At 35.8% G+C, this 144,179-nt stretch overlaps 2 protein-coding genes across 2 annotated transcripts; both read left to right on the top strand.

Annotated features, from left to right (window-relative positions):
- Window positions 1-36,120: 36,120 nt before the first annotated feature.
- Window positions 36,121-120,037, top strand: LOC120204420. Its single transcript, XM_039204517.1, is given in 47 exon segments — window positions 36,121-36,603; window positions 36,694-36,787; window positions 36,909-36,952; window positions 37,161-37,229; window positions 37,839-37,900; window positions 38,255-38,447; window positions 42,706-42,771; window positions 42,869-42,948; window positions 49,994-50,143; window positions 51,317-51,380; window positions 53,784-53,885; window positions 54,060-54,236; window positions 54,313-54,434; window positions 63,883-64,027; window positions 67,148-67,240; window positions 67,370-67,471; window positions 68,967-69,025; window positions 69,130-69,232; window positions 69,357-69,539; window positions 69,622-69,738; window positions 70,783-71,060; window positions 71,503-73,070; window positions 73,171-74,369; window positions 75,030-75,158; window positions 75,249-75,404; window positions 89,204-89,428; window positions 89,430-89,783; window positions 89,862-89,933; window positions 90,039-90,262; window positions 90,264-90,348; window positions 90,453-90,636; window positions 90,717-91,473; window positions 91,586-91,702; window positions 93,987-94,260; window positions 101,346-101,459; window positions 113,106-113,189; window positions 114,149-114,199; window positions 114,279-114,455; window positions 114,539-114,858; window positions 114,946-115,284; window positions 115,389-115,452; window positions 116,112-116,258; window positions 117,409-117,513; window positions 117,586-117,696; window positions 117,835-117,939; window positions 119,121-119,190; window positions 119,302-120,037. Coding segments are annotated over 47 exon segments (10,317 nt in total). The 5' UTR covers window positions 36,121-36,315; the 3' UTR covers window positions 119,997-120,037.
- A 6,739-nt stretch (window positions 120,038-126,776) lies between these two features.
- Window positions 126,777-131,438, top strand: LOC120204429 (cytochrome P450 714C2-like). The gene is made up of 5 exons (XM_039204526.1): window positions 126,777-127,089; window positions 128,300-128,526; window positions 128,679-128,926; window positions 129,003-129,357; window positions 131,007-131,438. The coding sequence occupies exons 1-5, from the start codon at window positions 126,801-126,803 to the stop codon at window positions 131,430-131,432; spliced, it is 1,545 nt and encodes a 514-aa protein (XP_039060457.1). The 5' UTR covers window positions 126,777-126,800; the 3' UTR covers window positions 131,433-131,438.
- Window positions 131,439-144,179: the final 12,741 nt, after the last annotated feature.

Below are 144,179 nucleotides of genomic sequence, written 5' to 3'. Positions count from 1 at the left end.
TCGACCATGAATCCCTTTTTATTATGAAAAAGAACGAATTTTTGGTTAAACGCAAACCAATTTTTTCTTTTAAAATAGTATTTTCTTAAAACTATTTTAAAAGATGATTTTCACGTATTCGACCTACCTAATTCAAAAAGGTAAATGGCGACTCCCATAACATTTTTTAAATCAAAATTATTTATTTATTCATTTAAATTTTTCCCGCTAAGTAAAAAATTCGTGCCCGGGCAAAAACTGGTTACGACAGCTTGGCGACTCCGCTGGGGATCTGGTCAACCTAAGTCGATTATATATAGTTTCTAGAATTAGATTGAGAATCCAATTTTACTTAATTTATGATTCTTTTCATTTCTTTCAATTATTTTTTTATCCTTTATTAGTTTTATATCCTTTTTAGATATTAATTTTTATATGAAAATTTCTCCTCACACACAACATTTGCATTTGCATAAACATAAGCTTTATAATCAAGCTTGTCCCTTTTAAGTGGGAGTGAAAGTGAAGTCTTCGTGAGAATTTTTTCTCCGTGTCAGACCTAGCAAGTAACTTTTGGGGTTCATATATCCTATGTCTTCATGAGAATTTATTCTCCGTGTCAGGCATAGGGAAATGTGTCTGCTCAAATTGAACTCGATCCACTTACGTCTGTAATGGACTAGGATTGAGGGTTTGGTATCCCAAGGGGGCACCAACAAGGACAGTTCGAGTACCTTTACTCCTAGAACTGAAACACTGCATATAATAAACCCTAGAAATTCATCCGATCTAAGACAGTACTGAACCTCTGTCCGTAGGTGTATACAAAGGAGAAATAAGTTCTAACTTTTTGTCTTTTTAATTTATTTGATTTTTTCCTTTTTCTGAATAAATGCATGCGAACTAGTAATCATGTGATTAGGTTAATTTTTCCCAAACAAAGCATGGAACTAGAGAGCATGAGGTTAGGATTTATACCTTGATAGATAGGATCTTTTCTTCCCATTAATTGGTACTAATCAATTTATTTTTTTCCTTTCTCATTTTTATGTTGCTCTAATTTGTTTATATTGATTTCTTTTGTTTGCATTGCATGATCATGGCATAACCAAAAGATGTTTACTTGAAAGACTGTTCATCAAATTGGAAAGAATTCAGAAATGGACAAAAAGTTTTATGATCAAACAAAATATGACGCAGCCAAGGAAAGACATCTTGAGGAAACTCCTAGGATAGAAGTAAGCTATGAACACAAAGATCCTGTTAGATTGATACCAAAAGCATTCTACGACAAGAGTATCAGTCAGAGCATTCGGAATAAAGGAGGCTTCTATAAAGCTCAAGCATGTTATTTGAAGGATCAAAACAAGAAATTGTGCACAGAAATGGAAACCATGCATGAAGATTTCCAAAAGATCAGTCAAGCCTTTCAAAATGCTGGCATAGGAAATACCCCAGAAGAATGGATAACAGGGGTCACCAAGCTGAAAAAGAACTGCAACATATACGAAGATCTTGTCCAAGAACTTCTTGAACATAAAGGTTCTCTTACAAGGGAAAATGAGCAACTCTGAGAATTGACAAAGAAGATGAAGGAAAAAGAGAATGGTATGGAAGAAGCCATAGTTCCAACAAGCAATATGGCTGATAGACTTGGCTAACTTTACAAGGAATTGAAGCAGACTGATAACTCAACTTTTGAGCATGAATGGAAACTAATTTGGCTTTAGAGAAGTTAGGAAGGAAAGTTATCCCCTATATGTAAAGTTTTGTTGAAGTTAGGACAGAAAGTTGTCCCCTACATGTAAAAGTTTTGTTTGATGCACGGAAACTTTTGTGTTCAATAAAATTTGTTCTAAGATTATCACTCTTGAGTAACACCTTTTCATACATGCATTTGTATTTTGCATCTTTGCATTTTCATTTTGCATTTATACTTTTATGTTTGCTTTTGTATTGCACAATTTGCATTCTTATTGTTACATTCACATATTTACATTTGCATTTGCATTTTGCATTTTTACATTTGTATTTACATTGTCATTTTTGCATTTGCATCTTTGCATATTTACATTTTATTTCAAACTATTTTACATGCATTTAATCATGAAAATGTGGAATAATTCGTGGAGAATTCCGTGACAGAATTTTTGAAATCAAAGTGGAGCTAACTTGGTCTTCCTAAAGAAGGATAATAGCCATGAATGAGATTTTAGCAAGGGTTGGTAGAATTGAGAAACTGCAAGAGCAACTTATCAAGACTCAACAAGAGATGATTGATTAAGTAAAAAAGTTCCAGGGTGATTCAAATGAACAAATGGATCAAGAAAAAAAATTCCAAGATGATTCAAATGAGCAAATGACAAGACTAATGGATATGGTGAATATTGTGATCCATGGAGAAAAACCCTTAGAGGATCCTATTGTGAAAGATTTGAATGGTATTATGAATGATGTAGCTGATGAAATAGAAACAAATGACCAAGAACTAGTCAAGAGATGTGGAAATCCAATAAGGCTCCCAGAAAAGACGATAGAGATCAAGCTAAAGTGAAGTGTAGAAGAGGTTCAAAGGCCATTGAAGAAAGCTAAAAAAGGCAAAAATAAAGTGATACGTCTTATTCTCATATTCAGACTTGGTACCTTTTCTCTTTGAAAATGATTTTATAACACCCATTCCTCCTAGAGCTTATTCTTGGCATCCAAGTTGGCAAAAAATCAAAGAATTATGCAATTATCATTCTGGAGATTTCAGTCACTTTGCAGAAAATTGTATAACTCTGAAATTAAAGGTCCAAGATCTTATAACAGAAGGATTGCTATGTTTTGAAGATGGGGAACCTAAGCTCCAAAAAAACTCAGAACAGGTCGGAAAAGATAAATGTTCGAATTACTGTCTGTCTCATGATGTTAGTCAAGAATCAAACATTCAAAACAAACATTTTGATCATCAGTCACAAGGTCTTCAAGAGAGCAAAGTAAACAATTGTAAGGAGACAGTGATGTCAAGGGAAATTCTACCCAAGTTTCCTTAAATTTCGTGTAGCAAGTTATATCCTGAGTTACTCAAAGCCACTCTTATTGCCCCATGTCAGGCTAAGCCTTTATTGCCTCCTTACTCGAGATGGTATAATGAGAAAGTCTTTTGTGTCTATCATGCTGGAGCACGAGGGCACTCCATCGAGAATTGTGGTAACTTCAAACGAAAGGTTCAAGACCTTTTGGTTCAGGGAATCATAGAAGTGGATGTTAGTCAAATTGTTTTGGTTAAACAATTGGGAATCAAACCCCAAAGTAAAGTTGATAGTATCAAAACAAATGAAGTACATGTCGCATAGGAAGAGGAAAACAAAGTATTTGAGCCAAAGATAAAACGTTCAATTTTCAAAACCTATCTGATTATAAATGATAAAGAAGTAAAAAGAGAGGTAATTCGAGACTGGCCCACAGGTTTAAGAATGAATGGAAAATATGCAACTCTGAAGAAACCTTAAACACATGTATCGGAATTTCTGAGGACAAGTGAATCAGTGGGCAATACAAAGAGTCTGGTGAATACTACTCCAATTACAACCGCAATATGAGTTCAGAATCAGGACAAGGCTATCATCCTTAGTAAAAGTTGTTCTGAATCTAAAAATGAGCTCAATTTCCAAACAGAGAATAAAAAGATGATGATGGGATTTTATCAAGAAGCTGCTCAAAATGAAGCAAAGAATTGTGTATTTAAAGGCTTACCCAAAGAAGTTGACACAAAAGATGATCAAGAAATGGGGGGCAAATAAAGATGAAAATCCTGGGCCAAGTACACACCCAACATTAGAGGACTGATATAGAAGGCTAAATAATTAAGTGGAAGTTGTTATCTACCACTATAGTACCTTTCTATTTTCAGCATCCTGTTTAAACTTGTTTTTTGTTCCTTTCTCCGCCTTTTGTGCAATAAATAAATTTATGTTACTTGTAAGGTTATGAGCATTGAATCAATTTTGCAATCTTGTAGTTCTTTGAATATCAAATGGATTAAAAAGCTCTTCATGATTAGAGTTATATTTTTTGACAAAATATCAGGATTGAAAACCAGAAAAACAAGGACCCTTGACCTTACCTCAAAAGAAATATACCCAAACACGACCCTTTCCATAAAAATGAGAGAGCTTTCTCCAATATAAGGAATTAGGCAAAAAGGCTTGGTATTTACATATAAAGGTGTACAATGTGGGGCATCTTATGTAACATTGCAAAGCTGACTAGATTGTTTTTCTATTGATGAAGTTCGACGATGAAACTTTGACAAATCTTGTCTAAAGTCATTTGGTAATGAGATTTTCTGAATTCCACCAAAACACCTAGACTATAACAGGTTCTTCTTAACAAGCTTAAGAAATTGGATTTGGATATCTATGTTATATTATTATATATACAATAAAGCTTGATTTATCCCCCTAAAGTAATTGGATAATAGCCCCGGCTTTATGGATAACATTCAGCTAGTTTGTTATGCTTGAGTTGTCCCCCTAAAGCAATTGGTTAATCGCCCCGGCTTTATGGATAATATTCAGCTAACCTATTATATTATATGCAATAAAACTGTCCCTCTAGAGCAATTGGTTAAATGCCCTGGCTTTATGGATAAGTTTCAATTAGCCTGATAAATGTGATTATATTGTTATACACAATAAAGCTGAATTTAGCTAGCCAAATGGAAAAAATTCACTAAATAAAAAGGGACTAAGGGAGTTGTGAAACACCTTTTATAGTTAACTTCACACAATGTTTTCACATTGCTTTATCAAGGATTTCAGAGAATTAAAATGGAAGTATTCTAGAAGGTCTAGTAATTGTTATGCTAGATTGTGTCATTTTGTACACATCCGGTTAAAATACCAAGTTAAAGAAAGTGAGGTATGTGACAAAGTTCACAAAGAGAGAAAGAGGAGTGAAATCTTAAATAGATGTAACCATAGAAAATAGGAAAGCCATCCTGAAACCAACCCAAATTTTAATATTTGTCGAAGAGCTATAATTCTCAAACATTAAAGAATTATTGATTCTTTTGATATTCTTTGAATTCAAGCTTATGATTTGATTCTATAGTGAACCTGTGATAGGCAACATTTTACAAAATTCTTTCATTCTTTGATAAAGAAATGAAGAAAAACATTTTCAAACATGATAGTCTCAAATGAGGAAGGTTCTTGAAGCAAGTTGTTGTCTATTCTACCTCAATTGTAGAAAAAGAATGAGCAAGACCAGAATGATGAAACATTTCACTTTATTGAAAGTAAGTGGTCCAAGAAGCCATAAAGTCTGGAGAATTGAACTTGTAACGCTCTCCTGTGACATCATTAGTAATCCATCAAGAAAGATTATCACTTATCTCATACTGAGGGCGAGAAGCATCACTAGGCCTTTCATATGGGGTAACATTGGTTACAGGATTCCAAAAGTAGAGATAACTAGTTTTACCGTCTTCTAAACCTTTTCATGGTTCAGGAAGAGTGAGATATGGTGACGCGTAGAAACAAAAAAAATCACTATAGCAGTCATTGCAAAAAAATGCACCAACAAAAAATCTTCTAGTTCATCCCGATGATGTTTATTTCTTCCGGTAAGGTTGTTACACTGGATGCCACCAACAACATGGTCGAATTTTCCAAATCTACTCATTAATTGCTCCAACCAATTACCATTCAGTTCTTGCGCATCTTTTTTCAAAGGTATGCCAAGACAGTAGAAGGCAACCTCTGCATCAGTGATCCCAGAAAAAAGAGATAGGACATTGATACCACCGGGGAACATAACTCTAGCAGATCCTCATCCTCGTGTATGGTTTTTAGGGAAACCTAGAAGCATTTCCACTTCATCAGGTTCAAGTGGAATAACTTTATTTCTTCCAACCTATACCAGATTACATTTTTGGCACTCATCAAGAACATACTCCTGGACACTCGAAGGTAGATCATCGTCATAAGCTTCAAGAGCCTTACGGATCTTTTCTGTCAATTTGGCACTTCCTGTACATGTTTTTAAACAGTTCATCTTTGTTCTTGGATCCCAGGAAGGCCACCATTTTTTTATCAATAGAAAAGCATCATGTTTGGTGCGTGGAGGAAGCGGAATAAGAGGAAATATATTCTCAATTGGCAGATAATGAATATAGCCCCTTTTCCATGCAACAACATAAAAATACTTCGAATTTATAAATTTTGGCTCTACATTGTATAAGTACCGTGACATTTCGGTCCAAACACCAACTGGAGAAAGTGCCACGTTCTCGTAGTAGAAATAAGGAGGCCCAATAACATCATCTGGAAGTGTTCTTTGAGTTATCTGATCTGGTTCGGTAGAAACCCCAAAACCCATCATTATATTTGAAAGATGAACTACATGATCGTCTTCATTAAGAAGCTTCTTTTCAAGCTTCCTATGCTTCTTCTTTTTCAAAAAATCATAGCCCGAGTTTCACCTTTTCTTGTAATTGGGATCATTGCATAATGGCTTCCTATCTTCTACCGGAAGAAGTGCGTCTGCAGTCTTAGCCATTTGAGCATCACATATAAAATCTGTCAACTCTGCAATTGATGAATCCGGACCACATCTCTCCATGGCTATTGAAGCATCAGCCTCTGAGTACCCCATTTTCGTCAAGTATAACAGTTTATTCTCCTCATCAGAATCATAATTTAGGATTTCCTCGGTATCATAAGAACTATCAATATTTGTGAAATCATCCTGAAAAATTACTTTATAATCAGATGAGTAGTTATAAGAATCAACATGTTGCATGGGTGCAAACTTTTCAAGAGCCTGAACCACTATATATGTAGTCTTGCTATTGTATCAAAATAAGATTACTGTTCAGATAAATTGGTTTCTCTCCCACATAAAAGTATATTCCAGAAATAGCCTTCACTAAAAACAAGGTTCACTATGTCGGCCTGGAATGAATTACCAAGCGATTTATACCACTCTGTCCGACTAGATCCCTCCAGATCCAAAAAATGGGTACCTCATTCAGAAGAGACACATATCTCAGACATTTCCGTCAGAATGATTGAGTACTTCATAAATTTGTGACAACATGAAGAGAATTCCTCAAGTTACTTGACAACTGTTGTTTAGTGACACCAGAATGAGAGTATTCAAGATAAATAGATTTGGGGAACGGAAAAAACCGCAAGTACCCACAACAGTACATTGGCAAAATTGCACCTCGTGGGGATCATGAGATTGAAATCAAACAAACATTGAAAGTAAGCCTTACATTTTAAAAGGTTGGGGATATTTTGAAGGCCCAATTCAGACAGATCCATGCGGGACATCTTGAAAGCTCATTTCAACCAGAAATAGAATGGTGGGGCATTTTGAAGGCTCATAGTAATATGGATATTTGGGCATTCTTGGAGGCTCAAGAAGTAATGTTGAGCACACTTTTAACATCTGTATCAACAAATGTTGGGGCATTTTAAAGGTTACTTTAGACAGATCCATGTGGAGCATTTTAAAGGCTCAGAGTAACAAGAAACAAATGATGGAGCATGCTAAAAAACCCTTTCAATCAGAATCAGGAATGTTGATGTATTTTGAACGTTTGTATTAGCCAATGTTGGGGCATGCTGAAGATCCATATCATCTTATGGAAAGATCATTGACTTGAACAAATATTTCCAATAAGACAGAAATGAATGAAGAATGAAAATGGTGAAATAGTGACAGTAGAGCTGACTATACATAATTGCTTCGTTCATTAGGTAGTTACATTAGGATCATGTTGTTGAACAAATATCTACTCAGCAAGGATAAAGATGATCCCCATATAGACCATTCGATACAGGGTTCAGTTCCTCAAGATCTCGGCTTTGAATTTGGACTTTTATGTGTTGGTGATGATTAGAAATATTTCTTTGAGGTTCTTGGCAGTTAGTTTCAATCATACTGTTGGGGCTACAAAGTTGTTTTTCACAACAGTTTCGCTTACTTGATAACATCGAAGAAAGAGGTTCTGCTTATGTTATTCTTATTCTCGTTGTTACTGGGGTTATCACTGCCAGCCAGGGTGAATTGAGTTTTCATCTATTTGGTTTATCAGTAAGTATTCCATAAACCTTCTTTCTATACATGGCTCCTATAGCGGATGTGTTTCTACTTCCTACAACACTCATTATAGAAGAAAACATGATCAGTATCACACTGACCCTTGCCTGAGATGATATCAAGATCAGTTGGTATCTCTTATTCAATTCGGTACTAGCATATTTTGGGAATTTGACCAACTTTTTGGTCATGAAACATACCAGCATCTCACTAGTATTCCCACTGAGTTTTGTTCTCAAATGGTCTTATGTCATCATACAAAAGCTTTAAACACTATGCAAAGAGCTTCATTGACATTAAGTGTGTGCAGAAGCCACAGCTGGAAGAATGTATTGTCAAATGTTTTACGGAACATCTGTGCAGAAGCCACAGGAAAGGATGAATGTGTTGTCAAATGTTTTATGAACCAAAGATTATGGTGTTGAACCAATGTTGAAATCATATGGTATTTTCATTTATTGATCCAAAATGAAGTTTGTCTTCTTCAACACAAAGCTTTGAAGTGAGATATGATGAATATTTTTTTCACAGAAAGGAAGCTGAAATTTTAATAACAATAAACTAGTGAATCCAACTAAAGTTGAAAGACAAGTTGTTGTTAAGCATCTCAACATGATATGGTCTAAGTCACCTTGTTCGAGATCCAATTAGATGTGGAGACATGAAAGGAATTAGGATAAATCCTCCTTAAGATGTGTTCCAAGAGTCAAATCAGAACAGACGCTGAACTCTTAATTAATCTCTGCTGAGTCAGGCATATCTATATCTACATTCTTCAAAGATGATAGATTTTCTCTTCAAAGATTATAGATTCTGTTTTCAAAGATAAGCTTTATTGGATGTAACATCCCAAATCAGGGTCAGCGACTAAATTGTAAATTTTGAAAGTTTTATGCTCAATTTAGAAATAAATTAAAAGTCTCGGGATTTAAGTAAAGAATTTTAATATTGGATTAAATAGCAAAGATGGATGAACTAAAGGGGCAAAATGGCCTTTTCATGGGAAAGATTTTTATCTTCCCTTTTTTAGTATTATAAAAGATGGGAAATATGAGAGAGTTCCAGACTTCTCTTCTTCATTCTCTTCTTCATTCTCTTCTTTTCCACCGTGAAGCCATAAGAAAAGGTAAGATCTCTTGTTAGTTAATATTTAGCTGAATTTAGGATTTGGTTATGATCATTGGATGATAATTAAGCTTAAGGAAAGCTTAAATCATCTTAAAAACAAAGGATGGTGGAATTAGGAGAGATTAAAGATTAAGAGTTTTTGAATGAAATTTTGGAATAGAGTTCATTACTCAAATTGGAAATTGAATTTGACTTGTCATCTATGAGAATAAGAAGCTAGAAGTGTTAGAATTAAGTTTGGGTAACATGGAAAATTTGGTATGATTATTGATTTCTATATGGAGAATAGAATTTTGAGGTTTAAGATGAAATTAATGGGTATAAATTAGTTTAAATATGTATATTTGAGTTAAGAATATTAAAGGAATTGAAATAGGAAGCGTGGAACTGAAAATGAAGTGAATCTCGAACTCAAAACATGATTTCTGGGCAAGGGGGAATCAGTACCCATTCAAAGAGGAATCGATACCCCCTCAACCGAACCAAAAATTCCATAATGTCCTTGGGGAACCGATTCCCCCACAGTAGGGAACCGATTCCCCCTAAAAGAAAAAGTGATTATTGGTTTAATGAGTTCGGTTAAGTTTCTAGTATCAAATTACAAGGTGTAGGTATCTAATAAATGCCTTAAAATGTATAATTATGTAGATTCAGAGCCTGAACCAGTTCCGAAATCATTGTCAAGTAATATCGATCAAAGGGAAAGATAAGAGATTGGAATTGACTAGTGAGGCCAGGTGAGAGTATATTCAATAGTATATGATGGGTGATGGGAAGAAGACTTGCGATGAGTCTATTTCCTGAAGAGTTACATATGAATTCATGATTAAAGGCATGAGTTGAATATGAGTATATGTATGCTTGATTATATCAATTGATATGTTTTGTATGTGCTATGTGGTTTATGTACAAACACTATTAAGTGTTAATGAGAAAATATCAAATAAGTTATGAAATTATATGAATATAGAAGATAAGTCAAGAGATGTAGGGAAATGGAAATAGAGGTTTATGAAGAATCATAGGAGAATAAATATAAGTAATAAGATAATAAAATATAAGACTATGTGAATACATGGTTATGAGAATTAGTAAAATAGAGTTATTTGATTTAATGAGAATTGAGGAAACTAAATAAGATTGAATTATAGAATGGAATGGGAATAATATATCAATTAGGGAACTTGAATATATAGAAATGATATGTATATATATAGGATAAATTATATGCTAAAGATCTATGGAATTAATTAAATGGATTAAAGTAGTATATAAATAAAAATATGATTAAGTGTAATATATATGTTTAGAAATACGACATAAGTTATATAATCTAAGGGAATACAAAGAAATAAAGCATAAAGTAGACGAAATGAGATAAGTTATTATATACCTATATGATATATGTTATCAGGTAATATGAAAGGATTCAGAAAACTTATATAAGCTATGTGAAAGTGATCTAGGTGTTTATATGTGAATTATTCGGTGATAAGTTATATGAAATAAGTGTAGTGATTACCAGATCATAAGAGATAAGTCAGAGAATGTGAATAATATGACCAGAAACTATAAGCCTGTGTGATGAAATGAATATATGAAGACATGACTATGAGATATGTGATAAGAAGTTATGATTAAATGATCAAGAGATATAAGCTAAGGGATATCTGTGAATTACATGAAAATGTTCTATGTGTAAGTGAATTATGTGATTATATGAATATGAAATCATATGAGAATTGACATGAACTACGTGATTACATGTATGTGTGAATGAAGCTACGAGCTTATATGAATATGTGATATGTTTACATGAATATGTGCAAGGATATAAAAGATAGTGCCCATGTTATGTGTCATGAGAGCTTTGGGGTATAGTTGGCATGCCAAGAGTGGAGGGTTTACGTGGTCCTTCGGGACATATAGGTAACATATGGAACATCTTTGAGGTCTTTTACGACACATATTTGGTCCTTAGCATATGTATATGATTCTTAAGGAATTTTTTACGTGGTCCTTCGGGACGTATATGTATTCTTTGGAGCATATATGAGGTCTTTTGAGACACTTACTTGATCCTTGGTATATGTATATGGTTCTTAAGGAATTTATTTGTGGTCCTTATAGACAATCTTATATGGCACTATGGTGCAAATTCTACGTGGCACTTCGGTGCAATTATACGAGCTGTGGTGACAACATTAGTGCATAACCTCTATAGACTCATGTACCTATAGTTCTCACATATGTCCATGGGCTAATCAGGAGATAATAACAAATATATGTTTGTGATATGATAAATGTTGTATAAATGATATGATGTTGTGTGTGTATATTTTTTGATTAAGGGGTTTAAGTATAAAAGTATGTGATTAAAAGATAAACTGTTGATGATGCTTTATGTGTATGTAGGTATATTTTGTTAAGTAATCTGATATTATTTTGTATGCTATGATGAAATAAGGTGATTTAGTATAGCATGATAGAATGAAACATGCATGCATTGTTAAATGTTATTAAGTACATTATAATTTTTATTTGCTTCACTAAGTCATCGACTTAGCGTGTGAGTGTTTCACACGTAGGTTCCGGAAAGCTAGAAGAAAAGCTAAGAGAGCAAGACAGGTCAGCATCTCCCTTACAAATTTCAGATCAGAAAATAGATTATTTAAATGATTTTGGTTATTTTGAATATAATTGGCATGTACTAAAGGATTGAGTTAATATGCTTTGATTAATTTTAGTTATTGTGGTCAAGTTATGTAAATAAACTGCTTTTACTTTAATTAAAGTTTTAAATTTTCTTTGAATTTTGTCAAGAGTCAAAGTTTGAAAAGTCAATGTGACACCTCGGACTCGTATCTAGGTCGGGTACGGGTTGGGGGTATTAAATTGGATTTCTACACAATTCCAGATGAAGAAAGCCGATGTTATCAAGACAAAAATGGGGCATCAAGGTAATAATTCTGATTACGGCAAGAGTTCCATAAATGAAACATTTCTTCTGATACTTTCATGAGGCAAAGAAGACACAAAGATACAAGTTGATCAAATGGTTCTTCAGCTTTATAGCGTAAGTTGCTACACTGATATCCAAAGGTAACCCTGGAAATAAACGATCAAGTGAAGAAAGATCGAGTTCGCCACTTTGAAGTCAAATGAAGGGCTCAACATTCATGCATTCATAAAAACATCATTTGCATAATATAAAATGCATTACATTGATACATTTGAATGCATTCAAATATGAATTTTTACAGATCTTCGTATGAAAAAGAAGATTCATGAAGGAAAATACCTTACAAGAAGAATGTAGAATTCAAAACCTCGAATGTAGGATCCACACAAACATCTGAGGAATAGATGGATGTAATCCATAAAAGAAGCATTATTTTAAAAATGGGGCATGCTACCCAATCAACAAGTTATTTCAATGAGAAAACGCTTTTCCAAAGTTTCTCATTTAATCTTTTCTGAAAATGAAATTGTTGAATAGTAAGAAAATGATTTCCATAGTTTCTTACTTAGTAAACTATTTCCCACATCTGTAAGCCCTTTAGTGCATGATGCTTTCAAAACCTTCAGGTCATCTGTAAGACCTCCAGTGCATGATGTTTTCAAAACCTTCGGGTCTTCTGTAAGACCTTCAGTGCTTGATGTTTTCAAAACCTTCGGGTCATCTGTAAGCCCTTCAGTGAATGATGTTTTCAAAACCTTCGGGTCATCCGTAAGCCCTTCAGTGCATGATGTTTTCAAAAAGCCTTCGGGAGCTTTTTGATGTTTTTAAAACCTTCGGGTCATCTGTAAGCCCTTCAGTGCATGTTGTTTTCAAAACCTTCGGGTCATCTGTAAGCCCTACAGTGCAGGATGTTTTCAAAAAGCCTTCAGGATCTTTTTGATATTTTCAAAGCCTTCGGGTCATCTGTAAGGCCTTCAGTGCATGATGTTTTCAAAACCTTTGGGTCATCTGTAAGCCCTACAGTGCATGATGTTTTCAAAAAGCCTTCGGGAGCTTTTTGATATTTTCAAAGCCTTCGGGTCATCTGTAAGTCCTACAGTGCAGGATGTTTTCAAAAAGCCTTTGGGAACTTTCTGATATTTTCAAACCCTTCGGGTCATTTGTAAGACCTTCAGTGCATGATGATTTCAAAACCTCCGGGTAATCTGTAAGACCTACAGTACAAGATGATAAGACCTCACGGCCATCCATAAGACCTCCAGTGCAGGATGTTTTCAAATGAGATTTTAAGAAATTGATTTTCAAAGGTTTCTTGATCTTAAATCCTCCGGGTCATCTGTAAAACCGACAGTGCAAGATGATAAGACCTCTGGGCCATTCATAAGACCTCTGGGCAGAATGTTTTCAACATTTTCATCCTACTCAAAAGAAGTCAAATGAAAAATTATTGTTTTTTTCGTCTTTGCTCTATTCTTGTTAACACAAGAATGAGGAAAGAAGGGCAACTGTAGACACTAATTTTTCAGTTTGCTTTTATTATTAAAATTATTATTATTATTATTATTATTATTATATATTATTATTAAATAAAAAAATAATTACAAATTATAATGGACCCGGAGGCCCGTTTACATGCCTAGGCCCAATCAGAACCGGCCCAGATGGCCCAACCAAACCCTAAAACCATATTAGTGTTTTCATCTCATCCCAGCCGCCAGCTAATATCAGCTGTTGGATCTGGAGTGATCCAACGGCCCAAACGAGTCCAGTATGAAGCCCTAGGGTTTCATAACCCTAGGTTATCATCCAGCCGTCGCTGCTTCCAGAACATCCACGTGGCCACTGCCGCTTGTTGTCGACGTTCAACTGCCATGATGTCTCGCCATATGACTCCAGAAGCTTTGCTGCCACAACAACAGCCGCACACGTGTCACCATTTTTCGGTGAGTCACCACAAGTTCGATGACTCACCGAACCTCCACCCTTTGGACTGGTCCGACGAGAGCCTCATCGAGGCTATAAAGCCATCATCAAACACCTGCAAACAAAAAAAAGAAAGGAGAAGAATCGAGAGCAAGCCAAACAACGAACAGCAAGCAAAAATATGGCAACCACCAACAGTAACGAAGAAAAACTCACAACAACCAAATAAAGGAGAAGAGAGCATGAGACTTACGACCGAGGACACTACACAGTCGTCAGATCCTCCATTCAACGCTGAAAAACCAAAATATCGAAGGTAAATAACCTTAGATCTACGTCGGTATAAAGAGATTTAAGGAAAACAGAGGACATATTCGGCCTTAGGAGGTCGAAACCTACATTCTAGGGTAATTTGGGAATTTTGGCCACCGTTGACGGTGGTGGTCAGCGACGGCAGACGGCTGTCGACCGGTGGTTTATCCCCATCAAGCGAGAGCTTCTCTCTCTTTAGAGAGAGAAGCTAAAACTAGAAATGAAAAAATGGCCCTTTGGGCCGGTTTCTGTAATTTTACGTATGGCTAAACCCTTTCTGTAGCCATTCGAGGTTTGTAATATTCTATTTTAGTCATTAAAATCTATTGTTGAATCCTTTAATTCGGTTTCTCAATTTTAGTTTCTTATAATTTGGTCCCTAAAATATTTATATAATAATTAGGGTAAAATAATCTATTTTAGTCCCTTATAATTTTTATAATTTATATTTTAACCCGAATTAATTAAATAAGGCTAAATTACATTATTAGCACTTGGATTTTTTTATATTTTTCGAGTTAGAGCCTTTAATTTAAATAATTATTATTTTAATCACTAATTAATAATTAAGGGATAATTACAGTATTAGTAATTATATTTTTATAATAATTCGAATTATGTTCATTAATTTTGATATTTTACATTTTAATCTTGTTGTTTAATTTTATTACTATTTATTTGCATTTTATTTTTATTATTGTCCTTTATTATTACTTTTGATATAAATTATTACTTTCATTATTATTTTATTATTATGTTAGTCAAATAAATAAATATATATATATATATATATATGTTTAAATAATGATATTTATTTATCTTTAATATCAAAGAAAAGGGTAGTCTTAAAGCAACTAGATGTCCTATTATGATATTTTAAAAATAAATAAATATCTTATTTATAAAAACCAGAAAATACATATTGTTTTATTTAAATTATTTTCTTAGAAAAAAAATTATTATTTTTAATATTTATTTATTTTTCAAATATTAAGAAATTGCAGTCTTAAAGCAACTAGATGTCCTCTTTTGATGTTTTAAATAAATAAATATTTTATTTATAAATTATAAAAATTATTTAATATCTATTTCTTTCTTAAAATTATCCGATTAAAATACGAAATAATAGAATCATAAATTAAATTTATATTCAAATTCTTAAATTGTAATATTAGAGACAATTTATAATCGACAATGGCCAATTTTGAGCGTTGTGGGGTGCTAAACCATCCACAAACGTAATCGACCACAAATCCCTTTTTATTATGAAAAAGAACGAAATTTTGTTTAAACGCAAACCAGTTTTTTCTTTTAAAATGGTATTTTCTTAAAACTATTTTAAAAGATGATTTCAGGTATTCGACCTACCTAATTCAAAAAGGTCGATGGCGACTCCCAAAACATTTTTTAAATCAAAATTATTTATTTATTCATTTAAATTTTTCCCGCCAAGTAAAATTTCGTGTCTGGACAAAAACCGGTTACGACATCAGTGATCAGTTCATCCATTAAATGAAACAAGGATTCATGAGTTTAAAGCAAGGGAATCGCAATGTGTATGGGTACGAGTTCAACAAATTGAGTAGATTTGCAGCTGAACTGGTTTCTATAAAAAAGTCTTATGTGACTGGTTCGTAGAGGGTTTGTGCCCCAGATTGAAAGATTTATTGTTAGCATTGAACCTTTCCACATTTCAAGAGGTGTTGAATCGAGCTAAAGCCTTAGAGCGAGCTCAGAATGAAAGATTTAGGGAGCAAAAGACCCATGGAACAAGAGAGCTAGTGTCTCGTCGAGTGCATCACAATCAAAGAAAAGTCGAGGTTTGGGTTTTCGACCTCAGTCTAGATCGGAGTCAGTTGCATCCTCAAGTAGAGGATCAAATCCTGTGATAGCTAAACATACTCAATCAGTTGAATCAGAAGCAGGAAAGTCAACTTGATGCCAGCATTGTGGCAAACATCATAATGGAGTATGTCGGATGGTCTCCGGAGTATATTTCAGAAGTAGGGACACTAGACATTTTATCCGGGATTGCCCATTGATAACTGGAGAGCCTGTACAGCCTGAGAGATTTGGTGTTATACCTCAGAGAGGTAGAGGTCGAGGAAGAAATCAGTCTGAGTTAGCCACCCAACATGAAATACACTCAACTGCTCGGGTTTACAACATTAAGACTAATGAAAATCGCGATGATTCGGAGATCATTGTAGGTACTTTTCAGTTATTTGATCAACATGTTCTGGTTTTGATTGACCCGAGATCAACCTATTCTTATATTTGTAGTTAGTTGGTGAGAGAATTGAAAATCCAACTAGAAGAAATAAGTAATGATGTAAAGTTGAGTCTAGCTCGTCTGATCCTACAAATTATTTCGTGTATCAATACTTCTTCAATAGAATTCAAATCCTTAACAAGTTATTATCGATAACCCACTTAAACATTTGAATAACGTTGAAATAATAATTAAATAATATTATTTCTCTCACATACTCGAATGATATATCAAAATCCTAGATCAAGAACTATTATTTTATATGCATAACCCCGACTTAAATATATTATTAATTTTTTCCTACACATATTATCCCCCAAAGGTTAGAAACCCATCAGTTCGGGAACACAAAGGGTTATTAGTCGCCACTCCCCTCTCTTTGAAAGCCCACCTTTGACAACCCACATTTGCAAACGAAGATGTAACAACCCGAAAAAAAACAATTTAATCGGTGTAATTTGGTGAAATTTGGGGATTAAATTAAAAGTTTTCAAAACTTGTAGGCAATATTAGAAGTGAAGGAAATTCAGGGACCAAGCTCTGAATTACTCCTTTTAGTGTCGGCAGGATATTTGATATATACGAATGTATGGTTTTCTGTTTTCAAAACAGAAAACAATTGTGAAATTCCTCCTCCCACACTCTACTTCAAAGCCTGATTCCAACGCCGTCCGACCTCCGACTGTCAAATTGAAACCACCATCGTGTTCATCTTCGACCCGTGAACAAAACCCAATAAATCAATTATAGCGAAACGCTGCCAAACGACGTGAATTTTGAGTCAAAGTCTCGACATTTTTTTGGCACTACCGCCAAGAAAATCTTAAATTCATCTCCGATCGTTGATCGATTTTCGACACCTCCCGCACCATCGTGTTCCTTATGCCGTTTCGAGTCCGCTGGTGTCAACCTTGGTCTCCGTAGACGGCGGCGTGTGAGCAAGTGGAGCAGTCAAAGATTTGGCCGAGTTGAAATCGAGCTCTCCGCCGTTCAAAAATTTGAACCGATCTTTGTAAGTTTCTCGAAATCGCTAAAAATAATTTTTAAAAAAATTTCCGTAATTTTTAGACCCTCGGAGGAGGCCTCACGCGCCGCCGCAGGGAGAGAGAGTGGCTGAAAACCGGTTTGACCGGTTTTGACCGATTCGAACCGGTTTGACTAGTCTAAACCGATTTGACCCGACCCGACCGTTGACCGTCGACTTCCTTTGACCAAAACTTAAAATAGCTTTGACCGACCATTAAACAACCGTTAATCTTTTCCGAGTATACCTATTCTGATAATTTTCGACGTCTCGAATCCGTTTCCGAAGTCTGTTTCGTCAAATTCGAACCCGAAGGCCTCCAAATTGACGGTCAAAGTGGTTGACTTTGACTTTGACCAAGAATTTAAATTTTCGAAAAGACATACTTTATGTTTTTCGACGTCCTAATTCCGATTCCGTAATCCATTTGGCCAAATTCAAACCCGAAATCCTCCAAATTGATAGTCAAACCCTAAAAATACTTATATACTTAAGAATTTTAGTTTTGAACAATTAAGTAAGATTTGGAGCTGATAAATTATTATTGTTTGAAGGTACAAGAGACTCTCCGGATCGTTCAACAGCTCGACCCAGCTCTTCTAGATCAATTAAACCACGTGTGCCGATATTCACCCGTAAGACCAGTAAATTTTATGATTTTAGAGATTTATTTAGGTTACCATAAGTAATGTAGTGTTATTATAAAATAGGTTCGAAAACTGTAGCAGAGCGTGGTGAAACCAGCAATCAGTAGGTCTACTATTTGAACCTATTATCGAGATGTGTTCCCTAATTATTACTGAACTGTTTTATTGGTTTTAATATGAGGTACACTGAGTTCTTTGGTTACTGTTTTATTGATGCACCAATTTAATGTAATGATTTATGGAATTTGTGTCACGGTGCAATTGAACTTTTGGATTGAATTACAATAGTATAGCTCTAATCAAGCTAATAAAAAGAATGGGCCTAATGTGACTCTTGGGGCCCCAAGATACATTAGGTTGGCTTCCCTTGCTGTGTGCTTAGGGTAAGCTATATGGACTTGGACTTACGGGCTTAAGGATACAAGCTATAAAGCTTATCCTTATGTTGGCTTTCTTTTTGCTGTGTGCTTAGAGTAAGCTATGTAGAAAATAGTTTTGGAAATTACTGATGGTGTACAAGAAAAGAGTTTAAACTATGATTTTCAAAAGTTAAACTCTTTTATGAATTTATGAGATTTACTGGACTACGATTTGTTTAATGTACCTATTGTGATTTTAAGGTAATATTAGGACACACTGAGGCTAGCTCACCTTTCGAAAATGTTTTCCCCCTTTCAGATACTGTTGGTTAGATACATCGGTTCAAGCACTTGGAGGATCAACATATCTCTTGAAGTATATATGATTGTAATGTTTTATCTTGCAGGTTGACTTTATTTTGGTGACATGGACCTTATATTAAAGTATCGTATTTTAGGATGATGACACTTTTGCTATTAATGTTAGGTTTATTGTGATTTTGATTTTGAAGACCTGTTTTAAATTAATTTATTACTTATTGGTATTATATTTACAAGTTGGGTTTTGATGGTATAATTTATTTCATGACATTTATAATGTGATTTTACATTGATTGAATAATGGTTTCAGAAAATGTCTTTAAGAATCATAATGTGATCTACTAGACTTAGCCAAAACGCATAGGTCGGGTCTAGGGGGTTACATTTATTGGTATAAGAGCTTTTGGTTTTTAAACCACGGACTGTGTATGAGTCCACATTGGAAATACGATTTTAGAAATATTTTACAAAACAAGTTACTAGGGCCATGTCATAAGTTATTAAGATTTTAACTGTGTTCAAGACTCCAAGTGCTTGCCTAACCCTAAGTTTTATCTCCTGTAGTAAACTCGAGATCCACAAAAAAATGAGTGCTAGACGTGGTCGTCGAACTAGCCGTGGACGAGGTCGAGTGGCTAGATTTGTAGACTCGATCGATGAGATACGAGTAGATCCCCCACCTTCGATAGGTGATCATGCTCCTACGACCCCAACGAATCTTCCTCCTGCCGCTGGTATTGGCATGATTACACCGATCATAGGAGCGACGGATATTGAGTCAGAGTCTACCGGAGTTGCATTGGATGAGAATTTTGGTAGACAATTTCTGCAGTTAATACAGGGAGCAGTCAGAGCTACTGGTGTTGTATCAGAGGTTCCTATTTCGCAGACTTTGATTGCCAATGGAGTTAGAAATTTTGGGGGACAGATTGGAGGATCTCCTACTGAAGCTGAGGATTGGCTCTAGGATACAGAGAGACGCATGGATCAGTTGGGTTTGGACTCAACTAAGAGATATATGGGTGATGTAGCGATGTTAGATGGCAATGCCTACACTTGGTGGGAGTCAGTGACTAGTAGTGTTCCTACCGATCGTTTAACCTGGAATTTCTTTAAGGATTGTTTTCGGAGCCGTTTTCTGGGAGAGCGTTACTTAGCTCAGAGACGACAGCAGTTTCAAGACCTGGTTCAAGGAGACATGACTGTTTCTGAGTATGAGATCGAGTTCTTGAAGTTGCTGAGGTATGGATTCAGTATGGTACCCACTGAGAGAGATCGATGTCGTAAATTTACCCTTGGACTCAGATACGAACTGCGTAGGCAAGTTGTAACCCATCAGGATGAGATTTTTTATGTGCTAGTGGACAGAGCCAAAGATGCTGAAGAGGTGGAGGTTTTAGCTTCTGGTAGAGAGCGTGTTGATCAAGAACGATCTAAGAAATTTTCAGGCCCTATTGAGTCATCAGCATAGTCTGGGAAAAGGACTCGTACTTCAGTCCCTCAGAGAAGCAATACACATTTTAGGCCTGCAGCATCCTCATCGTTAGTTGGCAGTCGAGGCGGTTCCTCGTCGTATTATCATGGGTTCCTCTGTGAGTTTTATGGTAAACAACACACAGGAGAGTGTCGTAAGAAGATGGGTCTTTGCTATCTGTGTGGATCTAGTGGTCATTTTCGGAGGGATTGTCCTCAGCTAGCTTCGTTTGAGCAGACCGCTACCCAGACTCATGTTCGTTCTCAGACTACAGTACATACCCCAATTAGAGATCGTAGTCAAGGAAAGACTCGAGGATCAGCATTCAGGACAGATAGTAGAGCCCGACCTCAGCAAAATAGAGGGCCAACAGTTTCTGAGGCTAGAAAGCCAGCTTTGGTTTATGCCACTAGACGACGGGATGACAGGGATGAGCCTGAGGTTATTGCAGGTACATTTACTATTTATTCTATCTCATACTTTGCATTACTGGACAATGGCTCCACCCACTCCTATGTATCGAGCTCGGTATCTCGAAACATTCAGATTCCGATCGAGAACACTGAAAATAATGTTACGGTTACGAGTCCAGTAGGACAGGCGATATTAGTGAATAAAGTATTTCGGCGTTGTCCTCTCGAGGTTCAAGGAGAATTTTTTCTCGCTGATCTTATGGAGCTTCCTTTAGAGGAGTTTGATCTAATTCTTGGGATGGATTGGTTGAATAAAGACAAGGTAAATCTGGATTGCGAATACAAGCGGGCTACTCTAAAGATTTCAGATGGTCGGACTGTTGCGTTAATTGGTGAACGGCATGGCTATCTCTCCAATATAGTTTCAGCGATGGAAATTGATCGTATGATCCGGAAGGGATATGAGACTTTCATTCCTTGTATTTTGAACACTAAAGGTTCATTGTCCACGATCGAAGAGATTCGTACAGTTAGAGAGTTTCCTGATGTCTTTCCAGAGGAGTTGCCTGGTTTACCTCCTGATAGAGAGGTAGAGTTCGAGATAGAGACTTATACGGGATCTGCACCTATTTCTATGGGGAGCTCCAAAAGAACTTAAGGAGTTGAAGGTCCAATTGCAAGAATTATTCAATCGAGCATTTATTCGGCATAGTACTTCACCATGGGGAGCTCCAGTTCTGTTCGTGAAAAATAAGGATGGGTCGCTAAGATTATGTATTGACTATCGGAAGTTGAACCAGATGACGGTCAAGAATAAATATCCACTACCCAAGATTGATGACTTATTTGATCAGTTGCGAGGAGCTACTGTATTCTCTAAGATTGATCTTCGTTCGGGGTATTATCGATTGAAAGTTAAAGGATCTGATGTTGCAAAGACGGTCATTCGCACTAGATATGGTCATTATGAATTCTTAGTGATGCCTTTTGGTTTGATGAATGCTCCTGCAGCTTTCATGGATTTGATGAATCAGGTGTTCCGACCATATTTGGATCAATTGGTGGTGGTCTTTATTGATGATATTCTTATCTATTCCCGTACTGAGGCAGATCATGACGAGCATTTGAAGATCGTTCTGCGGACTTTGAGAGAGCATCGTCTATATGCCAAACTAAGCAAGTGTGAGTTTTGGCTTCAAGAAGTGTCGTTTCTGGGGCATATTATTTCTGCGCGAGGTATTCAGGTCGATCCAAGCAAGATTGAAGTTATTGTGAATTGGAAACGACCTAAGAATATCTCTGAGATTCGCAATTTCTTGGGTTTGGCAGGTTATTATCGACGTTTTGTTGAGGGCTTTTCGATCATTGCTTCTCCTTTGACAAAGTTGTTAAGGAAGAATGTGCCGTTTGACTTGGGTGAGGCACAACAGGAGAGCTCTAAGAAATTAAAGGCGGTATTGACTCAAGTACCAGTATTGATTCAACCAGAGTCCCGTCAGCTGCGACCGCATGAGTGTAATTATCCTACTCATGATTTGGAGTTAGCAGTAGTGATTTTTGCCTTGAAGATTTGGAGACACTATCTTTATGGAGAGAAGTGTTACATTTTCACGGATCATAAGAGTTTAAAGTATCTTCAGACCCAGAAGGAGCTTAATTTTAGACAGCGACGCTGGCTAGAGCTTCTAAAGGATTATGATTGCGTGATTGATTATCACCCTGGTAAAGCTAATATTGTAGCGGATGCTTTAAGTCGAAAGGCGGTAACATAGTTGAGATCTTTAATGGCTAGGATGAATTTATATGACGATGGCACTCTGTTAGCAGAATTACAAGTTAAGCTGACCTTGGTTGATGAGATCAAAGCTAAACATCCCCTTGATAGCTCCTTGCTTTCCATCTTTGAGCAAGTAGAGCAAGGTACAAGCTCAGATTATGCCCTTGATCAGGATGAAGTTTTATGCTTCAAATGTCAGTATTGTGTGCCGGATGATGCTAAGTTGAGGCAGACTATCCTTACGGAGGCTCATAGTAGTCCATATGCTATGCACCCTGGTGGAGATAAGATGTATCGGAATTTGAGAGAGAGGTATCATTGGGTCGGCATGAAGAAGGACATCTCAAATTTTGTGGCGAGGTGTTTGACTTGTCAGCAAGTTAAGGCGGAACATCAACATCCATCAGGTTTGTTACAACATATCAAGATTCCTGAATGGAAATGGGAGCGTATTACTATGGATTTTGTTACTGGTTTACCTATGACTCCTTCGAAAAAGGACTCAATTTGGGTGATTATTGACAGACTTACAAAGTCAGCTCACTTCATTCCTGTATGGGTAAATTATACGTTGGACAAGTTGGTGAGGTTGTATATTTCAGAGATTGTTAGATTGCATGGTGTTCCATTATCTATCATTTCAGATCGAGATCCGAGATTTACTTCGAGATTTTGGAAGGTGCTACATACGGCTTTGGGTACGAGATTGGATTATAGTACCTCCTTCCACCCACAAACTGATGGTCAATCTAAGAGAGTAATTCAGATTCTGGAGGATATGTTATGGGGTTGTGTAATTGATTTTCATGGTAGCTGGGAGAACTTTTTGCCTTTGGCTGAATTCGCTTATAATAACAGTTACCAGACCAGCATTCGTATGGTACCCTATGAAGCACTCTATGGGCGTAGGTGTCGCACCCCAATTTATTGGACTGAGTTACGTGATAGGAAGACTTTGGGACCTGAGTTAGTGCGGGAGACAGAGGACAGAGTCAGATTGATCTGTGACCGTCTGAAAGAGGCATTTGATAGGCAAAAATCTTATGCAGATCAAAGGAGGAAGGATATACAGTTTGATGTTCAAGATCAGGTTTTTCTCAAGGTATCTCCATGGAAGAAAGTATTGAGATTTGGACGTAAGGGTAAACTGAGTCCGCGATTTATTGGGCCGTATCGTATTCTGAAGAAAGTTGGACCTGTTGCTTATCAGATTGAGTTGCCTTCCCATCTTAGTCGTATTCATGATGTTTTTCATGTGTCTATGTTGAGGCGATACCGTCCAGATCCAGGTCACATCATTCAGGTTGAAGAGGTAGAGCTGAGACCTGATTTATCCTATGAGGAAGAGCCCATTCAGATCTTAGAAAGAGATGAGCGAGTTCTTCGGAATAGGCGTATCCCAATGGTCAAAGTTCAATGGAGTAATCGAGGCCCCTCAGAAGCTACTTGGGAGATATTGGAGTAAATGGAGGCTCAGTTTCCTCAGTTATTCTCATAAGGTAAATTTCGAGGACGAAATTTCTTGTAGAGGGGAAGAATTGTAACAACCCGAAAAAAAAACAATTTAATCGGTGTAATTTGGTGAAATTTGGGGATTAAATTAAAAGTTTTTAAAACTTGTAGGCAATATTAGAAGTGAAGGAAATTCAGGGACCAAGCTCTGAATTACTCTTTTTAGTGTCGGCATGAAATTTGATATATACGTATGTATGGTTTTCTGTTTTCAAAACAGAAAACAATTGTGAAATTCCTCCTCTCGCACTCTACTTCAAAGCCTGATTCCAACGTCGTCCGACCTCCGACCGTCAAATTGAAACCACCATCGTGTTCATCTTCGACCCGTGAACAAAACCCAGTAAATCAATTATAGCGAAAAGCTGCCAAACGACGTGAATTTCGAGACAAAGTCTCGACGTTTTTTTTAGCACTACTGCCGAGAAAATCTTAAATTCATCTTTGATCGTTGATCGGTTTTCGACACCTCCCGCACCATCGTGTTCCTTGTGCCGTTTCGAGTCCGCCGGTGTCAACCTTGGTCTCCGTAGACGGCGACGCGTGAGGAGGTGTAGCAGTCAAAGATTCGTCCGAGTTGAAATCGAGCTCTCAGCCGTTCAAAAATTTGAACCGATCTTTGTAAGTATCTCGAAATCGCTAAAAATATTTTTTAAAAATTTTTCCGTAATTTTTAGACCCCCGAATGAGGCCTCACGCGCCACACGCGCCGCTGCAGGGAGAGTGAGTGGCTGAAAACAAGTTTGACCAGTTTTGAATCGGTTTGACTGGTTTCGACCGGTTTGAACCAGTTTGACCGGTTAGAACCGGTTTGACCCGACCGACCCGACCCGACCAACCCGACCTGACCCGACCGTTGACCGTTGACTTCCTTTGACCAAAACTTAAAATGGTTTTGACCGACCACTAAACAACCGTTAATTTTTTCCAAGTATACCTATTCTGATAGTTTTCGACGTCCCGAATCCGTTTTCGAAGTCCGTTTTGTCAAATTCGAACCTGAAGGCCTCCAAATCGACGGTCAAAGTGGTTGACTTTGACTTTGACCAAGAATTTAAATTTTCGAAAAGACGTACTTTATGTTTTTCGACGTCCTAATTCTGATTCCACAATCCGTTTGGCCAAATTCAAACCCGAAATCCTCCAAATTGATAGTCAAACCCTAAAAATGCGTATATACTTAAGAATTTTAGTTTTGAACAATTAAGTAAGATTTGGAGCTGATAAATTATTATTGTTTGAATGTACAAGAGACTCTCCAGATCGTTCGACAGCTCGACCTAGCTCTTCTAGATCAATTAAACCACGTGTGCCAGTATTCACCCGTAAGACCCGTAAATTTTATGATTTTAGAGATTTATTTAGGTTACCCATAAGTAATATAGTGTTATTATAAAATAGGTTCGAAAATTGTAGCAGAGCGTGGTGAAACCAGCAATCAGTAGATCTACTATTTGAACCTATTATCGAGGTGTGTTCCCTAATTATTACTGAACTGTTTTATTGGTTTTAATATAAGGTGCACTGAGTTCTTTGGTTACTGTTTTATTGATGCACCAATTTAATGTGATGGTTTATGGAATTTGTGTCACGGTGCAATTGAACTTTTGGATTGAATTACAATAGTATAGCTCTGATCAAGCTAATAAACAGAATGGGCCTAATGTGACTCTTGAGGCCCCAAGATACATTAGGTTGGCTTCCCTTGTTGTGTGCTTAGGGTAAGCTATATGGACTTGGACTTACGGTCTTAAGGATACAAGCTATAAAGCTTATCCTTAGGTTGGCTTTCTTTTTGTTGTGTGCTTAGAGTAAGCTATATGGAAAATAGTTTTGGAAATTAATGATGGTGTACAAGAAAAGAGTTTAAACTATGATTTTCAAAAGTTAAACTCTTTTATGAATTTATGAGATTTACTGGACTACGATTTGTTTAATGTACCTATTGTGATTTTAAGGTAATATTGGGACACACTGAGCCTAGCTCACCTTTCGAAAATGTTTTCCCCCTTTCAGATATTGTTGGTTAGATACATCAGTTCGAGCACTTGGAGGATCAACATATCTCTTGAAGTATATCTGATTGTAATGTTTTATCTTGCTAGTTGACTTTATTTTGGTGACATGGACTTTATATTAAAGTATCATATTTTAGGATGATGACACTTTTGCTATTACTGTTCGGTTTATTGTGATTTTGATTTTGAAGACCTGTTTTAAATTAATTTATTACTTATTGGTATTATATTTACAAGTTGGGTTTTGATGGTATAATTTATTTCATGACATTTATAATGTGATTTTACATTGATTGAATAACGGTTTCAGAAAATGTCTTTAAGAATCATAATGTGATCCACTAGACTTAGTCGAAACGCATAGGCCGGGTCTAGGGGGTTACAGAAGGACATGGAGAGATGACTCTGTTCCACTCCGACGAAGGCCAAGTCATCCATTGCAGCCCTCCAGTGAACCAACAGGCGAACGGACTCACCAACGGCTCATAATCGAACCCAAGGGTTTAAACGGTTGCGGCCACATTTTTCAGTCGCGTTGCATTTATTGCAGTTAGGAATATAACAGATGTTATTGCGGTCACTACGAGTATCGCAGTCGTGAATTTTTTAAAAGAAATTGATTTTTTAAAAGGAGTTGATTTATTTTTTTTAAAAAAATTAGTATAACGACTCGTTATTATCTCAAATGGCCGTTACCCGTCAAATTGTGACTGCGATCCACTGTTATTGGTATAATTCCGCTGCACACCGTTATTTTGAGTAATAATGGTTTCGGACACCGCTGCTTCCGCTATTCCACTACTCAACCGCTATTTAAATTCCTGGTCTTACCAATAACACTATGCGACGATAACCACCACAACAACCTATCCCCTCGAACACAATCCTCATTTTCCGTTTAAATCCAATCAACGGTGGATCCAAAATTTAAGAATGTGGTCAAAAACTTTTTAAAACATTTTCTTAAAAATAATAGGCATGTAATTTTTTATTTATTTTTTCTCTTTTTCTTAACGCATTAAACTAAAATTAATCATATTTCCAAAAAAAATAGCATCATAAGGGGCTCAGTGCATCCTACCCTGACTCCAATGAACCAAAATAAAGAAAAAGCAAATAGAAGAGGGAAGCTGACAATCCAACAGCGACGCATGATCCCACGACGAAAACAAGAGCGGCGGCGATGGCTACAAGACCCAAGCAATGACGGCGATTCCTTTCTCCCCTTTTTATTCACACCGGAAAGCAGTGAAAACTCTCCCTTTTTTCGTGTGCTTTATTTCCTCTCTTTTTGCCCTTAATGTTATTAAAGGTGAATTTAAAAATTGTTTTAATTCTAATTTCATAATCTTATTAAACATTCAGATGGGGTCATAACAAAAAAAAGGGTCACAACAAAATTGGTTAAATCACTCACTAAGCCCTTAAACTTAATTAAAATGCATTCCTACATTTTCGATAAACTCAAAATTAATATTTGGTGCTAAGATAGGGCATAAATGAGACAAGACATATTGCGAGCTATTTGATATCGACTCGGTCAAAACTTAATAAATACTTGATTCAAATTGACTTGATTCGAGCTCGACTCGAGTTTTTCACGAGCCAAAACAAACTACTTCATACTTGACTCGAAAAACTCGCGAGCAACTCGAAAAATAATATATTGAAATTTTTACTTTTTTAATAATTAAATTATTAATAAATATAAATATACTTCAGATTAAGATTTGATTTTGAGTTTTAACAGAGTTAAGTATAATACTTTTTTTATTTCTAGCTTTTTCGAGCTTCAATTCAGGATTTTGAGTTCAACTCGAACTTGAAAATTTTAGACTCGTGAATTTTCGAACTGAGTCGAACTCCATTTCAAAGTTTTCAAATCGAGTCGATCTCAACAATTATTATACTCGACTCAGCGTTTACCTCCCTATTTGACGCTATTCATCACAACAGAAGCGGAAATCCGGAGGTTTGGGCGCACGTCCATCTAGCACATAGGCATAAGTTTGAATCCTGTTCGGTGTAACCTCTCTTTTTCAAAATGGGGAAAATGAAGGTTTAGCTCCTACACAAACTAGGATTCACAAAAATATTTTTCGAACTTCAAGAAGAGTTCAATGTAATCTTCTAAACCTCAAATTTCTTTCTACTGAATCCAAACTTTTAATATTAAATATTTTTAAGACTCGTTTAATCTAGCAATGATTTTTAGACCGGTTTTAAAGACATTACACAACCTTATAAGATCAAGTCAAACCTATCAAATTCGAGTCAGATGCTTATCTCCAGTCCAACCTTCAAAAATCATTTATTTAACCTTCATAATAACAGTGAATAAGATGCCAAAAACCTCATAAGACTCCACTTAATTTGAGCAAAAAGTACAAATAAAAATTAAAGAACAAAAGGATAACCTGTACTACTTGAAAGATGGTGAAAATATGATAAAATGCTATGTCACAAATACACTAAACATAACCGACACTAAAGGTATCGTTTCTACCAACACAACTATGCATCAAAACGACAAGAATATATTTTTATATTTTTGTGGTCGAAAATTTTATGAGTTTATCATCTAACATAAAACTATGCATTTGTCCTAGTATGTTTATAACCTTCAAATTAATGTACGAGTAAAGTGAAATAAACTTAATAGGTAAATTAATTAAAAACTATTTTTAAACCAAATAATAATATCATAAACGTGTTTGTGCCTTATATTTCTATGAATTCAGTTATTACCTATAGATTGTATGAAAATTATCAGTAAACAAAATAAAATATTCCATTGAATCTAAGGAGTTGTCCTAATACTAGTTTTCTCTCATAGTTTTCTCTAATTGGTTAGTCGTTCATCTCTCTTTTTTTTTATCTTTGTTTATTCGCAACGGTACCAATTTTAATGTTGGTTGCTGATCGGTGATACTTTATTGTCATTTTATTTTCTCTTATTTTTTACTTTTAATAAATCTTCTTGTACGAAACATTTTTCTCTGTCTTTATGGCACGTTTTCTTCTGGCTTTTGGCACATATTTCGATCGTTTGGTCGTTGCTTTCATTTATATTTTTCTAAGGGTTGATTAGACATTGCCACAACTGATCAAGATGACGCTTATCTGATATATTGTTGATCTTCCTTGCTTTGGACCCTCGAATTGGATTTGGATACTCGTTGTGTTCGTGGATAGCTTTTCATGTCACTCAAGTTTGATTTGCGGTTGTTGGAATCAAATCATAATAAAAATGAAAACAAAACAGGATCTAATCATGCCAAATCATCAAGTATAAAATTACTAGATGCGAAAGCGTAACTGAATTAATTGATAGGTTGAAATACTTGAATATTTGGTTGTGATCAGAAGATATAATTCTCTTAAGTATAAACTCTCTGACGGGATAAGAGAAAATACGAGATGATCTATTTCTTGGGAACCATAACCCCTTTATATAGCTAATTTAAGAATCAATTATTATCTGTATTTGTAACTCTGCCCCTCATCAAATTATAAATACAACTTTAATAGTATCTACACTTTTATTTCCATGACACTTCTAATACCTTATGACTTTATAACATAATTGGTCACTTAATTTATATCATATTTTATGATCACATTGTACATTATACATATGTGCCCATAATTATAGATTTTAATCCAACAACGGTTTGTCGATGGTTTTTCAGCAGCTTGATGTAATCTTAAGTTTGTATCTATCTTTGTTCGAGTTTTCTTGGTTAGATTTTAATCTTTCCTTGTATGGTCCTTATGTGATCTTAAGTTGCTAGTTTTATTTCAATGGTTATAGGAAATTGTTCTAATTGTGCGCTTAATTTATGATTATGATTGCAAATCTTTATTGTAATTTAAGATATTTCTTATTATAAATAAAATTAGTAATTTCTTTAAAAAAACATTCCAGATTTTTTTTTTGTATTTTTAACCAATGAAATGTATGAATTGAATTAAGTTCTTCAAATAGAATTAATCATTGGATTTTCGGGTATCAAAATAAAATTTAAAATATATTTTTATTATTAATTTTTTTAATTTTTTCTTTTAGTTTTTTTAACAAAATTACCTTAATAATGAAGTGAGAAAAAAATGACTAGTATAAAGTGTTGTGCAAATTACTTTTTAAATTAAGATATTTTTTATAGTACTCGGTAGAAGCTATTGGGACTACACGACGACTTCTAAAAGTCGTAAGGACTACACAAGAGATTTTTCAAACATGCAACATGGAGAAACGTGATTTTACACAGAAATAATCATGTAATCCTAACGACTTCCACATATCATCATGTAGTCCTAACGACTTCCACAGATGATCATGTAGTCCTAACGACTTTAACCAAATACTATAATAAAGACCCTAATTTAATAAATAATTTCTACTCCATCTTATATGAATCATTTGTTCTCACTTTATTATTCAAACAAAATTACTAATTTTCCTTCAAATCAATTAGAAAAATTGTTGCATTGCAAAATCGCTTGACACATGAATAAAGTTCTTAACTAAGAAATGGAAAATTAAACTCAAAAAAAGAAAGGAAATTTTTAACATTCGGTGGTGGTTCTCTGCACCACCATTTTTGTTTAGATTTCTACAACAAATGGTTAAAAATAGAATAATAAAAATAGAACATTAGGTTTTATTTGGTTTTTGAAATGTTTTTATTTTAAATATTATTTTTAATTTTTTTGGAATTTGAAAAATATACTTGATAATTAAAATTAAAAATTTGTTTTTAATAATAAAAAATAACAAAATACATTTGATATATATTTTCTTGTAATGGAAACATAATAAATAAAATAAAATATCTTACTTTTATATGAATTCAAACTAAGGTAGGAGTTTTAGTATTTAAAAACTATTAAAAAAGAATACTTATGTATTTATATGGATGGAATCTATTAGGATAAAAACTATTTATTTTTTTTACTATTCAAATCGATGTTCATAATGTATTTTCACACGAATAAAGTTAAAAATATAACGATTCGAGACGATAAAATAAAAAAATCTTATTTAAATAATCGAGAAGAATAATTTAGAAATAAATACACGATTTCATATTAACGTCTTGGAAACAAGTAGAGGTTTGCAGCTATGCATTTTCATTAAGACAAATTTTCGGTCACTCTTGTGGTGCTTGAGATCATTGGTCGTTTGCCTCCCTAGATACAACAGCTAAATGATCAGCTATAGTTGCACTCCTGCAAATATCACAAACTATTCACTTGTCTTCATCTATCACCGAAAAATTAGAGGAGAATAAAATAATTCCTTTTGAGTTGTGTATTTTTTTAACCTAACAAGTTTACACAGTATTTATAGGGGTTTCACATAGTGAACTATTGAAAATTTTTGACATAATGAAGCATTTAATAAAAGAGAATTAACCATAATAAACAATTTCCAAAATTACTGTATGAATTAAATGAACCTTTTATTATTTATCATTTTAATTTCAAAACAAATTTATCTGAAAATATATACTCTATTTGAGGAAAAATACTTCAAATTTGGGTTTAAATACCCGTAAGCCCACGGAGAGCATGATCGGTTCAAACATTTGATGTAACACCCATATCTCGTATACCTTTCCGTACACGAGATACAGAGGTCACATGACGCTATAAAACTTTTTGTCATTTGAAAACCCGTAAAAATATGTTTCAATTTGATCAACTATAAAATATGATATTTGTAAAAGCAATATACTAAAACTATCACCTAAATACATTACAAATTATTAACTACAGTTTGATTACATGCAGACTATGTTCTCAAAATGAATAAGATTGTCATAATGTTACTGAGGAGTCCACCTTTAATTGATGAAAGTTGTTGCTATTGCTACACTCCTTTACGCAACTAATCTTTGCCTTTACCTACGCATGAAAGAAACACATATTAAGTATTTACTTAGTGAGACATAATATTGCAAGGATATTACAATTATACGACAATATCTCATAAATACTGAATGGATAATTTAATTTCATCATTCATAAGGACCAGTTAAACCCTCACCAGTTAAACCATAATTCTTAATATGTCCATCATACTTATCCTTTTGTATAACTTCCCCCTTTATTTTTTTATTTGCCATGTGTACAACAAATGTGAAATTAGTATACATGTATTTCACCAAGGTACCAATTGATCCTGTATCTGTTATAATCAACATGGCGGCACCTTAAATACTATTAATAAACCATTTTGTAATTTCATTTGGGCACTCTTTCATGCCCATTATGTCTCGTTTACGTTTTCCTTTATATCATCCATTCATAATAGTTATGCATTGTTGCACATTATATATATATCATCCCTTCATATCACTTATGCACCATTCATATTACTATACATTCTAATTCCTTTATTCTTTTACCCAAATGTATTTAGCCTTTCATCTAACTTGCATATTTGACACTTTTCTATCAAACGTACAACTAGTCCATTATTCTTTTACTCAACAATGTTTAATCAATCATCTTTTACTCAACAGTTTTTAACCGTTTATCTAACTGGCATAATTGACACCTTTCTGTCAAATTCACAGTTAGACCATAATCTTGTATTTTAAAACAGTTTATATTATAATAATTATTCATAATACCAACGAACTCTTTCAACTCATTATAAATTCTATAGTTTACATTGTTAGTGTTAATACCGTCATTTATTAACCCTTACTATAATTTAGATAAGTTGCATACCCACTACTAATATTAAAATTCATAAACTTATTATGAATTTCTTAGTTTTTGAAATAATTTGTATCATCCATAAGGATTAAATAAATCTCTATTACTGAAACCAAACTTCTTTCATAATTCTTATCATAAAAATCCTTCGTACGTCCAATATACATCTCTTTTTCATTTTTCTTTAATAATTATTCGTTAATTTTATTTATGGCATCATTTCATGCCTTAATGCATTCTTTCATGCATTTTTAGTTATGGCATCTTTTCATGCCAATAATGCACCCATATGCATTATTCTTTTATGCTGATAATGCACCCATATGCATTTCAGCTATGGGATCCTTTCATGCCAATAATGCACCCAAATGCATTATTCTTTTATGTTGATAATGCACCCATATGCATTTCAGCTATGGCATCCTTTCATGCCAATAATGCACCCATATGCATTATTCTTTTATGCTGATAATGCACCCATATGCATTTCAACTATGTCATCCTTTCATGCAAATAATGCAACCATATGCATTATTCTTTTATGTTGATAATGTACCCATATGCATTTCAGCTATGGCATCATTTCATGCCAATAATGCACCCATATGCATTATTCTTTTATGCTGATAATACACCCATATGCATTTCAGATATGGCATCCTTTCATGTCAATAATGCACCCATATGCATTATTATTTTATTCATTCGTTCTAGAGCAGTTCATACTCTAAAACATATTCATAATATTATTTCCATACATATATAAATAACATAATCAATATTATAAAACATATATAAAATTAAACAATCTAATTTGAATGTTCTTCCTCTTACATACTTACAACAAGATACTCACCTGGTAATCCCCGTTAATAAAGTGTAGAGACTTCTGACAAATCAACATCTTTATTTTCTCCCTTTTCTTACTAGATTCAAGAGCTTAGTTCCGTTCTACACAAGTATCCATTAAGTACACATAACATACCAATGTTAGTATACTCCTTAACCTTTTACTTTAAGAATATTCAAAATATCATTATTTCAATTTCTATAGCAATTTCAACCTAATTGGTCGTTCTAAGCTCAATAGTATCAATACTACTACCTTGGTACCGATACTTCTATACTATGGTACCGATACCCCCTTTCGGTATCGATACCAATTTTAGGTTTGATGTTGCCTAGTATCGATACCCTAACCATGGTATATATACTATCATACTATGGTACCGATACCCCCTTCCGGTATTGATACCAATTTTAGCTTTGATGATGCTTGGTATCAATACCCTTTCCATGGTATCGATACTACCTTGTCGATATCGATACTGATTGAATCAATATCGATACTACTTAGCTAATTCATCCCATTTTAGTTTATAGTATCGATACTGTTCTATCAGTACCGATATCCTTGCCCAAATTTTCCAATTTTTAACCCGATTATTATCCAAATGGGGCCAAATTTCATTATATTTACACCCAACAATGCTATTTAACTCTTCTCTACTTATCCATACTAACTTTCCTTCATTTAGTTACTTAAAACATCTAGTATCCCTCAAGAGCATTTGATTCTAATAATCACACCAAAATCTCTAGCTTGTTTTTGCACTCATCCAATGCTTCTAATCTTTCATTTACCTCTATGACAAGTCAATTCTACTAATAAACCTAAATAAATACTCATATTTTAACATATCATTTTAAAACCCATTTTCTTAATTCTCTATTATTTATTTCATCTCATAATTTTTATCATATATAACCTTTCTTTAAGCTTATATATCACTTATGGTTACAAGAACTACCCATAATCGAAAGGAAAAACTAATTAATTAAAATTTACCTTGGGAGCTATGGAGGAGAGCAAAACCCACGGGAAAGAAGAAAGAAGAAGAAAAATAGCTTCTTTGACTTACTTTCCCTTTTTATTAAATCCCTAGAATGTAAATAGGTTTTAAATTCATTTCACTTAAAAAGACCAAAATGCTCTTCCATTAATCCATCTCTTACACATTGGTCTTACTTAAGTTATTTCTTATACTTTACCTTTTATTCAATTTAGTCCTCCAAAATTTAATTCCTTTCAAATTAGTCACTGACCTACTATTTGGGGTATTACATTTGAGTTACCCACATGTGCACGTATGCACATTTATGAACCAACAATTGGTTCCACATTTTTCTTAACAATGTTTGGATCAATTTCTCATTCAAAACTACAAAAATATCGATTTTTTCCAATAATTCTCCACATGAGATATTTACATAAAAAATTAAAATTAAAAATAAAAATAAAATGAAATTTTAAATACAATTGAAGGGCCAAATGAAATATTTGTCATTAATTTAGTATGCCACATCATCTCATTAATGACAGTTAATGATGTTACGTTCGTTTTGTAACAAAATCTATTTATTGTACATTATGTAATTTTTCAAATTTTAGTGCTTAAGATATCATTTTAGTATAATTTAATGATTTTTTTTTAAATTTCACCTTATAAAATTAGTGATAAATATCTTATTCGAGAATTTTCCATAGTTATATATGTTTCTTAATTATGTGATAAAATAATAAAATATTAAAAAATATATTTCATTTCTTTAACTTTTTATAAATAAAAATACGAGTCAAAACATATTTTTAAATGTATATAGATATTATACATAAATAAAAAAGCTTAAATCTAATTTTTATATTTATTTAATTTGAATTTAATTTTTATTAAATGAAAATCATTATAATAAAATTTTGGTTAAAGCAGACAAATGATCACTAAACTATACTTAAATAATATTTTTATCCATTGAAGTTTTATAAGTTACAAGATCATCATTAAACTTCCTAAACAATTATAAAATAGTCATTAAACTTTGTCAAATTATTATAAAATGATCATTTACAAAATAGTAATTAATTTGATCAAAATGTTACAAAAATAGTCCTTAAATTTATCAAAATGTATCACTATGTATAATATATATGACTATTTTATAATAATTTGATAATTTCAGTAATTATTTTGCAATGTCAGAAACTTCAATTGTCAAAAAAATTATTTCAATATAGTTTAGTGACTATTTGTGTACTTTACCTTAAAAGTTTAAACCTACAGCGCAGCAAAGATGCGTTTTTTGTTCTAGTAGAAAAAATACTAGAGGACTACTTTTTCTGAAAGGTTGGTTTTAGGGTTTTGTTTGTCGGATCATCCACTTGTATGTAGGTAAGGGAGAACAGATCGAAATTTCCAGCTGTTGTACTATCTTTAGTATTTGGGCTTTTAGATGGTGGGTGCGTGAATGAATTTGGGGCGATGCTAGAAAAGTCCCCATTTTAGTTCGAAAGCAAAAGGGAGGAAAAGATGCTGGAAAGAGTGGTTCATCAGGTGCTACTAGGATATCTTGGGCGATATGTCAAGGATTTCTCGAGGGACCAGGTGAAGGTCACTCTTTGGAACATTGAGGTTGAATTGAAGGACATAGACCTCATTCTGGAAGCCTTTGATTATCTGCAATTACCTTTTGCTTTGAAGCAAGGTCGAGTTGGGAGGCTCAGCATTAAGGTTCCTTGGAGTTTGATTGGAGGTGAACCCATTCTTATTGCTTTGGAGAATGTTTTCTTTTCCGTAACCCCCAGGGATGATCATGAGGTATTTGTTTATTCATCTATCTCACTTCATTTCTTTGAATAAAAAAAGGAAAGAAAAACTCTAATATATTTATTATGAATTTTGTGGCAGTGGAGAATGGATGCCATTGAAACAAGAGAACTTGCTGGCAAGAAGGCTAAGCTTGCTGCCGCTGAGCTTGCTAAACTATCACTACGTGTTTGTGGTTAGTCAGTTATTTATTATATCTATATATTTTTGAATTTCTAGAGCAAATTGTGATATTTGGTGATGTTTTAAGCTTATTGATGGTTGTGGATTAATCTATTTTTTTTGAACCCATGCAGATAATAAAGGAGGGTGGTCATTCATTCCCTTTGTTACCACAAAGGTTCCATTTTTTGTAACCCTTTCTTTGTTTCCTCTGATCCTCTCCGTTCAGTATTTATGCATATAAATATATTGTTCAATTTCATTGTATGGTTGTGTGGATTAATTGCTCCCTCTGTTGTTTCAGATTTTGTTTCTGCATGTTGCAAATACATTGTTCTGACTTCTGAATATATTCGATACTCCTGACAATTGGTTTTTCCCTCTAGGTTCTTGAGAATATCCAGGTGTCCATTAGAAATTTCCATGTTTTGTACAGTGACATGCAATCAAATTCAGTAAGCATACCATCTTCTCCTGCCTTATGCTTCTTCTATAGGAACTCTTGTAATGTTTTATATTTCATTTATCATACGTAATCTAATGCTATATCAATTGCTGCTGTTTAGGTTACCCACGTTTCTTTCTATTGTTTGTATGCCTTCTGCGATTATTTTTTTGTCTGTTGGTATTGCTCTTTTTTTTCTTTTGTACACTTTATTGTCCTTTTTTGGTGATACGAACGCTGGAACTTTACCATTGTAGTTTTTCCTTGTGAATCACTTACTTGATCATATAGTGATATAAAAAAATAAGTATGTCTTTATTTTGCATCTGGCTGCAATAACTGGTAATTACTTATGTAACGAGGGAGATAGAATTAGAGATCTTCAATAAACTAAGCTTGTGATGTTTATGTGTACATGTTTAGACTGAACAGAGGCTTAGTAATGTATGGATTCTTTGAGGAATCCTTGTTTTAAATTTTAGATTTATTTGTAATTTCTTTAAAAATTGGCATTACCTTTTTATTAGGTTGTTATATGAACTTTTCTCTTTGTTATATTTTTATGCAACTTATTTCTATTAAAGTTCTAAAACATTTATTCACTTGAATGTTTTTGCAGGAGCAGGTTTTATTTGGTTTAAGATTTTCTAGCTTGACAATGTTAAAGCAAAATTCCGCTGGGTAATTTCTTTGGTCTACTGTAATGCTCTTGATGCTCATTTTAATTTTCACAGTCATGCCTTCTCTTCCACGTAGGCTGTCTTAGTGACTTCAAGAAGTAAGTTATTTGAACTTCCTCAGCTTAACGGTAATGATAGTTGTGGCTTGGTTTGTGTGTGAAATGTACATTATCATGCTTTAATTTTTTTAAGCACAAGTCACCAATAGCAAACTGAATTTGCATTTTGTTTTCTTCTTTTACTTATTCATCAGTTATGCAAAAAACAAAGTTCAAATTCTGATCCTTATTATATTCTTGATATGTAATTTTCTTTACTTTCAAATGCATTTATACTTTCTTGCTTTTTAATGCAGGTTGAAAATGGGTCAGGTGAGCAAAATTGTGGAGATTGAAGGGTTAGAAATTTATTGTGGCGTCTCCAAGGATGTTGGCAAGGATTTGAGCCTGAGCAATGTTAGTGTTTTTGAATCTTGGTTCAATTCACACTTTGTTGGTGATAAGCCTGAACATATAGTAGAGCCATTCAACGTATCACTGTCTCTTTTGGTATGCAAATTTTATCTGAGATTTTATTTCTTTTGCTCAAGATTTATTCCCGTTTGAATTTCGTTGTAGTCTCTATGTAATGTAAGCTTTTGGTTGGTGATTTTTCTGCACCTCTGCATGTGCTGAAAAGAAAAACTATAGTTTTTACTTTGTAGCAAAGCTATGGAGCTGCTTTTAAGACAATCCTAGTTATATATTTCACGAACATTGTTCTTCAGGATATTTGTTGTTCTTTTCTTCTAATAACAATTCATTTTCTATTAGTCTCTTTTATGACAAAAGTCATGTAATATCTTGTGGGTTTTATTAATCTGTAACTCTCTCTCTCCCCTGTGCTTTTTGTTTTACTCACATCCTTATTGTAGGCATTTTTTGAAGCATGTTATTTTTCCCATTTTTCAAGAAGTCTTAATTCAGTTTAAAATATGTTCCTGAATTAGATGACCGTTATATTAATTACAGCAGTCCACAAGATGATGGCACAAAAATGAAAAACGTAGTTTTGTTTGTCTGGATTTTATGTGGGATAGGGAGATAGAGGAATTGCCTTCGATTGTTTTTCAAAGGAAATATGCTAATTTTGAACATTTGTTTTCTGGTTTCTGTTCCAGTGATGGTAAGAGTGGAAGCATTCATGAGAATATAAGTGCAAAAGACAGGTTATGAGTCTAAAGATTATGTGTTTATGTCACTGGTTAAAAGTTCTCATTTTCGGGAGGGTAGCCTTTTTAGAAGGTTAAAATTTTTTATAGCCTTGTTAGGTAGAGGTGCGAATGAATTAGGGCAAGTTCTTAAATGTTGAGAACTTGACATATCTAAATTTTGAGCTCTGCTTGTATTCAACTTAATATTGAGATTTAGAAAGCCTGCCTGAGATAATCTTGATAAAGATTATGAAGTTTTCCCTTCGCTTAACAATGCTTATACCCTAACCTTTTATCTTTTGGAATAAAGTCAGAACCTGCTTAACAAGCTTTGAAAGGTTGCTATTGAAACCAATAACTGTAACAGCAAAAAATGTCATGAAAAATTGGTGCAAGTTTGCATAGTTTAGGCTTGGCTTAACCGTATTTACTTTGTTAGGTAACCTTAATCTTCTGATTCTATGCTAATGCATTCAAATCCAAAACTGGTAATGCACATGAGTTTCTAGAGGATAGCATAAGAAACCAATTCCCGTAACTCAGAAATTTTATGCAAATTGATTGCAAATGCATGTAACAACAACAAAAAAGTCCCTCAACATAAGTCTGTTTCTATGAAGAGAAAACAATGTGTTTCGAGAGGATAGCATATGTAGATGATAGGAGTTTCTATGAAGAGAAAACAATGTGTTTTCTTCTATATTCTCTTGAAAAATCTGTTTAAAACATAGGTCTTTATAAAAGACTAAATTACATAGCGTTCAACTACAATTAAGACTACTCTAGATGTTATCTTTATCTACACTAAAGTTTTAGAATAGCATTATAGTACTAAGAGATAGATACATAGTAAACTTAATCTTCTACTAACCACACACACATCTACAATTTACACATTCCCTCAAGTTGGTGAGTATACATTGTAGAATCTCAGATTGGATGTTATCTTATCTAGGCTATTTCTTGGGTAAGAACATCAACTAGCTGGTCTTTGGTAGGGACAAAAAAAGATATACTTTTCCACGATTGACTTTCTCTGAGATGAAATGTCTATCAATCTCCACATGCTTAGTTCTGTCATGATGGACTGAGTTGTTGACAATACTGATAGTTGACTGGCTATCACTGTAGAGTTCAATGTTTTGACATTGATTATGCCTTAATTCTTTAAGGAGTCTTTTCAACTATATAACCAATTTCTGATTTTTCTTTCATTAAGAAGGTTCATGTAATACCAGAATGATCATTATGAAAGTAATAAACCACCTAGACCCATTTAGGTTCTTTATTCTTGAAGGGCCCAAAATGTCCTCGAGTATTAGGGAAAAAAGTGAGAAGATTTATATGATGGAGAATAAGTGGTTTTAATATGCTTGGCAAGTTTACAAATATCACATGAAAAGAACTTGGGACTTTTATTGATGAATAAATTTGGTTCCAATTTTGCAAGATAATGGAAGTTTGGATGACCTAATATGAAGTGTCATAACAGAATCTCAGTAAAGAATCAGAAACAAACTTAAAACAACTGAAATTAACTTGTCCCTTGGGAGGTAGATGCCCTTCAAAGACGTAGAGTCTACCACACAGCTAGCTTTGCCAATCATCTTACCCAAGTTCATCTCTTGAACTTCACAAATATTTTTAGCAAACTTAGTGGTGCACTATAAATCAATATAGCGTTTGCCGACATAAAGCAAATTGCAAGCAAGTTTGGGAACATAAAACTCATCATTCAACTGAATATTTTGATTAATTTGAACTGAACCACTCCTTTCAATGGCTGATAGTGAGCGACTCTGCAGTCTTGACATGAGCCTCAGCTTCTAGAAGTTTTGAAATAAAGAAATGTCCCTCCTGTCATATGATCAGAACCCCCAAATTCATAATCCATTTTGTACAGCCAATCTGATTAGCAAATGATATTTTTTTTGATAGAAGATTAGGCCTCATTAAAAACCCCCTTTTTCAACCTTCATGTTATAAAAGTAACATGAAGGACAAGGAAAGGAGGAAAAGAGTGCCTAGAATTTATTAGATGAAACAAAGTACAACAAAGGCAGACCCTAAACATCTACAAACACCACTAGAAATTATATAAAACTTAAACACAACAGCTAAACATAGGAAATAAAATTATCTACTCCTCAATACAAGCAGACAGAAACCATTACATCACCCTATCCCATCCTTAGTTAATTTGTCAGCTTCCCAATTTGCAGCCCTCAAAATATGCTTGATAATGATATCCTTCCCTGCCATAAGAAAGACTATCTCCTTCATCAGTACTTGAAACATAGGAGTGCATAAACCCAGATTCTTGATCCACTTTAGGGTATTACTTGAATCAGATTCAAGTTGGGCGTCGAAGGGTAGGCTTATCATTGAAAGTGATTCGAAGACAGCAGTGGAATGGATTAATGATGGCATTTCTTCTCCTGTTTTTCTGGCTAATTTTGTTAAGGACATCGTGTTTTCTATTTCTGCTAGACAGGTTGTTGTTAGATGGATTCCTAGGTGCTGTAATTGTGAGGCAGATAAATTAGCTAAGGAGGGAATTGGTTGACTGTTGTTGCTGTTTTAGCTGCTGCGTTTGTTTAGTGGGGATCTGGCCTAGAAGTCTTTAAGTTTTATGTGTTGTTTGTAGAAGTAGTGGTTGTATCTTATGTTACTGTTTTATTTTAATAAAATTTCTAAGGCTCTCTTCTACTGCCTCTGCTGATTAAGGAGTTTACTTCTAAACTCCCTTAATCAAGTAGGGGATTTTGGTGAAGGCCTTTCATTCCTATCAAAAAAAAAGATTCAAGAATAAACCTCCGATTAGGGACAAAATTTAAATCTTCCAGAAGACATAACCCCCTCTTAATCGCCAATAATTCTGCGAAGATAGGAGGACCACCCCCAACTCTTTCTGAAAACCATTGAAGCAACACACCTTTACTGTCCCGAATCAAACCACCAATGCCTCCCTTATCCCAACCCTTTACCATCTCTCCATCAACATTGAGCTTTAAGAACCCATCCGGAGGAGGAACCCATCAAATTGGTTTAGAGATGCCATTTCCTTGTCTTCCCACCAAATCCGCAAGTTTTAAATCTCCCACAAGAGAGTCTAAAGGAATATTCACATCCTTGAACTTTGCAACAAACCAAGAAGCTATTCTAAAACGGACAATAAAGAACAATCTCACCACATCCAGCTTAACAACTTGTGTAAATCTGCAAGCTGTTGTTTGCTAATAATGCTAAAGCTGTTGACAGTTTGGGAGGGGTTTTGATCAGATCCTGAACTTTGGAATACTCTGTTGTTTGCTAAAACTTGTGTAAATCCTCACGCTGTTGTTTGCTAAAGCTATTGAAAATTTGTTTACAATATAAGTCTATAGAATACTAAATACATAGTATTTAACTACAATTGGGACTACTCTGGATTTTATCTTTATCTGTATAAGACTTAGAATAACACTATACTACTAAGAGATAGATACAAAGTAAATCTAATCTTCTACTAACCACACAAATGTCTACAATTTACTATATAATAACTACAAAGTTTTCATTGAATAAGTACTATTTACATTTAGATTTTTCTGTCATACCTTTTTATTATGCAGGTGAACAGATCTGGAAAACTTAATGATTTGCCTCAGTATTCTATCAGTGCTAAAATGACCTGTTTGGTCAGTATTTCTTCTCACTGATTGTAAGCACTTTATAATTTTGTCAACTACTTTGAATGATATTTGAATTGTAATTTGTGTTCTTAAATTCTTTAAGGTTGTGTCTTTGAATGAGATTCAGTTGCAGCAAATCTTGATCCTTTCAGATTACTTATCTACAAATCAGTTACGGGAGAAGTAAGTTTGATGTTTCTTCACCATCATCTATATCCAATGTTAATTTGAAAGCTTTTTCTTTATTTTCAGTGATTTGCCTACTTAATATGACTTGATGATGCTCCTTTGTAATAAGAACTTCTGTTGTTTTGATAATTATAATTTCAGTGATCTCACTTAGTTTTGACTATGATTTGGTGGTACAACCACGGGAAAGAACTTCTATTGCTTTCATGTTTATAATTACACCCAATTCTACTTGTTCATTTCTAATACTGTAATTTGAATTCATTAATTGCTGATTTTAGACTATTGTAGGAATTAAGTATATCTGCTTGGAGTTAAAGTTGATTCTTAGTTGCTGCCAGTTACATTTCTATTAGCCGATTTCTTGCAGGTTTAGAAGTCTAGGAATCGACGTACATTTTCATGTAATTTGATGAATGTCTATACTATTATTAGAACTCTTAACTAATTTGGTGCAATGGGTCTATGTAACACCAACTTGAGCTTGGTGAATTTACCTAAAACCCAAAATAAAATGAAAATTATAAAGTATTTTTGGTTTTCTTCTATGTATTTTCCATTGAGAAATGGATGCTACTTGTAGCTTTTATGATTTCTTGATGAGTGGTTAGATCAATTAGCTTTTCATTTCGTTTTGAAGGATGTTTCTACCATTAAAATTGTTATTCCATTTTTATAATAAAATAACTTTAATGAATATGATTGTAAGAATGACTTCACAATGCGAAATAAGAAATTTGAGACCAAAGCTATTCAAGGAGAATAGCCAAATAACAATATCAGACAAAATTTCCCTACTTTTTGATCCATATATAAAAAAAGGAGGAAGCCTCGTACTAATAAGCTAAACCCTATACCATTTTTTTGATAGAAATAGGAGGCCTCGTTAAAAACCTCCCTCATAGTTGGCTCTTGTGAAGAGGTAACTAGCGGAAGGAGGAAAAGAGTACCTCAATTTATAGATAAACTATAAATAAGTAAGAGTACATTTACACAATAAACTACCCGAAATAAAACACCAAGTATTACAACAAAAAAACTCTACACATTCAACCAATACCCTCCTTAGCTAACTTTTTTTTTGATAGAAGATTAGGCCTCATTAAAAACCCCCTTTTTCAACCTTCATGTTATAAAAGTAACATGAAGGACAAGGAAAGGAGGAAAAGAGTGCCTAGAATTTATTAGATGAAACAAAGTACAACAAAGGCAGACCCTAAACATCTACAAACACCACCAGAAATTACATAAAACTTAAACACAACAGCTAAACATAGGAAATAAAATTATCTACTCCAATACAAGCAGACAGAAACCATTACATCACCCTATCCCCCTTAGCTAATTTGTCAGCTTCCCAATTTATCTCCTTCACCAGTACTTGAAACATAGGAGTGCATAAACCCGGATTCTTGATCCACTTTAGGGCATTACTTGAATCAGATTCAAGAAACCTCCGATTAGGGACAAACTTAAATCTTCCAGAAGACATAACCCCCTCTTAATCGCCAATAATTCTGCGAATAGGAGGACCACCCCCAACTCTTTCTGAAAACCATTGAAGCAACACACCTTTACTGTCCCGAATCAAACCACCAATGCCTCCCTTATCCCAACCCTTTACCATCGCTCCATCATTTCCACAATGACCACATCACGCCCCTGGAATAAATTTCCATATCAAGAATTCGGAAGTAAATCATCCCACAAATTTAAAAAGTCCATGATATTCTTTGGAATCACAAAGGACAAATTCCAAATATTCATAATCTGGCCCACATACCCCATACTACCTCGCAATGCAAAAATAGATGCGAAACTGATTCCATTTCCCTACCACACAGAGAGCATAAAGGATCATCAATCTCTACCACTCCTCGCTTCAGTAATTCCTCCTTCACCGCCACTCTCTGGTGAGCAACTTGCCATACAAATGTCTCCACCCGTGGAGGAGCAATCCCTGCCCAAATATGTCTCTCCCAGATCTCCATCTTCTGCTGACTACCATCTTGATCAAGGAAAATGTTGATACAAGATTTAGCTGAAAAACAGACCTCACCATTCCCTGACCAAATCCAACAGTCTTCCTCACATGGCGATATTGAAATATTGTTCAACATAGAAATCAATTGCAACAGCTGTTCAACCTCCCAATCCGCCAAATTTCGCCTCATTTGAATGTCCCACACCCAACCAGTGCCATTATTCACCCTAAACTCCATCACCTTACCCGATTTGTTGCTCGAAAGAACATAGAGTCTAGGAAACTGTATTTTCAAAGGTACTTCACCCAACCATACATCGTTCCAGAACTGCACATAGTTCCCCTTCCCTGTCTTCAAACGCATATTCCTCCTAATACAATCCCCAAAACCATCATCGGAAAAGAAATTTTTAACCACACCTCTCCAAATCCATGATGCACGGCCTGGCCACGAATTCCCCATCATTATGCTTTTCGGATCCAAGTCATAAACACCACATACCACCCTCTTCCACCAAGACTCTTTCTCTGATGCAAACTTCCAAACCCACTTCCCCAATAATGCTCTGTTCAAGAGTAATAAATTCGGGACCCCTAGACCCCCAATCTTTTTGGTTTACTAACCGAACTCCAATTTAACCAGTGGATATTTTTTTTATCCGCTGCACCCCCCCACAAAAATGAAGCCATGATAGAATTTAGTTTCTTTAGCACAAAAACTAGAATTTTGAAAATGGAAAGAAAATACACAGGGAGCGAGCACAACACTGACTTAACCAACACCACCCTTCCTGCAAGCGACAGGGAATTAGACTTCCAACCGCTCAACTTAGCATGAAATCTCTCCACTATTGGCTCCCACATGGCAGCCGAATTTCTCTTATAGCCCAAGGGTAAACCTAGATACTCTGATGGGAAACTTCCTACCGAACAACCAATATTATTCACCCAAGTAGCTAACGCCCCATCCTTAACATTGATACCATAAATTTTGCTCTTGACTTGATTAATCTTCAACCCCACCAGTAACTCATATATTAATAACACTCTTCTGACATTCCTCAAATCACGAATAGAGCCTTTACTGAAAATTATAAGGTCATCCGCAAATTGCAAATGCGAAAGCTTAAATGCCCTATCTCCTTTCCCAGACCACGCTAAAAAATCATCTACTGCTTCTGTCAACTGAATGTTGTTTAACTTGATCATTAATTCCAGCCATTGCTCCAATTCCCAATCACTCAAATTTCTTCTTGTTTTAATATTCCAAATCCAACCACTAGATTCATAACAACCAAAATCGACCACCTTACCCAATTTATTTGGAGACAAAGCATATAATCTAGGGAACTGAAGTTTCAAAGGGATATTATCAACCCAAACATCATTCCAGAAGGAAATTGATTTACCGTTACCTACCTGGAACCTAGAATGGGATCTTAACCTCTCACCAATCGAATCATTCCTCAAAAAGCTGTTGACTATCCCTTTCCAAATCCATGAATCTTGGGTAGAGAGCACCGAACTAACTGACATTGACTAGCAATCAACATTGTGTTTGCAACAAATTATCTCCTTCCACAAAGTGTTCTTCTCGTTTGCAAACTTCCAAGTCCATTTCCATAGCAAATCCCGATTTGTCAGATCTAAGTGTAACACACCCAAACCTCCATTTTCAATCGGACGGCACACCGATTGCCAATTCACCCAATGGATACAGTTCTTCTCTGAACTAGCCCCCCACAAGAATCTGGCCATCATCAAATTCAATTTCCGACTTACTTTACACGGCAACTTGAAGACGGATAAGTAAAAAATCAGAAGAGAAGACAACCAATTTCAAGAGCACCAATCTCCCGGCCAAATCTTTTGTTGAACCTCTGTATAACCGGATCCCACAGATTCTCTGAATTCTTCTTAGCTCCTAAAGGTAACCCTAAATAATCTGTCGGAAAAGAACCAACAGATCATCCTATAGATGAAGCCCAATCTTTCAGTACGTCTTCTTCCAAATTGATTCCAAACAAATGACTTTTCGAGAGATTTAAATTGAGCTACGCCATCAAACTGAAGATTCTCAAGACTCTCTTAACGTTTTTGACTTGCCCCAGGGAAGCACGACAGAAAATTATCAAATCGTCTGCAAACTGAAGATGCGATAACTGGCATGAATTATTTGACCCTCCAACCTTGAAACCATAGAAAAGGCCTAAATTAAATGCTTTAGACAACATCAAATGGAGTAATTCCCCAACTAAATTGAACAAAATTGGAGATAGGCTGCAACCTTGTCTCAACCCTTTTGACATTGGAATCTCCTTTGTTGGGGTGCCATTTAGAAGAACATAGATAGACGTAGAGGATAAACAATAAGAGATCCACGAGCACCATCTCTCACCAAATCCAATTTCTTTCATGAACTTTAGAAGTATTGGCCATTCAACCGTATCATAAGCTCTACGGAAATCTGCTTTGAAGACCACACCTTTTAGTCCTTTTTTACTCCAGTAATCTATGCCCTCATTAGCAATCAATGCACAGTCCACCAATTTTCTCCCTGGAATAAAGGCGAACTGTGACGAACTCACAATATCATCAACGCACGAGATAAGTCTCTTCGACAATACTTTAGACAGAATTTTATACATACTTCCAACAAGACTAATGGGCCTATAGTCATCCAAACATTATGGATTTAATTTCTTTGGAATCAATGTAATGAAGGCATGGTTAATACCGTGCTCCCATTTCTTGTTTTGATAAAAATCGCCACAGAATTTCATCACCGACTCCTTCAGATAAGGCCAACACTTCTTAAAAAACCCAAGGTGAGCCCATCCAGACCGGGCGCCTTATTACTATCCGATCCCGAGATCGCTTCCCAAACCTCCTGTTCTGTAAATTGCACCTCGAGACGTTCCCTTTGTTCATGTGATAATCTGGAGAAGCCAAGATTCATATCTTCCATTTCAATCGTTGACATTGTTGAAAGCCTTTGTAAAAAATATGCAACATGTCCCTTTATTTATTCAGGATCCGAAGTTTCTTTACCTTCAATTTTCAAAGAGATGATGGAATTAATTTTTTTCCTGCTTCCAGAAAGGTGGAAGAACCTCGTATTCCTATCCCCATCTTTAATCCATTTAGCTCTTCTTTTCCTCCTTTGTTCCTTCATGTTACCTTCATAACATGGCAGGGCTTGAAGAAGGTTTTTAATGAGGCCTACTTTCTATATAAAAAAAAAGCCATCTTTAACTATACCCGTTAATGAACTATTTATCCACTCTCTTTCCTTCTCTAGAATGTAGAAATTGACCAGATTTTTTGATTCATTCACCGCAACCAACTTCTTACCTTCCCTTGAAGGCTTAATGTTACCAACAAGAGCCTCCTTGTAAGATCTACCATCATTAAACTTGTTGAAGAATTCCTCCTTGTGTACTTTTCCGTGAGATACTCGCATTCTTTTTTCCATTATAACACCAATTTCTCCTCTCGGATGACGTTGAATTAACGTTTTTGGGTACTTAGCTATTCCTACCGAGACCTTTCTTCCATCTAAAATTGTGTTATTCAACTTACTGACCGCATTCAACTGCTCTCCCTGGTTCGCAAAATGCACAAAAGCGAAAGTTGAATCCCTGTACCTAGCTCTGTTATTAATCCGAGGAATAAAAACACTAATAACTTTCCCATGGTGAATACACACTTCCCTTAATTTGCCCCTTGCAGTTATTCTACTGAGATTGTCAAAGAACACTGGCCAGGAAACTCCACTGTGGAATGAACCTCGTATTTGACTTGTGTTAGAGATAGAGGTCATTGTTATCCCTCTTGAGGAATGTCCACCTTACACTCAAAGGCAGAACACAAAGAATAACTCGTTTGTTGCCCCCAGAACCTTTGTATAATGCCACGGAGATAAGGCTGTAGAATGCGACAAAGATTTCTGGGATTCTTCTCTGTAATGTTTTGAACGAAAGGCAGCAGAGAAAAATATTCCTAGGGATTTTGATGTCACAGGAAGTCTTGCTCGGCGTAAAACACTGCGGAACAGTGGTGGAAGTCGATAAGGTTGAAACCTTGAATGATAGATTCCCGATGAATGGCAACTATTCTTCACAGAAAAGAAGTTGGGTTTTGGACGTGGGTTTCCGGCGAACACAATGGTAAGGTGGTGAAGAACACTGACGACCGGAGGCGGGAAAATCGGCAGAGAAAGGCGAGTAGATCTGCGCCGATTGAAGGGGGATCTCTCAAAAATAAGTTGAAATATGAAATCTCAAAGAAAAAACGATATTCCTTGAGAGAAGCGGTGTCGAACGACGGACGACGAACGATGGACAGTAGACAGATGGCGACGGATGGTGGTGGTGAAGTCTGATTAAACGAAACTTGTTCTCTCTCTCTCTCTCTCTCTCTGTATCATTACAAGGGCACTCATATCTACAAGGCCATCAATGAAATTGTAAAGCTCAGAAATATCATAAGTGATGTTTCCTGATGCTGGATTTAGATCTTTAAGATTCCTTTCATATAATCCACATATCCCTGCACATTCCATAAGATTTAAATGTTGAACAAAGGACCTATACCATAATAAACCATAATAAAGGCTAAATTCGAGATATGACGCTAAATAATATTGATTTTTTTATAAGAATAAGGCCCCATTAAAAACCCCTTCATAACCATCAAGCTCTGCAAAACTCAACGGTCATTGAAAAAATAATATTGATTTTAATAACATCTATAATTTAAAACCATGTAATTGAATAGATCCAATTTATTTTTAATACTTCAATCAGTTCCTCAATTGCCTTGCATTATCGCTTCTCACCCTTTTGATCTTTTTCTCCTTTTACAGTTTACTTTTAATGAGATTTTGTGGCATGTGTGTACACTTGTGGAGCTAGCTAATCATTAAGATAACCCTCTAGTGGAAGATTATGTGATGACTTGCTCTCTTATTCATAGCATCTAGAGCTCAAATAATCTGTTATTCTTGTTTTTACTTCTATTATCATATAAAATTTAATCTCGTCATTGACTTAGGTATGGACGTTATCGTCCCTGGTCTTGTCCTTTGTCGAGAAAAGATGATGGTTGGCAAAGATTGTGGTGGCGCTATGCTCAAGACTCTATTTTATCAGATGTCCGTGAGAAATTAAAGAAGACTTCTTGGAGATATTTCGGACAGCGGTTGTAAGTTTGTTTCAATAATCATGCTACCTTTTTCTTGCTCATCCTATATTTGAAAGTAGGAATTAGTTAGATATGGTTCTGACGCTGTCCTCCTTTTCCTTGTGTGATTTAATAGCATAATGGTTATTATTATTTAACATTAAGATTGCACCTGTGGGAACAAGTAGTTTTCCTTTGAAGTTGATGGAACTTCTAATTCTTAGATCAAATATGATTCTGTAGATTCAAGTGGTTGGAAAGCTTTTTCCCTTGTTAAAGTGTTAAATTTTCACATTGCGAATATGAATTGATCGATCTTGTTTTAAGAAAATTTTATTTCTACTGTTTGCTTGATATGGTTCTGCCAAATTTTTGGAAAATTACTCAAATTGCTGCAAAGTTTGGCTGCTGTAACTAAAATGGCCATATGATCTTGATTTCAAAATTGAATTAACCATATTTTGAGTATATAACAGTCAAGCCCTTGTATTGCAATCTCAATCTAGGGAATTTTACATGCTATGCCTGTTCTGTGTTGCCAGCTACCAAATGGATGTTGGGAGCCTGAAGTCCCTAGGAGCTTGATGTCGCTTTTCTAGATTTTTCTTTTCTAATTATCGAAGATTGAAACAATACAAATGAGATTTTGTTTGCCATCCTTTTCTAATTACATATTGATTTCATCGGATTAATATGAGTTGTCGGGTTTTGATTTAAAATGGGTGGATGATGGTGTTGTAGTGTATAAAATGATGTATTGCAGCGAAGTATAATTTAACATTGTAAAGGCTAGTTGGAAATTATACCAAAAGGTTACTGCTTCTAGACCATCTTTTGTTTACTTTGATTTGCCTTTTATTTTGATTTTTAATGATCTAAATTTTATTTAATACATTCATGGTTGATCTGCTTTCCAGATAGCAGTTGCTATTTTAACTGTAGAGAAGAACTATAAGAAGGATTTGATTGTCACGTCTAATCAAGTTCACTTATTGTCAAATCAGAACTGTGGAGTGATTGTAGTTATAATAAATTACGGGGATGCATAATTTTTCCAAAATTATAGACATGGACACCAAATATAATCTAAAATATATATTTTTGTTGTCTTTGGTTGGGAGGAAAAAATTTGGCATTTGTTTCTTTTTTTTGCTCTGACATGTTAAATGAATAAGAGAATCTTTGTGATCACAGGAGTAATCGTCGGATGTATGTTAATTTATACAAGACTAAGTTAGAGTTTCTTCGACAAGACCAGGTAAACCTTTTCTCTATCATATAGGCTTGTGTCTGCACAAATAACTTCTGTTTAGTTTTTCTTGTTGAGAATGATAGTTGATATTGGTTTTGGGAAACGGTTTTTGGGACTAGTAATTAGTTATATTAGTATTTCTTGGCTTTTCCGTTTTTCTTCCAATAATGTTCTTCGTGCCATATTAGGTTGAACATGTAGTTTATGTATATATGTTATGCTTCATTTGTTGTTATAGTAGTCCAGTGGTCCTTGCAGTTGGCCAAAATGTTCAGAATAGTCAAAATAGTCCTTACTAGCATTACTTTCTGGATCGAGGGGAGGGAAAGAAAGCTAGGGAAGAGGGAAACCCCTCCCTCATTTGGCTTTGTTTTCAATGAAAGGAATGAGAGGGGTATTGGCTATTGAGCACCTCTCAGTTTCCCTTCCCCTGAAATCCATTTTCTCAATATGGAAAATTGGGAGAAAGAGGGCGGGAGGAACTGATAGTGTTTGAAAAATATCTTCCCTGCATTATCTTCTTTCGTTTACAAATAAAGCCATTTGACATGTCCAAATTTCTCTTTTTGGCCATTATGTTTGAATAACCTTGTACTACATCTGCTGCTCGTTTTGGTTTTCGTGTAACTCTGATAAACTCTTCACACTAATACGACGTCCGCAAAGCATTTCTTTTCAGCAATAGCTTTTATGTTTTGACCTTTAAACTAAAATCTCTTTGTTTAATTCTTGGCTAGGATTCAGTGTAAAGTGCCGTTTATTTTTTTCTCATCTTTCAAGAATTTTGGAAATGCTTTTTCTTATTAGCCGAGTATTTTAGTTGTTTCCGATAATAGGCATGCTTTTTTTCTTTAAAAAAAAATCGGTACTTGAGGTTGCTACAAACAAAAATAATGGATTTTTGCTAGAGAAAGAGTTTATTTTAGTTTATAAAAATGATAATGATTGTTATCAACAATTAAATTTTAGCATGTAATTCCAACACTAGTCAACGTGGTTCATGTGAAAGTATATATAAATGGAATTATGGAACAATATGCTATGATATATATTTTCCCTTTCCCTTTCTCATTCTTAATCTCTAAACAGAGGATGATATATCCTTTCCTTCGAAACCCCTCATTTTCCTTTCTTCCGAGTCCTTTCCTTTCCCTTACTAAGTTGAACCTGAAGATGCTGTTGGATTGGAAGAAATTTTTTTTGATAAGAAAGAGGCCTCGTTAAAAACTCCCTTCATAACCGTTAAGCTACAAGGTATCTTAACGGGCATTGGAAGGAGGAAAAGAGTGCCCAAATTTTATTAATAGAAACAAAGAGTACAACCTAGGTAAAAACCCCCTAGATTACAACCTTTCTCATAGACCTACACCTTTCCCATGAAATGATAACTAACACTCCAAACAAAATAAAAAAACAGAACACAAACACAACAAACATTACCCAATTCCCGCCTTAGCTAAAACATCAGCTTCCCAATTACTACTTTTCACAAACCTTAGCAACACATTTGAATCCAACACACTCTTTGCTAATTCTTTAACCAGAATGCTAAACACAGCAGGACAGAATGCTTCTATTTGTGCGAATTATCTGATCTTTATTTCTTTTTTATTTTTAACTGTCCATTCTACATAATGTGTGATGGATAGATTGAGAGATTAAACTACTTAAGATTTAAGGTTGTTTCCATGTTATATTTTATGGCTTCAATTGTTATTTTTATATAGATCTAGGATGTTTTAAAATTATTTTGGGTATTTTATTACTGATGTTTTGCTTTTTCTTACCAAGTACCAAGGCTTTAAGGTTAGATTTAATATTTTTGTGTTTATTCGAGGATTATAAGTACCTATGTTATTTCTACTTATACTAGCTTTGGATTCTAAATTTTTGAGATTTAGGAATGTTGATTATTGGGATCTTCTATCTGCTTTTGTTATATATTTGGCCACTTTCTCTCAGCCTCTTGGGTTTTAGGGTTTTTTGCCTCTATCTGTCTTTTCTTGTATTTCGCCTTAAATCTTGCTTTGATCTTCATATTCATTCAATTTCTCTTCTGTTCTGTTTTGATTACTTTTCGATACATATTGTTATAAAGATTGATGTTACATGTGCACAAGGCATCAAAATGTTTAGTGCTTAATCATGACTTCTAGATCCCATTGGTTATCTCCTCATTTGCTTTCCAACTTGTGACAAGCGAAAACTATTTTTTGTGTGCTTTGTTTCTCATTTAGGTATTCGTGTCATTATTCCTTTTTTGGGTACATTTAGTCAAAGCTTTTAGGTCTTTTCCCCTTAATTTTTGGGGTTCTTTCACATGTAATTCCATTTATTGTTATGCAATTTAAAAGTTGCTCAATTACTCACCTGTTCCTTGCATGAATATGTTTTCCTATTTGTTTTCAGCCAATTGATGAATCTATAATTCTGGACTTGGAACAAATGGAGAAAGAGTCCGATATTGATGATATTTTTAGTTATAGGTCAGCTGCGGAACATGAGCTGCAGGTATAATATTCTGATGCATCGCTCTAAAATTAGATCAAAATGCTTGTTAGATTTAATACCTCTTAGATTTCATTGTTAGTAGTTTTGGTTTGTATTTCTACACTGTTTAATGCTGTTGATCATGATTTGACATGGTTCTATTGTTTGTTATTGTGTACTTATTTCGGCGTGCAGGAAGTTTTATCAAAGTCTTCAACAGCCAATTTTTCTGTCGAGAAGTCAAGACAAGATGGTCAGTCATTTGATAAGTCTCGTGGATGGTTGAATTGGTTGTCCCGTGGTATGCTTGGTGCTGGAGGAACAGATGATTCTAGTCAGTTCTCTGGTGTGGTTTCTGATGAAGATGTGCAGGTACTTCTTGTCCAAGCTGTAGTTCAGCGCAAATGCTCTAGATCAGATAGTTTATAGCCACCCCTCTTTTTTACAGGATATATATGAGGCAACTCAGTTCTATTCGCCAGTTTTGTCTGATGCCGACACAAATGATAAGACTTATACAAGGGCAATCGAGTTCAACATAGATGAAGTTTCTGCAAAAATATGGAGCATGTATGTTACCTTTGAGCCATTTTTGGGTTAGAAATAAATTATGGACGTCACTTTAGCATGAAAATATATTAATCTTAACTTTTTGCATATGTTAGAGCATATATTATAATCATAAGAAGTTGATGTTAATTCCTTTTTCCTTTTTTTTTTGATAGGAATAAGAGGCCTCATTAAAAACCTCCTTCATAGTTAGCTCTTATGAAGAGGTAACTAGCGGAAGGAGGAAAAGAGTGCCTCAATTTATAGATTAACCATAATTACATAAGAGTACACCTTACAAAATACCCGAAATAAAACATAAAACATTACAACCATAAGACTGCACACAATCAACCTATGCTACAAGTTCCTTTAATTATTTTCCTTGTCGAAAGACTCATTTGCCCCTTTAATTCTCCCTTCTTTGCTAATTGATCCTACACCAAACATTTCAATCAATTCTTTGAACCTTTCAATTTATCCATTTTAGTCACTGAATTTTTAAATCTCACAATTTAACCACTAACCCGGTATGGAGTATGTTACAAGTTCCCTAGAAAAATACCCTTACAATCAACCGATTCCCTCTTTAGCTAATTTATCAGCCTTCCAATTACATCCCCTAGGAATCAATCTAACAATAACCTCCCTCTCGAAAACTAGGGACACAATATCCAAGACAAGGGAACTGAAGAAAGGAGGTGCAGAATACGACAACATAATCCAGTCAACGGCAGATTTGCAATCACTCTCTATAATCAGTCTTCCCTTCAAAGCCCAAAATGAAGATAGAAAAATGTCAATGCCTTTTTTAATGGCTTTCAACTCGACCAAAGGAGGAGGGCCAAGACCAACGCTAATAGAGAAGGTCGTCAAAGTGAAGCTATTAAAGTCTCTCAAAATACCTCCAATTCCACCAGCCAACCCATCTTTCGTGATTGATGTTATGGTATATAACATAAGCCACTCTCTTGCAGAGAACATGATGTCCTATACTGTCTGTTTCCATGTATGGGGCAATTTTTTTTTTATAATAATTAGAGGTCTCATTGTATGGGGCAATTTTCAATAATCTATTGCTCTGTTCTTGTACATAAAGGCTGTTGGTAGTGCCCTACCCTTAATTAGGTTGAAGTACTGGTTCCCTTCGTTATCTGGAGAATAGTTGGTTCTTGCGGGAACCAGGTAATATCACAATTATACCTTTTCGGTTGGCAAATCTTCTGCAGACTATTGCACTTCCTATTTTTATGCACTCCCAATCTCCTTTGGTCTTGAAGAAATTATAATGGAATTTTGTTTGTAGAAAGTAGGTATTGAGATTTGAAAAATAAAGGGCAAAATAAGGTAGAAGAAGGGGAATGTTGTCATAGATTAAATTCTTTACCAGTTATTATTGTCCTATGGTAGATCATTCTCCTGCTAACAAAAGTTTTATATTATGAGCGAAAAGTCAGTTCAGGTTTCTCTCCCTACTGGAGCCCTTTGGTCGGCTTTTGTCAATAACCTGAGTAGAAGAGTTAGTAGGGGTGCTTTGTGGGAATGATTCAAGCTTCATGATACGGTTACTAAGGTGTTTATCCCTTTAGTTAATAGGAGACCGAAATATAGTGACTCAACATTACGTGTTAGTGAGAGAAGCTCCAGCTTCTCTCTAACCCAGGCGAATTCAAAATTCTAATTTCATTAGCCCAGGCGTTTTTTATTCTCCTTCGAAACCCACCAGTTGTCTCTAGGGCCCAGGTGTTTTTAAACTTAAAAGTGTTGTCTCCATCGTCAGTTGCTCGCCGGCCGCTACTGTCGCCCGCCGTCTGTCGCTGCCGTCAGCCGTCCGCTGTCACACTCTGACCTCAGTTTGACGTCGTTTTTTCCTAGGATGGTCGTCTGCTCACGGTGAACACAGATCTGGACTTGCATTTGCGAAAAACACTGTTTTTAGTCGCAAATCTTCACTCGTCCTCTGCAAATTTTCACCGCCTCCAGCCGTCCGAGTTCGCCTCCGCCACTCCACCGATTGCAGCACCTTATCGTGACCTAATCTCGACTTCTCTTGTGTCGAGCAGTAGTGAACAGATGAGTTCTCACAATGGAACCCTAACCCCCGTCTCAACCCAGCCGACGTCGAGGGTTTAACTCAACTGGTGCGGTGGCTGCTTCCTCGGTGAGGCCTCCTATTGTTCCTCCATTGTCTAGGAGTTCACATCTCCTGCTTGAACCAGATTGTCTTGGTGCAGCTGGTGATTTCCCCCTGGAGTCTGCCAAGGAATTAGAAGCGAAAGTGAAGGCTCTAAAAGCATTAGTGGCAGATTTGAATAAGCGGGTTAAGGATTTAAAAATAAAGGAAAATGCAGTTCCACGAGGCAGTTTTCTCAAGACTTCTGGATCTGCCGGTGCAGCCTCTTCATCAAACTCCGATAAGGACAATTGTAATATTGAGATAGAAAAAGAGAGTACAAAGTTTCAGAAACGGCAAAGACGAGATTTTACCAGACGCATGCTGGTCGGCTTGAGGCAGTTTGATAACTTCCCTTTTCCCCCAAATGCTGCTATGAACAATGTTTGGGCAGCCTTGGCACGTGAGGCGGGTTGGACAGTTGAGCCCGACGACACCACTTGTAGACACTCCTTCAACCCAAAATCAGCAAAATTCGGGAACATATTCAGCGAGGTCGGGTGAAAGTCCACTATCAACCAGTCATTTGAAGAAATACTCACAAGAAGGGAAACATAGGAACGGAAAGCCGTCTTTTGTACACGCAACACTAGCGCTTTCAGTCGCTGATGTTGATCATGGTGGTGCCAAGGAGATCTATTCGAAAGGGTATTCCGATGTAAAATTTTCCGAAGTGGTGGGAAGGAGAAGAAATGGGTTTCATAATCGGTCGAAAGAAGGCCAACCAGATTTCCGTAATGGGTCCAGAAAGGGTTGTTACACGATTTTTATCGAAAACCTTCCAGAGAAGATCCATTGGAAGAGGCTTGGATCCATATTTGGCTCACATGGTCAAGTTATTGATGCCTTCATTCCCAAAAAAAAGAAACTCGAATGGGGTTCGCTTTGGGTTTATTCGCTTTGCTACAATTGAAGAAGCAAGGACATCGATTTCTAAGATGAATGGTTATCATATTTACGGCAACAAAATTAGAGTCTCTTTGGCTAAATATAAACCCCGACAATCTTACTGGCGAAAATCTTCGACAGTTGCTCATAGTAAGTCTGGGATGGAAGTTTTTCCGAGGATTAAACACTGTGAAGTTGAGAGTGCTGTGGACGAAAATAAACTTCAAGTGTTGACTAATTGTCTTGTGGGGTGATGCAAGAACTTTATCAAGATTGATAATCTTTCTAACCAAATACAAGCCAAAGGACTAGCAAGTTTCACACTTATGAGAGCTGCTGGAATGTAGTTCTACTGGTTTTTGAAGATTCTGATTCGTTGAGAAGCGTGAAGGATGATAAGTTAGAGACTCTTGCAGAATGGTTTTCCAAAGTGGAAACTTGGTCTGAGAGCCTTGTGGTGGAGAGCCGGATCGTTTGGCTAGTTTGCGAAGGTATTCTTTTTCACGCTTGGAATTGGGATACTTTCAAAAACATACTACTAAGTGGGGCAAGTTAATAGCAATTGATAACAGTTGTGAGTTTCCTTCGTCTTTTGATCGGGCGAAAATTCTAATACTCACAAATGGTCAAGGGAGAATTAATGAGTTGTTGGAGTTGAAGGTCGGGGATCATTTATTCAAAATCTTGGTGCATGAAGTTGATCCTTACTTCAAACCTAATTCTTAGGTCCCTGAAGATTGCGATATTTCTTTAGAACTTGATCCTCCAATTGGATTGTGATTGTTCGGCAGCTATATTCAGAGGCGTTTTTAAATTTGTGGTTGTAATTGTTGATTTTTATTTTGCTATGTTATCTTACATCTTGAGGTGTATTTTACAAATGAGGTTATTGTTTTAGGGGCTTTTTGTTTGACAATGTAAGATTTCTAGGTGATGTGGTTTGTATTGGTGTATATTCCCGTATGAGGGATCGGTGTTACCACATGTACTTGGTATTCTATTTAATAAAATATGAGTCACTCTTTTCTCCCTTCTAATGTTATTCAAAATACTTCTAAGTATGTGGAAGAATATTAAGGGAGTTTTTAATGAGACCTCCAACTTCTATAAAAAAAAATAGAGACTCAACATTCGCATTCGTTCACTTCGAGAGTCATGAAGATCTTATAGAAGCAGTGGTAAAGGTTAATAATGGGTTGATTGATGGGAGGAGGGTTGCGGTTAGGGTGGCGAAGTATCAGAAATCAACGAATGGGAAGAATTTGTCTGGGCCAGATGAGGTTGGGATTAAGAGGAAAGAGGTGGTTCAAACTAAGAACTCCGATGGGAAAAGTAAGTTGTATAATAAGTTTCATGACGGTAGTTCTTATCGGGATAAATTGATGGGGAACTCGAGTTCTTCAGCAAGGGCGGTAAGTAAGCAGATGAGGGGAGAAGGAGCTTCGAAGGTCCCCTTTTATGTTTTCATCCCGGTGGAGGAGAGATGTTGGTTAAAGAGGACGATGATCGGAATTCATAAGCAATCTTACGATGTGGAATTAATTCTGAGAGCGTTGCACAGTGAAAGTGTTAACGTTAGCGTTGCAAGATAGGGTTACACCAGAAACACTTGCTTAGTGTCCTTTAAGTTGGAGGAGGAAATGTCAAAAGCTATGGAAAAAATTCTTTGGAGCTCAATTATTGGTTTGACTGGTTGAGACCAGTTTCATCGGAAGGAGGTGTTCCTTTGGCTTTCTGTGAAGTATCACTTTTCGTAGTTCCTTTAAATTGATGGAATGAGGTCTTCTTCTCCAGCCTGGCCTAACGGTGGGGGGAGGTAGTAGATATTAATAAGGAAACTCTGTTGAAGCAGGACTGCAGAGTAGTGAAGATGGTGATTCGGGTGGGCAAGCCCGTTTGACGTCCCAGAGTCGATCTCCATAAACACCAATGAAAGGTTGTACATGATTAAAATTAAAGTAGAATTGTCGACCGATGGACTTTTAGAGGTTTGGAATTGTGAGAGTGATGGTGATTTTTCCAATGAATGGGTGGTAGATACATCGGAGAAACAGTGCGATGAAGAGGGGATCTTGAGGGAGAGGATAGCCCAAGAAGTTAGAGTGATATCCAAGGAAAGAACTGTTCTATCGGGTCAAAAGTCTCTGACAGGTGGTGTGGCGTCTACTGTTCCAAGAATTAATGAGGCAGAGGTCCAGAGATTTGACAATTCTGTGCAGTTGGAGAAAGACAAGATGGAAATATGGGAATTGTCAACGCTGCAGATTTTGTCGGGTCCCAAAAAAGAGTTAATTGGGCAGATTGGTGATATTGGGTTTGGGCCTTCTAGGCCCAATTCTTCTAACAGTAACAAAAATACTCAGTAGGTTGGTTCAGCGTCTAGTAAAGGAGGATCGACACAGTGTGGTTTTCGCAGGAGGTTCCGATCAGTGGGCTCTCTTAGCAGTAACGTCAATTGCACAGGGGGCTTAGATGATTTGCGAATTTTTAGACAGGGTGAGAGGTAGTTTCCCTATCAAGGGATGGTTCCAGAGGAATGGGTTTTTCGCCAAACCGTGGTCGAACATTAGAGAGAAATGCGACTACCAACAGATCCGAGGGTAAATCTTTCAAGGGTGTACATTACAGAAGCAGGAGTAGGAGTAATCTGAGAGAGGTTCGGAAAGATAAAGCGAAGTCATTAGAAGATTGTTCTTACGAGGCGGATGAAATTCAGGCAAGTTGAGAAGTAAGCTAATTGATGGGTGTAACTTTCCGAGGAGGGAAGAAAGCTTTCATGGAAAAGGCGCAGGCTGTGGTTGAGGGTAGGTAGATGGAGGGTGGAATCTGAAGGTCTGTGGGAAGGGGGCTTTTTAATTCTTTCTTTATATGTCGTGTTTTAGTATGGTATCGTGGAATGTGAGAGGATTGGGCAGGAGAGAAGTCTAGGGCTGTGAGGAACATTATTGAAGGGAGGAAGCCGTCGCTTTTGTTCATTCAAGAAGCGAAGTTCGAGATTATTAAACTTTCCTTAAGGAGGAGGTTAGGAGGGAATTTTCTGAATCGGTTTGTGGTTTCTCCGACGATTGAATTAGCAGGAGGATTTAATGCTTTGGGATGAAAATAAATTGGAGATTGAGGTTGAACATGTGCAGGAAAGGTTTATTGTTGTTAAAGGTAATCTCAAAGAATTGTCTATTTTATGCTGGTTTATTGATGCATATGGGCCATCAGTTGATTCAGAGAAAGATTCATTCTTTGAGTCGCTGTTAGCTTTTGTGTGGCAATTAGGTCCTATTTGTTTGGGGGAGACTTTAATGCGTACTTGACTCTCGAAGAGAAGTTGGGAAGAGGTCAAAATAGGTTGTTGATGAGAATGTTTAACAAGTTTGTTCATAAGGCTAACTTGAATGATCTTCCAATGTCGGGTGGCAAATTCACTTGGAGCAATAATAGGGAAAATCCTACTTTTGTCAGATTAGACAGATTTTTAGTTGATTCGAACTTATTTGTGTTTCCTTCTCTAATTAAGAGTTTGCTCATGAGATCATTATCGGATCACAACGCAGTTAGTTTGGAAAGCAAAGGCACGGATTGGGGGCCAAAACCTTTTAGATTGTTCAATTACGTGCTAGAGGAGGAGGCTTTAAAGGAAAAAATGGTGGAGGAGTTCCAGAGAGTTAGGTTGGGCAGCAAAAGGAAAGGGATTTACAGCATACTCAAAAGTTCTAAAGTTGTATTGATTTTTCTTTGATTTCATGCATGTCGATATATTTATGCCTTCGAGAATGGAAGATGATGTAGAAACAAATTGATAGCAAATGTCACATTTGAAATTATTTTAAATGGGATTTCATTTTGTGGCTGGAATTAAATTTCTATGAACCATCATCTTATGTGTGTACATAGCATAAGAATTTTAAAATGTCCAGAAATCTAACCCTGTGCTTAGGGACCTATTTGAATCAGTCTTGATTTTACGGTGCTGCTTGTTTGATATGATATTTCCTTTTCTTAAAATGATGCAATAAAAGTAAGTAGACCATCTTAACCAAAAATAGAGGCCATTCTTTCAGAATATAGGTCATCAGTCATTACTCCAATATCTTCATTAGCCCACATCATTTCTGTCATCATCCTTTTGTTGTTGTTGAGTTTTCTCATATTTACTCTCATTTTCTAGTAAAATTTTATTGTTAATTATTATGAAAATTTCTTCAACAGCTTTATCAATAATTAATTATAGAGATTAGTAATTTTTATGGCTTGAAATTTGTGATAGAGATGGGAACCTTTATCTAGAATTAGTAGTATTTTGGTAATTTACAGGACAATTGCTAATTTCTTCTGCGAACCCCCATTGTTTTATTTAAACATTGCGTTTTGAAACCAACATTTCAAATTCCTTCATTTTTATTGGATATGTTGTTTTATAGGTTGTGTACTTTTTAAATTCGTCATATAAAACAAGCCTATGTCATGAAGGTAGAGGAAAAGAGAACTGACCTGTGGTGTGAAGATCATAGAGAATAAGCTGGGAAAATGATATTACATGCTTATGCACATCATTGAGGAACAAGAACCTCATGCAAGGCTCGTGGAACTTAATAAAATTATGAAGATTTAATGAATTAGTTGCTAGTGAGAATAATATTACAAATTACAAGATCGCAGTTTCTTTGTTCTCGAGTGTTCAAAGTGGCAACATGTAAAAAAGATAAAATTTATGCAGCTTAGTCCATGTCATCCCCACTAGGACTGTGCCTGGGTAGTTAGATGAGTTGGTAATGACCTTGTTTGCCTACTGTATTTTGCTGCCTTCTCCCTTTAAGGAAACATTACCTAAATCAACCATCTCACTACAATTGCAGGAAAAGTATTGCTATTTTCAGCTCTCAAAATTTCCATGTCCTGCTGTTGACATATGTTTTCACTTTATTTTAGTTAATCACCTCTTGATGTTGCATTTCTTTTTTTTTTATAAGAATTGGCCCCATTAAAAACCCCCTTTATAATTATTGTGCTGTGAAACACAATAATCATGGCAAGGGGAAAAGGGTGCCCAAATTTATTACCAAACACAAGATTACAACCAAACCTAATAAACATTTAGTACAATAATCCAAACCTTCAATTGAACAGCCCATCTACCCTAATCTCCCACACCAATAGCTCAACACTCCCTAACCTATACCAGATTTTGCTAAACAGTCTGTTTCCCCATTAACACATCTACTAATATGCCTTATAATAACATTAAAATGTATCACAGACTCCTGAATTTCTGTGATCATATCGACATAAAGAGCCGGACAGAGATCCGGATTATTGATCCACTTCAGAGCAAGAAGTGAATACTTTCTAGAATCAGTGACCCTTTATCCCTCCACATTGAATCAAAGAATAAATCCAACCCAGCTTTGATTGCAACAATCTCTGCAAGAATCGGAGTGCTAGGTCCTGTCGCTTTTGAGAAGAAAGGCAACTTATTATTCTCTGCATCCTTAAGCACACCACTAATACCACTTCTCTTCCAGTCAACAGCTACTGCCCCATCAACATTCACCTTAAAGAAACCCGCAGGAGGGGGGCACCACTTTAACTTAGGCAAACAAGACTTATAAGGGTAGTGATGTTTATCTGCCAAGGTTAAATCACCCACAAGGCTATCAATCTGAATAGAAACGCCCTTGTATTTAGCTAAGAACCAAGAAGCCACCCTATACCTCATCAAAAAGAAAAGATTTGCACTATCCAGTTTCCTATTTTGAAACACTATCTGATTCCTGCATAACCAAACAGTCCACAAAACAACTCCCGATATGATTTGCCAAATAGCCGAATTATGTCTCAAATCCACCCACGAAAGCAAGAACTCTTTAGGATTATTAGAAAGAAAAGTGACGACATTCCACAGTCGGAGGAATTTAACCCAAATCTTCCAAACCTTCTCACAAGAAAAGAAAGAATGAGTCACCGATTCAGACTCCACTCCACAGAACACACAATAAGGATTCTCAATACCCTTAACACCTCTACCCAACAAAACTGATTTGACAACCAACTTCTGATGAATAATTTGCCAAAGAAAAACCTCCGCTTTAGGAGGAACTAACCCCTTCCACACAATCTCCGACCAGAAATGCTGAGGCTCGGATAAACTAGAAATAATTTTAGGGCAAGACTTAATCGAAAAAACACCATCACCATTTCCTTTCCAAACATAACAATCTTCACCCTTCATCAAAGGACAAAAATTATCCAAGAGCAACATCATCCTCCATTTTGATGTTGCATTTCTTGTAGTTTACATCATCTACTAACTTTTGAAGCAAGTTGTGGTTTTGGGCATATTTGTTGTTAATATCGTTAATATTTTTTCTGGCCATTGTACACTTAAATATTAACTATGTTACTTTGCTTTTGTAGGAATTTATATCAAGAAATTGCAAGGTTGAATCTCCATGGCACAGTTATGAAGTGCAACCTTCAGGAAGAATTAGTAACTGTGATTGCTTTTGTTAATTCAGGAGAGGTGGTTAATACAAGCAATGAGCAAATGATCCGACTAATGGTAGGGGTTTCTATGATTTCGTGCCTTCATGACGTAGTCCACTCTTAATATTTTTTATATTATTGTTGGCTAAAGATTAGTTTTTTTTTTAATTCCTAAGCTGGCGTTGCACAACAATTCAGCTCTTCTAATAATTTTTTGGATTGAAATGGTGAATATATTTAGTTAAAAGGAAGTCCCTAAGTGTGGTAGTTAGGTTAAGGTATCATATAAATTGTAAGAAACCTATTTGTGCAGTTACTGAAGCTTCTAAATGTGTTTATATATATATATATCATATTAATCGTGCAAATTGTTGGCTAAAGCTTCACTGTATGTGCTGGCCCTTGTCAGGGCTGTATCTATTTTGAATCGCATGCTTTCTATGAGTTTTGATGAACTGAGTGTAAGATTTTATATGGCATAATCTGCATTTTGGGCATTGGTTGGAGTATGAATATGGTCCTATTATCTCAATGTGATGGTTTTAGCTCTATTCCAATTTTAATAAATTTAATCCCAACACTTCTATTAACACCAAGGAAAACGTAATAACAAAAATGAATTCATTAAGAATGAGGATATGATTCGGTAGAATGGCCGATTTTATTGAGATTATTAAAAGTTATGGGCTTTGGTGATAAGTGGATTTCATGGATTGAATTTTGTATCTCATCTGCCTTTATCTCAGTTCTAGTGAATGGATCTCCAACAAAGGAATTTCAGATGGGCAAAGGGTTGAGACAAGGCTATAGTTTGTCTCCTCTGTTGTTTAATATAGTTGGGGAACTATTGAATTTAATGTTGCTAAAGGCTGCTGAATGTGGATTGTTTGAAGGGTTAAGTATTGGTGGGGATGTTAATAATTTTCATTTGACTCATTTGTAGTTTGCAGATGATTTAATCCTTTTCTATAGAGATTCACCTACTCAAATTCTGAATATTAGGAGAGTGTTGAGGGTTTTTAGTTTAATGTCAGGGCTACATCTTAATCTGTCTAAGAGTAAGTTGTTTGGTGTTAATTTGGAAAGTGACAGTTTAAATGAATGGGCATATGATGGCTAAATTCCTTTAGGGGGAAGGTCCAGTAAAGAAACGAATTCATTGGGTTAATTGGAAAACGGTTTGTCGACCTTATGAGGAGGGTGGCTTAGGAGTCTTGGATTTGAACTTGACCAATAGAGTGTTACTTGGGAAATGGGTTTGGAGGTTTGCAAATGAAAATAACTCTCAATGGAAAAAGATGATTTGCTGCAAACATAATATCTACAATTTATCTTTAACAATAAAATAAGGCCGTTACTCCTCGAGATTCATGGATTTGGAGAGGAATTTTGAACAATTACGAGAAAAAGGATTATATAGGGGACTATTTGAGGTCTAATTCGAGGATACAAGTGGGGAATGGTAGGTCAATTGCATTCTGGAATTTTTTTATAGGAATTCCCTAGGATTTTTGCTTTATCAAATAATAAATGGGGGAAAGTTGTTGATTTTGGTTGTTACGAAAACAATTGTTGGGTATGGAATATTCAATTAAGGAGGGATTTATACGACTGGGAATTGGATCAGTGGATTTCTTTAATGTCATTGCTTGATAACATTGTTTTGGTTGATTCAGTCGATGACTTTTTGGCATGGTCAGGCAAAGGTGTTGATTTGTTCTCGGGTAAGTCTTGTAGAATGACACTTTCTGGCAGTTCTGGAGGGAATTTTCAGTGGAACAAGTGGGTTTGGTCTAGATTGGCTCCTTCTAGAGTTGAAACATTTCTATGGCAGCTATCTCATTAGAAATTAGCTATTAAAGTGGAGCTGAAGAAAAGAGGGGTTCCCTTGGATGATGTTTTATGTCTCAAGGATTGAACATCTTTTTATCTTATGTCCTGTTGCAAGGGAACTGTGGAATCGATTCTTAAGGTTATGGGATTTATCTTCAGTTTTGCCCAAAGATCCCTTGTCCCTACTTTGTTCTCGGTCTTTTATAAAGGTTTCTTCTTCAATCTGGAAATTTATCCCTGGAGTTGTTTTGTGGTCTTTATGGAAAGCTAGGAATTCAATTGTGTTTGAAAACGGGGATTGTGACAGTTCTTCACTGTTCTTCATTTGCAGATTTAGGCTGGCCAAATGGTATTTAGCTAAATTTCCTAATGATAATATTCAGGCGGATTTATTAGTAGGGGATCCAGTGCTTGCAGACAATATTTCAGTTAAAACATCAAAAAAGAAAAGGGATCTTTGTTGGACTCCACCTGAATTTTTTAAATTCAATGTGGATGGGACGGTTAGAGGTGATGGTATGCAGGGTGGAATTGGAGGAATTTTGAGAGATCCGAATGCTTCTACCTTAATCACTTTTTCTACTGTTGTCGAACCAGGACCACCTACGTTTGCTGAGTTGAAAGCCATTAAAGAAGGCATTGACTTATATCTTTCTTCTGAATGGGTGTTGAAGGGTAGACTTATTTTAGAGAGTGATTGTAAAATAGCTGTGGATTGGATTTTGAGGCCTGTTACTGCCCCTTCGTTTTTCAGTTCTTTGGTTGGGGAAATTGGGGCCTTAGTTTCTGCTAGGGATATTATGATTACATTGATTCCTAGGACATGTAATTGGGAGGCTGACAAGTTAGTTAAGGAGGGGATAGGTTGAATGTCTTCAGTTCTAGTGGGGTTCTGTTCGGTTTTTTAATTTTGGGTGGTTATTATGTAATCTGTAATCTTATGTAATTATGGTTTATTAATATATTGAGGTACACTTTTCCTCCTTCCGCTAATTGCCCTTCTCAAGATGCAACTATGAGGGAGGTTTTTAATGAGACCTCCTATTCCTATAAAAAAAATTAAGAATGAGGATATTAAACTATTAAAATTTGGACCAAAACTGCCAAATTCGAACTTCAGAACTTAGGCATGTGCATGACATTCTGAACCAAAAGCTATCAGCCTTATACCTCCCTCCCCCATCCCTCCGGGAAAATAATCCTCTATAAACAAATATGAATTTCCATGTCCCAAAAGCATTCGTACATATCTGAAACGATATTGTTAGCATAAGGGTAGTTCTGTTTTAAATATTTTGGAGTTTTTTTTTTTTTTGGCGTCCAACTTATATTTATTCTCAGTTCTTAATTTGTATGTTTTCAGCCCTGTATAGAGGAAAATGTCGGGGAAGAACTGCCTTCTATCAGAGTTCAAGTAGACTTGTCACCAAGGCGAGATGTTGAATTGTCAGTGAATGTAATTTTATGCCCTTTTGGTGCCATTTGGAAATCCTTTTTATACTTGACAACATAAGCCTTTGTTTAAGTTATTTTTTTAATGCTTTTGTTTTATTTACAATTATTTTTTTATGACTTTTATGCCTAGGTCATGCTTCAGTCGCTTGAAGTCACTTATGAAACAACATTTTTCCAGGATCTCACAGAATTTTTCATTGTTATCAAATATTTTGAATTTCAGCATGAAAGGGTAAGAAATATATGTGTTAATCTTGATGCCTTATACAGCTACACTCACAGTTCTTATATTGGCTGGTTCAGCATGCATCAGTCTTGTTCAAACATTTTCAATTCCTGAAGATATCTAGTGCAGTTAGTGCTGTTCTTTTTTTCATTTGTTTTCTATCTGGATTAGTTAAGTATGTTTCCTTGGTACGTTTAGGTTTTTTTTTTTTTTTGATAAGAAAGGGAGGTCGCATTAAAACCCCCCTTCATATCCATTGAATACCAAAAAGATATCTCAACGAACATTGGAAGGAGGAAAAGAATACCTCAAAATTTTATTAAATAAAACACCTTAGTAAAGCATAGAGTTCAAAATAAAATACCTAAAGACAGTATAGAGTACAGGCAACCAAGCTAGGAACAAATACCAACTCTACAACGAAAACAAACAACAAGACCAAACAGCAGGACCAAAAACAAAAACAATTAACCAATTCTGACTTAGCTAACTTGTCAGCTTCCTGACTTAGGTTTTTTAAATTTCTAGTGTCTTAGACTTTGATATCTGCGAGATCCCATTTAATGCGTCCAACAAGATTTATAATTCTGTAAAGTATAATATAAAACAAGTTATTATACTTTTAGATTTTAATTCAATTTTACAGATTCACAATAAGTTGAATCTAAATTAATAAATGCTTTTTTTTTATAAAAATGGGAGACCTCATTAAAAAACCCCTTCATAACTTATGAAATACCCCCTTCATAAATTAAGAAATGCTTTTAATTTTATAAGAAATCAAAATAATCAATTTGAGGCTTCCTTTTATGAATGTTGGTGTACATTAGCAATTTGTTGTTGTTCCAGTCCCTTTTTATTTTGTAGCAGGAAAAACAATTCTGGTAGAGAAGTATAATATCTAGTTCTATGTTAAAAAGAAGAATAGATTTGTAAGTCAGCTTTTCTTGGGCTGCTGCAAGTACTGTCTGCTAATGTCAATACAAAAGAATTGACTTGATCAATGATCTGGTAATGTTTTTTTATAGGGGCCAGCTTTGATCTCATAAGAATAGGAGGAAAAAGTAAATCGGTATCCTTTTCAATGTATAAGAAAACCATATGATTTGATAATGTTTTTGTATATACTGTGATTCACTGTAACAAACCAATGGAAACAAACCCATTGTCCCATAAAATAATTTAATAGTGTATACTGTCCTTAAACCTGTTCTGTGTTCCTGATAACTATGGTTGGATATTGATAAAATAAAAGATCAAGTTTGCAGCTATCAATGTTACTACTGCATTGTTGATGGATGCTTAAATATTGTTTATACAACAAATTTTCAATACGAAAGAGCCTAATGCATGAATGTGCTGTATAGCTTGCCTTCTTATATTTAGCCGTGACAATATTCCTTCAGTTGTTCTTTAACTATATGATAATTAGAATATCATCTTTCTATTTCTTTTTACATTGGTTGCATGTAAGTAATGCTATGTATTTCACCAAGTGCAGGTTTTATCTTCGCTTAATGGCATTGAAGATGTTAAGTCCCGATTGCTAGCAAAAGCTGAGTAGGTGCCCTTGGTACTGTGTATTCGGGTTAATGTTGGTTAAAATTTTGTATGTATTCAAATGTTCCAAATAGTTGATGCACACAACTAAATTGTATTTGCAGATGCATCCTATCGAGTCATAAGAAGGTGGGATGGGATGTTAATATCAGCAACGTCAAAATAAATTTTCCCTCCGGAAATGCAGCTTCTGAAGAGTTTAACATGGTAATTGCATTGTTATAATGTGTTTATTTGGACATTCATATTGTTCCTTTTGCTTAATGAAGTTCAAATTTTATTCTATATACTTCATTTACTTATAGCATTATATATCTATTGTGTTTGCCAGATTTTTGAGTTGGGATCTTTTGTTCTTGCATCTAAAACGAAGGACACTCTAAGTTCAAGTATTGATGGAGAATCACATATCCAGAAGAACTTAGTTGATTCTGCATCCATCTCTGATTGGTTAACAAGTTGTCAGCTTGAAGATCTTTACAATCACTTTGAGATCAAACTAGTTGATTTTGAGGTCAGGTATATTGTTCTTGTTAGATATTCTGTTCTATGTTTTTATTATTCTAAATTCTTATAATTGCAACTTACGCGAGCAGGTGAAGCTGACGAGGTCTAACTATCTCCACACAACATCAATTGTGGAGAAGTTTTGTGCCTGTATTACCTTTGCGTCTTGCATTATTCCTGATGAATCGAGTCTGAAACAATTCGAGGTAACTAGATGGAATCTTGTAGATGTATATTTATCTGGTATGGAGTGTACTTTTGTCATAGCTGGTGAGGTCTAACTATCCCCACACAATCTTTGATGCACTTCTATTTTTTCTGAAACTGAACATTCTTTATCTTATGCTTGCTTATGTACTCTGGAGGTCCTCCGTCTCCATTCTCTTCCCTCTAGTGATCTCAATTTTTTTCTTTCTTCGTGTTTGTAAATTATAAATTATGTCAATGCCTAGATTCAGCCAGGTATTACTAAATTGTTAAGTTATTTCAGAAGAAATTTTTGGTTGTTTCTTCAGATGAAGTCCCTTTTTGCTGCCCCTAAAATTTTCATGTTATGACATTTCTTACATTAACTTGGATAGTAAAAATGCTCTTTATTAAGATTTAGTTTAAAAGCAGCATCTCTCATACAGGTTCAGAACAAAATTTTGTTGTCTGAAATCTTGTTTCTCAATGCGATAAAGCTTTTTATCATCTTCTGAATTAAGTCCTTGTCCCTCTAGTTTTATCATGCGGTTAAATCAAAATAAAAGCAGGAAAGGATCTTCTCTTAGAGCTAGTTATTGTAAATTTTTTCTATACAATATTTGAATTCATTAAAGTAAGTGCTTTGTGTAAAGCTTTTACTCATATGTCCGCACATACAACCATGTTTCTGATGAAGATCTCTGAACTCTAACCCTCCTGTATTTCTTGAAAGCCTGTATTCTTTTGCCCAATTGCCTGCAACTCATTGAACGGTTCTATTAATATCATTTTCTGTGGAGCTCTCTGAATTATTTTAACTGGAGCTGCTAAGGACCATGGGACTTCGATATGAACAGATTTTATGGTTCTCTTTTGTTGTTTCTCCCTTCTCCTTTTCTTTTTGCAATTTTGCCATTTTAAGTTACTTGAGGAATTAAGCATCCTACAGAAAATGTTCTATTCCTGGGATTGTTTAAGTTCTTGGCTTTTTTAGTTGGATTTGCATTTGTATGTAAGATATGTACTTTTAGGATTTTCGTTCTGAGTAGCTCTCTTGATTGCAGGTTTATGTTTCTGTAGAATCACTTGATGCAAACTTTTCTCTATCGATATATGAGTCAGTTGTTTCACTGATAGTTCTTAATAGACAATGTTCAAGATCTGAACCTGTCGTGCTGAGTAACACAAATTCAATTCATTCTGTAGCAAGTCAGCCAGGGGACCCTCCTTTTTCCTTGACTCTAACTGCAAACATCAATTCTGCCAAGCTTCTTGTTGATCTTGCTAATGATGGAGAACATAGCTCTTCCATCGTGCTTGCTCTAAGAGCTCTAGATGTGTGGTATGTTCCTTACTGTTAATTTTCCTATTAAAATATGCGGATGTATTTTTCTCTCATGTGGATATAACTGAGATTAATCTACAGGTTTTTTGAAATTGTATACACGTGTCATATATATTTTTTATTTTCTAAGTTCGTTAATAAATTAATTAGCAATGAATACTACTTTCGAATTTATAGGTTATTTACTGCTTTTTCAGAGGACAGTCTTTTATGTTGTTATGCAAATGTGTACTGTTGTATTTATGATATATCAATATATTGAGGTGCTCTTTTCCTCCTTACGCTAATTGTTCCTTTCCTTTTGGAGAGGGTCAATTAAGAAGGGGTTTTTTAATGAGACCTACTTTTATCCAAAAAAAAAAAATACTACTTTCGAATTTCATTATTGAATGCTAGGTAGGTGCATATGCTTTGAAACTTAAATTTCGTACAATTGCAGGTATTCTCTCCTAGAGTATGAGACGTGCCAAGTCTCTTTGAAGGGAATGAAGGTTACTGCACATACGAGTGGGGAAACGAATAATTATATTTTATGCTCATCTGGTGATCTATATCCTTCAAATACTGTAAATAGTATGTCTATTAAACTTGGTAATGCAAGTGATAGCCTTTGTCACGAGAATACAACTACCGAGACTTGTTTTCTTTTATATTATGAAGCTATTGGAAGTATAGATTTCATAAGTCACAAGCTCACAGTAGACCTGAATGATGCTGACCTACATTGCTATCCATGTATATTTGGGTTGTTGGCTGGGTTTTATGATAGAATATGTTCATTTAGTGCATGCATTGGAGCTGAGAATACTTCGGGCCCCACTTTTGAAGCTAAAAGTACAAAAGATATGCCAGGTTTTCAGTACCAACGATTTGGTTTCTCAAATTACTCTGAAATAGGGGCATCTGATGACACAAGCATATCTATGGATTGTTTTCCATTTGTTACAATATATAATTACAGTTCCCTTGGTAGTCTGGAGAGTTCACTTCGTTTTTCCGTTCCTGATTGGAAGAAGTCATTCAATTTAAGAGATAACAAGTTGAGTAGCACAAATTGCACTTTGAAGAAGGGATCCAACCAGTTTCATTCCTCACCACTAAAATCCAATATGGTTACATTTCCTCTGTCAGAGAGTTCTCCTGATGCAAGTATATATGCTATTGACATCAATCTCTCGGGTTTTAAACTGCATTTCCATGATTCTTCGTGTATTGTTGGAACAATAACACTGCCAACCTCAAAATCTTCCCTTAGCATTTATGATGATGGTATGGATCTGGTCTCCTCTTCTGGAGGGGTGATTCTCACATCAGCATGTTGGACCAATAATTGCCAGAACTTTTTGTGGGGTCCATCTTCACCTGACCTTTATCCTATCTTAAATATATGTGTGAAGCAAAGGAATTTTGGATCACTAAGTTCGCAGCTTGAAGTTAGATTCGGAATTCAGCATACATGTTGCGTTCTACCTTTCAATTACTTGGCCATCATAGTTGGTTACTTTTCACTTCATGATTGGAGTTCAAACTCAAGTGTGCAGTCTAAAAGCAAAAGTGTTGAGTGTATGGATAACCAAAGTGAAATTGCTTTCATTTGTAAATTTGAGATTCTGGAATCCACTTTGATTATACCCATCATAAGTGATGACCATCAGTTTCTGAGGACAGATATTCAACGGTTATATGGTAGTTTTATGAAGCATTGTGTTCTGAGTGAGGTACTGAAGGATATCCCTCCTGAATGTGTGGTTCCAGAAAACAAAATTGCAAGATCAAATAATTGTCTGAATATATTTGGACGTGGTTTGTCCCTATCATTGTTGTTGTTCGAGGATGATTGCATTACGTTTATTCCAGGTACCAAACCAAGAAATTTCCCTTTGATGACACCATTCAGTGCTGATTTTTGGATCAGAATACCTAGTGAATTGGAATGCCTTTCTGCAAATTATTCTGCTTACACATGTATCATGTCAAGGATTGGTGATTGTCAATTTTTTATTGATGGTAAGATAAATACAGAATAATCCCCTCACTTTTTCAATTTGTTATTACTACATTATTCTATGATACTGCTTGATTAATCTATTCTAGGTCATTTTGACAGATTTTTACTTCTTTGATGGGCTTGAAGCGCTACTGGAAATCATAGACCAATTTTCCCTTCTTCACGATGAATCAAAAGCTTACACATCTGATGCTTTACAGTTTCTACGGTCAAGGAGGTTGCAAAAGGAAAATAGGGCAGTTTCACTTGTAGAGTCTTCCTTGACCTTTATTGAAGTCAGATGTTATGTTGAATCACTCTTGATAAAATTGAATCGCTTGGGGAAAGACACGCTTGAGCCAGTTGCTAAAGCTGAAATGAACTTTATTTGCTCCATGTCTCTGATAAATGAGATGCACATGAACTTGGTTTTAAATTTTTTCTCGTTAAAATTATCGTCACTGCCAAATTCGGATATACTAGCACGCTGTTCTGATACTTCCTCAACCACGTCAGTTCTTGATCTTTCTTTCTCAAAATCCGATCCATACCAAAATGACTTCTGTATTTGTCTTCCTTCTCTTAACATCTGGCTACATTGTTCCGACTGGACTGAGGTCCTTGACCTTTTTTATACTTATGGGCAAAAACTTACCAAAACTACAAAGTTGGATTCATTGCCTGGCAGTTCAGCCATGAATAGGACTCATCCATCTCATAATGCATCAGAACATGTTCCTCAAATTTCTGATAAAGTGTTAAGTGCCTCAAGTAATGTGCCACTTAGCATGATGCAGAAAACAGTTCTTATCCTGAGGTCTGAAAATATTGGCATTACGGTTTATTTTCCAATGCATGTTTCTGGAGAAATTACTGAAGTGGTGTTCACTGAGGAAGGCTGGCAGAATGTTTCTTCTACTGGCACTAAAGGGAAGCATTGTAAACTTTTGACATTTACGACACACTGCAAAAGTACTGAACTAATTATTTCTGGTAAAAATGCAAAGTTCAAATGCATTTTAGGAAAAACAAGTGGTTCCGTGGGTTCTCAAGGCGATGATAATGCCAACTATTTGCCTCTCTTCCATATATTTCAAGTTAATGTGGATACTGAAATATGCAATATTCATAAAAAGGCAGTACAAGCCAATCTGGGGATTCAATGTGACCATCTGGACATATGGTTATCACATCAAATATTCTTTTTCTTGCGTGATGTAAGATTTGATGTTCCTGGATCAAGATCTCAGTATAACTTTGGAAGTATGGAGTTCAAGATCCAGCTAAGGAGGGGCTCTCTTATGCTATCTGATGGAAGGGTAACTTTACTACTATATCTTCTTGACTTTGAACCGTGGAACTTGTAGTTGGGAAGAGTTAATTGGTGTTATTGTGTATGCTCTATTTGTTGTTGCATTCTGTTTCTGTTGAAAAATGGTTTCTGATGATGCATTAAGCCTCATTCTTGTCTTGTATACATCTTTATGTGTATGTCTCTGTGCTATTTGTTGTTTAAAAGTTGTTAACTGTAGATTAATTCACATACCTCAATTCTGTCAATAAATTTGCCTTCTATATGTAGAGTTTGCATGATGTGTTGGATGTGATGACTAGATCTGGTGTGGGTCAATGTTCTAATTTCAAGTTTTTATACTTATTTTCTAAATCACACTTCCACCACCAGTGATGTGAGAGATAGAAAGGCATGATATTCTTTCCAAGTACATGTTATGAGAAATAGCGTTGTCGTTTGGCTGCTTCTCAAAATTTGTATTTGTTGAGATAAACTATATGTATTGCAACTAGGCAGATATCTACGCATGTTTTTATTTTCATTTCTTTTTAATTAAAATAACTGTGTTCTATCTATCAAAAAAACTAAACCACTCTATGTGGTTGAGTTGGCCATATCTTACCATTTTATTTATTAGCTTATGTTCTTATCTGTAATATATATCTTCTGCTATTATATTTTTCAGTGGAGTTGTAGTGGACCACTTTTGGAAATTCTTCTGAGGAACTTACTATTACGTGCTAGCGTTACTCAAAACAGCATGGAAAGTGCAGTTGCGTGTGATCTCCAAGTGAATTACAATAATGTTCACAAGGTATTGTGGTATATAATATTTATTGCTATTGTATATTATATCTTTAAACATGGCTTATGTTCCTAGCTGCACTGCTTGCACTTGTTGTAGGTCTTCTGGGAGCCTTTTCTCGAACCCTGGAAGTTTGAAATGGAGATAATTAGAAAACAAGAGCTGAATGCTCTGATGGACAACTCCCTAATTACAGATGTACATCTCATTTCAGCAGGACATCTTAACTTCAACTTTACAGAACCCCTAATTGAGGTATATGCTGATGTTATTTTGTTTTCATGTTTTTAGTTGTTGTGTGATCACCTTTCAGATAATTGACTTTGCTGTTCAGTCGAGGTGGAATAGGGGATGAGTGGAATAGAGTTGGAGAAAGGAAAGGTAGACGGGATATCTTAGGGAAATGGGTAAGGAGCAGAGAAATTAGCAGAGGGGAAATAATGGTAAAACAGAGCATTACGGTATCTGGTCGCGCCTAAACTCAATTCATCATTAATATTGGTTATTGAAACTCCATGCATGAATGAGTCAAATTGTACTATTGATCACTTTACTTGGGCCGTAGTGCAGAGTTAGTCCCTCTGCACCGATTTTGAGAATTATTCTACATCAGCTTTTTCACAATAATTTTAGTTCAATTGATAATAGAGTTAATTTTCCTTCGTCGAGTCTGCTGGCTCAAATGTTGACCCAATGCTGAGGTGTTGACTTAGCTGATGTAGTGAGCGAGCTTATTTGCTGGTCGTTAGGTGTTCTCCGTTTGGATTATTTAAATGTGAGATTGCATCAAGGGGTGGTGGGGGGTTTTATGGCATTGACAATGCTAATGTGGGATGACTGCTACATGGAAATTTTTAAAATTTTGAAAGTTCCTCACTGCTTTGCTTCGTGGTCATTTGGCATATGTTGGATCGCTACAACATGACATGGATATGACCACATGAAAATTTCTAGAAAATTACATGGGTATAGTAAGAAATGAAAATAGTATTTTTTTTATGTAATAATATTCTGTAAAATTGTAACATTCATAGTTCTCAATCAAATTTTTTCATGCAGATAAATTAGTTTTGAATCTAAAAGCTTCAACCTAAAAATCCATTAGAATCAAATAACTCAAACTCAAGGCTGAAAGAGCCTAATTTATCACACACTAAATTATTCAACTATTCAAAAATAAATAAATTACTCGTCAAGAGAATTCTTTTCATATGTGTCAGTTCTTGTTTAGGTTGATGCTTTGCTTATACTCCATGTTTGCCAACACCAAAATCTCCTTGTTAATTTTCTCTATGCTATTTTTTGTTTCTTTTATGAATCTCAAGTATTTGACTACCTTAGTTGTGGGCTTATACTCATTAGTACTTTAGTATCTGCGGGAAACTGAACAACCCGCCCCCCCCCCCCCAAACAACACCCACCCAAAAGAAAAAGAAACTTCATTGCGTGTTAGCCTTGTTCATACTTTTCTGGCTGTGCCCGTATGTGTCCAGGTGCATTCAAACATTTTGACTATTGTTGATTTTACTTTCTTTGGCATGTTCTCCGGTGTCTAACACATATTTCATATGTTGGAGCCATGTTTGAAACATACCTGATTATTGGAACTCTTGTGGAAGAAGTATCCATGCTTTTATCTTAAAGTCAAATTTAATACAGGATGAGGAAAATCTTATACAAAGAAAACAAACCCTAAATCCAAACTAAAGATTTACTACATTGTCTCTCATTCTACAAGGGAACGAAAAAAAAGTGCAGCCGTAGTTTCTGGATCTGGTTCAAGTGCATAAATGGGTTGTCATATGGTTCTCTTTCCCTTCTAACATTAGAACACTTGGTAGACTTCATTGTGAATGGTGACAGAGCTTCTTCCAGAACCCCATTTTCGTGTGAAACTACAGTTGACAAAGAAAATGAGTGAAAAAGGTTTAAAAGAGTCTACATGAGAGGAATCTTATTTGAATATTAAGTTACTATCATCATAAATAACACTCTTTTTCCTGGATAAAACTAATAAATTGACCATTAGTTCCAATTTATCTTTTTTTTTTGATAAGATTTGAAGGCCTCATTAAAAACCTCATTCTTGATTAATGGAGCTTGTATAGAAGCTTCTTAATCATCGGAAGGAGGAAAAGAGTGCCTTATAATTTCATTATAGAAAATAGAATTACAACCTTGGAACAACTATTCCAAAAAACCCTTACAAACAATACAGGAGCCAGAAAACCAAACCAAAGAAGCCAACAACATAAAAATCAACCTATACCAGCCTTTGCTAAAGCATCAGCATCCATATTCGCTATCCTTGCAACCCATCTAACAACCCCCTCGAAAGTTCTAAGACTATCAACAATATCTCTAACAATAAAACCATATACAATTGGACACGAGTCAACATTATTTATCCAGTCTACTACAACCCTGCAATCACTCTCAACGATCAGCCTATCTTTAACCCTCCCTTGAAAAGAGGCAAAGAAAGAAATACCCCTTTGAATAGCTTTAAGTTCCTTCAATGTTGGTCCTGAACCAGCTGGCTCCTGAAAAGAAACTAGGATTGCACCAGATTGATCCCTCATAAGACCTCCAAGACCTGATTCCTTCCAATCACTGCTAGTGGCTACATCCACATTTACCTTGACGAAACCCATAGGGGGAGGTAACCAAGGGATTATAGAAGACTTCAAGAAATTGTAGGACGAATAGGAATCCCCTATAGAAGGATCAGAAATTAAAGAGTCTTTAGTAATAGAAACATCCTTATTCTTTGCTAGAAACCAAGAGGCCAGCCTAACTCTTGTTAAGAAAAATAATTCAGACTGATTAAGCTTTCCCCCTTCAAAAACAATAAAATTTTTGATTTTCCAGATTGACCAAATAATTGCCCCAGGAATGAAAGTCCATATTGCAGAATTGGATTTCAACTCATCCCAAGCTAGAAGAAAACTTTTTGCTTCTGCAGGAAACACAGAACTAAACCTCCAAAAATTTAGAAATTTGTTTCACAAAGACCACGCAACCGAACAAGAAAAGAATAGATGCGATGAAGTTTCTTCAACCATTCTACAAAGAGTGCATAACTCATCCTCAATACCTTGAACACCTCTTTTAACCAATTCGGTTTTAACAGCAATTTTGTGAAGCACAATTTGCCACACTAATGTTTCAACTCTAGGGGAACCAATCCTCTCCAAACAATTTTATTCCAGAAATGAACATCTTCTGAACCTGATCCACACCTCTCAACACAAGAACCGACTGTATAAACATCGTCCCCACTGCCTTTCCAAATCAAACCATCACTAGAATCAAGAGATAGAGAAAAAGAAGAAATGATGCTCACCAAATTACACCATTGTTCAAGCTCCCAATCATTTAAATTTCTTCGAACTTGAACATCCCAAATCCAGCCCGAAGAAAGAAATTCCCCAAACTCACAAAGTTTACCATATTTATTAGTAGAAAGCGAAAACAGTCTAGGAAACAGAATCTGAAACGGAAAATCAGCAGCCCAGCTGTCTTGCCAAAATCGAACATGCTTACCATTTCCAACGTGAAAATTGCACAAACTACGAAACTTAGAACCAAAGGAGTCTTGTTTGTACTGGTTATTAACCACTGATCTCCATAACCGGGAAGATTGGGTAGAAATCTTGCTATCAAACAGTAATCTGGAAGAATCAATGTTGTATTTGCTACAAATAAAATTCCTCCAAACATAACTTCTCTCATTTGCAAACCTCCAAGACCATTTCTCTAGCAGTGCCCTGTTCATACAAATCAGATTCCGAACTCCCAAACCTCCCTTATTCTTTGATCTGCAAACATCATCCCATTTAACCCAGTGTATCTTCTTATTACCACCCCCTCCCTATAAAAATTTAGACATAATTGAATTGAGAGACTTAAGGATAGAAGTTGGAATCTTGAACAAAGATAAAAAATACGTAGGCAGTGAGGAAAGAACCGATTTGATCAAAACCAATCTCCCTGCTAAAGATAGAGTAGCAGCCTTCCAACCTGCTAATTTAGAGTGAAAATTCTGCACCATTGGTTCCCAAATCACAGAGGAATTCTTAGTAGCACCTAGAGGGAGGCCTAAATAATTAGAGGGGAAGTTTCCCACTGTACAACCAATAGAATCTGCCCAAGTCTTAACCTCCTGTTGGGGAATATTAATCCCGAACAATTTGCTTTTCTTAAGGTTTCGTTACAACCCTGACTTAACCTCAAATACTCTAAGCACCCTCTTCACATTCATAATTTGAGTCTTCGAAGCTCCACAAAAAATAATTAAGTCATCCGTAAACTGCAAGTGCGTAAGATTAAAGGACCCTTCCTTGCCAACTGTCATACCAGAAAATAATCCCTTAGAAACAGCCCTTCGGATTAATAGATTCAGTAATTCCATAACTAGATTAAATAATAAAGGTGAGAGTGAACATCCTTGTCTAAGAGCCTTGGCCATTGGAAACTCCTCGGATGGAACCCCATTGACTAAAACAGAAATTGAAGCTGTAGAAACACATTTCCTAATCCAACTTATCCAAGTGAAACTGAATCCCATCTTTTCCATCACCTTGAACAAAATAGGTCAGTCAACCGTATCATATGCCTTTTTAAAATCAACTTTAAAAACACAACCTTTTAGCCCTTTCTTCCTCCAATAATCAATACCCTCGTTAGCAATGAGAGCAATCCAAAATTTGTCGACCGGGTATAAAAGTAAATTGAGTCGGGCTGATAATATCTCCTATACAACTTCTGAGCCTCCTTGCAAGACACTTGGATAATATCTTATAAACTCCTCCTACTAGGCTTATAGGTCTTATAATCATCAAGGCTTCCAATGTTTGATTCCTTAGGAATTTGGGTGATAAAAGTATGGTTAATACCATGTTCCCAATCCTTCCCCACAAAGAATCTGTGAAAAAACTGCATAATGTTTCCCTTAAGAACAGACCAAAACCTTTTAAAAAAACCCATGTTCAAACCGTCGGGGCCCGGACCTTTATTACTGCCGCAAGACTTTATAGTCTCCCAAACCTCCTCGGAAAAATCTTTCTCCAAAAGCATATTCTGTTCGAGTGAAATTCTAGGAAAAACCAAATCAATATCCTCAACGTCTAAAGTAGACCGATCATTGAAAATTTTGAAAAAATGATATTTGACCTTGGCCTTGATAACAGTTGGATCATGAGTAATATTCCCATCAACTATTAAAGCATTCAAAGCATTTCGTTTTCTTCTAACTGAAGCACAAGTATGAAAGAATCTTGTGTTTCGGTCCCCATCATTAATCCATTTCTTCCTAGAATTTTGAAACCAAATATGCTCCTCAATTCTATGAAGTCTCCATAATTCTGCTCTGCAAACACTAATCTCATCAGCAATCCCCTGAACAGAACTGACATTCAATTGCTGGGCATCCTCCTCAAGCTTTTGAATTTTCTTTTTCTAAATCTGAGATTGCTGCTCCCGGAAACTTGTTTTTATTCCCTGCCCATTTGTGATGGCTGCTTTAGAGTTCCTCAAAATACTTAAGATTCCACCTTTTCTCCCAGGCTTCTTACAGTCTGTAATGGAATGTCTGACCATTTCCTCAAAATCGTCCTCCTCCATTAGATAATTAAAAAGTCTAAAAGGCCCTTTTCCCCAATCAATTCCTTCATCTTGTAATAAAATAGCATTGTGATCCGAAATGGATTTAGGAATAAGAGACGAGACTGAATAATCTCAGGAAATGTAGCCAAAAATTGACCATCCACCAAGAACCTATCCAATCTAACAAATGTTGGATCATCTTGGTTATTACACCAAGTGAACCTGCCCCCATTCAAAGGCAGATTAATTAACCCTAAAGACTGAATAAACTGAGAAAAAATCCTCATTGAGAATCTATTTTGAGCTCTACCCACCTTCTCATCTTCACACAAGTATACATTAAAATCCCCTCCAACACAAACCGACAGATTCTGTCCAGAAATGAACACCCTAAGTTCTTCAAAAAAGCTTTCGTTTTCTTCCTCCACTGAGGGCCCATAAACATTTATAAGAACACTTCTGAATTGATGCAATCTGAATTTCCCTACAACAGCAATGAATCTTCTGTTAATGCAGTGATTTTCCCATCTCAAACACATTTTCATCCCAAAAACATAATAAACCCCCTGAAGAACGAACAACTGGAGATTCAATGACACCCTGAAAAATATTCAGCTCATTCCTTCTCAGAAAAGATCTTTGTAACTTCTCTGCTTTAGTTTCTTGTAGCCAAAGAGAGGAAGGATATGTGCTAGAGACTAATCTCTGAACTGCTTTCTGTTTTTCTCTTCTTCCCAAGCCCCTTACATTCCATGAAATTATTGCTAATTTATCCTTCATTAATATTGCTTGAAAAACTGACTTCCCCACTATGGCAACTCAATTGGCCATATTCATGCCTTGTTCTAATTTAATGATTTTATTCAAAAAAGCTTCCTTCCCCTGAGTAAAAGAAACCCCCAGAATCTGACTCACTTGCCATGCAGCTACTGCTTCATCCAAAAGCTCCAAAAACTCTGAAGAAGATGTATAAATGTTAACATGTTCTAGAGCTTCTCTTACCAATGATCTTTTTGCCCTTTTCTTACAAAAATCAGATTTGGAATTGAACATATGTCTATCCTTAACACAACCCTCTGGCTCTCCATCAAAACTACTAACCCTAGCTGCTTCTACTAAATTTGTCTCCTCTCTGCCTTGAAAATTAAACTCTGCTGCTGTAGAAATCTGATGAACTGACGTGCAGACCTGATTATTAACTTTCTTTGGATCTGGAACAATCTCTGTTGCATTAATTCCTTTGGATTCTCCCCATGCCAATATTTCCTCTCCCTCCTATAAACTCTTCTGTAACTGGCCATTTTCCTTCTCTCTAGAGGCTCACCTTTAGTAGATAACGAGCTTTTATGCACCACCATCACTTTATTTCTTAAGTGGCTCTTCAATAATTCTGAATTAGGATCTATCAGCGAAAAGTTAGATTTAGAATCCTCAATATCTTCACTGGCAGACGAAACTGAAAAGAAGCTGGTCCCCTTATTCTATTTTTTAACACTGCTAGCCTCTTTAATCCCCCTGTTCTGAACCAATTTACCAAACTTGTCAATTATATAGCCTGGCCCAGAAGGAATTATCTTATTAGCCTCCAACCCAGACAGCTCATTGTCATCGGATAGGGACTCAGGCCAATCAGCCGAAATATTTGAATTTCTGATGCCCAAACCTGCAAAATCACCTACTATGATATTCCCACCATTCTGAACACCTGACAATCCTCTTTTAATGCCTTTCCCATGTTTAGTACATCTTGGAAAGTGAATTTCCCCATCAGACTGTACTGAGCCGAAAGAAGCACCATCATCAATCCACAAGTCAGCCTTCTGTCTGAACATCTTTGTTGATTTGACAGAACTTTCCTCATATTCTGACTTCTCCCAGTCTCTACCTTCCTCAGACCTCAACTCGCCAGACTGTTCTCCAACTGCTCTGTTCACCGGAGAAAATTTGAAAAAAGGATTTGAATCTTCATAGCCTGATCCAACTTTGATCTTAACTCTATACGATCTGTCATAGGATCCAAAAGTAATGAATTCTGGAACATCGAAAGGACTTGCAACTCTCAAAAGAATCCTCGCAAACGTGAGATCCTTTTCTTAGTGGAATCATGGATTTCTACCATATTTCCCCATCTCCCACCAACTCGTACCAAGAAGGATTCATTCCAGCATAACAGAGGAACTCCAGTTAACTCAACCTGACAAAAGGCCATCGGAACTCCATCTTCATTCAGTAAAGGGGCCACTCTGTAAAACCAGACGCCTATTTCATTTTCCTTCTTTGTCCATGCCTCCATCATCTCTTCATAAGATTTGAAAATGATAGCACAGGAATTTCGAACATAACCCCAACCAGCAACATGTACTTCATAACCCTTATCAATGAAAGCCTCCTGAACTGACTTAAAATCAAGGGAAAGCTTAATAATCCCTGTTAAAGATCTCTTTACCCAGCTCGAACTTTCATTAGGAATATGCATTTCCAGAACATTCTTCCTAGCTTTCTCCCTGTGACTCCCTTCAGAATATGACTCCTTGTACCCCAATGCATGGTTCTTCATAGCATTGGACAGTAAAGCATCTTTGTACGATCTGGCATCCCTAACACTCCTTCTGGGAAGATCAACCTCCTTCCACTTAGAAGGTCCTGCTGTAAACGAGTCTGGAACCATCTTAACTGGACTATTCCTTACCTCTTTCCTTGGACGAGCAACAATGTATTTTGCAACTCCAACTGTAATCCTTCTCCCATCTATCAGTGAACCATTTAACATATCAATAGCCCTCTTCAAACCAGATTCCCTCTCAAACTGGATAAAAGCGAAAGTGGAGAATCTATATTTTGGATTTCTAGTTTCTTTTGGGATGAAAACTCTCACCACCGTTCCCCGAGCCAAAAAAATACCCCTTAGCTCCTGTCGAGAAACTCTCCTACTAAGGTTATCTACAAAAGCTTTCCAGACCTAGCCAGTATTAGACTTCCCCTTCAACTTTTCTCTCTCTACTAATCTCTCACCCATTCTCTTAGATCTTTCAATATTCATGTTCTTTTCTCTCCTGATTGTTCTTTTGATTCTGTTAAATATCAGGTGCTTAGCATACAGCAGTTGTACAGGATAAGTACACAATTCCAATTTATCTTGATGACCAAAAACCCCATAATGATTCAAAGATGAACACAATTACAAACAAGAACTAAAATAAACCCTAGGAAAATGTGATTGATGCATGATTCCAATAACCAAAGGTAACATATTTAGATTTAGTCTCTAAAGGAAGAATAAAGATGAAAAAGAAAGAGAAAGGAATAACAAAGCCAAGTGGTAGCTTGATGATGGGAGGAGGATTTGGAGGAAATGAAGCTGATCCAAGGTGTAGATGAGGATGATGAATGAGAAAATGCAAATGTACTGGCTGGTGATGTTTATTTAAACCTAGATCTTTGGCTTTAGTCATTCATATTCTTCGAGAATTTGGTAGGAAAAGGAAGGCTTTTCTGGAAAATCTGAACTATTGGGTATGAAGACAATTGGTGTAGTTTTTGGATATAATTCGGTGACAGTAGAAGGCATCCAACATGGCATCCTGATGCTGGGATCTGAGTTCTGGGTGGGCTGGCTGGGAAGGTTAAGTGTGGAGAGTGTGATGGTGTGAGTTTTGTGGGGGAGAGAAGGGGAAATGAATTAAGAGACAATTGTGTCTGCTGCCCAAAAAATCCTTGGATCAAGAAAAGAGGAAAATACGAAGAAAAAACCACATTTAAGAAAAAAAATTCCACATAATTAGTTGTCCACACAAATTTATCCCGTCTTTTGCTGTCCAAAGCAATCAAGTTAGGGTTGTTCGATGGTTTTCAGATCGGTTGCGATAATAGGTTCTTCTCGCTCTCTCATTTCCAATTCGCTGACGATTTGATAATTTTTTGTAGAGCTTCAAAAGGTCAATTGAAGAATATTAAGAGGATTTTGGTCGTCTTTAAGATGTGTACAGGGTTGCAATTAAATCTATCGAAGAGCAAGATATTTGGTATTAATATGGAAGAATCAACAATCAAAGAGTAGGCAAATTCAATTGGGTGTATATCTGGTGTTCTTCCGACGGAGTATCTAAGGCTTCCCCTTGGTGCCAGGCGAAATTCGGTAGCTCTTTGGGAGCCGATCTTTAAGATTTTTTACCAGAAGCTGGTTGGCTTGAAAACAGGGACGTTATCCCTTGCGGGGAGGGATGTTTTAGTAAAGTATGTCTTGAATGCGTTGCCGATTTACTATATGTCTTTGCTCAGATTGCCTTCTGGTGTTCATAAAAAGTTGGAGTCACTAATGGCTAATTTTTTTTGTGGGGGAGCTCGACTCAGAAAAGTCGGATCTACTGGGGGTTTGGGTATTACGGATTTAAATATGATGAATAGGGCTTTAATAGGGAAATGGGTATGCAAGTTTATCAGTGAAAAAGAGTCCTGGTGGAAGCGGGTGGTATGTTACAAAAGTTCGATTTTGTTGGATAAGAATTTGCCTTCCCTTTCGTCTTGGCTTTGGAAAGGAATAATCAATAACTATTGGTTGAATGATGCTTTTGGCCTTTGTTTTCGCAATCACCTTATTCTGCAAGTGGGGAAGGAAAATTCCATTTTGTTTTGGCATGATTGTTGGTTATGCAACATTCCCTTGAAGATAAAATTCCCTAGGCTTTTCGCCTTGTCGGATAAGGACGAGGTCATTGCGAACTATGGTTGCCTAAACAATGGGAGGTGAGTTTGGGATATCCAAATAAGATGAAATTTGCTGGATTGGGAAGTTGGACAATGGATCGAGTTATTATCAATGTTGGATAGTGTTCGTCTTGGATTGGAGGCGGATGATTGTTGTGTTTGGAAAGGAAACTGGGAGGGTGTTTATTCGGTTAAATCGTGCATTAACTTAGTATCAAGCCTGTCCTATCCGGATTTGTCTTGGTCGAAGCTTGTTTGGGTTGGTATAGCACCTTCAAAAGTGGAGGTTTTTCTATGGCAGGTGTTCCACCAGAAGTTAGCTGTTAAGATTGTTCTAATGAATCGGGGTGTTCGAGGGATCGAGGATCCTTTCTGCCCGGCCTGTGGATTGGAGCCGGAGTCGGTTTGTCACTTGTTCTTCTCATGTAGAGTAGTTTGGGGGGTTTGGGTGCGGTTTCTACGGTCATGGAATATATACAGTCTTGCCTAATAATCCCAATGCGTTTTTCTACACTTGGTTTGATTTACTACCGAATTCGGACATTTGGAAATTCGTCCCGGGTGGTGTAATGTGGATTGTATGGAAATGTTGAAATCACATGGTGTTCAATAATGTTAGGTTGGATCAGACTCATCTATTCTTTTTGGCTAGATATAGGGTGGCTTCTTGGTTGTCGGCAAAGAACTCAAATTTTCCTATCCTTCTAGATTGCCTTGTGGGAGATTTAACTTTGGCTGATCTGCACCGTATTCCTACGAAGAAAGTATCCCCTAAGTCACATTGGTGCCTCCCTCCTCCGGGGTCTTTTAATGTGAATGTGGATGGGGCTGTAAGTTGTGACTGGAGGTGCAGTGGTATTGGTGGTCTACTGAGGGATGCTGATTATAAGCGGTTGGGGTATTTCTCGGGAGCGTCAGGACCATGCCCTCTGATTCAGGGATTCAAATAGCGGAACACAATCGCAATAGCGACCGCTATTTCGTGGTAGCGCCGCCGTTCGAAACCGATATTCGGGAAAATTGCGATGGGTAGCGGAATCACAAAAATAGCGGTCCGTCGCAGCCACAATTTAGGGTTTAACAGTAAATAGCGTTGATAACGGGACGCTATTCCTGTTATTCAACCGTGACTTAAAAAAACAGAACAAGTAAAAAATGGCAGCAAAAGCTAATTGAAAGTAAAGAGAAAAAAAATCTGCAAAACTGGTACAAAAGAAAGAAATCCAAAGTTCCAAACAAAAAGCTTTGTAAACTAAAAAAAACAGAGAGCAATCGAGCAAGCAAGACTCACCATTCACCAAGGCAAAGACCAAACCGGGAAGGGAACAAGCCTAGAAGAAGTTGAGCAGGCCAAGAATGAAGCTTTGGCTTTCATTTGACAAGGTAAGAAATCCTTAGATCTAAGTTTAGAAGAATTAGAAAAAAATCAGAATGCAAAAAAGAAGAAAAAAAAAGTAAGGCAGTAAGCTATAAATATAAGAAGAAAAAAATTAGAAATAGTAGATGTAGATCAAATAGAAAATGCAAAACAGAGAAAAGAAAGCAAAACAGAGAAAAGAAAGGAATAAGGAAAAGTGGAAGAAGGAAGATGGGGTTGAAGAGAAGACTGCCCCAAACCCAAATCACGGTTAGATTTTTAGAGTAAAAGAAAAAAATAATAGGAAGGAAGGGGTATCATCTCAAGACATATTGTGAGAGCTGCTAACTGGGAAGCGGATGAGTTGGCAAAAGCTGGTATAGGATGATCAGTGGTTATGAGTTATAGTTATTAAGCTGGGGTGTTCTGTTTTTTAAGGGGCTTGTTTTTTTGCTGCAGTTTGTGTCTATGATTGTTAAGTCTTATGTTATAAGCAGACCATGGTTATGGATTGGTTGTATGTTATGTTCAAGATTAATACAATTCAGAGGCGCTCTTTTCCTCCTTCCTTTGTCCTTCATGTTACTTATGTAACATGTAGGATAGGAAGGGGGTTTTTAATGAGGCCTATATTCTATCAAAAAAAAATAATAATATAAAAAACTAAAATATATATGTCATACGTGTCAACAAAATGGAGAATTATAGCTTTTTAATTATTTTAAACAATTTCTAGGATATATTTTTAAGGAATATGTTAATTTGTCATCCTCCCACCTTTAAAATTTTATAATTTAATCCTTATTTTAGAATGTAAACTTTAGTTTTTATTTAATTTAATCCTAATTGGTGAAACTACTACTACCCCATTTCTAAGGTATGTGTTGTTTTTCTTGCTTATAGTGTTGATATATATTATTAATATATATATGTCATTTTCACTTAGAAAACATTCTAAAAGTCATTAAAACTGACTCCTTAACATTATAATTATAATTATTATGTTTTAGGATAAATTGTGTTAAATTTAAAAAATTTCATGACTGCGACACCCGCAGTGACTGCGATGACATCCATTATGTCCGCAACCGCGATAAATGCAAAACGACCGAAAACGAGACCGCAAACGCTATTTAAATCCCTACTCTGATTCTTGTCGAGCTAAAAGCAATTCAAGCTGGTTTGAGTCTTTTTTTGGATTTGGAGTGGAGTGATAAGGGGCGCCTTATTTTAGAAAGTGATTCTTCTATTGCTTTGAAGTGGATTAACAATCCGGAGGCAAGTCTGGCTGCTTATGTTCATTTGGTTAAGGAAATTGCCAAGCGAGTGTTGGAGTACAATGTGACTATTAGGCATATTCAGAGATGTTTTAATTGGGAAAAGATAGTTTAGCTAAGTCGGGCATAGGATAATATGGGGTGTTTTGGTTGGGTGTGGTGGTTTAGTGCTTTGGGTGTTTTTGTGGGGAACTTTTGTACTTTAAATGGTTTTATTATGGATGTATTCTATGTTTCAGTAATAAAATTTTGGGCACTTTTTTCCTCCTTCCAATGTCCATGGAGTTAACCTTACGTAGCTTGACGGTTATGAAGGGGTTTTTTAATGAGGCCCTATTCTTCTTATAAAAAAAAAATCCATTCCAACGAACTTTGCTTCCAAATCCCGGAAAGTGTTCTAAAATTCTCGCAATCCTTGTAGGGTGGGCTATCCACTATCATGGCTTAGGGCTAAGTCTGTCTTGTGGTCCAAGTACATGGTTGATAGCGCAATTTGACCTCATTCAAAACAGGATAAAGTATATGTAGAGTTCATAAAATATAATGCAATTAGTAAAACTAATTCCAAAAGTAATTTAATCCTTCAATTAGAACTTCATTGTTCTTAATCTAAAACACTATAAAGTATATGTAGAGTACAAATGAGTTCATAAAATATGATGAAATCAGTAAACTAAGTCCAAAAGTAATTTAATCCTTCAATTAGCACATCATTTTCCATAAATATTTTGTAAATCATTGTTACAATCTCACTTGACAGTGCAAACTGTTGATCTTAAAATCACATAAAAGTGGTTTTATTGTGAAGGTGTTGTAAATTATTGAATCATTGTCATTCAGCGAGAATAGGTAATTTGGTAGTCGTCATAAATATTGTTCATCTAGATAGTTCTACTACTGTTCATGGTTGTGCATCACAGTCAAATTTGTATAGATCTTTAATAGGTGTATAATCACATTCAATTTGTAAGGTTAAAAGAAAGATTTTTCTAGGTGCTCCATGCTGATGTTGTTACCAGACTAATCTCATTGTTCAGTATTTTCTCATGCGTAGATTTTTACCATTAATCTATAATATCAATTTTCTTACCCCTTGAAAAACATCAAAGACTGTTCTCAGGACAATTGAAATGATTAAGGATGCCTGGGGATTCATGGAACGCGGTTCTTCTGAAAAGCAAAGATTTCTAGACCCTCAGCTCACTGAAAATATATCAGGAGGAAGATATGCTCCCTATATACTTCAAAACCTGACTTCTTCACCTCTTGAATATCATGTTTATCAAGGATTGTCAGATTCTGATCAGTTTGATGTCTCAAAAGAGAAAGATGGAAAAAATTGTGCAAGCTGGCGCTTCCGTTCCAATTTATCTTAATGACATACCGGATGAACAACTTTTTCATTACAGGCCCACTCATTCTTCTGACGATCTCAGAGAGAGACAATCCAATGGGGTGGCTCATCATTTGATGACTATTCAGTTTGATGGCATGTCTGTGCCTTCTGCTCCTGTATCGATGGACTTTGTTGGACTTACATATTTTGAGGTTGATTTTTCAAATAATTCTCAGTATAATGTAAAACTGAAAGAAAATGGTGCAGCTGATGGAAAGAATGGTTTTGTTGTACCTGTTGTGTTCGATGTTTCTGTTCAGCGGTATAGCAAGCTTATACGATTGTACTCAACAGTATGTATATATGCACTTATTATCATAGATTTTTCATCATTTAGTTGTTTGCTAGCTTCTAATTCCTGTTAACTTCAGGTGATAATTCTAAATGCTAGTTCAATTCCGTTGGAACTACGGTTTGATATCCCATTTGGTATTTCACCGAAGGTGCGGACAAATATATTGTTTGATTTCTATAAATTTCATTGTTTTTGTAAATTTATGTATACCTGTCTTCATCTCTTCATTACATCTTTGCATTGATTATTCCAGATTCTAGACCCAGTATATCCTGGTCAAGAGTTCCCACTGCCCCTCCATTTGGCTGAAGCTGGTCGCATGAGGTGGCGTCCTCTTGGGAATTCTTACCTGTGGAGTGAAGCACACAACCTCTCTGATCTTCTCTCATTGGAAGGCAAGATTGGATTTCTCAGGTCTTTTGTATGTTACCCATCTCATCCAAGCAGTGACCCGTTTCGCTGTTGCTTATCAAGTACTCTTAGTCATTAATAACTTTCTTCCTGAGGCAATATCCTTGAAAATTGAAAGTGGTGGAATTACCTACGCTACATTGCTTTCAAAGGTTTGTTTTTCATTTCTACCATGTCTGATGTAGTTTTGTGCATCATTTTACTGATTAGAGTATGATGCTCTAAACTAATGTAAAACATACATCTATTTTTTCAGGTAGTCACTTTCTTTCATCATATTGATCTATCACATGACCTGACACTGGAGTTCAATATTTATGGATATAGACCTTCAGTCCTTAAGTTTCCGCGCACTGAAACTTTCAGTACTACTGCTAAGTTCAGTGGAACAAAGTTCTCTCAGTCTGAAACCTTGGCCTTTGAACCTAATACCTGTAGTGGTAATATATCTGTTTATGATTTCCTACATTATTATATAATGAATGCTTTTCATAGTGCATCTTTAACTTTTTTGTTCTAGGCCCAATATATGTAACTATGGAAAAGACGATGGATGCATTTTCTGGTGCTCGAGAACTCTTTGTATATGTACCCTTTCTTCTATATAATTGCACACCATTCCCACTCAATATTTCAGAGTTCTCCAATGAGATGGACAGAACTGTCTGTACTTTACCTTCCTGCTACAATCAAGTTGATAATGGGCAGTTTCAGGGCTCCAGAGATGGTTTGAGCCTTTTATTTTCTGACCAACACTCAGTTATTGAGTCTCCACAAAATGAGAGTTTTTCCTGTTCTTTCTCGAAATATCGCATTGTTTCAACTAGGAAAACATTTGATCTGCAATTAGGAAGATTTGTTATAAATCCTTTGAGTTCATTGTCTCAGAAGCAAACTGACCAACATGATTTAGTGGATCACAAAACATCGTCAAATATTCTGAAGAATCGATTGGGTTCAAGCAATCAGCTTTCAGGGAATAATGACTTTGTGGAAAAAGAGTATGGAAGGGTTAAGGCATGCACATATTCTCCACATCCTATTTCTGCTGGAAGTGAAATTGTGGTTTGCATAGCTACTTGTATACGTGGACATAACTCAGAAAATATGCCTAACTCTCCATGGTCAGGACCTTTTCTTCTTGTCCCACCAAGTGGATCAACGACTGTACTTGTTCCACAGCCTTCATCAAATGCGATGTTTATATTATCTGTTACATCTAATGCTATTGCTGGAGCATGTGCTGGGAGGACACGGGCCATTACTTTTCAACCAAGGTAATGATTTTCATAAGAATCCAAAAGGGAGTGTTTTCTTCTGGCAAATACTTCTGCTTTTCTTGAACGCATTCTTTTGTGTCTCATTCATAGCAAGAGTTTTCATGTGCAGATATGTTATCAGTAATGCATGCAGCAAGGACTTATACTATAAGCAGAAGGGGACAGATATTCTCTATCATTTGGGTGTTGGGCAACATTCACAGCTTCATTGGACAGATACAACAAGGTACTCAACCATCTTTATGTTGAATGATTTTATTCAACATCAATTAACATGAATTTTTGTGGTTTTGCTTTTCTACTCAAGTTGGGATTCTGTATCTATCGCCAGTTGCTTGAAGAGCATGCTTTTCCACACCTTTTTTCTACTCGTTGATTTGTTTGTTGTGCCTATATGTGATGTCCAGTCACATGATAGGCCTGTTAAGATATATCATACAATTTATCTACTTCTCCTACATGTGCTACGGAATGTTTAGCTGGTAATAATCCCGTATTGATTAAATTGGGCTAGGCACAAAATTTAACAATGACCTCACTAATTCTTACCTTTTGAATTTTTGTTGGACCTTTGTAAAACTGGGTATATTTTGAATGCACAACATGATATAAGAACTCAAATTTGTTATGTTACTTATTCTTATTGCTTGTTGCCCTAATGGTTATGAATGTGAAATGCCTATTCGTTTTTGTTTTTGGCATTAGAACATGACTTTAGGGAAGTCATAGTGGTGTTAACTGTTAACTCATATCGGTTGATTTTGCAGTTTGTTCTGTCCTTTAATTCAAGTTGGGCCTTACCATTCATAGCCAAATAGAATGCCTATATTAAAATTGAAGTTTTTTAACATGTTTTTAGTTTGGTGTTGTTCTTTAACATTAACATAACTGATACAAGTTCGAGTAGGATTATAAATATTTAGCTTTGTTTAGGATTTTTATTGTTCAAAGGAGTTTTTATTTAATTATTAGAAATATATTGTAAATACAATTCCTTAATTATGGTTGGATAGGATAGTTAAAGAGTTTTATCTTTCATTAGGTAGTTCATAAAAATTTGGTCTATATAGTACCAAGGCCAACCGCCCTTTGCAATTCAATTTTTGAGAATTAATAAATTTAAGTCCTGTGCTTTTCTTTAGTGGTTGAGAGACCCTTGTTTGAAGAGTTCTTTACTTATTAACTAATTCCAAAGTTGTGGGGTTTTCATCTTTTCATCTCAATAATCCAATTTGCTAGGAATGCGTTTTTAGAGGATTGGTAGGGAGCCATCCAATAATTGTTGTTGCGAATCACAACTTGATTAGAGGGTTCATAGGACAAATTCTATCATTTATTTTGATCTAGTTTTTGTGTCGAGAACTAATCTTTACACTGCCAAATTTCTTCAACTTTAAGAATTGGGTTTTGGGTCGTGGGTTTGCATCTATGATATAAAATTTTTTGTATCTTACTTGATACTTTTTCAGGGGAATCTTGAATTCTCCAGCAATAGATTCATGAAAATTTGATGCTTGGGAATAAGATATTGGCAATAGTCTTCCCATGTGTTATAAATTGGGATATGTTATATCTATTTGGTTTGCAAGGAATATGTCAAATAATATCGCAAAATTCACTCTTTTTTTTCAGAAAAAAAAAAGCTCTTGCTTCCTACCTTCACATAAGTTGCGTCATGGGAGCAACTTCCAGTCCTCACACTATGCTATACGTAACTTAAAGAAAACCTTGATCCACTGTGTTTTACTATTAATGAGCTAATCCCTAACACCTAGAATTGAAAACCAAGCATTCTTGAAGTCGAGTCAAAGTGATAAAGTATTTAATTTATCTGCTGATTCTCATATTTACATGTGCTCACTGTTCGTAGCCTATCTTCAAATACCACTTCAATAGCCTCATATTTACAATGAAAACTTTGTGAAATTGGTAATGCTATCTCTTGCTTCCTCATAAAGTTATCAAGCTCTCTTATCATCAAAACTTGCTATATGTATTCCCCTACTTCACTAGGAAGACCCAAGAACTGCATTAATTGGTGGGTTCAAGTAATTGTAGCACTTCAACGTGTCGGTTCTAACATGACTCGATTAATTGAAGATGCTGTTTGCAATATGGATGTGGGTTGAACCAAGATTGCTATGTGAATCAACATGAACATACACAGTTTTGTTTGGCTAAGAGAGAGAGGGTGATTTACCATTATCTAGCTAAATTTTTATTAGAATGGGTTGATGGTGTACTTGGACATGGATGTCAGCATCGAATGGCAGCCATGAGTTTGACACTGGTATATTTAATTTTTCTAAGTTTTTTTTCATGAATTTGGAGGGTCATATCATCATGCCAAAATATGTCTGATGTGGGTACTTAAAGCAAAATGAAGAGTTGCAGCAACATAAGATGATCCTATATAACTTTGTGTAACATTTTGATTGTAACATATTAAACTATCATAAATTATCTTGTGCCCTTTCATAGCTGGCTTATGCACTTCCAATCTTTTGCAGGGATTTATTGATTTCCTTGTGTTTTGATGAACCTGGCTGGCAATGGTCTGGCAGCTTCTTGCCAGATCATTTAGGTGACACTCAAGTGAAGATAAGAAATTATGCTTCTAGTACAATGAATATGATACGGGTGGAGGTACAGAATGCTGATGTTTCCATCAAGGATGAAAAGATTGTTGGAAGTCTACAGGGGAATTGTGGGACTAACTTGATTCTCATATCAGAGGATGATACAGGATATATGCCATATAGAATTGATAATTTCTCAAAGGAGGTTGGTGCCTATTTGATTAATGCTTCTGTATTCCTAGGTCATAGCTAATTGCTTTAAATTTGTTTATTTCTAGTTTTCTGTATTTGATGACCTCTTGATGTATCAGATGCCAACTTGTCATTGCTAGTTAGTTCAATTGGTAATGATGAACCGAGTGAACCAAATACTTGATATATGTCTCTGCTAGTACCATGTGAATGCCACCTTTGATAAGCTATCTCAAACTATTGAATTGCATGCTTTGCTTATGTGCTGTTAGGTTACTTGTTAGCAGGATTTTTTATTTTTATCTTGTTTGTTTTACCGTTTTTCTGGTCGTTCATCCACCGGTGAGGAATGGATTGTTTTTGTTGATAATCTTAGTAAGAGAGTTAATAGATGTGAGTTAAGAGAGATTTTCAACCATTATGGAAGAATATTGAGGGTCTTTATTCCAAATTTTATGGTTAAACCAAATTATAAGTCATCCATGTTTGCTTTTGTGCAATTTGCGAAGGAGGAAGGTTGCAGAAGAGCAGTTCAAAATGTCAACGGAACGCTCATTGACGGGATGAGAGTCTCATTGGGGGTTGCAAAGTACATGAGGGGAAGGAGAAGAGAAGCAGAGGTTCAAAGAAATCAGTTGGAAAGAATTAAGCTAGATAGAGAGGCTTTTGGTAGACAGCAGGCTGAGCTGGAGAAGCCGAGAAGCTTGAGAGATGACAGATCGTATAAGGAGGTCGTGAATGTGGCTAATAGTAGGAGTTTGAATCCAGAACGATTGGTGATTAGGGGAGGTCAGAAGAATGCAAATGGAATAAGAAATGTATGGGATATGCACATCCCATCAGATGATTTTTGCTGGGTGAAAAACTCCTTAACAGGGGTTATCAAAGATCCATTTCAGCCTGATATGGTGAAGAGAGCTTTGGCAAAGGAGGGTTTCCAGGTTAAGATAGTAAGGTGGGGTTATGTCAGGAACGCCAGTATTATTACGTTCAATACAAATGAAGAGTTTTTAAAGGCATGGTTGAGTCTTCGTGAGAAACTCTATTGCTGGTTTGATTGGGTAGATCCATTGTTGAGTGAAGATGGAGTTCCTTTGGCTTATTGCTTGGTCGAACTGGTTGGTTTACCGCTTCTTAGTTGGAGTGTACCTTTTCTGGAAAAGCTTGGCAGTAAGTGGGGAAAGGTTGTTAGCATCCTGGAGGAAACTAGAAATAGAGATGACTTCTCTTCGGCCAAAATGCTGTTGAGGGTTGCAAGCCCTTTTGACGTACAAGAATCTGTTATTGTAGGATCTTATGGCAGATCCTTTAAAGTTAAAATTAATGTGGGTTCCAGCTCTAAACCTATTTCTGAAGCTTATGGAGACGTAAGGCAGAATTTTTCATATGGCAGTTGCAATGGTGATGTTTCAAAGGGGGATGATGGTAGAAACACAGAGAAGGAAGAAGACAATGAGAGAACTCAGCAGAAGGTTTTTGGTCAAAGGTTGATACGTGGCTTTAGAATAGTCAAGAAAGGAGGATGTCAAAAGAAGGTGGGGAACTTTATCTGAAAAAGAAGTCTGACACTCTGCCCAATAATAATGGGGTGTCAGAAAAATTTGAATTTGAATTAAATCCTTGTGGGGATTATGCGGGCCTTGGGCTGCGAGAGGTTGTGGATCAGAGTCTTCCAACCCATTCGGATTCTAATTGGGAGTCTTATTCTCCTATTACTAAAATTATCCCAGCAGGCCCTGCTGTAAAGTTGAAATGGAACAGGCCAGGAAATCAAAAAAAGGTTCAGACTCGGTCCGAATTACAAGGGCAACATACAATTTCAGTAAGGGATGAAGTTCCAGTTAAAAATAGAGCTGTTCTAAAGAAGGTGAAAATGGCTAAGGATGTTAATCAAGTGGGCCTTAATGCGTGTAGCACTTCATTTTCTTGTGAGAGGGGAAGAAATTCAGTAATTCACAATGGGTGTGCAGAAATTAAGAAGAGTCAGAATCGTTGGAAACTGGGTTTTCCAGTTTCAGCTGGTTTATCAATTAAAAATATTGGTGGGAAGAGGAGCAGCGGTCGCTTTTCAAGAGTCTACAGAAGATCAAGAGGTAGAAGAATTTGGCTAAGCTCGAGGAAGGAGGATTCTAAAAGTGGCTGTCAGGTTTTTATGAATAAAGTTCAAAATGCTCCTGAAGGTTTTATTCATCCGGTTTCTTCCGAAAACAGAGGATATGAACAGGATGTTGATATCTCTTGTTCTGTTGTTAAGCAGAATACAACGTTGGTTCCATTATTTTGTAATAATCATTTTGAGGATCGGTCATCAACCCAACTTTCTGCTTCACAGATTTGCAGGAATTTCAGGAGGGAAAAAAGAATTTTAACAAGGGAAGCTGTGGACCTGGTTAATATGTTAACTGTCTTTTCCCCTCAGTTTTCGAAATTGGTGGAGGAAGCCATGGCAACTTGGGAAGTCTGTCAGTTGCTAGGTATTTCCTTCAAGGAAGGGAAGAAGACGTTCATTGAAAAAATTATTAGTCTTGATAATGGCTCGGAGACTGTTAGGAATGATTGACTTCTCAGGGCTGGTTGATTTCTCTGGGAAGATCAAGGGAGGTTTTTTCTTTTTATATGTTAAAGTTATCTATTGTGACTTGGAATGTTAGAGGGTTGGGTAGAAAAGAGAAGCAAAGGGCTGTGCAGAGATTACTGTATCATCTTTGCCCTCATTTTTTGTGGTTACAGGAAACTAAATTGGAGAAAATTCAAAAATCTATTTCTAGAAGGTGTGGTTTAAACAATTTGCAAGGGTGTATTGAGTCTCCTTCGGTTGGTGCTTCAGGGGGTTTACTAAGTTGCTGGAATGACAATATTTTTGAGTTGGATAATCAATTTGTTTCCAGTAGATTTATAGCTATTTCTGGGAGGTTTCGTGCAAATAATTTCAGATGTAGGTTCATCAATGTATATGGTCCGTCTGTTGAGGAGGAGAAAGGAGGCTTCTTTGAAGAATTAGGCATGTTCATTGGAGGTTACAGTGATCCTATTTGTGTTGGAGGGGACCTAAATGTTTATCTTCATGAGGACGAGAAGATGGGTAGGGCCCAAAATAGGAATTCAGTAGAGATTTTCAGTCATTTTCTGTTGAACACAGGTTTAATTAATCTGCCATTGAGTGGGGGTCGATATACTTGGTGTAATAACCAAGATTCACCAACCTATGTTAGACTGGACAGATTTTTGGTTGATAGCCAGTTCTTAGCCGAATTTCCAGATTTAACTCAATCTCTTTTGCCCAGGTCTGTGTCTGACCATAATGCAGTAATTATTGAAAATGGTGGGGATAATTGGGGAAATAAACCTTTTAAACTTTTTAATTATCTGATGGATGAAGTCGGATTCGAGGATGTGGTCAGCTTATCAATTCGAGATTGTAAGAAAAACCAGAGGAATCCTGGAATTTTCAGCATACTGAAGAATACCAAAATGGCAATCAAAAATTGGGCAGGGAGGAGAGACAAGTTTCCAGGGGATTTGATTTCTAATCTTGAATCGAAAACTCAAAAGCTAGAGGTGGATATTCATCAGGGTCTAATTGATTCCAGTTCTGAGATAGCACTTGAGTTGAAGAAATCAAGAGCAGAATTGTGGAGACTGTATAAGATAGAGGAGCAGATTTGGTTCCAGAACTCAAGATCGAAGTGGGTAGAAGATGGCGACAGAAACACAAGATATTTTCATACATGTGCTTCAGTTAGGAGGAAAAGAAATGCATTGAATGCTACTCTTGTCAATGGCAATTTTGTTCATGACCCGAATGTTATTAAAGCAACAGTTAGAGATCATTTTTTCAAGGCTTTCAATGATGAGTTTACTCTTCAAGTGGAAGACATTGGGCTGGATTTTTCTAGTATTACACTCGAACAGAGTTTGAGATTAGAGAAAGAATTTACCGAGGAGGAAATTTGGGAGTCTATTGAGTCTTGTAATGGGAATAAAGCTCCTGGGCCAGACGGTCTAAATATGGGATTTTTTAAAAGATTCTGGAATATTCTTAAGGGAGATGTTATGAAATTTTTCAATAATTTCTATTTGGGAACACGGTATTAATCATACATTTATTACTCTTATCCCTAAGGTTTCTAATAGTGGCGATCTTGATGACTTTAGACCTATTAGCTTAGTTGGTGGATTATATAAGATCCTCTCCAAGTGTCTTTCGAGGAGGTTGAGGAGCTGTATTTCAGATTTAATCAGTCCCACACAATTTGCTTTTATTCCAGGCCGTCAAATATTAGATTGCTCGTTAATTGCCAATGAATGAATTGATTTTTTGAGGAAAAGTGAACTCAAAGGCTGTGTTTTCAAAGCTGATTTCAAGAAAGCTTATGATTCGGTGGATTGGAGTATTCTGTTTTTAGTTATGGAGAAAATGGGTTTTGGTTCAAGTTGGAGAGGCTGGATCAAAAAATGTGTTTCAACAGCTTCAGTATTTGTTCTGGTTAATGGAGTCCCTACTGAGGAAATTCCTATGGCAAAGGGTCTTAGGCAGGGATGTCCTTTATCCCCTCTGCTATTTAATTTGATTGGTGAACTCCTTAATTTACTGATTTTAAAGGCTGTTTCACAGGGGCTGTTTTCTGGATTGGTTATTGGGAGGGGAGAGGGGTCTTTTAATCTTTCTCACTTACAGTTTGCGGATGATCTCATTATCTTTAGTGGTGCTTCGAAAATGCAAATTCTAAATGTAAAAAGGGTGCTTCGTGTATTCCAAGTTATTTCAGGTTTACAGCTCAATTTGAGGAAATGCAAGCTTTTTGGTGTGAATTTGAATGATGAGGAGGTGAATGAGTGGGCTAATACTATTGGTTGTTCTGTTGGAAGCTTTCCTTCTGAATATCTAGGGCTTCCTTTGGGGGCTTCTAGGAATTATGCTGCTATCTGGAATCCTGTAATCAATAATTTTTCCAAAAAATTAACAGGATGGAAGGTTGCCTCTCTTTCTTTAGCAGGGAGACTGGTCTTGCTTAAGTCGGTACTATGTTCGCTTCCTATTTATTATTTATCTCTTTTTAAGATACCAGCTTCGGTTCTTAAAACCCTGAATTCACTGATGTCAAATTTCCTATGGGGAGGGGTGTTGAAAAAAGTAAGATCCATTGGGTTAGCTGGCCGAATGTATGCAGACCAAGGATGGAGGGGGGTTTGGGTGTGCTGAATCTAAATTTGATGAATAGAGCACTTCTAGAAAAATGGACTTGGAGGTTTGCAAATGAAAGGGGGTCTGTCTGAAGGGACCTTATTTGTTCTAAATATAATTTGGACCCGTTTTTGTTATTGTTTGATAGTAAGACTCCAAACAGAGTATCTTGGATTTGGAGATCAGTGGTTAATAACCACTTTAAAGATGACCCTATCGGTTCAAAGTTAAGAAGTTTGTATTCTTTTTTAGTTGGAGATGGTAAATTTATTCGATTCTGGCAGGACATTTGGGCTTTGGATTATCCACTTCTATTAATTTTCCCTAGATTGTTTTCCATTTCGATTAACAAAATAGGCAAATTATTTGAGTTTGGGGAGTATAGCTCTTTCGGCTGGATTTGGGATATGCAGTTTCGCAGGAATTTAAATGACTGGGAGATAGAGCAGTGGGCTAATTTGATGACTATCATCTCGGCTTTTGCTCTAAATTTGGATAATTCGGATGGGATGATTTGGAAAGGGTCTGGGGATGGGGTGTTCACTGTGAAATATGCTGTCAATCTATGCTCATCAGGTTCTTTATGTTCGGATGAGGCCTACTTCTGGAGTAAGATTGTTTGGAGGGGTCAGTTGCCAACAAAAGTGGAGTCCTTTTTGTGGCAGGTTGTTCTAGGGAGGTTGGCTGTTAAAACAGAACTGGTGAAAAGAGGAATAGAAGGAATTCAGAATCTGTTATGCCCTCTTTGCATGATGCAGGAAGAGTCTCCTTCACATTTTTTTTTCTCTTGTTCGGTGGTGTGGGCTGTTTGGAATAAATTTCTCAACTTCTGGAAGATTCAAACTGTTTTTCATTATAATGCTAAAAGTTTTCTCTTGAATTGGGATGCGTTGAAGACTAATTCTCCGATTTGGTCTCTCATTCCAGGCGTAGTTATTTGGACTACTTGGAAATTGAGGAACTCAATTGGTTTTGAAGGAGGGAAGTTGGATGAGGTTGAATTCTTCTTCTTAGCAAGGTTTAGGCTTGCTTCATGGTTCCTAGCGAAGAATAAAGGGGTGCATATTCTTAAAGACTCTCATTTCAGACCCCTCCTTAGGGGACGTTTGTTCCACCCATTCTAATATGATTGTGTCTACTATTCCGTGGCATCCTCCTATGGGTTTTGTGAAAATTAATGTTGATGCAGCTACGACTAAGGATTGGAAGAAGAGTGGTTTAGGAGGAGTTTTAAAAGATTCCTCTGGAACTACATTAGGGTCTTTCAAGGAGCCTGCAGGTCCGGGGCCTCCAACATTTATGGAGTTAAAAGCTATTCAAAAGGGGCTAATGTTCTATGCTGATTTTCGAGCGAGGATCAAAGACAGGTTGATTATTGAAAGTGACAGCAAGATGGCAGTGGACTGGGTTAAGAGGGCTGAATTATGTCCTCATGTTTATGCTTATTTGGTTACAGACATTGTTTACTGGCTTAATATGTTCGATGGAGTGGTTAGATGGGTAAGCAGGACAGCTAACTTAGAGGCTGATGCCTTAGCTAAAGAAGGAATTGGTTGATTAAATGTTGATGTTTATGGGTCACAAGGTTGCCTTGTGTTGACCTGTCTGTTTACTTTACTTTTAGGGTTGTATCTTGTATGTTATTGTTTTGTTCAATAATATCCTAAGGCACTCTTTTCCTCCTTCGCTGATTAAGGAGCTTATCAACAAGCACCTTCAATCAAGGAGGAGGTTTTTAATGAGGCCTGAAATTCTTATCAAAAAAAAATGTAGAATACCAAATATATTTGGAAAAAAATACCAAATCTTAAGTAGTTTAATTCCTCAATTACCTTCTTTGCATTCTGCATCATCCACTTTAAACTTTAATTGTTATTTTTTATGAGAGTTCTGTATCATTTTTTTCATTGCAGAGACTAAGGATTTACCAACAAAGGTGTGAATCACTTGATACCATTGTTCACCCATACACTTCTTGCCCTTATGCATGGGATGAACCCTGCTATCCCCACCGTGTCTCTATTGAGGTATGTTCACCTTGTTTTTTGTTCATGTAGAAATAGTAGGAAGAGATACTAGTATTTTATTCATCAACATTATGGTTATATATATGTATAAAGGTCCTATAATATATAATCTTTTACATTAAATACAATATATACCAACCCTAATATTTAGCTTATAATTTTGTAACACTCCCCCTCAAATTGGATCATAGATATTAATCAAGTCCAGCTTTTTACATAGATAATCAACTTAAATCATGTTAAGTGCTTTTGTTAAAATATCTCTTAGTTCTCTAGTTTTCACATAGCTGATAATGATCAAACTCTGTTGGATCTTTTTGCGAATGAAATGAAAATCAACCTCAATGTGTTTTGTTCGTTATGGAATATTGGATTAGATGCAATGTGAAGTGAAGCTTGATTATCACACCATAACTTTGTAGGTACTGAAACCTTAATTCCTATTTCATTGAGGAGCTGATATACCAATATGATTTCACACAAAGACTTGGTCATAGTTTTATATTCAACTTCTGCAATGGACTGTGAGAATACATTATGTTTCTTACTCTTGCATGAAATCAAGTTTCCTCTAACAAACACAGTATCCTGAAATTGATCTCCTATCTTTACATCTTGTCCAATCCGATCGTATTATGACCATGACTGACATATCGAACTTCATGTTTAGGAGCACTTTTCAAATAGTGAAAAATTTGTTCTACTGCTTTCCAATGATGGTGATGACATATGTTGGTTCAACACGCTTGTATGATAAGTAATGTCAGGATGTGTAAAGTAAGATAATACAACTTTCCAATAAGTATTTTATACCACTCAGGATCTGCATATAATTTACCTTTGGTTAACTGCAAATTGGGAACTATTAGAGTACTATATGGTTTAGCACCCAATTTTTCTGACTTTGATAATAAATCAAGCACTTACTTTTTTTGGGATACTCCAGTTAATTTCTCCCAAGAAATATTGTAACATCCCTAAGTCTTTGGTATGAAACTAAACATGGTGAAAAAACTTAAAAGATGAAATTCCACTAGTCACTATCAGTTATATACAACTAACAAAATAGTGCATCTATCAGAATTTTTATAGAAGACAAAATGCTCTGACTTTCTCTTTTGCATCTTGAATTTTTCAGTAGTATGACTAAGTTTACCGAATCATCCCCAAGGTCTTTGTTTCATATAGATATAAGTTTACCAAATCATCCCCGAGGTCTTTGTTTCATATAGATATATTTTCAAACGAGTCTTTTCTATACTCCCTTTGAGCAACAAAACAAAGTGTTTGTTCCATATACATCTTTTGAAGATCATGAAGAAAAGCATTCTTTATGTCTGATTGATACAAAGGCCAATCCAAAGTTGTTGCAAGGTAATGTATCCAAAGACAAGGTTTCAATCGAGCAATGCAGCCATCAGGATTGAATTTGATAGTGAACACCCATTGAAATCCAATAGCTTATTTACTAACAGGTAATGTATCCAAAGATAAGGTTGCATTAACATCTAGAGCAGTCATCTCAAGCATAGCCATACGCCTTCTAAGATGAGCAAATGCCTCGCGTATAGTTTTAGAGTCAAAAAAAAAATTATCTAGGGATGAAAGGAAAGCACAAGAAGAAGACGAACGATTATAAGAATCAACAGAAGAAATTGGATTTGTACAAGTATGTTTACCCACTACACGGTTTTGAAGTCTCAAGAATTGGGTCAAAACTAGACAAACGTGGATGAAGCGAGTAGGTATGGTTGATAGGAGGCATATCTAATATAGAGGGTGATGGCTTAATGGAAATTGATGGCTTAATGGAAGTAGAGGGTGGCATATCAAAACTTTGCATGACATGTTAAACTAGGAAATCATCCTCCCCTAAGTCACAAAACCTGAAGAAAAAATTGGTGTTTGTTCCAAAACGGTAAAATCAACAGAAGGGATACACTTCAAGAATACTCCCAAAATTATACACTTCAAGGACTTAGGATCAATCTTTGTAACTTGAGGACAAATATCCCGAACAAAACAAGTACAATTGAATATCTTGAGAGCAATAGGAAACAAATTTCTATTTGGAAATTGAGAATGGAATGAAGTATTTCTGCACAAAACAAGAGAAGGTATACAATTAATTAGGAAGTAAGCACTAGACACGACATCAACTCATAAGTATTTTGGAACCTACATGCGAAACGAGGCCCTGGAAGTTTAGTGTATTTTTTCATTTAGCAACCCCGTTGGGACACAAGAAATTTGATGAAGAATACCCTGCTCAAGCATATATTTTTTGCAGAATCTCTCCGCAAAGTTTGTCAAATATACCAATTTGGGTTTGAATTTCAACACAAAAAGAGGAAAAATGAAGAAATAATTAAGAGAGATTTTTCATCAAATAAAGTCATGTTATTCTAAAATTAACAAATGTAACAAAATATATGAAATCATCCTTTAGAGGGAACAAAATTACGACCCCGGTCATCAGAATGGGCTAACTCAAATGGAGCAGTTGCTTGCTTATTGACTTGAGGACAAGAACTATGGCGATGAAGTGTAGCAAACTAACAAGACTCATAATCTAAAGAAGTGGTATTTGAAAACTGAAGGCATAATTTCTTTATCATAGACAGCAAAAGGTGACCAAAACGGAAATTTTCCATCAAAAGGAGTAATAGTCCGGTGCAGGTAACGGATTTTGGTTCTTAGGTATCAAGGATGTAAAGACTGCTAGACTCATATCCCTTACCAATAATCTTTTTTGTCATGAAATCTAGAAACAAACAATAGCTAGGAAAAAATTAGAGATAACTATTAAGGGGACGAGTAAGTTTGCTAACGGAAATCAGATTAAAAGATAATTGATGTAGGCTCTGAACAGATAACAAAGGAAGTGAAGGGGTAAGATCAATTGTTCCAAACAAGGAACATATTAAAATATATTGGATGTTGATCTATCAGTTAAAGTAACATGAATGGTAGACTTATGAGGATGAAAGTTAGAAAGTAAATTGGGATTACCTGTCATGTGATATGTAGCACCAAAATCAATGACAATTTTAAGAAGCGAAAACAAGACATTTGTTTGGTTTACTTGACTAAACAAGGGCAGTAATGGGACCGAAGGGTTGTTTTATGATTTCTTGAAAGTGAATCAATTTGGCATACTCATCCACTAATATTGTAACAGACTTTGCAAAGGCAATTGAACTAGATGCAGCATGAGCAGATTGAGCCTTCCTAGACTACAACCTCCTAAATCTAGCTTGATTTGTCCTGGTTGACAGTAGTGATAGACAATTTTCCCTTGTTCCTGCCCACAAATTCTTGTATTCTTATCAGAGTAGTTAGATCTCGACACCATTCTTCTATTGTGGCCACCACTTTTGTAATATTGTTGTCCTATCTATTGTGGCCACCATTCTTAGCAGACAAGCCAAGTAAGGATTCTTTGTACAAAGAACCCTTCAAAAGACATCTTCTAGACTAGATATTTCTGAACTGGAAACGATTTGAGATTTGGCTGTCTCAAACTCAAACGGAAGACTAACTAGAAAGCTCATAACAACCATCTTCTTTTGCTGGCTTCAGTGAAGATCGATATCAACACTGAAAGGAAGCAACATATTCATTTCCTAATATGTTTCTGAAGTCCATAAAATAACTCGTTGAGTCGTGAGGGAATTATCTTCTTTATCTGTCCTATAAAAATTCTCCTTTCAAACATCATATATTCGACAAAAATTGCCTTTACCAGAATATAAAAATTGCAAATGGGTCATTAATTGTTTCACCCTCCTGCAATGAGTATCCCGACTAACCACCTCACTGTCAACAGTGTCACGAATCTGAATATACAAGCGAGCATCTTCTATCATCCAAGATAGTTTGTAATCATTCGTAGGTGGATTATCAGTCAAATGGCCTTCCGTAAAGGTACTAAGAAAATTAGTTCAATCGCATGGTTCCAATCAAGAAAATTTTAGTCCATTGAATTTATGGTCAGTGCTTTTTGAAACAAAAGGAACCAGATCAGAAGTAACACCAGGTTTTGTATTAGCCATATAAATTAAAACAACACGAGCAAAATATCCACAAAGAAATATCAAACCTGTCAAAGCCCACACCACAATTGATCACAACCATAGGGGTTTGGATGGAAGTAGGAGTTGACCTCGAAGACAGAAATCAGCATCGTAATACCTGAATGCACACTATAACGTGCTAGTGCATGCAGAACATAAGAAATTATTTGGTGGCTTGTGGGACCCACGCACAATTAATCTAGCGATGGGACGCTGGTGGCTGACCGATCGAGTGACGGTGGTTCTCCTTGTGCTGGCAGCGACGATAGAAGAGCCTTCAAAATCTGTCCTTTGACATTCGTCGGTGACCTCCCTCATAGATAACCCTTTCCCGAAAGAAAGAGTCAAATAGCAGGAGGAAAAGAGTACCTCATTTTTATTAATATACCAGAAGTACATAAGACTTAACAATTACACCAAACAGAATTACATAAGACTTAAAAACTGCAGCAAAAAGAAAAACCTACGAAATCGAAAAGATAATACTTTCTTGTATTTTATTCATCACATTATGGGTATATATAGAAGTATGAAGGTACCATAATATGTAAAGTAATATCCTGCATTAATTATGTAATATCATACATTAAATACAATATATATCAACCCTAATATTAAAGTCACTTTTTCAGAATGAGCGAGAAAGGAAGAGAGAGAAATAGAGAGCTTGTGACAGGTCGTTCATCTTCCGATAAGGAATGGACTGTTTTCGTAGACAATCTTAGTAAGAGAGTTACTAGAAGAGAGTTAAGAGAGATCTTTGATATTTATGGTCGTGTTTTAAGGGTTTATATTCCAAGTGTTATGGTGAAACCAAATTATAAGTCATCAACTTCTGCCTTTGTGCAATATGTGAAGGAGGAAGGTTGTAGAAGAGCGATTCAGAATGTCAATGGCACACTGATAGATGGGAAGAGAGTCTCAGTGGGGGCTGCAAAGTATAGGAAGGAAAGGAGAAGAGTAACTGATGACAAAAGGTTCCAGGTGGAAGTAAAAAAGCAAGTGAGAGGGGAGGAAGGTAGGCAGCAGGTGGTTTTGGAGAAGCCGAATAGTACGAGGGACGGAAGAATATATAAGGAGGTGGTGAATGTGGAGGATAAAGCGGAGCATGATAGGGCGGGAAGTTATGAAAGATTGTATAAGGAAGCGGTTGTCTCTGTTGATGGGTAGAGGGAAGTTCCAGCGAGCAAAGAGATTCGGGAGGCTATCTTAGGTGAGGTTACTGGGAGGAGGAATTTGTGGGAGATGTATATTCCCCCGGATGATTACAATTGGGTGAAAAGATCTTTGACTGGGATTATCAAACCCCATTTAGATTTGGAGATAGTGGTGAAGGGGCTGGCTGGTGAGGGGATTAAGGTCAAGGGTGTCAAATGGGGTTACACTTGGAACTCATGTATCTTAATTTTTAGTTCGGTGGAAGATTTTGAGGAGGCATGGTCGAGCAGGCGAGAGGAACTGTTCTTTTGGTTCGACTGGCTTGATCCGGTTATGAATGTTGATGGTGTTCCGATGGCATTTTGTTCGGTTGACTTAGTTGGAATCCCTTTACTTTGTTGGAATGTCCTCTTTCTGGAAAAGCTTGTATCAAGGTGGGGGAAGCTGGTGTGTTTTCACGAGTTGACGGTCAGTAGAAAGGATATGGCGGTGGCACGAGTTTTATTGAGGGTGGCCAGTCCTTTTGATATTCAGGAAACTGTTACATTGGGTGCGTATGGGAGATCATTTAAGGTTAAAATTAGTGTGGGATCGGTTAGTATGAAACAGGAGAGTTTTTCTGCAAAAAACTCTATGGTGGTCGGCGATGGCGAGTTCAGAGATGAAGCATCATCAGAGGAGGAAGATGATCAGAACTCAGGCGGGGTAGGCGGTCTAGAATTGCCAGTTGTGGAGTCTAGGGACACAGTAGACAGGAGGCTGGTAGGAGAAGTTGGTACTTCAAAGGCAGGGGGCAAAGAGTTGGTAAGGGTGGATGTTTTAATTATGGCAGGCGGCAAAGGGAGACAACTTTTAATGTCGCAAGAAAAAGAAGGTCAACATAGTGGTGCAAAGGTGTCAGACTTTCCAAGGAAAAATTTGAATTTAGAGGGGGATTACCGAGGGCTTGGGTTAAGGAATGACTTTTTTAATGAATGTGATAAAGCCCAGTCAGAGGACTTCAGTGAGCCCAACTCAAATAATTCTAGAATTTCTATTTCTGGGCCAGCTATGAACTTAAATAAATTGGGCTATGGTAAACTTAAAGAGTCTTGGGTGGAGGCAGTAGGAGAGCAGCAGCAATCTGTTTTGTTTGAACCTAATTTGCAGAATTTGGTTACTGTTTCATTTGATCACAACACAATTTCGATAAGTGATGGGGACAAGGTAGGACTTCAGTCTCAGCCAAGTGGTATTCTAAAGGAGTCAAATAAAGATATGTTAGAGGAGATAGAAGTTCTGGTCAAGGAAGTCAGCAGTGCGGAGGAAGCAATGGTGGCTAGGGAAGCAAGGACAGCTCCCACGGGCAATAACCAGGGGTCAGGGTACAACAAAGAGTTTTTTGTAAATGGTTTAAAAAGTTAGAGTCCATTAGATCATTTATCTAGGAGTATGCACATTAGAAATGCATCGATTGGAAGGTGGAGTTGTGGTGCTATATCTAGAGTATATAGAAGATCTAGAGAAAGAAAGGTGTGGTTTAACCCGAGCCGAGAGGAGGGGGCAGTGCAATCTTTGGAGTTGATGGATCTTAACAGGAATATCAGTAAGCCTATCTCAAGTAACCAATCTTTCCCCACTATTTTGGAGGGAAGACCCACAGAGGTTGAGGTGGAAGGTGGTACCAGGTACAAGTTAGTAGTTAATAACTTACAGCAGGCTCGGAGTGTAGAAGAGGTTGGTACAGGGAGTAGGTGTTATCCAGTGGCAAGGAAGGAGTATAGAAGAAGGAGAAGGCTCTTGACTAGGGAAGCTTTGGATGTGGCTGGTATTCCTACTGTGTCTTCTTCTAATTTCTCGATATTCTTGGAGGAGGCTTTGACTACATGGGAAGTTAGTAAAATTCTAGGGATTTCATTCAAAAGAGGGGAAGAAGACATTTTTGGAAAAAATTATTAATCTGGAGAAAGGTTTGAGAGGGGCTTCCTGATTTCGTGGGTGTAGCTTGGGTTTGCTTTGGGTTTCTCATTTATGTTGATGCCAAAGTTTATTATTTTGTCTTGGAACGTTAGGGGGTTGGGCAAAAAAGAAAAACAGAGTGTTGTACAAAAATTAGTTTTTGAGAAAAAACCATCGTTTCTTTTCTTACAAGAAACTAAATTTGAGTCTTTACCAAGTTCTTTTCTTAGGATAAGTAGGTTGAATAGATTACAAGGGCTAGCTGTGTCTCCAGCAGGAGGGTTGTTAAGTTGTTGGGATGATAACTTTTTTGAGTTAGAAGATCAGTTTATCCACAGGAGGTTTATTGTTGTTTTCGGGAGGCTCATCTCTAACCAAGTTAGATGTGGTTTCATTAATGTTTATGCTCCATCTATGGAAGAAGAAAAGGCTAGTTTTTTTGAAGAACTGGGTCTGTTTTTAAACAGGCACAATATTCCTCTTTGTGTGGGAGGGGATTTCAATGCATATTTATCAGAAGATGAGAAGGAAGGTCGTTTACAGAACAGAAATTCCATGGATATCTTCAGGTTTTTTATTCAGCAATCGGGGCTAATCGATTTGCCTTTAATTGGGGGGAATTTTACTTGGAGCAGCAATCGGGATTTTCCCACTGTTGTTAGGCTTGACAGATTTCTGGTGAATGTTAGTTTCTCTGCAGCTTTTTTAGGCATCACCCAATCGTTACTGCCTAAATCTATCTATGATCATAATGCAATTATTTTGGAGTGGGGGGAAGATAATTGGGGCAAGAGGCCTTTTAGGCTGTTTAGCTATGTTATGTCTGAAGATGGGTTTGAGGAGGTGATTACAGACTCCATTAAGGAGTTCAAGAAGGTCAAGAAAAGTGTTGGTATTTTGAGTATTCTTAGGAATACAAAGGGCGCAATCAAGAGTTGGTCGGGGAATAGGAATCAGTTCCCTCGTGATGATATCACTGCTTTAGAAGACAAGATTCACCAGCTGGAAATTTTGATTCATCAAAACCAAATTCCAAATGTCAATGATTGTTTAGCAGATTTGAGGTCTTACAGAACCGAACTTTGGAGACTCTACAGGATTGAGGAACGAATCTGGTTCCAAAACTCAAGAGAGAAGTGGGTTAAAGATGGAGACCGTAATTCTAGATATTTTCACACATGTGCCATCATTAGAAGGAGGTTAAATTCTCTAAACGCTATTAAAGTTGATGGTGTTATTATCAAAGATCCTTCTCTTATTAAGATTTCTATCAAAGAGCATTTCTTCAAAGCCTTTAATTGTCGTTCAACTTTGGAAGTGGAGGATATTCAGTTGAATTTTTCTAGAATTTCTTTGGAGCAGTCTCTTTTGTTAGAAAAGGAGTTTACGGAAGTGGAGATTTGGGATACCATTAACTCGTGTGATAGCAACAAAGCGCCTGGGCCAGATGGGTTGAACTTGGGTTTTTTCAAAAAAAATTAGCCCACCTTGAAAAGTGATATTCTGAATTTTTTCCACAATTTTTTCTTGGGAAAAAATTGGGAACACGGCATTAATCATTCTTTCATTACTCTCATTCCAAAGGGTTCTAATGGGGGGTTGGATGACTTCAGACCTATTAGCCTAGTAGGAGGGATGTATAAAATTTTGTCCAAGTGCCTTTCGAGAAGATTGAGAGGCTGCATGAATGATATTATTAGTGATTCTCAGTATGCTTTCATTCCTGGTAGAAAAATTCTGGATTGTTCTTTTATTGCAAATGAAGGCATTGACTTCTGGAGGAAGAAAGGTTTGAAGGGCTGTGTGTTTAAGGTGGATTTCAAGAAGGCTTATGACACCGTTAATTGGGATATTCTCTTCAAAGTTATGTCTAAGATGGGGTTTGGTTCAAAATGGTGCGGCTGGATTCGTAAATGTGTTACTACAGCTTCGGTGTCTGTTTTAGTTAATGGTGTCCCTACGGATGAATTTGCTATGGCTAGAGGTCTTAGGCAGGGTTGTCCCCTTTGCTGTTTAATGTTGTTGGAGAGCTCTTAAATTAATTGCTGAGGGTTTGTTTTCTGGTCTGGTGGTTGGCAAAGATGAGGCTTTTCTGAATTTATCTCATCTGCAATTCGCAGATGATCTTATAATTTTTTGTAATGCTTCGAAGACAGATTCTTAATGTTAAGAGGGTTCTTCGGGTTTTCAAAGTAATGTCAGGTCTTAGACTTAATCTCACTAAGAGCAAATTATTTGGTATTAATATCAGTGAGGATGAGTTAACGCAGTGGGCAAATGGTGTTGGGTGTTTAGTTGGGCACTTCCCTTCGGATTATCTGGGATTGCCGCTTGGTGCTAGGAGGAATTCTATTCTTTTCTGGGATCCGATCGTCCAGAAATTTTATAAAAAGTTAGCCGGATGGAAGGCTAAGACTTTGTCTTTGGCAGGGAGAGTGGTTTTATTGAAGTCTGTCTTGTGCTCCCTACCCAGCTATTTCATGTCCTTGTTCAAAATTCCTTCCTCGGTAGTTACAAAACTAAATTCCATCATGGCCAGTTTTATATGGGGAGGAGGGGCAGAGGTTAATAAAATTCACTGGATTAATTGGTCTACAGTATGCTCTGCTAAAAATGTTGGTGGTCTTGGCGTTTTGGATCTTAATCTTATGAATAGAGCCCTACTAGGTAAATGGTCGTGGAGGTTTGCAAATGATAGGGAGTCGGTGTGGAAGAAGGTAATCTGCAGTAAGTATAATCTGGACATTGGATCCCTGTTTTTCAATGATAATCTCCCTTCTCATTCTTCTTGGATCTGGAAATCAGTAGTTCATAATCATTTCAATGAGGATCAGTTTGGAGCCAGGTTTCGAAATCAGTTCAAAGTTCGAGTGGGGAATGGTGAGAGAATCAGTTTCTAGTTTGATAGTTGGGCGCTTGACTTCCCTTTAAAAGATGTTTTCCCGAGACTGTTTGTCCTCTCTTTAAATAGGGATGGGAAACTTAATGAGTATGGAGAGTTTCGATCATCTATTTGGTCTTGGCATGTTCAATTGAGAAGAAATTTGAGTGACTGGGAGCTGAGTCAGTTTATCGATTTATTGGCTATAATTCACAACATAACTCTTTCTTCTGAGTTGTCTGATGGGTTGGTTTGGAGAGGGAACGGAGAAGGAATTTATTCTGTTAAATCCAGTGTGAAGTCTTGTTGTCCTGTTTCGACATCAGACCCTTTTTGGATGAATAACATTTGGATGGGTTTGGTGCCTCCTAGAGTGGTGGTCTTCTTGTGGAAGGTGGTGCACAACAAACTGCCTGTTAAACAAGAACTTCTAAGGAGAGGAGTCTCCTCTATTGTTGATGTTGCTTGTCCCTTTTGTAAAAAGGAGGCCGAATCTTCTTCTCATTTATTTTTCACTTGTGTTGTGGCATGGACTCTTTGGAACAAGTTTTTGAAATTTTGGGGAGTGTGTTCGGCTTTGCAGGACAATGCTAAAAGTTTTATGGTTGCTTGGAAAGATATGGTGTTAGATTCTAAAATCTGGTCCTTCATTCCGGGAGTGGTTATATAGACCATTTGGAAAAGTAGAAATGACATTGTGTTTGATGGGGGAAGGGTAGATCAGACTGATCTGTTCTTTATGGCAAGGTGCAGATTGGCTAATTGGTTTTTAGCAAAATTTAATGATGTTTCTATTATGAAGGACTCTCTCATTTCTGATCCTACTCTTGGGGACTATTGCTTCTCTTTAAGGTCTTCGATCATCAAAACTGTGTCTTGGTCTCCTCCTCCAAAGGGTTTTATAAAACTGAATGTGGATGCAGCAGTGAGTGGTGATTGGAGGAAAAGTGGTGTTGGTGGCATTCTTAGATTGGAGGATGGCTCGGTGAAGGGCTCTTTCCTAGAGGCTGCTGGTCCAGGTCCTCCGCTGTTGGTGGAGATTTTGGCAATTAAGAAGGGCTTATCTTTCTTTGCCTCTTTTCTTCCGAGGGTTCAGGATCGTTTAATTGTTGAATCTGATAGTAAACTAGCAGTGGAGTGGGTCAAGAACTATGATCGATGTCCTATTGTCTACAGAGTTTTAGTGAGAGATATTGGTCTTTTGTTAAGAGATTTAAATGGTATTATTAGATGGGTTCCTAGATCAGCTAATGTTGAGGCTGACAGTTTAGCTAAGGCCGGTATCAGTTAGTTCTCAGTTTCTCTAGATTCTATTAGCCTTTGGGTTTATTATTGTAAGGGAGAGTTTTGTTGTTAAACATTATGTAACTTTTGATTATTTATGGTTATTAAGGCACTCTTTTCCTCCTTCCGCTGACTAAGGAGCATTTTCTATTCCATTAATCATGAAAGGGGTTTTTAACGAGGCCTAACTTCTTATCAAAAAAAAATATCAACCCTAATATTTAGCCTATAATTCTGTAACAGTTCCTTTTCAGATTGATGAATTGTAAGGTATTGCCTTTCAAATGAATTTTTGTTTGACATATATAGGTACCAGGGGAGCGTATGGTGGGTTCTTTTGCTTTAGATGATTTGAAAGAATATATGCCTGTACACCTACAGTCTACTTCTGAGGTATGTCTTTCTGTTACTAGCTTTCCCTTAAGCAGGATTTGACATTAAGCGTCTGAATAGATCTACAAACTTTATATCTGCTCGGAATTCGTAAAGAATAGTAGTAGAATAATGCATCTGGTATTCTGTAAGGATTGAGACCTCCTGCAGTAATTTGTCTAATAGGGTCAATTTGTAGCATAAAATTTTTAAGTTAATAATATAACAATTTTCTAGTTTCATGCTATATTTGATGAATATAGCAGCATTAGGTACTTGGTTTGAAGATAAACATATTTTATGATATATTATTGTACTCTTTTGAGCCCTTATTTGAAAGGAAATATTTTCTGTCCATTATTTTTTTCTGTATCAGCATTGTAGACTTGTATGGCTGTGTTAGTCTTTTAGCACCAACTTGACCGAAAACTAATAATTTTCAATCATTGAAGAAATAGATAATTACATTCGTTTTATAAATATGTAAGCAAAATAATCTATTGATTATTGCTTAAAAGAATAATTAAAATTACTTAACCTAATTGCATTAAAATATTTAAATTTTAAGAAAGGTGAAGGATAAGGGAAGGAGAAAATGAAGAAATGAGGAGAAAGAAAGAAGGGCAAAAAAAGATCCATTCGTTTTCTATTGTCCTTTTGGTCTTCCGTTATTTTCCTTGTGACTATGTCTTGATGAATGAATCTGCTATTTGCTCCAGAAAACCTTATTTGTTCCGGGTTCTTGGAAATTATAACACATTATTGTTCTCTAGGAACGTGAATGAATATGAGATGACTTGTTATACTTCAGTGTGGTATATAATGCACCGTTCGTGATTCTTGTGGTACTTTTATAAATATTCATTTTGAAATACATTTTTTTAAGTATAAATAATAAGCTATTCAAGGTTATTATTTTCCCTCTACTTCTGAATCCTGATTTACATTAAAAATTTATCTAATGCAAACTCTGTCTACAGAAGCCAGAAAGGATGTTGCTTTTATCTGTACAAGCTGAGGGTGCAACAAAGGTGCTTCTATCATGGTTAGGTGCATTGAGCTGGACATTTTCACTTTTGTTTAGCTTAACAACTGAGTTTCATGTTTCAGGTTCTCACAATTATTGATTCAACTTATCATGTTCTAAAGGACATGACAGATCAAAGTAGCACCAGGTTCCAAGAAAAACAAAATCGAGAGAAACAAGGGAAATCTGTTGAATATAAGGAGAAGTTTTCACTAACCATTCCTTGCATTGGTATTTCTTTGGTTAATTCTTATCCGCAGGTTAGTAAATACAAATTAGTAGATTTTGTTCAGATATAAAAACGATACTTCAAAATTTATTAAAATTTCTCTTTATTTTGCAGGAATTACTTTTTGCCTCTGCAAAAAATATAAAAATTGATCTCTTTCAGAGCCTGGAGCACCAAAAGCTTTCTTGTCATATATCTTCACTTCAAATAGATAATCAATTGCATAACACCCCTTATCCTGTCATCTTTTCCTTTAATAGTGAATACAAAAGTAATCCAGTTGGCCAGATAAAGGATGATGTCCCAAAATTTAATGCTGAAAGGGGACTACTGGTTTCTTCCGACTCTTCTTTTGAACCTGTGTTTTACCTAGCTGTGGCAAAGTGGAGGAAGAAAGACATTTCATTGGTTTCATTTGAATATATAAGCTTAAGGTGTCGTTTTAAAAGCAAATGCATCTAAATCATTGTTTGATTTGTGGTAATGTAACTGCTTATTTTAGTATATATATTTGCTTGCAGAATGGCAGATTTTTGTCTTGAGCTTGAGCAGGAACTGATATTGAGCTTGCTTTACTTCTACAAAGCTGTCTCTCCAGGTTTTCAGAATCAAGTCTTGCAATTTTCTGACCCTACCTTCAATGTGGGTTTTATGCATGGTCAAACATCTGAGCATGTGAAAGTAAGGGAACAGCTACATGGTATTGATACTCCTGTGGTCAGTAAAATTGATGAAACTGGTGGATTGCCTTTAATAGTTCCAATCGGGGCTCCTTGGCAGCCAATTCACCGTTTGGCCAGAAGACAGAGGAAGATTTATGTGGAATCATTTGATTTGGCTCCTATAAAGTTTACTCTTAGGTATAATACTTTGACTCTAGTGGAATCACTCTCTTTTAATTCAGCTCAAGCTCTTGTTTTATTACCTATAAACTAAACTAACCAATGAGGTTTGATTTGGACAGCTTTTCTAGTTCTCCCTGGATGCTTAGAAGTGGGGTTCTTACATCCGGAGAATCTGTTATCCATGTGAGTGCTCTATTATCTAAACCACTTCTATTTCCAAGATTGTATTTGATTGTTAGTACTAATTATTACTTCTATAAGTGGACTTAGTTGGACTAGAAGCCTCTTTTTGAGTTCAGTTGCAAGCTCCTCGTAATTAACTCAGTTATCAAGAGAAGCAAGCATCTACTTTTGCTCGATAAATTTCTTAATGAAAGATGCTAGAAACAAATTTTGAGTTATGTGTGTGTGTGATGATCTCTTTCTCTTGTCCTTTCTCCAATTTTAATGGAGTAGTGTTTTGCTAGTTTATTTATTGGTTTGGGTTATGTTGGGCTTCTCTAATTACCTCATCCTCGACAAAATCCATAAACTGCAAATGGAAAATGATGATAAATGAGACAAATAAGTGGGGTGGGAGTGGAGGATAACAATCTTCATTCCATTTTTTTTTCTTTTGATTTTAGCCATGATTCTAAACATGCATATCTTCCAAAGTCTGCCACTAAAAGGACATTCCTTGAATCAGAAATGTGTTTCGCTAGTGTAATTAACGTCTTTTGACTTCCTACTTTTCTTTGCTTCATAGAAATTCCATTGTTTTAGTTTTACTTTTGAAATCCCCTTGGAATCTCTCTCCTACTCCAAATTTCTAATTTTGTTGGTAAAATGAATCATTGCAGAGAGGTCTGATGGCTCTTGCTGATGTAGAGGGAGCACGAATTCATCTCAAGGAGTTGTCAATCATGCATCAAATGGCGAGTTGGGAATCTATTCAGGAGATCCTGATTAGGCACTACACTCGGCAATTCCTCCATGAGATGTACAAGGTAAATATTAGCTCCTGTTGATTGAAATCATTGAACCCTTTGGGTTGGTGCTACCGGCCTTCCAAGGGGATGGAAATATTGGAGACTGGTATTTTAGCTCTTTCAATATGTAGTTATTTGATATCTGAATTTTGGTTGAGAATTTATGCTTATTTTCCCGAGTGTTCTAAATTATTTTTTTTTTATAAGAATTGAAGGACTCGTTAAAAGTTCTCTCACAACTCAAATTAGATATCAATAAATTAGAACACAGGAATTTTCATGGAAATTCCTGAGTGTTCTAATTTGAGTTGTGAGAGAACTTTTTGAATTAATTTGTGAATTTCAGAGAGCTTAGCGAGTGTTTTTGAATTTTTGAGAATTTCCAATTGATTTTGAATTTGTTTTAGAGGAGACAAAGTCAGGTAAAATAGAATTTTTAATGTTTGGTTGAAAAAGTTCTCAGATCCAAGACCACAGATCTTGTCTGCTTTGCTGCCAGATTGATGCAGATCAGGGATTCTGGAACACTCAATAGTCTAAAAATTTCAATATCATGAATTTAGATATCTAATAATTGAAAATCCTAAATTAAAATATCAATAATCATTACTTAAATTCCAAGTTTTAGTGAAACCTATATATGACTTCACATACCTACGTTTAAAAGCCCATCGAAATAAAACCACCCAAAAATTAAGGAAGGTCCAATAGAATTACTAAATAAACAAAGCCACATGGTAAATGTCCTCCATCAATGGGCTTACCTGCAGGCCTCAGATCAAATTTCAACTCCCCATTTGTACTGCAACTTGAATCTAGAATCTCTATCAGATCCCCATACTTATCACTCGAGTAAGCCCGGGCGACTATGATTGATGGCTTTTAATTTGGGGATATGTCATCTTATGTCTGATGTTTATTCTCTTCCGTTCCTTAGAACTCCATTTCTCCTGATTTCAAAAGTTATGCTTTGTTCTCTAGTTCGCTTAGAATATATTTGAAACAAATTAGTGCTTCTGCATTCTACAGCTTGCCATGTTTGAATTAAATCATTGCTATTGTTATAGAGTTCATTTGAAATGCTGCTCACACTGTTGCCTCAGATATGATTCATCAGCTTCTTGAAACTAAACAGTCTCTCTCGGGCACCTACTTGTTTAATCTGCAGGTGTTTGGCTCTGCTGGAGTTATCGGTAATCCCATGGGATTTGCCAGGACTCTAGGTGTAGGAATTAGAGATTTCTTAGCAGTTCCTGCAAAGAGTTTTTTGAAGGTAATTAAATTCTGCATTCTTTGTTAACTTTTAACTCTGCCTCAATGGCTGACTGAATATGATGTCTTTTAGAGCCCCACTGGACTTATCACAGGCATGGCTCAAGGTACTACTAGTCTTCTGAGCAATACGGTCTGCGCACTAAGTGACGCTGCTACTCAATTCAGTAAAGCTGCACACAAGGTATCTCTAGGTGCACTATATTCTAAATAATTAAAATTTATTACTTAATTTTTCTATTTCTTAATGTTATTATCTATGAGAAACTAGAATAATTCAGTTAAATATCATTGAATGACAATGAAAAGGTTCTGCTTGCAGGGTATTGTTGCGTTTACATTTGATGATCAGGCTGTTGCAAGAATGAAAAAGCAATTGAAGGGGGAAGCTTCACACAGTAAAGGCATAATAAATGAAGTTTTTGAGGTATAATAAACACATGTTTGTACGTATGTTTTTGTTCTTTCTATACGGGTGGTAAATTTGCACCGCAACCAGCAAACCCAATGCAAAGAAATAAAGTTGCTGGTTAAGAGCTGTCTTTTATGTGGAGCCTGTCTGGATCAAGATTATCAGAAAGTGAATACTTTCTTTCTTTCTTTCTTTTTTATTCATTCCTTATGGTTATATATACAAGTATAAAGATCCTATAATAGGTAATATCCTACTTCAATTAAGATATATTTATTCTAATATTTTACCTACATATCTGTAACACTCCCCCTCAAGTTGGACCATAGATAGTGGTCATGCCCAGCTTGTTACATAGATAATCAATTCGAACCTGCTAAGAGGCTATGTGAAAATATCTCCTAGTTATCCCGTTTTCACATAGCCAGTAGAAATCAAACCTTGTTTTCGCAAATGAAATGACAATCAACTTTATAATGTTTTGTTTATTCATGGAGGACTGAAATAGAAGCTATGCGAAGTGCAACTTGATTATCACATCATAGCTTTGTTTGTTGGTAATACAACCTTAATTCCAACTTCATTGAGTAGCTCATATACCTATACGACTCAACACAAATTTGGCCATAGCTTCGTATTCAGCTTCCGGACTTGATTCTGACTCTGAGGCCAAATTTTGTTTCTTACTCTTCTTTGAAATCAAGTTTCCTCCAACGGAATCACAATATCCTGAAGTGAATCTCTATCTTCCTTAAATCTTGCTCAATCTGAACCTGAAGAACATTTGATCCTAGAATGACCATGATTCTCATATAGAATTCCGGGAGCCCTTTTCAAGTAATGCAGAACATGTTCTACTGCCTTTGAGGAGAGCCTCTAAAACCTGCCCTTTGAAAAAAGGCAATAGCCCCCTGTTTTTGACAACGAAACTGCCCAAAATTTTACCGACTAAAATTGATTTCCTACCGAAAATCCCTAAAATTGATTTAGGACATCTGATACCATGTATAGTATCTGTAAGGGAATACTTTCTTGTGTGTTTTATTCATAAACCTTGTGGGTATATATACAAGTATAAAGATCCTATAATAGGTTAGGTAACGTCCTACATTAATTACAATATATCTATCCTAATATTTTGCCTACATACATGTAACACTTTACAAGGTAGAATCTTATTTTACTGTTGATTTCAGGGACTTACCGGCCTCCTCCAATCACCAATTAAAGAAGCAGAGAAACACGGCCTTCCTGGCATCTTCTCAGGTACCCCACTGGCAGTGAGTTGACTGCATGTCTTTACGAACCATAGTGCTTCCGTTATCAGCAAGACATGCATGGGCATCTGAAATATCTTATTTTCCATCTTCTGTACAGGGATAGCTTTGGGAGTAACAGGACTAGTGGGAAGACCGGCTGCTAGTATACTTGAGGTTACTGGAAAAACTGCACAGAGTATTAGAAACAGAAGCAGATTATATCATATGGGTTCGCAACATTGTAGAGTTCGTTTTCCAAGGCCTCTAAGCAGGGAACTTCCTTTGAGGCCGTACTTTTGGGAAGAAGCTGTTGGAATATCGGTGCTTAAGGAAGCTGATGATGGCAAGCTCAAGGACGAGATCTATGTTGTGTCCAAAGCACTCAAGAAACCTGGTAAATATGTCATCATGACAGAGAGACTTGTGTTGGTTGTTAAGTGCCCTAATCTGGTGGACTTGGGGAAACCTGAATTCCGAGGGGTTGCAGTAAATCAAGAGTGGGTGATAGAAACAGAAATTAGCCTGCATAGTGTAATCCACGCTGATGCTGATGATGGGGTGGTGCATATTGTTGGAAGCAGTTCAGATGCCTTGTTGAGACAAAATCAGCAGATGTCAAGGAAGGGTAGTGGTGGTGGGACGAGGATGCGGTGGAATAATCCATCAACTCCCCTTCCACTCTTTCAGACAAACTTGGAACTAGCATCAGAAGAAGACACAAAACACTTTTTACGGGTTTTGCTTTCTACAATTGAACAGGGGAAAGAGCAAGGGGGAAGTGAATATCTATTGCAGAGAAGTAATATCAGGTAGATTTCCATTATGTTATCCTGCCTTTTTCATCCCAGCAAAAAGAGAGAGAGAAAACAGAACGGTGTTATTCTCAAATCATCCCCCAGAAGCCTCGTCCACCTCCTTAAATTCCCTCTCCTTCACAGAACACCAGCACAAGTATTACTAAAAGTAGTAAATTTTATAATACAAAGAACATTATAATAATTGTAATATATTAATGTATTTTTTAAAATCCGATCTTAAACTTTTTATTCTAAGTTTAGAAAAGGTATATAAATTTATTAAGTAAAGTGATAGTAAAAAATTATTTAAAATCTTAGTTAAGTGAAATTAGTTGACATTGGGACTAGATTTTCACTAAACCAATTGAATTGCAAAATAAAATTTTATGAGATCTGATTAAAAAATATTATTGTTTTTTGAGGTCTTGGTTATCATTAATGATTATGAAAAATTATGTATATATATTACCTTATAATCACCTCATACTAATAAAAATATCTTTCATGCATAAACTATAGTTAATTCTCTTAAATACATTTTTTTGTTTATTTTTTATTTTTAAAATTATAAATAATTATATATATATATATATATATATATATATATATATTTGATAATTAGTTATATATATTTAAGTACACAATTACAAAAGATGTCAACTAAATGACTATTTTTATATCAAACATGAAAACAGTATAAAGTTAAAACGATTCGTTCAATATCTCAAGTAATAATTGAAATTATCTGACTTTTTGACCACATCCTTTCACTTATGCGATTGAGATACTGTAAAATGATTGTTTGTGATATTTTATAAATCTAAAGATGAAGATGCAAGTCAATAAAATGGTCCTTTGAGACTGTTAATTAAACATTATATTAATGAGATGTAAAAGAATTTTCATATGCACTATATTATTATAATATTATATATTTTAAGTACAGTACAAACTGTCAACTAAATGACTATTTTTATATCAAACATGAAAACAGTATAAAGTTAAAACGATTCGTTCAATATCTCAAGTAATAATTGAAATTATCTGACTTTTTGACCACATCCTTTCACTTATGCGATTGAGATATTTATGGGTTTACTTGTGAATACTTATGAAATACAAGGTCAAATACGACTGTAAAATGATTGTTTGTGATATTTTATAAATCTAAAGATGAAGATGCAAGTCAATAAAATGGTCCTTTGAGACTGTTAATTAAACATTATATTAATGAGATGTAAAAGAATTTTCATATGCACTGCATTAAATTTCATTCATGATACAACTTTAAAGAAACCTTAGATTTGACCATTTTGAACTATCAATTATCCAACTTAATTAAAAAAAAATAGTTTTGAGAACCATGTTATCTGAATGGTAAAATAAAAGGTTGTTTTTCTTGGGTTATGGGTTCGAGTAGTTGCTTCTGCAAGGTGTGTATGCGTTGTCAGTAGATTAAGAAAATTCTAAACAAATATTACCTTGTAATTACCTCAGATTATTCAAAAAAAAAAAAAGTCTTGAATTCCCAAATGAATAGATTCATTAATGCCCATGCAATGAATGTACTCATCTAAGCAAGAATCATTAGTCTTGAATTACCAAAACGACTAGTTGTAGTCTATCAAACGAAGTTCATTTTTTTTCCTAGTTCATATTCAATCATTGTTCTTAATTTAAGTTAAGCCTAGCTGGAAAAATACTAGATTAACACTTTTTTTATAAGAAAGGGAGGCCTTGTTAAAACCCTCTTTATAACCGTTAAAGAACCCTAGGGTAACTCGACGGGAGGAAAAGAGTGTCTCATAATTTTATTATTGTCAAACAAACCATTACATTATAACTAGTATATAATAAACAAAACCATCATAACAAAATAATCTATAGAAACCTAAAACCAAAAAATCACCCAATTCCTATCTTAGTTAATTCATCCGCTTTACAATTCACAATTCTACTAACATGTTTAACAACAACACTCCTATCTTTTACCAATGCACTAATTTCCTTGACTAGCGAACTGAAAATCATAGGAGAAGAACTCGACCACTTGATCCAATCCACAGCTTTATTACTATCACTCTCCACCATTAATCTGCCCCTCGAACTCCAACTAGACTTGAAGAATAATAACCCTGCTTTAATAGCCGCCAGAATTGGAGGGCCTCCCCAACACTCTCAGAAAAAGATCCCAACACAGCCCCGTCTTCATCCCTCAAAATATCACCTATTCCCCCTTTACACCAAGACTTCTCCACAGCTCCATCAACATTAAACTTGAAAAAAAAAACCGTGATGTACCTCAAGGAATTTGAATTAAATAGTATTTAAGTCATTTAACTTGGAACTAGGTTCACACTCAATTGCTACACAGAATAAAACCTTAGTAGAAGGAATTTGTATCGAGTTAAATAACTTAAATACTATTTAATTAAATACAGAGGACAATAACAATTACATGAGTAATGCAGATACAAAAAGCATGATGTACCTCAAGGCTGCAGTTTTACCATTGAAACGGAATCAGGCTCATGACCGTGCACCCTCAACCGGTAAATGCAGGTATGTGAAGTGCTTCCATGGTTGGAAGAGAAATCTAGCCTAACTGTGTCAACAATGCCAACACCAGCCGCATCCAATACATCAAAGGTCTGAGCGGCACTCTTCTCAAGGTCGTACATGAATTCTACCAAAAGAAACATCTTATTGGTGTCAACTGGTAAATCAAGATCACGACCTTGCATCCAGCCAGAGACACGACAGTCCTTGGGTGCACTGGATCTATCATATGCCACACTCTGTTCACAATGCAAGAATAACATACTTAGCACTTAAAAAATGTTGATAGGTAGCTGAAACAGGAGCAGTCTCCTAAGTTCTAAATCGACCCTACATTTATTTTCTATGTTACACTGGTTCTTCATTTTTCTCAAAGTACACGTGTTTAACATTTGTATCGAACACATATCTGAACACAAACCATGTGAGTGTTGGATCAGATATGTGTCAGACTTGAGTATACTCAACTTTTTGTAAGTTCTTTCCATGTAATTGGAGGGTTCTCGGTGGGTCATATTCCTTTGTCTATGTCCTAATATGTGTTATAGATAGGTACTCCAAACAAGTTAGACCATTGATGAGAAGAGAAAAGAACTTCGTAGAAGCATTCCCCTAGGTCATGTTACTCGGACTTCGGTATGAGTGTAGGATACAAATAAATGTCTGATATGAGTATGCTCTTTTTCAGGGTTCGCAGACGGTCATATCCCCCCTACGTATATTCAAATGTGGCATACACATCTACTTCAAACAAAATAGCGGCAGCTACATAGCCCCTAAGTCTACCCCTTAATTATTTTCAAGTACGTGCTATCAATTATTTTTCAAAAGTGCTTTGAACCTAATGATGGTTTAGCTGCAAAAACAAATGGATGCACCAACCTAATCGAAGCAATTAAATCATTTTTAAAAATTGTAAGTGTTTTTGCTCTTGGATTTTGAGTTTGTAGTGCATTTGAGTGAGTTTTAAGTACAAAATTGCTGTAGACTCAATCTTGCTTCCATTATAGTAGAAATTTGTCTTTCCCGATGGATACAGGCTTAAACCAAAACAATGTAAATCCTACTGTTCTTGTTTTTATTTCTTTTCATATTATGTCTTGCTATGTATTTCACTTTTTATGAATTTATTTTGTTCTCATATTAGATTGTTCTTCTTGTTGCTTCAACATTTCAACATGTTTATATCCTATTAAATTAGGATTTTGAACACAAAAAGGCTGCACTATATTTTTAGGGATTTCTAAGCAACTATTATAATATTCTGCTTAAAGGATCGCTCTCTTCTCAAAGCAACAGATCGGCGATATCTTAAGCTGCTAACGTCTGGTGAAAACTAAATATTTGATACTGAGGAAAACCCACCCTAGCAATCCATTTTTTTACAAATACAAGTAGCTCTTGCCCTATTGACATAATGCAGTGCCAGAAATCTCGATATCTTCACTCACTACTTCCAAAAGTGTGCCTCCGCTAAAAGCAAATATAAATGGAAAAACCTATTCACATTTAACACATACTCTTCACTCAAACCTCAGCATTTGTATTATCAAGCAACAGTTTATTTTCCAGAAACCACCATGTGGCGGAGAGGAAAATCAGAACAGCTATGAATTTATTTAAAAAAAAACATAATTGAATTAGGGATAAGAAAAGGGTTTTGGGAGCAACCAGCTTTATTAAAACTGTCTTGATGATTATAAAAACTCCCCCTAATAGCCCTCTAGTATTGTATTTGTAATAAAACCCTCACTCACAGTCATATTTACTCCCTAGTAGAATAGTTATACTAGAACACTTACAAAAGGTCCTATGCTAAATTGCTAATCAGATAACTATTAAATAATAATAATAATATTAACACAAAAGATAGACTTAAAAAAACTAACCATAATAACTGATAATAAAAGACCAATCCTACCAATCAAAATTTAAATAATTAAATTAAATCTGTATTTGTTTTATACAGATTTAGGATCATTAGATGAATAAATATAGATGGATGAGATTAACAATAAGAAATGAGAAGATATTCACTGGAAAAAAATAATGAGTTAATCTCAATCATCTATTTTCGCTCATCCAACGTCTTAAATTTGTGTAAAACTAAATGCGTTTTACATTGTGCAAGTGGATCCTAACCCACATATATATATGTGGCTAAATTATACATTTAGTATCTAAATTATTATTTTTGTTTCATTTTAGCATCTAAATTTTTTTTCAAAATCATACCTAACATTTACTTTTTATTTTGTTTTGGTACCTCATCATTAAAAACTTAACAGAACTATTGTGTGTGGTACTTTTTTATGGTTAAATTACATCATTCATCACTCAACTATCTTCTCACTCCTTTTTGGTCATTGAAGTTTAAATTTATTTAATTTAATTACTTAACTTTCAAATTACTCCTAATTTAATCACTCTAACCTTTAAATTTTTTTTATTTTAATTGTATATTAAAAAAATAATGTCACAAAAATTATTAATAAAACAAATTATAGTGATTAAAATAGGAGTTTGAAAGTTGGGTAGTTAAATTGAAACATTTTAAACTTTAGTGAGCAAAATAGGAGTGATATGATAATTGAGTGATAAATGATGTAATTTACCCATAAAAGAATAACACGTACAATAGTTCCATTAAGTTTTTAACGACGGGTACCAAAATGAAACTTAAACTAAACATTAGATATGTTTTGAAAAAAAAATAAAGTTTAAGTATCAAAAACAAAACAAAAATAATAGTTTAGGTACAAAACATGTAATTTATCCTATATACCCAATTAGTCCGAGAAAGCCAATTAGTAGTAGCTAGGGATGGACATGGGTCGGGTCAGATTTTCGATCAACCCGACCCAACCTAAAAATTATATATCCTCCACCCAAACTCGATCCGACTTTTTGAGATAAACTCCAAACCTGGACCGAAATAATATATTTAATAAAAATATTATTTTTATTCAATAAAAATAGAGATTTAATTGAAAAAATAATATATACAGAGACATTATTGTAATTATTCTTAAATATAAATATAAAATTATATGTTTTTCTCGGATTGAATATTTTTCACTCTAAATACAAACTTGGCCCGACCCGAACACAACCTCTAAAAAATTTGACCCAGTCCGATCCAAGCCCGAATTTTTTTAAAAAATAAAACCCGATCGGGTTGGGTCTGAACCGGTTGGACCCATGTCCCGTGCTCATCCCTAGTAGTAGCATCAATTGAAATTGAAGACTTAGCCACTAATCCATCAGGAGACAATGTGATAGTGAACCCAAATTAGCAAAGAGATGCCCATTGAAAGTCCAAGGGGTTGAATAATTGAATTCCATATTGACCCAATGGAATTACGGTTCCATGAATCTGTGTTGATTATGGGAATGAATTAGCTATATGGAAGTAGCAGAAAATTCTCATTGGGACTCATCAACCACAACTAAATGTATAATCCGGATCGGTCTGAATAAGTTAAGACAAAGTCTTAGAGATTAAAAAGACAAAAAAAAAAAACAAAAACAAAAATCAATTGCATGTTAGCTGTAACTTTTGCAATGAAAGCCTACAAATTTGTTGGGAAAGAGTGTGAAGCATTCTTAACCTATATTATTGATTTCCAAACATCCGATTCGAAATTAATCAATTCTTAACTTATATTATTGATTACAAGATAGTATATGTTTTGATTATTTCTTAATCATTGTTAACACATACATCTTATAGACACAACTGTTTGAATCCAAAACCTTTAGGTAGAACAACACTCCCTTGTATAATTAATTTTGACGTTAGGAAATATCCTAACGTATCCTAACGTTAGGGATCAATTTAAAATGAGGGTCATACTCTGAGGACATGTGATGCAATTAACTCATCCTAAATCCTATATATTTTTATAATTAATTTAAGTAAAAGAAATTAATTTCATTATTAAACTCAAAATTAGATCGGAATGGCTTAAATTAAAATTCATTTTGTTCGAATCCAGTAAGGAATAGTACAAGTATAATAGGAAAAAATGAATAGTAAATTGATATATTTGTTTGCAACATGCCAAAAACGAGCATATGTATATAGGATGCTGCAACATCCTCCACCTTAACCTCTCTTTAACGTCTTTTATCAATTCTCGATATACCTATTTTTGTTTTATGTATATGCGTGTGTATATATATACACATATATGTTAAGCATCAAAGATTGTGAGTTACATTTGCAGACAAAGTAAAGGGATAGAAAGAGATAGAAGCCATGGAAGTTGCATTGCTGGTGCTGAAGATGAGTGGAACAAGCTTGTTGATAGGGTTCATTGCATTGCTGATTCAGGTGTTTGATTCAATGATTTTGAAGCCAAAAAGGCTTCGTGCCAAGCTCCGAAAGCAAGGAATCAAGGGTCCCCCTCCTACGTTTCTGCTTGGAAATACACTTGACATAAAGAGGACACAGTCTAAGGCCGCCCAACAAGGTGAACAGCAACAGATAACCCACAACAGTTCGTCCACGGTGTTCCCTTTCTTCCAACAATGGAGAGAACAATATGGTAATTTCACTTCATTTTTTACTTTAGGCATAATGTCAAAATTAGCCCCCACGTTTATCAAAATAATTATTTTTCTTTCTATTCTAATCTTTTAGCATTTTGACCCCAACATTTCATTTTAGGGCAAAAAACCCCCCTAATATTTGACAGAATAATCACTTTATCCTTTATCCTTCTAGGGCATTTTAGCCCTCGACGTTCCTTTTAAGTTAAAAAAAGACTCAAATTTTGGAGCTTTAATTGTGTTTTAACTAATGATTTTCATTTAAAGAAATAAGGGTCAAAATGACCATTTTAATAAACGCGAGGGGCTATTTTTAGCATTATGCCTTTACTTTAACCAAAACCTTTTTGTTTTTTTTTTTTTTCAATCTATGCTTTTACACTTGAAATATTTGAATCTAATATATATCATGCGAGTAATGTAAATGTAATATCATAGCTGTATTGGAATTCAAAAATAGGCCCCTATGGAAAGGATAGTATAATCTATTACTTTGAATAATTAATTTAATATTATATTAATAAATTATAAAAAAAATTATTTTTGTCAAACATATTATTTTTATTGTTTTTTAAGAAAACAAATTAAATACGATTAAGAGAAAATAAATAAATAATTAAATATGTGTACGATATGGAGTTTGATTTTTAATAAAAAATAAAAAATGGAGAATATTGTATTATTTTAGTGTTAGATTGAGATCGAAGAAGATTGAAAATTAAAGAATATTTAATAAATCGAATAATGAGATTTAGAAAAGAAAGAAAATATGGTTAGATTTGATTTGAAATTAAATAAATTAATAAGAGAGATCAAGAAATGAGTAGAAAATTGAGAATTTTATAGAATTGAAAAAAAAAAGACTCACTTATAAAGATAAAAAATGGGCCCATGAGCAATATAAACGTGCTCCCCTATAGCCTACTTTGTACAATATACCCATATTGATTAGGTAATTGCTTTGGTGAAGCTTTATATAATATTTTTAAGATTATATTAATAGACAAATTCAATTTTAAGATAGTAGACTATCATGATATAATAATTTGAACTTTTTTATTAGTTATTTATTTTATTAATAATGTTAATCATGAAATTTTATTTGCATTCACCTTCTTAAAATTTGTGTTATTAATATATGTGTTTCTACGCTTAAAATTTTTTTAGATCCGTCATTAGATACCGTAATAAATTTTCCTTTTGCAGGTCCCACATTTTTGTTTTCGCTTGGAAACATACAGATTTTACACATAATAGATGCTGATTTGGTCAAGGAAATAATTACATGCACATCAATGGACCTGGGAAATCCTACCTATCAACAAAAGGAACGAGGTCCTCTTCTTGGCAAAGGCATTCTAACTTCAAATGGTGAGTTATGGGCACATCAAAGGAAAATCATTGCCCCTGAATTATACATGGATAAGGTTAAGGTATGTTCATTTAACCTTCAACTGTACATTATATGAAAATATATCTGCAACTTCGGTTTGGTATGCCGAAGCACAGATATTCGTGGTCTCGGACATGCTTTCGGTGAATGGTTCTGACATGTCTTAACATTATGTTCTTCCATATATTGTAGGGTATGACACACTTGATGGCGGACTGTTCAGTGATGGTCGTGAACTGGTGGAAGAGCAAAGTCGGCAGCGAGGGCGGAGCAGCGGACATAAAGGTCGACGATTGTTTACGAAGGTTCACAAGGGAAGTTATCTCGAGGGCTTGTTTCGGAAGCAATTATGCCAAAGGAGAAGAGATCTTCTTCAAAATTAGAGCTCTACAAGAAGCCATGTCCAAAAAGGTTTTATCCAATGGCTTCCCTGGATTGAGGTTCGCTTGGTTCCGTTTCGATTTAACTTTCCATTTCGTCGTTGAATACGAAACCGATGAATTTGTTATCTTTCAGGTATCTTCCGACGGAGAGCAATAGGGAAATATGGAGGTTGGAGAAAGAAGTTCGAGCATTAATCTTGAAAGCCGTAAATGAAACCAAGGAAGAAACATCGAAGGGAGATCTATTGCAAATGATTCTAAAAGGTGCGAAGAGCAGTGATTTAGGCCCCGATGCGACTGATAACTTCATCGTTGACAACTGCAAGAACATATATTTTGCTGGCTATGAAACAACTGCCATTACAGCTGCTTGGACCTTGTTGCTTCTAGCGTTGAACCCTGATTGGCAAGAAAAGGTTCGTGCCGAGGTTCTTCAGATTTGTGGGGGCAAAGTACCGGATGCTGATATGATTCGTCGCATGAAGATAGTAAGTACAACCAATAACTATCCAGACATGAATACGAGGATACATCTTTTAAAATACATCAAAAAGTTCAGAGTTGACACACCCTCAAATTATGATCCTTATTTTAAATCGGTCTATAAATTTTTAAATATTTCAAATTCATCCTTAAACTTTGACTAGTATTCTAAAATAGTCCTCAAACTTTTGAACATTTCAGTTTCATCCCCAAACTATGACCTTTATTCTAAATTGGTCCCAAAACTTTTTGACCATTCCAATTTCATCCCAAACTATACATATATACTAATCACATCCCTTGTTAATAAAACTGTTAGGCCAAATTAAATAAGTATATGTTAGGGAAAAAAATTAGGTTAAACTATGGTTGAAACTAACTATATATTTGGATGAATTTGAGGATGGAATTAGAAGATTTAAAATTTTGGAGACCAATTTAGAATGATGGACATAGTTTGGGGATGAAATTGGACTGTTCAAAAGCTTAGGGACTAATTTAAAATAAGTCATAGTTTGGGGGATGAAATTGAAATATCCAAAAGTTTAAGAATTATTTAAAATAAAAATAATAGTTTAAGGATATTTGGTGCAATTAACTCAAAAGTTAAAAAAATTGTAATACAAACATTTGACATTCACATCTAAACCGGAAAACATAGTTTATCAGGTCAGGATCATGTACTTATGATATGAATAAGTTTATGTAAACTTAATTTGACTAAAAAATTAAACCATTTTACTTGCATACCATCTGACCCAAGGTTTAAGAGAGTTTTATTTGATCCAAAACCGACTCGATGTTTAGGTCAACATCCGTCCTATATCTGATATATATATATATATAGTACGGGTGTTGAACATATATATATATATATATATATATATATATATATATTCATTTTCATTATGTAAAATAAGTATCTAATTGAAAAATATTAAAATAGAAAGGGATATTATTACAATTATCTCTAAATATATAAGAGATAATTATAACATTATGTCGGGTCGAATAGGATCATATTTTTTCATCCTAAATCCGAACTCAATCTAACTTGGCACAATCCTTAAAAATCTAAACTGATTCGAATAGGACCCGTATTTTTAAAATAAAAATTGACCCAGTCAAATTAGGTCAGATCGAAATTCGTCGGGTCCTGATGAAATGTCCGTCCCTGATAATTTTGCTCATGTAGGGCAATGGAAAAAAAGATTTCCCCATATAAGGCCCCACTATATTATTTTCTGAATGAAGGTCATTGTTACCGTGTTAAGGGGAAGACGACTTAAACATCTAGTGACTTCAATTCTTTGGTGGAAAACGTATACATTGCTATGCATCTTCAGCTTTCCCAAACAATATGCATGGAAATGCATAGCAAAGAAAAAAATTGATCGACGATGAGGAAGACGTATTGTGATCCATGTGTCTTCTTCGAAAAAGTTGAAGTCTTATAATATTCTTGATGTCTTCCCCTTAACACTGTAGCAATGATCTTAGTTTAAAAAAATAATACCGGAAGAACCTTATCTTATATAGGAAAATCTTTTTTCTCTTTGCCCCACATGAGAAAATTTGCCGTTCATCCCTATTTACGAGACAATAATATCTCTTCACGTGTAATGAAATTAACTATTTGGTGAATGGATGACAGCTGACAATGGTGATCAACGAGACACTAAGGCTATACCCTCCGGGAGCTATAATATCAAGGGAAGCCCTAGAGGATATGAAATTTGGAGGGCTCCATGTGCCCAAAGGAGTGAACCTTTGGTTAATGCCGGTTACCCTACACCAAGACCCTCAAATATGGGGACCCGATGCAGACAAATTCAATCCCCAAAGGTTTGTCAATGGAGTTAGTGGCGCCTGCAATTCACCTCATGTCTATTTGCCTTTTGGGTTCGGTCCCCATACATGTTTGGGGCAGCATTTTGCCTTGGCTGAACTCAAGCTTCTTGTTTCCCTTGCTTTGTCAAACTTCACCTTTTCTCCCTCCCCAAACTATAGGCATTACCCTTCTTTGAGTTTGATTATTGAACCTAAATATGGAGTAAATCTCATTGTTAAGAGGCTTTGAAATAATCATCACGAACACGGATGGACCAAAAGGCAGTAATCAGGGTTGTCTACGTAAAAATTTTAAATTATTATATATTTAATTTTTTTTTGTATTTTTTATTGATAATTATTAGTCCGTCCCTAGTAGTAAGTGATCTAATAATTTATTTCATATTTTCATGTTGGTGTGCAATAATTTACAATTTGTAAAATAAAAATATATCCCATTCCTTTCAAAATTAAATGGGTATATTTCTTTTGTCGGGATGTTTCAAATTTACTATATATTTCTCTTTGGAGCTGTCGGAATCGTCTTTCGGGTGGGCCTGGAGTTGGACTTCGACTTGAATGGAATGGTTAGAGTCTCCACCGATCATTTATTTTAAGAATAAAAATGGGTTGATCGGACACCTTAATTTCTTACATGATCTGCATCTTACTAAAGATATGTCGGATTCGAGAGTCGGTTACAGTCAAATAAAGGTTAGCACCCTTGAACTGCCCTTTCGGTACTGATTAATTTCCAGTTGTCTTTAATTAAGAAAATTGAAAGTTAAATTAAAAGTAAAATTTGATCCAAATTACTTACCTCTGATCGGTTTAGACGAATACCCTTAAAAATATAAAAATATTAGATTGATAAAGTGATGTATTGAATCCAAAAGAAAGAATAAAGGTTAAATAATGACGTTAAAAAATATGTACATGCTGAGGGATTAACAAAAATAAAATAAAGCACTCTTATTAAAACACATAACAAATGAAAATTAATGTAAGGAACAAAGTTTAAAAAAAATAAAAATAATGATGCTAATTGTAAGATTAAATATAAACACTTACTAAAACAAAGAAATAAAAAACCCTAAAAATAAAAAAGAATAAAGTAAAGTAAAAATAAAATATAAATAAGGAAGAATAAAAAGTAAATAAATAAATAAGCTAAAAAACAGAAAATAAAACACCATAAAAAATAAAAAAAATGATTGAAACAAAAGAGGATAAGAATAAAAATAAGGAAAAATATAATGGAATAAGATAAAAGAACAGAGAAAAAACAAAAAAAAAACAAAAAAAATAGAATAAAAAATATATAATATTATTTATATATAAAAAAGAAAACAAATAATAATGATAATATATATATATATTAGAATATTAATAAAATAAATAACAAATAAATAAAAAATAATATATATATATATACATAAATAAAACACTAAATAATAATAATAATAATAATAGAAACCAGAAAAGAAAATATATATAAAAAAAATAAATAAATAATATAATTAAATATATATATAATAATAACAAAGGATTAAATTTAAATAAAAACAAAATTGGGTGGCAAATTTCAAAGTAATTCGGGGTGAAACTGAATTTTAAGGGGCAAAATAAGCTTTTAAAAACAACGAGGGACCGAAATGGGAATTATCCCTTTTCATTGAAAACACGCGGGTCTAGGGGTCTAGATTGGTCACATGCGGGTCACCCAGCGGGTTACTATATAACCCAAACCTTAAATAAATTTTCATAATTTCCCCATCTCAAAAGATCAAACCGAAGACCCCAAATTTTTTCTAAGTGTTCTTGGTGTTCTTCATCAAATGAAGAACATCGCCGTGAAACCCATAAATTGGCCAATCGTCGCCTCGCCGGCCGACGTTCATCGACGGCGAAATTTTTTTTCGAGAACTTTTCAAATCATCTTTTCAAAAATACAAATCCTTTTCGAAAACGAGCCTCGAGGAAGGCTGGATCTAGAAGAGACCCTTCGAAAGCCTTCCCCATTTTCATCAGCTTCTTTTTTGTACTTTTCGGGCAAAACGAGAGAAAGCAAATACCCAAACCATATGCAGATGAAAAAAACTGAACAAGGTGAGATTTTTTTACCTTTTATTTCCCTTCGAAATGTTTATAAAGATTCAATTTTTTTCTCTTGTGACTGCTCGTATTTCTTGTATACTTGCTTATATTTTTTCTCGCTTTTCTTTTCGATTTTACATCAATTTATAGCCTAATGTACCCCTATTTTTGGGTGGGTTTAGAGTTCTAATTAAACTAAAATGCTATCTTGTTGTTGAATGTTTGTTGGTGATGTTGGTGCCGAGAAAATTGACCATTGGTTGCGGCTGGGACGAGGGTTCTTCGTGTTGACCGATTGGAGCAACGCTGGAGTGGGCTAGGGTTCAAAAAACCCTAGATGAGGTCTTCTGTAGACCGTTGGATCTTATCTAAATCCAACAGTTGCTGCTACTAGCGGTTGGGGAAAAAAGTGAGAAACCATAACTCTCCTAGGGTTACACACGTGATGGACCGGTTCGGGTTGCTCCCAAAATTCGAGTCTCGGGTCGGGTCTCTTAGCCGAGTCATGGGTTACTGGGTCTTCTTTGTAACCGGGCTTGCTTGTATTTGGGCCTTGGGGTTTGGATTTATTTGTAACATTGGACTTGGTACAAGAAATAAAAATATGTAATATGTTCCATATTATATAGTATAATTATAATGACATAAATCATAGTAGTATGATCATAATAATATTAATCAAATCGAGCTGAACGAAATTAGGTGTCTACAACTGCCCCTCTTTGCCCATTATCATGTAACAAAAATAGGGCAAAGATTAAAAGACACAAATTTCGCCCGTTATGAACGTATCGTTTAACGTCCTCTTTTATGGGAATCGACCCCAATCTTACCGAATATCCTCCATCATAGAGTTAAAATCTGATGTCATGATTGATCTGTTGTAATTAATTTGGACTAGATCATGAAATGACTCCTTCGTCATGAGGTTGAGGTGAACCGAGCACGATATCCTTCGTCGGGAAGTTGAAACCGAGCTTCAAGCATTGGAAAGTAGCTCCTGGATCGTCTTCTGGCCCAAGACACTTCATCGTGAAGCTGAAACTTGACCTGAAGACTTCGATGTTGTTGTGTTACCAATTACTCCTTTGTCGTGAAGTTGGGTCAATCTTTTGGGTACGATATCCTTCATTGTGAAGTTGAAATCGTAGGAAAATCGAAAAGTGGCTTCTTGTTGTCATTCTTGACCTCGGTCTTCTTATTTACTTAAAGGCATTGGTGTGAAAATTTTGACCGGAAAGTAATTCCTTGCTGCTACCTTGCAGTGAATACGTCCTCGAGTTGAATGGTATTGTACTCGATGATTTTTGTTGACATATAACTCTTCTCGCCTTTGGCCTTTGAGTTATGTTGTACTTGGCTGGGGAATAAACTCCTGTTGTTGCAGATGACTTATTTGTTGTGAGATTAAGTCGATCCGTTGGGCACGATATCCTTCGTCGTGAAATTAAAATCGTGGATGGCTCATTCGTTGTGAAGTTGAGCTTTGAACTGGATATCCTTCGTTGTGAAGTTGAAATCCCATTTTGTAAATATATTACTTCAAGTTCAATATCCTTCACTGTGAAGTTGAAATTAACTCTAGGAAGAATCTATAAAATTATGCATATATGCGATGCTATGGATGTAATGATCTTAGGTGTGCCTAAAATGCATATGCAACATATGTTATTTTGGGTTCTAGAGAGAAATCTCAATCTCTGGTTGTCAGTCTTGATGACTCTCGACTGTTTTTTGACTCTGGAATCTTGATCTTCTGATTCTTGATATTCAATTGTTCAAACGTTTAATCTGATGTGCAGGATTTTATTTGTAATCTTGATTTGGGAAACGCTTTTCAACCATCTCAAGTATAGTGCATAAGGCTTGATTGGCTTCCGAGTAGCTGTACTTTTCAAAAATATTTGTACAGTAATACACAATTATCTTTTTCAGAAATGAATAAATCATTAGGTTTAAACTCAACCCAAGATGCTTAAAAGGAATTGGTCTAGAAAAAAGATCGTCTTTATTCATAAGGAAAAAGAACAAACAATACATGACAAATATTCTGGAAAGTGAATACATAAATGGAGTATGAATGGATGTCTTAGACCTCAATAATACAGGCGCATCTGACTTGATAACCCGTTATATGACCCTGAACACAGCCTTTGTCAAGGTATCTTCGAAGATGCGATAATGTTCAGGAAAGTGTAACATTTCTCCGACTCGTTAAGTCTGTAGAAGATTCGGATACAGGGATGCTTCACTGTCTTGAATGAATATCCAAATCGCCCTTTCGGGTTTTCAATTTGGACTCATCCTTGGTTTCAAGACACCCTTTGAGGGTTTTTATCTTGGACCCACCTTCTTTTCTTTTCTTTTTCTTTTTTCTCTTTTTTTATTTTCTTTTTATTTCTTTCTTTTTTTTCAATTTAGGGCGCCCTTTCGAGTTTTCACCCTAAACGTTTTTTCTTTTTCTTTTCTTTTTTTTGACTTAGGACGTCCTCTCGAGTTTTCATCCTAAGCGAAATAGTTTTTTACTGCATCCGAGTTAACGGGATTTGGTAGTTCTGGCCCGTCCATTTCAGCCAAGACAAGTGCTCCTCCGGAGAAGACCTTTTTCACGACATAAGATCCCTCCCAATTTGGCATCCATTTTCCTCTAAAGTCTTTTTGAATTGACCAAATTCTCTTAAGCACAAGATCTTCTGCACGGAATACTCTCGGGCACATCTTCTTGTTATGTGTCCGAATCATTCGTTTCTTATATATTTGACCATGGTGAATAGATTTCAATCTTCTTTCCTTTATTATGTTCAGCTAATCATATCGGGATTGTATCCATTCTGCATCATCTACTTTAACTTCTGATAAGACCCAGAGTGAAGAAATTTCTATCTCAATGGGCAACACTGCTTTTATCCCATATGCTAATGAAAATGGGGTTTCCCCAGTCGAAGTTCACACCAAGCTTCGGTAAGCAAACAAATTAAAAGGTAATTTCTCGTGCCAATCCTTGTAGGTCTCAGTTGTTTTTCCCACTATCTTCTTGATGTTTTTATTTGATGCTTCTACTGCTCCGTTCATCTTTGGTCTATAAGTAGTAGAGTTGTGATGCTTTATGTTGAATTGCTCATAAGCAACATCCATCATTTTGTTGTTCAAGTTTGTAGCATTATCCGTAATGATCATTTCGGGTAAACCATACCGACATATGATCTATTTCTTCAAAAACTTGCAAATAGTGGACTGAGTGACACTGGCATATGATGCAGCCTCTACCCATTTGGTGAAATAATCAATTGCCACAAGAATGAACCGGTGACCATTTGAAGTCTTCGGATGGATTTGCCCGATAACATCTATGCCCCACATAGAGAAAGATCATGATGACATCATCACATAAAGTGGATGAGGTGGAACATTTATTTTATCCCCGTAAATTTGACATTTATGACATCTTCTAGCATAATTGATGCAGTCACTTTCCAGTGTGGACCAAAAATATTCGCATTTCATTATTTGCCTTGACATCATATGTCTATTCGCATGTGTTCCACAAACTCCATCATGTACTTCTTCCAGTATCATCTTTGCCTCTTTTGCATCTACACATCTTAATAGGACTTGATCATGTCTTTTCTTGTATAATACCTCCCCATCAAGGACATATCCAACTGTCATCCTTATAATAGTTCTTTTATTAGTTTCGGTGGCTTCCTCTGGATAACTTTGATTCTTTACGTATTGCAGAATATCGTGGTACCAGGGCTTAGTGTCTTTTACTTCCTCGATTTGGTAACAGTGAGCCAAGTACTCATACGACTCAATTGGCATCGTTTCAGACTCCTCGTCAGCCTTGAATGCGACTGCCAAGGTAGCTAAAGCATCAGCCATTTGATTTTGTTCTCTAGGCATATAATGGAAGGTAACTTCATCGAATTCTTCGAGCAGATCCAATATTAGTTTCCGGTATTCCACCAGCTTTACATCCTTGGTTTCACATTCTCCACGGAGCTGATAGATTACTAAGGTTGAATATCCATATACTCACAAGGTCTTTATATTTTACCCCATTGCAGCTCAAATCCCCAAAATACAAGCCTCATATTCTACCATATTGTTGGTGGAGTCGAAATTCAGTCTACTAATGAATGGGTAATGATTCCCTTCCGGGGAAACCAATATAGCCCCGATGCCATGTCCTAATGCATTTGATGCACCATCGAAATGCATTTTCCAGAAATTATCCATTGAATTACTTGTTTCTTCAAAGAATATGGCCATCAAGTCTTCGTCTGGGAAGTCAAAGTCCAGCGGCTTGTAATTTTCATCAGTTCTACTTGCCAAGAAATCCGGTATGACACTCTCTTTTATGGCTTTCTAGTTCACAAACTCAATGTCAAATTCAGATAACAGCATCTGCCATCGGGCTAACCTTCCAGATAGATCAGGCACACCCATCATGTACTTTAGTGGATCTAATTTGGAAATCAGCCAAGTGGCGTGATACAACATGTATTGTCTGAGTATTCTTGTGGCCCACACTAAAGTACATCAAACCTTTTCGATAGGAGGATATCTGTCGTCGTAATCGGTAAACTTCTTGCTCAAGTAGTAGATGACCCTTTCTTTCATCTCGGATTCATCATGTTTACCCAAGAAACACCCCATTGAATTCTCGAATATTGATAAATACAATAATAGAGGTTTTCCCATGATGGGGGATATCAGGATAGGAGTGTAAGACAAATATTCCTTTATTTTCTCAAATATAGTCTGACAGTCCTCATCCCATGATCCAGGGTTATTCTTTCGAAGAAGGTGAAAGATTGGGTCACACTTGTAGATTAACTGAGATATAAATCGTGCGATGTAATTTCATCTGTCCAGAAAACCTCAAACCTCATTTTATATTTATAGATAAGGTAGATTCTAGATATCCTTAACCTTATTGGGATCGACTTCGATGCATTTCCTGCTGACCACGAAGCCTAACAACTTTCCAGATGTAACTCCAAAGGTACATTTACTAGGGTTCAGTCTTAACTAGAACTTTCTTAATCTCTGGAAGAGCTTTCTCATATTCTCGACATGTTCATTCTCAGTTTGTGCCTTGACAATCATGTCGTCGATATAAACCTTGATTTCTTAGTTCATTATGTCATGAAATAGGGTCACCATATCTCTCTGATACGTTGCCTCAACATTCTTCAACCCGAAGGGCATCACTTTGTAGCAAAAAGTTGTATACACTGTGACGAACATGGTTTTTTCCAAGTCTTCAAGATGCATCTTAATCTGGTTATATCATGAGAATCCATCCATGAACGAGAAGAAGGCATTTTCGTCAGTATTATCCACCAAAGTGTCTATGTGTGGCAGAGGGAAGTTATCTTTAGGGCTTGCTTTGTTAAGGTCCCGGTAATCAACACACATACGCACTTTCCTGTCTTTTTTGGGAACCAGTACTATGTTGGCCACCTATTCCGGATACTTGGCCACTTGAAGGAAACCAGCATCGAATTGCTTCTTGACTTCCTCTTTGATCTTAAGGAGCATTTCGGGTCATATTCTCCTTAGCTTTTGCTGCACGGGTTTGCATTCTGGTTTGATTGGCAGTTTGTGAACTATCATATATGTGTCTAGCCCCGGCATGTCTTGATATGACCATGCGAACACATCTTTGTATTCTTGAAGTAAGACTATCAAGTTTTGTCTTGCTTCAGCTGAAAGAGTTGTGACAATTTTAACCTCATTTATCTCCTCTTCGGTATCCAGATTTAAGATTTCGATCTTCTCCTCATGTGGTAGTATTTGTTTGTCATCTCTTTCTACCATTTTCAACAATTCGGTTGGTAAGTTGCACTCCTCTTCATTGTCGCATTCATCTGTTTTCCCAAGATAAATGATCGATTCAAAATCCACATCCGGATCATCAGTGCCTGCATTATCGTTATCTGGGGACCTGAAGGAAAAAAGAAAATGTGTATGCGTGCGAGGAAAATATCCCACAAGGAATAGCCAAAAATTAAATTCGAAAGAGAATGAAATGGAGTACTAAAATGAAGAAGATAGAAAAATGAATTCAAAAGAAATGAAATAAGAAAACTGTTTGCCATGAAAGAAACTTGCATATTTTATTGAATTTAAGAAAAATGTATACACCCTTACAAAAGATCACCTATTGCCCCGAGTATAGGCAAATGGGGATAGTTTAAATATTACTCTGAAAGACATTTGAAAATCATAGGCAGCTCTTCCGCCAACCAGTTGCTAAGCACAGACCCAGGTGGCAGGGGCGGATTCCGAATCTATCTGCGTCTTCAACATTTTCTGTGAATACGACATTGATACTCAAATCTTTCATAGTCACTTCCAAATCTGGTGAGGTGGTCTTAAAGATCTAGTTTTCACATATGAAGGATTGGATTAATCCTTCCTTATAGTAGCTTCCCAAACCCTCTTTCTGTATTGGCACCTCATCCCAAGGTCTACTTGATCTTCATCTTGGTGCACTCAGAAAGCTGGGGTTTAGGAATCTTCGTTCCATCAACCACAAATATGGCATTCACAAATTCTAAGGAGCAGAATGAGCATTCTACCGTTTCTTCATCTGCCTCAATATATAGAGTATCCGTGGTCACACTCGTCACGATATCTTCCTCAGCGTTAATAATAACTAGGGCTCTATCAATAACAAACTTGACTTTTTGATGCAGCATGGATGGTACTGCATCAGCTTGATGAATCCAAGGCCTTCCCAAAAGACAGTTGTAGGAAGGCATGATGTCCATCACTAGAAATTTAATATTATAGGTAGTAAGTCCGATGGTTAACGACACCTCAATCTTACCAACGACCTCCCTCTTGGTTCCATCAAATACTCGGACCACTCTCTGGTAGGTTCTCATGTGAGAGGTATCCACTGGCAGCCTTTTTAGTGTGACTAAAGGCATTACATTAAGGGTTGAACCATTATCGATCAATACACTCGATAAAGCATTCCCCTTACAGTGGGTGGTGATATGTAATGCCTTAGCTCGACCTCTTCCTTCAAATGGAATCTCATCATCTGAAAATGAGATGAGATTATCGGCTTGTATGTTATTAACTAGTCGATCCAACTTGCTGATTGGTATGTTTTGTGGCATGAACGTCTAATTCAGGACCTTCAATAGTGCCTCCCAATGTGCCTCCGAGTTCAATAATAGTGCCAACATTGAAGTGCATGTTGGCAAGCTGTGTAGCTCTTCTACAATGTTGTATTCACTGTGCTTCAAGAATTTGAGGAACTCTCTAGCTTCTTCCTCCTTTATGGGCTCGTTGATAGCCAACACATCTTCCTTGATAGGTTCAAGTGGTCTCTAGGGGACTTAGCCTCTTGGGAGTGGCATTTCCCCGAAATCTTTCCCATTTCGCTATCATATTCTCTTGAAATACTCATCTGACATTCATACTTCCATGGCACTTGTCGAATGTCCTTTTAGTGAAAAGGTCGGGGTGATGTGATCACCACATTCGCTTGTATCATTCTGCTGTGTTGAAAACATTTTGATATTTCGATATAACAAACTAAGTTTAAATGAATTTTAAGATTTTATAAATGATTTTCTAAGTATATTCGATTCAATTAATCGAATATCAATTTATTACTCCAAGTCTTTCAAGATCATTTTCAAGCCTTACTAAATGTGTAAAATTGTGTTTTATACTTAAACTATTTTTTGAAACAATTTTCACAAAGTATTTTGAACCAAAATCAAGCCAAAAATCAATTTTCCAAAGTGATGCACCAATCCATGCATCGATGCACCAATTAATTTTTCAAACATCGAATGCATTTTATGCATCAATGCACATACCATGCATCGATGCACACTTGGTGAAACGATGCACTAAGTGTTCCAACGATCAATATATTTGAATTTTAAACTGATGCACCGATGCACCTAGGGTATGCATCGATGCACTGACGCTCCCATCCACTTTCATTAATTGTTTTCACAATTAAACGGTTCTATTGACTCCACTAATCATCCCCAACGTTCAGAATCAATTGAAGGTGTATTTAAACAAGCTTAGAAGCCATTGATAAAAAACAAGAAACAACAAGCAACTAGAATCAAGAGAGAATCAAAGAGAAAGCATCAAACCTCAAGTTTGAGCATTTCAAGCCTATTTTTCATTCAATATTCATTTTACTTTCAAGAACACTACTTGTACTCAATTGTATTCATCTTTGAGTGTTCTTTTCTTTGTTCTAGAATTATGCAAACAATCTACCTTGTGAGGATTTCCTTGTAAGTTTGCCAATTTGTAATCTTCTCTTTGAGAAAGTGTGTTCTCAAGAATTGAGGTATATTCTTGAAGGTGTTGTAAGGTTATCTCTTTGGCCTCAAAAGAAAGAACAAATTAGTGAATTTGTTAGAAAATCCTTATTGTGGATAGCTAAGGTAGTGGACGTAGACTTTGGTTGAGAAAGTCGAACCACTCTAAATCGCTGTGCAATTTTTTTCAATTTTCTGCAAAAACTTCCACCAAAATTTTTAATTACCAATTCACCCCCCCTCTTGGACGATTTTGTCGATCGATTAACTCAACAATTGGTTTTAGAGCCTTACTAATTTGAAGGTTTAATCGCCTCTTGAGTATATTCGGGAAGAGTTACATCGATAATCAAGTCATCAATGGCCTCCACTTTAAACGCTGACTCCGGTCTCGATTCAATGCCCATTAACCAGCTTCTTTTCTTAAATGGAGCTAACTATGCCTATTGGAAGAATAAGATGATGTATTTCATTCAAGCAAGTGACATGGGAGCATGGAATGTTGTAGAAGACGGATATATAAAACCTCTCACTCATCCAAGATTGTGGAGTGAAGGAGAGACAAGAATGTTCAAGCTCAACTCCAAAGCCATCCATATCATATTTTGTGCTCTTGGACCAGATGAATATGGAAGAGTTTCATCTTGTACAACCGCCAAAGAAATATGGGATAAACTACAAGTCACTCATGAAGGCACCGACGAGGTAAAAGAATATAAAATTAGTCTTCTAACACATAGCTATGAAAATTTTAGGATAAAACCAAATGAAGATATCAAAGCTATGATGGGTAGATTCTCAACGATTGTCAATGGTCTCAAATCATATGGAGAGATCATTCCAAATGAGAAGCTTGTGAGGAAGTTAGTTTACTCACATCCAAAATCGTGGCAATCCAAGAAGACGGCAATCATCGAGGCTAAGAACCTAAAATCCTTAACTCTTGAAGAACTAATCGGTTCCCTCCTCACTCATGAAATGATGCTTGAAGATGAGGTGGACCTCAATAAGATTGAAGAAACACCAAAGGAGAAGGAGAAGAATAAAAACATTGGAGTTGCTCTCAAATCCACAAAAAATGAGAGTGATTCGGATGAAGATGAAGATGACGAGGAAATGGCATTGTTTGCCAAACGGTTCAGAAAAATGATGAGACCTTACCGAGGAAGAAAATTCAAACGAAATGAAGGCCTCAAAAATGAACCAAAAGAGAAGGACACGATCATTTGCTATGAATGCAAAAAGTCAGGACATGTCAATTATGATTGCCCACAATTGAAGAGAAAGGGTCAATCAAAGATTAAACACAAGACTCATGTGGCTACATGGAGCGATGAAGAAGGTTTCGATGAAGAGGAACAAGAAGTAGCAAACTTGTGTTTGATGGCATTAGGGTAAGATTCTAAGGTAACCTCTAACTCATCTGATTTTGATGATTTATCTTATGATGAGCTATTAGAGGAATATAATGGGTTAGCTCGGATTATGAGAAATTGTTTTTAAAATATAAAAATGATATTTCAAAATTGAAAAATGAAAATAAACTCATATCCAAAACCAACAACGATCTTGAAAGTAAAATAAAAAATTTGCAAATCAAACTAGAAGAGTTTGAAAAGAAAAATTCGGATTTGCAAAATTTACTTTCAAAGGTCAATGATGATCATCAAAAGAAAGTTGTTGATCTTAAAGCTTCTTTTGATAAAGTTGGAACAAAACATTTTGAAAACGGAGAAAATTCAAAATCCAACTTTGTTAGAAAAAGTTTTAAATACAATCATAGAGGTCCCCGAAGAACCTCTAACGGAAAAATCGTTAGAAGTATATGGGATCCTAAAGAACTTATTACTACTAAAGATAAGGATATCCTACACAAATGGATACCTAAGGGGACTAGGATTTTGGAAACTAATGAGTATGGGCCTAAAATAATTTTGGTACCAAAAATTAGAAATTAATATATGTTTGTAGGAAAATGAGCATTGCTACAAGGTATGGGAAACAAATTCAAACTCATGGTACCTTGATAGTGGATGCTCAAGACATATGACCGGGGACAAAAGCCGATTCATAGAGCTTAACGCCAAAAATGGAGGAGAAGTGACTTTTGGTGATAATTCAAAAGGTCACATTGAAGGTATATGTACAATAGGTAATACCTCTTCCATACAAATTAAGAATGTTTTATATGTGAATGGATTAAAGCATAATCTTTTGAGTATTAATCAATTATGTGATAAGGGATTCAATGTCATGTTTGAAACTAATGGTTGTAAAGTCATTGACATTGCATCTAATCGAATTATGCTTGTTGGTCATAGAATAGGAAACATATACATGGTGCATTTAGACTCTATTGATATGACTAATTTATGCCTAGTTGCTAAGGATGAGCATGATAGTTGGTTATGGCATAGGAGACTAGGACATGCTAGTATGAGTGTGTTACAATGGCTAATTCAAGGTGATTTAGTTCGAGGGTTGCCTAAACTAAAATTTGATAATGATAAAATCTGTGATGCTTGTGCTAAAGAAAAACAAAAGCGAGTCTGTTTTAAATCCATTAATGATGTATCAACTAGTAG

This window comes from Hibiscus syriacus, unplaced genomic scaffold (assembly GCF_006381635.1).
Source record: "Hibiscus syriacus cultivar Baekdansim isolate YM2019G1 unplaced genomic scaffold, ASM638163v2 tig00000340_pilon, whole genome shotgun sequence".
Lineage (NCBI taxonomy): Eukaryota > Viridiplantae > Streptophyta > Magnoliopsida > Malvales > Malvaceae > Hibiscus > Hibiscus syriacus.
The sequence above is the reverse complement of the archived record's forward strand: the minus strand, read 5'-3'. Positions and strand labels throughout refer to the sequence as shown.

Bases quoted from the DNA above. Each gene is read 5' to 3' on its own strand.
- LOC120204429 (XM_039204526.1), top strand. From the start codon at position 126,801: ATGGAAGTTGCATTGCTGGTGCTGAAGATGAGTGGAACAAGCTTGTTG. The intron at 127,090-128,299 runs GTAATTTCACTT...TTCCTTTTGCAG, and splicing joins ACAATGGAGAGAACAATATG to GTCCCACATTTTTGTTTTCG. The intron at 129,358-131,006 runs GTAAGTACAACC...AATGGATGACAG, and splicing joins TGATTCGTCGCATGAAGATA to CTGACAATGGTGATCAACGA.